At 35.0% G+C, this 130,622-nt stretch overlaps 6 protein-coding genes, 7 non-coding genes and 1 pseudogene across 13 annotated transcripts; 9 read left to right on the top strand and 5 right to left on the bottom strand.

Annotated features, from left to right (window-relative positions):
* Positions 1-10,582: 10,582 nt before the first annotated feature.
* LOC132553253 (periostin-like) lies at positions 10,583-17,825 on the top strand. Its single transcript, XM_060217481.1, has 6 exons — positions 10,583-10,742; positions 11,267-11,505; positions 11,958-12,144; positions 14,639-14,740; positions 16,395-16,514; positions 17,725-17,825. Exons 1-6 carry the CDS (start codon positions 10,583-10,585, stop codon positions 17,823-17,825), a joined length of 909 nt encoding a protein of 302 aa, XP_060073464.1.
* A 7,389-nt stretch (positions 17,826-25,214) lies between these two features.
* LOC132553252 (transforming growth factor-beta-induced protein ig-h3-like) lies at positions 25,215-36,008 on the top strand. The gene is made up of 5 exons (XM_060217480.1): positions 25,215-25,395; positions 26,709-26,957; positions 31,868-31,969; positions 35,602-35,709; positions 35,911-36,008. Exons 1-5 carry the CDS (start codon positions 25,215-25,217, stop codon positions 36,006-36,008), a joined length of 738 nt encoding a protein of 245 aa, XP_060073463.1.
* Positions 36,009-41,857: 5,849 nt separating this feature from the next.
* LOC132553251 (melatonin receptor type 1B-B-like) lies at positions 41,858-49,833 on the bottom strand. The gene is made up of 2 exons (XM_060217479.1): positions 49,560-49,833; positions 41,858-42,699 (listed from the first exon to the last, which is right to left on the bottom strand). The coding sequence occupies exons 1-2, from the start codon at positions 49,831-49,833 to the stop codon at positions 41,858-41,860; spliced, it is 1,116 nt and encodes a 371-aa protein (XP_060073462.1).
* Trnaa-cgc (transfer RNA alanine (anticodon CGC)) lies at positions 43,229-43,300 on the bottom strand. The gene has a single exon. It is a non-coding gene; the product is annotated as a tRNA-Ala (tRNA).
* A 17,817-nt stretch (positions 49,834-67,650) lies between the features above and the next one.
* LOC132553250 (uncharacterized) lies at positions 67,651-69,057 on the bottom strand. Its single transcript, XM_060217477.1, has 2 exons — positions 68,775-69,057; positions 67,651-67,811 (listed from the first exon to the last, which is right to left on the bottom strand). Exons 1-2 carry the CDS (start codon positions 69,055-69,057, stop codon positions 67,651-67,653), a joined length of 444 nt encoding a protein of 147 aa, XP_060073460.1.
* Positions 69,058-70,927: 1,870 nt separating this feature from the next.
* Positions 70,928-71,000, top strand: Trnaa-agc (transfer RNA alanine (anticodon AGC)). The gene has a single exon. It is a non-coding gene; the product is annotated as a tRNA-Ala (tRNA).
* A 1,842-nt stretch (positions 71,001-72,842) lies between these two features.
* On the top strand, positions 72,843-72,915 carry Trnaa-agc (transfer RNA alanine (anticodon AGC)). The gene has a single exon. It is a non-coding gene; the product is annotated as a tRNA-Ala (tRNA).
* Positions 72,916-73,895: 980 nt separating this feature from the next.
* On the top strand, positions 73,896-73,968 carry Trnaa-agc (transfer RNA alanine (anticodon AGC)). The gene has a single exon. It is a non-coding gene; the product is annotated as a tRNA-Ala (tRNA).
* A 646-nt stretch (positions 73,969-74,614) lies between these two features.
* Trnaa-agc (transfer RNA alanine (anticodon AGC)) lies at positions 74,615-74,687 on the top strand. Its single transcript has one exon. It is a non-coding gene; the product is annotated as a tRNA-Ala (tRNA).
* A 598-nt stretch (positions 74,688-75,285) lies between these two features.
* Trnaa-agc (transfer RNA alanine (anticodon AGC)) lies at positions 75,286-75,358 on the top strand. The gene has a single exon. It is a non-coding gene; the product is annotated as a tRNA-Ala (tRNA).
* A 1,408-nt stretch (positions 75,359-76,766) lies between these two features.
* Positions 76,767-76,839, top strand: Trnaa-agc (transfer RNA alanine (anticodon AGC)). The gene has a single exon. It is a non-coding gene; the product is annotated as a tRNA-Ala (tRNA).
* Positions 76,840-80,058: 3,219 nt separating this feature from the next.
* LOC132553260 (uncharacterized) lies at positions 80,059-108,917 on the bottom strand. The gene is made up of 16 exons (XM_060217491.1): positions 108,878-108,917; positions 107,861-107,932; positions 107,426-107,542; positions 106,205-106,252; positions 100,709-100,765; positions 100,026-100,097; positions 99,435-99,512; positions 98,446-98,514; positions 96,375-96,407; positions 95,613-95,678; positions 92,172-92,237; positions 91,857-91,925; positions 82,868-83,578; positions 82,302-82,337; positions 81,920-82,002; positions 80,059-81,536 (listed from the first exon to the last, which is right to left on the bottom strand). Exons 2-15 carry the CDS (start codon positions 107,906-107,908, stop codon positions 81,925-81,927), a joined length of 1,548 nt encoding a protein of 515 aa, XP_060073474.1. The 5' UTR covers positions 107,909-107,932; positions 108,878-108,917; the 3' UTR covers positions 80,059-81,536; positions 81,920-81,924.
* Positions 108,918-110,025: 1,108 nt separating this feature from the next.
* LOC132553249 (uncharacterized) lies at positions 110,026-111,484 on the bottom strand (annotated as a pseudogene).
* Positions 111,485-113,219: 1,735 nt separating this feature from the next.
* On the top strand, positions 113,220-127,580 carry LOC132553255 (uncharacterized). Its single transcript, XM_060217486.1, has 16 exons — positions 113,220-113,307; positions 113,910-114,081; positions 114,633-114,811; positions 116,040-116,152; positions 116,801-116,906; positions 117,322-117,498; positions 117,996-118,202; positions 118,907-119,056; positions 120,179-120,242; positions 120,943-121,084; positions 121,434-121,540; positions 122,351-122,529; positions 123,465-123,595; positions 125,519-125,666; positions 126,051-126,169; positions 126,512-127,580. Exons 1-16 carry the CDS (start codon positions 113,220-113,222, stop codon positions 127,229-127,231), a joined length of 2,802 nt encoding a protein of 933 aa, XP_060073469.1. The 3' UTR covers positions 127,232-127,580.
* Positions 127,581-130,622: the final 3,042 nt, after the last annotated feature.

Below are 130,622 nucleotides of genomic sequence, written 5' to 3'. Positions count from 1 at the left end.
TACAGCCGAGTCGCTACATGACAGCCTGTCCCTGGAGACAATCCTTCTTTGCAGTTGACCTAGACCCTGAGTAACTGAGATGTAACGTTGGTCGGTCCCGTTACTGCACGGCGAAGACCTGGCGCTCCAGCGGTGCTGACCTTCTGTAGGCTCTATGGTGATTTACCCATCATGTGAAGCTTAAAACAAAAGACCACTAAACGTTCATCCTTCCACCCATGACTACAATTACATATAACTCACAAAGTTTCTTACAACTAACCAGTAAATTAACATTATTTATAATCAATACTCTATTATTTGTTTGTGTAATACAATGGGAATACACGACTACATTTTACAATGCTACGGTGCGTGATAAAATACACAATATCAAAATTCAACAAAACAACCATATCGTTACGCGAAACATACACGACGCTAACGGCCTTCTATAGAATTTATACCGTGACGCTCTCACACCGGTTCATGCGCACACGACTTCCACTCACGGATTCTTCAACCTATATATAATTTCATTTCTATTAAATTCCAGTACGGGTTCGAGATCGTGACTTCATGTACAACAATAAATGATTAAGCTTACAGGTACATACGTAAGAGGAAATGAACATTATATACTTCTTTGACAATTCCTTCCTTGGTGAATAATTCGACTGTTAGTAATCAAAAAGTCTTTGTGAGATTTGTGATAATACCCGAGATGTTGGATAAAGCCTGACATTTGAGATATAATATGATATTTGTGATATAATCCGAGATTTGTGATTTTACCATAGAATTTAGATATATTCCGAAATTGTGACATAAACCGAGACATGATATTTGAGCTATAACCCCATATTTGCCATATAAACCGAGATTTATCCTCGAAGATTATGTCCTAATGTCATTTGTGTAAAAGAGCATTGTTGGTAAGGTGTTGCTTCTGATGATATTGACATTCCGAGTCTGTTCCGAATCGGTACGTTACACTATTACAGGGTTTTTTCCACGAATATTATTTTGTGGTCAAAAAGTATGTTATCAGCAAATGGATCGTGGATTGTTATTTTACTATGGTAATCTGCTTATATTTGTATTTAACAAAAAAGAAAGATTTTATGATGTGAAAAAGAAAGAAGATCAAGAAATAAAATTGTTGAACCAAGACTGGAACCAAGTGTTACTGAATGTAATAAACACTGCGTGTCCAATAAACTCCAGCTCTATCCCAAAGGGACACGTTAATGAAACAAGGAATATCATAACTCTAATACAGACATAATGCTTATTTAAGAACTTTTCATTTTTGTTTATTTCTACAATATTTTCTATGTAGAGACTAGTAGTAGATCCCACTAACTTTTACCATGATCGGTGTCAGTTAGATTGTCATCAAACTTCCCGTGACATACTCACGTGCAATAGGTATCCATGGTATTACAATGATATCCTGGTTTGTAGTAGCCAAGTTTACTAAGGCTATACAGGGGTTCGTAAAGATAGAAGTTCCCCTTCCGTACCCCCATCAGTTCTCCCAAGAATGTTGACCCTCCACGGATGTACCCGACTATCAATATATCGGCCTCCTTTCTAGTTTTATGCATGGGTAAATTTACATGATGAATTTCTGGTGACTTTGTGTACATTCCTGTGGGAAATAACAATAGCGATTAGTGAATATGATAAAAACATCACAGACATGTCAATGTAGTCGAAAGTAAAACTCAAATTCAATAAAACCAGGGCATATGAACAAAAGAAACTTAAACGCGAAGACTCCTGAAAAAGTACAGATGTCCCGGAAGAGGACATGTCTCATTGTTTCTTCGTCGGCCTCCGCCATGTTACTATTGGCAGGGTAATGAATCCTATAAGCGTTTTTATTTTCCCAGGTATAAATGATTATGTAAAGGCATTAAAAGTCATCATTGTACATACAAAACAATTGTGTTGTTCGGTGTTAAAACTTTGTTATCATAATGGTGTTATACTTACTGGTGGCGTAGTGTGTTGGTGTATATAGTAACATAACAGACCTTGTAAATATAAATACAATTGGTAATATAATGAATAACGTCCAAAACACAACGTGTACATTTCGGAGTGGTTTCGACATGTCCACTTCAAAAATTGGATCACTCTGGTACCACCGAATTTTCACAAATCAGGCACAGAGTCTAAAGAGTGCCAGAAAAATCCAACACAGTATAACATGACATTCAAATCCGCAGTGTTTTCTGAAGAATTTTAATGGCCTCCCGAGCAGTAGGCGAATCCTGATAAAACACGCTATCCCGGTACAGTATTGTTTTACTTATGGTATATTTTTACCGTCGATCTGTAACGAACCTTGCATGTATATCATCGGTGATCTGAGGTTTGAAGAATCAATAGACATATTCAATAGAAGACTCCGAATAATTAACCAACCGATTGGTAGTTTTGTTTAGACACAGTATTGTTTAGCCACGTTGACAAACTATAAACGTTAAACAAATAAATACATTGTATACATACCAAAATATACCCCTCTCTGACTCAATGAAATAAGGAACGCTTTGAAATAGGGATTTAAACTTAATACTTTGAGTGAGCTTTGCTTGAAATATTCTGAAGTAAACGGTGACTTAAAAGTAGGGAGAACGAATGATACACTTTAAACGTTTTGATGAAAATTATTATCAATAGAACATAAAATTTGCTCTATGTCGTCTATAAGAATTTTCAAATAGCCTTTTCGAAAACTTTTACAGAGTACTTAAGTGTATGAGGTGGCGGTCATCAAAGTTCACTTATTGTAAACAGTATTTTATTTTCAGAATAACATGAACATATAATTATACATATTGAAACACATTGGGATTAGGAAACAAGCTTGAAGTATATATTAATCCTTCTCCCAGAAAATTATTTGTATAACAATTACGTATGGTGGCCTAATATACTTATATTAATTAAGTGTTTAGCTAATTTTGGTGTAAAGGGAAAAACAAATAACAAAAAGGAATAAGTTGGTGGAATACATGGTTAATGTGCAAATTGTATTACGTAACAATATTTTAGGAGTCTTATGTGCAATTTGCAAAGAAAAAAGAATAAACGGGACAGTTACTGTCAGACAAATAGAATTATATTACTCAAAACAATATGTTTAGTAAAATTTCTTACTGTAAAAAATGAAATTTTGGACAGCAAGAAAGATTTCCTCATTTTCTGTTACATTAAGGTCAGGGTCACCCCACAGTAAATTTTCAACACTTAAATCATATGGTAAAGAGAACAAATAACGTTGTCTTAGGTTAGAATATTTATGACACATAAAAATAAAATGAAAATTATCTTATATATATCCGCAGCTATAAAATGGACTTTCAGCAAGGTTTCTTCTAAATAAATGTTCATTCAGATTACTACATTGTAGACGCAATCTTGAATGTAATACTTGTAGTTTTCGACTGCCAAAATTGAGGTAGGAACGAGGAAGTGGTTTGTCAATATTTAGATAAGATTTTAAAGAGTTAATAGACGGGTTATTTTTAATTATAGAAGGGACCGAATTCCATAAATCAATTGTTGAAGGAAGAAATGATTTTTTTGTAAAAGTTTGTTCTACATCGTACAGGAATAAGTAGATCTGACTGTCTAGTTCTATAGTCACGTATATCAGAGTGCTGAGACGGGACAAGATTTTTGAGATATGCAGGAGTTAAATCATGGAACATTTTGTGAAACTGTATAATTTTATGTTTTGTTCTACGACTGGATGATTTTTCCCATCCCGTGTCTTTGTAAAGAAGGTCAATGCTGGCTAATCGCGTAGCACCTGTCACTATTCTGGCGGCTTCAATTTGTACAGATTCTAGTTTATCACTAAGATACAAGGGCAATGAATCCCAAACAATGTCCGCGTATTCCAAAATTGGCCTGATAAATGCAAAATATAATTTCTCTAGAGATTTTCTATCCAATGTAAATTTTAAATTCCTTAGTACTGCTAGTCGACATGATACTCTTTTTAAAATAGAATCTATGTGCTCGTTCCAAGTAAGATTAGAAGAAAAATATAGACGAAGATGCTTATGTACATTAACGTCAGTTATTACAGTATTATTCATAATGATATGGGGTAAGTCTGGTCTTCGGTCTGTGTTTCTTTTGCTAATAAAAAGTGATTCTGTTTTGCTAGGGTTGAACGTCACTAACCATCTTGCTGCCCATTCCGAAATTTTGGATAAGTCATGGTTTATAGATTCAATAGCAGTGTCTACATTATCTATTATGACATATAAAGTGGTGTCATCTGCAAACAATTTAATTTTACAGCCAATATCAACTACTATGTCATTTATGTAGATTAAAAAGAGTAGTTGCCCCAATATAGACCCCTGGGGTACCCCAGCTATAATTTTTCCGAACTCTGAAATATTCCCATTTATCACTACCCTTTGCTTTCTGTTTTCCAAATAACTTTGAAACCACTTTAATAAATCACCCGAAATCCCAGATAATTTCAATTTATGTATCAAACCCCTATGCCAAACACGATCGAAAGCTTTACTTATATCACAGAAAACAATTTGAACTTCTTTACCACTGTCAAGAGCTTTGCCAATGTCGTTTGAAATATCTAATAACTGATTTACAGCTGAGTCCCCAGGGGTAAATCCAGACTGTGAATCCGCAAAGAAATTCTGATCTCGTAGGAAGTTATAAACACGTTTAAATATTCATCTTTCCATTAATTTTCCTATAATACTCAACAATGAAATGGGTCTGTAATTTGAAACACAACTCTTATCTCCCTTTTTAAAAATAGGTATTACATTTGCACATTTCCATTCATTAGGAAATAGTTTTGACTGTAACGACTTATTAAATAGTTGACATAGAGGATTGCACAATTGATCTATACCTTCTTTGAATAATTTAGAACTAATTAAATCTGGACCGGATGCTTTTGATGTGTCAAGTGTACTAATTGAATCTTTTACACCTTCAGAAGTTAAAAAAATATTTTCGAGGATTGCGTGAGGGCCAGTAGGAGTAGGTATAATTGTATTACTATCATCAATATTAGATTGCCTAATGAAGAAATTATTTAAAAGAGTAGCTTTATCACCATCCTCATAATACTCGTTACCTTCCGAAACAAGCATAGGAATCGAAGACGATTTCGAAGAGAATTTAGTAAATGTATTGGCTATTTTCCACCAATCCCTAGAAGATATGGATTCTGAATGAAGATTATTTGCTAATTTTATAAAATAGTTAGATTTTGATTTTCGAACTGCATCTACACAAAGATTCCGTATTTGTCGAAACTTACCCCAGTGATTCTGATTGTTTGTTAACTTAGCTTTATAATGTATTCTTTTTCTAGCCCTAATTAATCTACGAATATTATTATTCATCCAAGGAGGATCGTTTTTTCGTATAGTAACAATTTTATTTGGAACAGTTGCTGATGCTACTGCTAAAAGTTCTTTTGTAAATATTTTAGGCAACATAGTCATATCGTTTGCTTCAAATTTACCATTCCAGTCAATTTTATTTAGTTCGTCTCTATAATTTTGAAAGTTACAACTATTATATAACCAAATATTACGTTTAATGTTTGAACAGTTAGATAACTTTTTAATTTTTAAGTACGCATAAATTGGATAATGGTACCTCTAGTTTACTGGAGGAAATGGATCTCCAACTAACGCTTTTTCTATTAAATTCATATTATTAACAACTATAAGGTCTAAAGTTGATGAAGACGTTTCCGTGTGGGTAGCTTCAGTAATTAATTGTGTGAGATTAAATTGCCATAGCATATCTCTTATGAAATGATTATTTGGAATTTGTTGATTTTCATTGAAATCCCCGGTTATGAAAATATCCATGTTAGTATTTGACGCTAATTCAATAGAATAATTTATAAGTTGCCATGATTCAACACCCAAATTGGGTGGTCTATAAAATGTACCTATTTTTAAACTTAATTTCTAACCAAACACACTCAACAATATTAATTTCTAGATCACTTCGGCGCTTGACAATAATATTTTTCGAACATAAACAGCTATACCCCCTCCAAGCCGCTCAGACCTACTACACAAGAATGAATAATGAAAATCATCAATAAGCAATCCATCGGAATTTTCAGTGATGGGATTTAACCAAGTTTCCGTAAAAGCCATTATATCTGTATTATGGAGTTCAGTCATTAAGAGATCAATTTTTGGAAGCAAACTCTGAACGTTGTAATGTACAATACTGATATTATCTGATATTAGTGAAGTAGATGCGTTAGAGTATGGACCCGGGTTTGTTTCTGTATCTCCGCATATATATAATAAATTATATATTTGAGGATCAGATTCAAACAGTATTCTATTGTGACAATTTGAGAATAATGAGGTACTTTCTTGTCTGTTACGAGAAATTTTTGGAAAATATATACAGTAAAGAAATATTACAATCAATATGGCCCGTTCTTTAAAACAAAAAAGTAAATTCAAAAACAAAATTACTAATATATCTAAACGTTTTCGTGATGGAGGCAGAGTTGATCTTGGATGGAAGACGCCAGTTTTAACAGGATGACTAATAACATCGGAAGGCATCAGGTAATACCATTTACATAGAACTGAAGTAAAGACATGTTAAAACAAGCGTTTTTCACTCCAATGACCATCTGTGACATCTTGTAATTTTTAACCAAATAACCACCAATTAAACTAGTAAAGACAAAAAATAGTGAAGAGAAAAAACATATAATGCGGGAATGGATATCCGCAATATGGACTTAGGATTGACATTAATATTACGTTAATAGGTATTAATTAATAAATATGTATATATCGTAAAGAAAATGAGTAATTTCTTGTGTCAGACTGAGTACAGGTTAATACAAGTAAGCACGTACATTTACTCACGCATCGTCATTCTCACACGCACTCGCACTCTCCTTTGGAGTGTACGAATATGTTTTACAGTATAATACACACATATGCACCTTCTTACCTACAATAGTATCTATACTCTATTTATGTATACATATGAATACATACACGTGGTTACTCGCATACCATCTCACACGTTCTCCACATAGAATATACAGTTCACTACATAACATATAATTATTAATTTAAAGAGCAAGCAACGACACGTGATGACAACCAAATCATACTTAATATTCGGATACGTACAGGACACTGGTGTACGAATAAACAGCCCTATACAGATTGAGTGTTTCAGAAATAATATTTCAATATATCGGATTGACAGATAGGCTTTATTACCACTTAATTTCACTCAACCCAGTAAATAAATTACACATATGTTGCCGGGTGCAGCAACAGAACACATTTACCTCCCCTATAAAACAGTCCGAAGGAGATTTTTATTCTAAAATACTTTATTATAATAAAGATCTGTATCAGTTTTAACTGGGAGAGTTAAAATAGAGGTGGTATTAATTATACTGTAGAAGTATATACACGGAGCATGATTGCCCAATAGAAAACAACAACTCAGAATTCGTTTGTGTCATTCTTTGTTTCTGATGATATAATATGACCAAATTCAATCAAGTCACGTTCTTTTTTGATGATAACTTTTTTTTCAGATTTGGTTTTAATGAAAATTTTTCCATCAGTGGACCATGTTTGTTTGATTTGTTTAGCTCGCACAAGCTTTCTAGCGTAATAGCATATGGCATCGCGCGTTTTGGTTAGGTCCTCTTTGACTGCGACGTTTTCGTAACCTGGAGTGTTCCGGAAGTTTTTCCTGGCGGAGAGCAGACGACGCTTGGCATCATGATTGCGCAGACGTACAATAATTTGTCTTGTTTTACCATCAGACGGGGGTCCGATACGATGTGACCTGACGATGTCGCTAGGGTCCAAAATCGGGGCTGGACTTTCAGATGGTTTGATCTGATCTACTGCCTGTAGTATTAGGTTTGTAGTGTTTTCACCAGACGACTGTGGGATCCCAGAAAAACGAACACACTCTCTTCGACTGTATTGCTCTAGATCGTCAATTTTCATCTTAAGAGACTCATTCTCTGACTTTAATTCCAATATTTCCCTTTTTAGGGGAGTTATTTCGTTCTGGATGAGAGTTTTAATATCTGGTAACATAATGCTACTGACAGTGATTGCTATGCGTTGAATGTCAAAGTCTGACAGACCTACATTTACGGGAGCAACAGGAGGGGTAGAGGTCATGGTTGGATGGAACTGGAGAAATTGCTGCTGATGATGTTGCGCCGACAATGGGAGCTGGGACTGGGGCGGTACCTGCGAGATGTCCGAGTCCATATTCAACACAGTGTCAGAGTTAAGAAAACTTTCATGCAATTGATACTGTCACCAGTTACTTTATTTTTCTTTGGAGAACGAGAGTTCGGTGTAATTTTAGAGCGATCACGTTTTAAACTTCACTTTTAAAGTTCACTTGAAATACCACGTTATCAACATTGCTGGTGGACTTTCAGACCCCGAGAGATGCCACAACCTGCACGCTACGTTATAATTCACTGGAATAATGGCACGTTTCAGAAAATATACATATACTTGACGTTGTTCTAAAATTGCCTGATACATTGTATAATTGGGCTGTTGCACCTCCCCGTCTAGATTTTTATTTTTTCGGATTTGGATTTTACTCTGGCGTCTCCCAAGCTTGACAATTTAAACCCCTTAGCATCACTGACGGGTCATGGAAAGACGACACAGCTGTATAATGAAGTTTAATTCATTTTTTGGCTCTGCTTTATCTAACTCTAAATCAATATTACAGTGTGCTGTTCACCATGTGACTTTTTTCACAATCTTATAACAATGTAGGCGTTTATATGTAAGAAAAACCAAATATAAGAATAAAATGAAAAAGTGCGCGGAAATATTACATGTGGATGTACATGTATAACATATTTATCTAGAATAACAAAGAAAATACCGACACATCAACAGAATCTACTTTCATGTAGCTAGAATAAGAAGAATAGGACCAGGTGTTCTGAAAGGGTAAACGTCATTTATTTCGATGATGAAAACCGCCATGTCGATCAATCCCTGAAGTAAGTAATGTCATATTGCTATAGAACAAAGTAAACAAATGAATCGACAGGTTTACAAACGGGCATTAAATACATCGTCAGAATGTACTGGTGTTTACGACAGTGAAAAATTACAATACGGTCACATAAAATATCATCATTCAAATATGATGAGAATGGAGAAATTTGGCAAAAGTACAAGGAGAATAAGACCAGGTTTTACCAAGTATCTCCCGTATTATTGATGATACTGGCCGTGTAAAGTAATATCAAGTTCTCAAAATGAGGACCAGTATTTTAAACGGCGCAACCCACTAACATAACAACGAGTAGTGAACAGGGCTTAGCTCATATCATCAAAGGAAATAAAATATGTTTCCCAGTGACAACGTGATGTCTTCTACAAAAATTTCCATTTATTGACGTAAGCCTACAGATACGTCTTTCGAAATCCCATTTTGTATGTTTTATTTTGTTACCTACAGATATATATCACAGAAATCGTTGTAATGGACACAAGCTCTATAATACCATCGTTCGGTAAGTAGGTATCAAACCATTTAGAAAAGGAAACTTTATTGTAAATAAAGATGGAGATAAGCGACTGATGTAGAAGAGTCTGTCTTGTCCCACAGACTTGTTGGGTATATCCATTGAGCATGCCCAGAAAAAAACAAGTTAACGTTGCCATTGTTTTCAAAATATTTCCTTCTTAGTTTCCAATAGACATAAATTAATCTGAATATCCTCCGCCTGACAGATAGATACATCTTTTTACTTGTTCCCTCCATATCATTACGTAATATCTATATCGTTTCTGTTGTTCTCATTATTCTAACCATCTAGAATAATGTGATGCCGGTTGTGAATGAAACAGCTGTATCTTACTGTATTTATCTATTTGTGTGGCGTTCGGACAATACTAAAGAATGTCTATAATTCGGTATTAAGGACATTTAAATATAACACATTGTCTCAGATTTTTGTCTCTACAAATCATACCAAATATACAGTTTAAAACAAATTAGCCATTCTGTGGACCCCGGATTAGTGGTACCTGTGATAAGAATTAAAAGAGATTATCATATAAGTCACAGTCTGACTCAATGAGTGCCTACACAAGGTTATGAATCATATGTTACTACATCCATAACTTGGTATGTCTGGTAGTTCCGTTGTTGTTTACTTTGCTCTCATTTTTGAAACGTGACATTGCATACTTACTTGACACTTACCCATTTAAAACATCTTATCTTGCTTCCTTATTCTCCTTGCACTTTTACAGGAGTCTTCGAATAAATCTTTCTTTTGTTCGTACTTTGCCGTAGTTATATGGAATTTGTGTTTGGGTTATCATTATGTTTACAATTTGATATCTTCTTTGTTTTTTTTTTAAATTAAAGTTCACAAAGGTCATTGTATGATGTCTAAATAAGACGTTCTGGCCGTCAACTTATCAATTATCAAACGACCGACTGATAACAACGTTTGTTATCGTGTTAAGTGCTATTTATATAGACGTGAAACACACACTACATTCGCATCATGGCGTCTTTGTTGTCTGTTACCATCCTCTTTTATTCACTATACTGTGTTAATGGGCAACACGGTATTGCTTTGCCAGAACTGGCATCCAAGATAGGTGCTACAAAATTCGCCAAACTTATCGATGTGGCAAGTCTTGGTCAGCCGCTGACAGCACCAGGTAATCACTTAAATGTACAAAGAATATCTGTCCCCAATGTTTGCTGTAACCTGTCATGTTTAAATTCATCCAAGTGTTGGCACGCCTCAGAATATACACATGTACTTGATGTTCTAAATGATCAGATATATACAACGTATAAAAATTACGAAATTTATTGATTTGTGTGGCTAGTGCACTCCCCATGTAGATTTTGACTTTTCTTTCAATTATTTGTTATTTTCCTTAGTCGCCTTCCAGGCTTCACAATTTACATCACTTACGAGTCCTAAAAGGACGAAACAGTCTATGATGCAGTTTAATTCATTGTTTGGCCCAATTGTATATAACTCTATATTTGTATTAAAATGTGCTATTGACTCGTGAGTCTATTGTACAATCTTGTTACCAGTTAGTTCCAATATCAGATTTACTTGTTGTTGTTAACTGTTTAAATCACCAAAACAAACAAAAATAACCAAACAAACAAAAAAACAAAAAACAAAACAAAAATACTTAGATAAATACTTTCCCTTCCGTTACAGGTCCGTTGACAATGTTTGCGCCAAATAATGGTGCTTTTTCTAAGTTATCACCCGATCTGATGAAACTCCTGAACACTAATATGACTGAGCTGGTAAATGTACTGTTGTATCACGTGTTGAATGAGGAACTGAGGATAGACAATACCACACAAAATGACATGTTGATTGGTACTCTGGCTGGACCGTCCATCAGGATCAATGTGTATAACGTATACATACATCAGAAACTCATCCACACGGTACTATACAGGAATCGTTGCTATTACAGTTCTTAATTTGAGAACTTGACATTACTTGAGTTAACACGCATTGAGCAGAAACAGATTTCTCATCGTCGTTTATTTTCCAAAAGTCTCCATTTGGATGTCAATGTTTTATACTGTACAATCACATCGTTTCGAGGGGCCCATAAAACTCTTAGTCTAGTGGATAAATATAGCTTTTTATACTTATCTGAACAGTTTGTGGACATAGGAATCAGTAGTAGCCACGAAATCAATCAAAATAAATTTTCCGTTTAAATCAATAATTTAACTGTATTTTGAGGTCTTTTTTAATTGAACAGGATTTTGTTAACATGTCGTGCCTATCCTATTCTATACCTGTACATTTGTTGACACGATGTTTATGTTGTATTTCACGTGGATAAATAAATATTAACATTTTAAAACACTGACATTTCTTTCGCCAGGTTACAACGGTGTGTGGGAAGGCGGTCGTGAGTGCTGATAATGTGGCCAACAATGGCGTTCTCCACGTGCTCAAAGGCGTCCTGTTTCCTCCGCCCGGTAACATATTGACAGCGTTACGAAAGTGTCCAGAGCTGACAATATTGACTAAAGGTCTTATAGATATAGGACTCACAGACATACTGGAAGGTAATCCTATGATAAAGGGTCTATAGATATAGGACTCACAGACATACTGGAAGGTAATCCAGTGATAAAGGTTCTATAGATATAGGACTCGCAGACATACTGGAAGGTAATCCAGTGATAAAGGTTCTATAGATATAGGACTCGCAGACATACTGGAAGGTAATCCAGTGATAAAGGTTCTATAGATATAGGACTCACAGACATACTGGTAAGTAATCCTAAGATAAAGGTTCTATAGATATAGGACTCACAGACATACTGGAAGGTAATCCAGTGATAAAGGTTCTATAGATATAGGACTCACAGACATCCTGGTAAGTAATCCTATGATAAAGGGTCTATAGATATAGGACTCAGAGACATACTGGTAAGTAATCTTATGATAAAGGGTCTATAGATATAGGACTCACAGACATACTGGAAGGTAATCCAGTGATAAAGGTTCTATAGATATAGGACACACAGACATACTGGTAAGTAATCCTATGACAAAGGGTCTATAGATATAGGACACACAGACATACTGGTAAGTAATCCTACGATAAAGGGTCTATAGATATAGGACTCACAGACATACTGGAAGCTAATCCTATGACAAAGGGTCTATAGATATAGGACACACAGACATACTGGTAAGTAATCCTATGATAAAGGGTCTATAGATATAGGACTCACAGACATACTGGTAAGTAATCCTACGATAAAGGGTCTATAGATATAGGACTCACAGACATACTGGTAAGTAATCCTAAAATAAAGGTTCTATAGATATAGGACTCACAGACATACTGGTAAGTAATCCCATGATAAAGGGTCTATAGATATAGGACTCACAGACATACTGGTAAGTAATCCTATGATAAAGGGTCTATAGATATAGGACACACAGACATCCTGGTAAGTAATCCTATGATAAAGGGTCTATAGATATAGGACACACAGACATACTGGTAAGTAATCCTATGATAAAGGGTCTATAGATATAGGACACACAGACATACTGGTAAGTAATCCTATGATAAAGGGTCTATAGATATAGGACTCACAGACATACTGGTAAGTAATCCTATGATAAAGGGTCTATAGATATAGGACACACAGACATACTGGTAAGTAATCCTATGATAAAGGGTCTATAGATATAGGACTCACAGACATACTGGTAAGTAATCCTATGATAAAGGGTCTATAGATATAGGACACACAGACATACTGGTAAGTAATCCTATGATAAAGGGTCTATAGATATAGGACACACAGACATACGGGTAAGTAATCCTATGATAAAGGGTCTATAGGGTCAATAGATATAGGACACACAGACATACTGGTAAGTAATCCTATGATAAAGGGTCTATAGATATAGGACACACAGACATACTGGTAAGTAATCCTATGATAAAGGGTCTATAGATATAGGACTCACAGACATACTGGTAAGTAATCCTATGATAAAGGGTCTATAGATATAGGACTCACAGACATACTGGTAAGTAATCCTATGATAAAGGGTCTATAGATATAGGACACACAGACATACTGGAAGGTAATTGTGTATTCATTTATGCATTAATCATACGCCCCTGTTAAAACTAAGAACACCAATCATTCGTCGGGATTGCGTAAAGACCTATCAAAACACATCTTTAATAGGTCATGATTGTAACACAACACACTACGCACATTGGTGTGAATTTTAAATCGAACAACAATTTTTTTTTTAATGACAGGCATTCACTTCGGTGTTTCATGCCTCATAAAGGTGCATTCATTTAAAACTATTTGGGTGTAGGTTTTAAGTTGTATTTTCCAGAAGTATGCAAACAAGAAATGACATTTAAATGAGCAGGTTATTTTGGGAAGCATACTGAGTGTTTATCTTCTCTCAGGTATGTCATACTCATTCACATCTAAAGAACATTGATAAAGATATGTAGAGTGGTGTGCTCACCTGAAAGTACGTAGGTTTTAAATATACAAACGTTCTTAATGTTGGCAAGGTAAACTATAGTTACTTTAAAGTAGAATAAATATGTATTATATAAATATAGAAGTTAATGTGTGTTACCTGAAACGTGAGGCTGTGAACGTGTAAAAGGATGGCGTTAATGTTATGATTTAGTAGTAAATTGATATGTTTACGTCCGGAAAAATAATTTGATTCTTTGTTGATTCGTTTAAACTGAAACAGACACGAGATCTATGAATAAATACATCCGGTATGTTTATATTTATTTAAAATTTCTTGGAACATTTCAACAATCGACACATTTACATCACAACAACTAGGATAGGGTTACCGTGTGAAAACAACATTCTTTTAAAATTATTTTTACATGTCTCCTCTGTATATCTGTAAAAATAAAAACTTTTCTCCGAAACATTTGTGAGTTTAAAAACATAGCAATACGAACGATATTTTTCTCATGCCAAAATAAAGTGTTCGCACAATTTGAAACAAAACTGAACCCATGTAATTTACTTTAATCCTAAGGTGATGGTCCCCTCACTATATTTGCTCCGACGAACGAGGCGTTTAAAAAGCTACCAGGAGACATGCTGCAGAAATTGATGTCAAATATGACGGCGTTAGAAGGTATTTACAACGTTCACACTAGTTTCAGAAACTGATGTTTAATGTGGCACTAGTTTGAGAAACTGATGTTTAATATGAAGGCATCAGAAGGTATTTACAACGTTACCACTAGTTTGAGAAACTGATGTTTAATGTGGCACTAGTTTGAGAAACTGATGTTTAATGTGGCATTAGTTTGAGAAACTGATGTTTAATATGAAGGCATCAGAAGGTATTTACAACGTTATCACTAGTTTGAGAAACTGATGTTTAATGTGGCACTAGTTTGAGAAACTGATGTTTAATGTGGCACTAGTTTGAGAAACTGATGTTTAATGTGAGGGCGTTAGAAGGTATTTACACATTCACACTAGTTTGAGAAACCGATGTTTAATGTGGCACTAGTTTGAGAAACTGATGTTTAATGTGGCACTAGTTTGAGAAACTGATGTTTAATGTGGCACTAGTTTGAGAAACTGATGTTTAATGTGGCACTAGTTTGAGAAACTGATGTTTAATGTGGCACTAGTTTGAGAAACTGATGTTTAATGTGGCACTAGTTTGAGAAACTGATGTTTAATGTGGCACTAGTTTGAGAAACTGATGTTTAATATGACGGCATCAGAAGGTATTTACAACGTTAACACTAGTTTGAGAAACTGATGTTTAATGTGGCACTAGTTTGAGAAACTGATGTTTAATATGACGGCATCAGAAGGTATTTACAACGTTAACACTAGTTTGAGAAACAGATGTTTAATATGAAGGCATCAGAAGGTATTTACAACGTTACCACTAGTTTGAGAAACTGATGTTTAATGTGGCACTAGTTTGAGAAACTGATGTTTAATGTGGCACTAGTTTGAGAAACTGATGTTTAATGTGGCACTAGTTTGAGAAACTGATGTTTAATGTGGCACTAGTTTGAGAAACTGATGTTTAATGTGGCACTAGTTTGAGAAACTGATGTTTAATATGACGGCATCAGAAGGTATTTACAACGTTAACACTAGTTTGAGAAACTGATGTTTAATGTGGCACTAGTTTGAGAAACTGATGTTTAATATGACGGCATCAGAAGGTATTTACAACGTTAACACTAGTTTGAGAAACTGATGTTTAATATGAAGGCATCAGAAGGTATTTACAACGTTACCACTAGTTTGAGAAACTGATGTTTAATGTGGCACTAGTTTGAGAAACTGATGTTTAATGTGGCACTAGTTTGAGAAACTGATGTTTAATGTGAGGGCATCAGAAGGTATTTACAACGTTAACACTAGTTTGAGAAACTGATGTTTAATGTGGCACTAGTTTGAGAAACTGATGTTTAATGTGGCACTAGTTTGAGAAACTGATGTTTAATGTGAGGGCGTTAGAAGGTATTTACAACGTTAACACTAGTTTGAGAAACTGATGTTTAATGTGAAGGCATCAGAAGATATTTACAACGTTACCACTAGTTTGAGAAACTGATGTTTAATGTGAAGGCATCAGAAGATATTTACAACGTTACCACTAGTTTGAGAAACTGATGTTTAATGTGAAGGCTTTTTAATGTAGTTACAATAATTTTATTTACCATTTTGCTGCTGTTGTCCATCTATTCATTCTATGAATCACTTGATAGTTTACGACCACTCAGTGCCTCAAACTCTCTCTTGGTTTCCAACAGAAGTACTGACGTACCACATCTGTGATGGAACTCATTTCACCCAAGGCTTCAGGACTAAAAAGTATTCAGATCTACTGTTGATGTTGTCGACTGGCTGGGTCGCCGTGAATGTGACAGACAGTAAGTTATGTCCCAGGCTGATATAAAGATGATAATTTTCTTTGTTTCAATTTAAAACGTATTCCTTCTCTCACTTGTCGAATAAATAGGGTTTAACCTCCTGTGATACTCTTTGCCCTTTTTTCCTGAAAGGACTCAATTTGAGTTTTCAGTTCACATAAGCATCATGCTTATGTGAAATGAAAACCGAACAAGCTTTTTACAACGAAGCCAACAGGCATAGCAACGGTTTTCGTATTCCATATCGTATAAAGAAATAGATGATAATGATGAAATAGATAAACAAACAAAAGAGCACAATAAGACTGACCACGAAACCACCCGATGGTATTCATCAACCTGAAGATATCAGTAAGCTGGTGATGTCCACAACGGGAATGTTGACAGTGGTAACAAGTCCTATAATATTGTATCGACTGTGACATGACGGGTTTAGGAAGCAGGACTAACGTTTCAGGAAATAGAAAATTATAAATAAGGATTCAGATATAGTTATGTTGATCCTACCGCTTATTTGAAATCTATCTGTCAGTGGTGCAAGTAAAGACGGCGGTAACAGGCTGATGTAGATGAATCTGCTGTGTTCTTGATTTCCAGTTCTGTTGGGTATATACGATAAAAGCAGCGATATTTAAATATCCCAAACAAGCAATCAACACCTGTCATTGGTTGTAGACTCCGTTACTTATATATATATATATATATATATCATACTTTGATACATGTTTTAAAACACTAATGGATCTTTTCACAAGAATAATCAATTATCACCGACTGTGTACTGAAGCTAGTAACGTTTTAACTAGATCGCTATCTTGTTGAAGAGACATGACATAAAGGCCACATAGACTCAAACATTCAGGCAGGAAATGTTTTATATGACTACGGGGTGATCGTACATGTGCACTTCTGGACACTTTAATGAATTCGAAAACGTGTAATGTTTTTCGCTGATAAAGATATGACTCTTCCGTGCTAAAGTGATTTAGAAAAAAACGTCATCAAAGCCGGCGCTGTTGACGAATATCCTGGAGTATGTGTCAACGTGTAAATAACTCTGAATAATACACCGATGTTATGTCTGTGAAATATTTTATGTCTATTATGTAACAAGTGACATCTCGAACTATTTTTCATTTATGTCATAAATGAGTCACAATTTCTTTTTAAAGCTGAATAACTTAAAATAACTTGTAATACTTCATTTCAGCTTACGCTACAGCAAACAACATTAAAATCGCCTACCCAGACATCAACGTCAGTAATGGAGTTGTGCATGGCATGGATTCGGTGTTATTTCCACTCTATTAATCTGCTGCAAAAAACTGAATTCAAACACTGTAGTGGGAGACCTGTGGGAAAACCCCACACAATACCATATTTACGTTTATTTGCGTCAGTTTACACACTTTAATTTTACAAAAGGTATTTGTTATCTAATTACGCATTAAGGCTAACTAGGACACGTTGCATCCTTTGTGTATGTCTGTAAGTCGACATTTTACCTGTATATTTAGCAATGTTTTTGTGTGAAGAGCTATTGTTTGTCATTGTCGGTCCGCATCGGCTGTCAAGCATATCGCTACACCACATTGATGAACGAAGGGAAGTAACTCTGGGAGATCAGGGTGTGGTTTTCTTTGTAGACTGTGTATTTCTCTTGTTGTAATGTTAAAACTTCCGTATGTTTTTTGCTTCGTTAAAATGTTGACAGTATCCATGTAAATACATAATATAAGTATCAGATCAATGTGAAAATCAATTATTGATTACTATTATAAATAAAAGTAATGATAATTATTGGAATACACAATTTTGTAAATGACGACGGAGATACTGAAATCAGAGAATCAACACTAAATCTAGGGCCACGTAGCGTTCGATTATACTCAAGCCTAAACGAAAATACCAGACGATGACGACTCTATTTACTGTAAAAACTGTCTCTCTTGATTTATTTTTACTCTATTTACGTAGTCGGAATAGAGACGTGAAATAGTTAATTTGCAAAATTACGTTTTTAGAGAATACTAAGAATACTTGATTCAGCCAAGTGAAACAGTTTCACGTTTGTTTTAATGATTTAAGTAAAGCCATCTAGTTACCTTACAACTCTAATTCACAATAAAATACTCTGGAGCCAAATAAGGAATTAATCTGCGTCATACAGTTGTTTTAAATTGACAAGAAACTCACGAAATGAATCACTGGTGTAAACTGACAAGAAACTCACGGAATGACTCACTGGTGTAAACTGACAAGAAACTCACGGAATGACTCGGTTGTGTAAATTGACAAGAAACTTACGGAATGACTCGGTGGTGTAAATTGACAAGAAACTCACGGAATGACTCACTAGTGTTAACTGACAAGAAACTCACGGAATGACTCACTGGTGTAAACTGACAAGAAACTCACGGAATGACTCGGTTGTGTAAATTGACAAGAAACTCACGGAATGACTCGCTGGTGTAAATTGACAAGAAACTCACGGAATGACTCACTGGTGTAAACTGAAAAGAAACTCACGGAATGACTCACTGGTGTAAACTGACAAGAAACTCACGGAATGACTCACTGGTGTAAACTGACAAGAAACTCACGGAATGACTCACTGGTGTAAACTGACAAGAAACGGAAGGAATGACACGGTTGTGTAAATTGACAAGAAACCCACGGAATGACTCGCTGGTGTAAATTGACAAGAAACTCACGGAATGACTCGGTTGTGTAAATTGACAAGAAACTCACGGAATGGCTCACTAGTGTTAACTGACAAGAAACTCACGGAATGACTCACTGGTGTAAACTGACAAGAAACTCACGGAATGACTCACTGGTGTAAAATGACAAGAAACTCACGGAATGACTCACTGGTGTAAACTGACAAGAAACTCACGGAATGACTCACTGGTGTAAACTGACAAGAAACTCACGGAATGACTCACTGGTGTAAACTGACAAGAAACTCACGGAATGACTCACTGGTGTAAACTGACAAGAAACTCACGGAATGACTCACTGGTGTAAATTGACAAGAAACTCACGGAATGACTCGGTGGTGTAAATTGACAAGAAACTCACGGAATGACTCACTGGTGTAAACTGACAAGAAACTCACGGAATGACTCACTAGTGTAAACTGACAAGAAACTCACGGAATGACTCGGTTGTGTAAATTGACAAGAAACTTACGGTGTAAATTGACAAGAAACTCACGGAATGACTCAAGAAACTCACGGAATGACTCACTGGTGTAAACTGACAAGAAACTCACGGAATGACTTGACAAGAAACTGGAATGACTAAAATTGACAAGAAACTCACGGAATGACTCACTGGTGTAAACTGACAAGAAACTCACGGAATGACTCACAAGAAACTGGTGACTAAACTGACAAGAAACTCACGGAATGACTCACTGGTGTAAGCTGACAAGAAACTCACGGAATGACTTTCTGGTGTAAATTGACAAGAAACTCACGGAATGACTCACTGGTGTAAATTGACAAGAAACTCACGGAATGACTCACTGGTGTAAATTGACAAGAAACTCACGGACTGACTCACTGGTGTAAACTGACAAGAAACTCACGGAATGACTCACTGGTGTAAACTGACAAGAAACTCACGGAATGACTCACTGGTGTAAACTGACAAGAAACTCACGGAATGACTCACTGGTGTAAACTGACAAGAAACTCACGGAATGACTCACTGGTGTAAACTGACAAGAAACTCACGGAATGACTCACTGGTGTAAACTGACAAGAAACTCACGGAATGACTTGATCTGGTGTAAATTGACAAGAAACTCACGGAATGACTCACTGGTGTAAACTGACAAGAAACTCACGGAATGACTCACTGGTGTAAACTGACAAGAAACTCACGGAATGACTCACTGGTGTAAACTGACAAGAAACTCACGGAATGACTCACTGGTGTAAATTGACAAGAAACTCACGGAATGACTCACTGGTGTAAACTGACAAGAAACTCACGGAATGACTCACTGGTGTAAACTGACAAGAAACTCACGGAATGACTCACTGGTGTAAACTGACAAGAAACTCACGGAATGACTCACTGGTGTAAACTGACAAGAAACTCACGGAATGACTCACTGGTGTAAACTGACAAGAAACTCACGGAATGACTCACTGGTGTAAACTGACAAGAAACTCACGGAATGACTCGGTTGTGTAAATTGACAAGGGAATGTAAAATGACAAGAAACTCACGGAATGACTCACTGGTGTAAACTGACAAGAAACTCACGGAATGATGACAAGAAACTCAAACTGACAAGAAACTCACGGAATGACTCACTGGTATAAACTGACAAGAAACTCACGGAATGACTCACTGGTGTAAACTGACAAGAAACTCACGGAATGACTCACTGGTGTAAACTGACAAGAAACTCACGGAATGACTCACTGGTGTAAACTGACAAGAAACTCACGGAATGACTCACTGGTGTAAACTGACTCACTGGTGTAAACTGACAAGAAACTCACGGAATGACTCACTGGTGTAAACTGACAAGAAACTCACGGAATGACTCACTGGTGTAAACTGACAAGAAACTCACGGAATGACTCACTGGTATGACAAGAAACTCACGGAATGACTCGGTTGTGTAAATTGACAAGAAACTCACGGAATGACTTGCTGGTGTAAATTGACAAGAAACTCACGGAATGACTCACTGGTGTAAACTGACAAGAAACTCACGGAATGACTCACTGGTGTAAACTGACAAGAAACTCACGGAATGACTCACTGGTGTAAACTGACAAGAAACTCACGGAATGACTCGGTTGTGTAAATTGACAAGAAACTCACGGAATGACTCGGTGGTGTAAATTGACAAGAAACTCACGGAATGACTCACTTGTGTTAACTGACAAGAAACTCACGGAATGACTCACTGGTGTAAACTGACAAGAAACTCACGGAATGACTCACTGGTGTAAACTGACAAGAAACTCACGGAATGACTCACTGGTGTAAACTGAAAAGAAACTCACGGAATGACTCACTGGTGTAAACTGACAAGAAACTCACGGAATGACTCACTGGTGTAAACTGACAAGAAACTCACGGAATGACTCACTGGTGTAAACTGACAAGAAACTCACGGAATGACACGGTTGTGTAAATTGACAAGAAACCCACGGTGTAAATGACAAGAATGACTCGCTGGTGTAAATTGACAAGAAACTCACGGAATGACTCGGTTGTGTAAATTGACAAGAAACTCACGGAATGGCTCACTAGTGTTAACTGACAAGAAACTCACGGAATGACTCACTGGTGTAAACTGACAAGAAACTCACGGAATGACTCACTGGTGTAAACTGACAAGAAACTCACGGAATGACTCACTGGTGTAAACTGACAAGAAACTCACGGAATGACTCACTGGTGTAAACTGACAAGAAACTCACGGAATGACTCACTGGTGTAAACTGACAAGAAACTCACGGAATGACTCACTGGTGTAAACTGACAAGAAACTCACGGAATGACTCGCTGGTGTAAATTGACAAGAAACTCACGGAATGACTCACTGGTGTAAACTGAAAAGAAACTCACGGAATGACTCACTGGTGTAAACTGACAAGAAACTCACGGAATGACTCACTGGTGTAAACTGACAAGAAACTCACGGAATGACTCACTGGTGTAAACTGACAAGAAACGCAAGGAATGACTCGGTGGTGTAAATTGACAAGAAACTCACGGAATGACTTGCTGGTGTAAATTGACAAGAAACTCACGGAATGACTCACTGGTGTAAACTGACAAGAAACTCACGGAATGACTCACTAGTGTAAACTGACAAGAAACTCACGGAATGACTCACTGGTGTAAACTGACAAGAAACTCACGGAATGACACGGTTGTGTAAATTGACAAGAAACCCACGGAATGACTCGCTGGTGTAAATTGACAAGAAACTCACGGAATGACTCGGTTGTGTAAATTGACAAGAAACTCACGGAATGGCTCACTAGTGTTAACTGACAAGAAACTCACGGAATGACTCACTGGTGTAAACTGACAAGAAACTCACGGAATGACTCACTGGTGTAAACTGACAAGAAACTCACGGAATGACTCACTGGTGTAAACTGACAAGAAACTCACGGAATGACTCACTGGTGTAAACTGACAAGAAACTCACGGAATGACTCACTGGTGTAAACTGACAAGAAACTCACGGAATGACTCACTGGTGTAAACTGACAAGAAACTCACGGAATGACTCACTGGTGTAAACTGACAAGAAACTCACGGAATGACTCGGTTGTGTATCACGCTTGTTAACAGCAAAGGATATATTTCTGCAAAATATTTTCTGTAGAAAACCAAATCTGTTACATAGACTGTTTTCATTTCGTAATGAACTACAATTAATTTTGTTTGTTAATAGCATATTTTGAAAATGATTCATATGGAATCAAAGAGATTCAACTTAAGCTTCTTTCCAATGACTAGACTGGTTCAACTTGGACGACAATCTATCACTCATAGAAGTGCGAAAGCAAATATACCAAAATAGAAAGACAGACCATGGAAGTATGTTAGTCCTGATCAATATGTCTGGTAATACCGAATGGTTAATATCATCTACAGCAGACTCAAACTTCTGAATCTGTAATCTCTAAAGAAAACACGTGATGTAATTACAAATATATATGATCACCTTTCAATTAGTGTCCTGGTGATCTATCTGTCTGATACGTTTAACGAAATTTCAGTGTACAATAATCAATGATGAATACTTTACTTTAAAGTATTGTATAAATGACTCAGGGGAGAATAGCACCTTTAAGATAAATTTAGAATTAGATAGAGTAGAACCAGGTAATGAATTAAGTTGTAATCTTACAGTTGTTGTGTCCTTGCAGAACACGTGAGTGATGCTAAACTTCTAAATTTCGAAACCTAGTTACAGCAGTGGATGATTATAACCCGGTAACAGTAGTGAGTGATTGTAACCCGGTAACAGTAGTGAGTGATTATAACCCGGTAACAGTAGTGAGTGATTGTAACCCGGTAACAGTAGTGAGTGATTATAACCCGGTAACAGTAGTTACAGCAGTGGATGATTATAACCCGGTAACAGTAGTGAGTGATTATAACCCGGTTACAGTAGTGAGTGATTATAACCCGGTAACAGTAGTGAGTGATTATAACCCGGTAATAGTAGTGAGTGATTGTAACCCGGTAACAGTAGTGAGTGATTGTAACCCGGTAATAGTAGTGAGTGATTGTAACCCGGTAACAGTAGTGAGTGATTGTAACCCGGTGATAGTAGTGAGTGATTGTAACCCGGTAACAGTAGTTACAGCAGTGGATGATTATAACCCGGTAACAGTAGTTATAGCAATGGATGATTATGACCCGGTAACAATAGTTATAGCAGTGGATGATTATAACCCGGTAACAGTAACCCGGTAACAGTAGTGAGTGATTGTAACCCGGTAACAGTAGTGAGTGATTAAAACCCAGTAACAGTAGTTACAGCAGTGGATGATTATAACCCGGTAACAGTAACCCGGTAACAGTAGTGAGTGATTATAACCCGGTAACAGTAGTGAGTGATTGTAACCCGGTAACAGTAGTGAGTGATTGTAACCCGGTAACAGTAGTTACAGCAGTGGATGATTATAACCCGGTAACAGCAGTGGGTGATTGTAACCCGGTAACAGTAGTGAGTGATTATAACCCGGTAACAGTAGTGAGTGATTATAACCCGGTAATAGTAGTGAGTGATTGTAACCCGGTAACAGTAGTGAGTGATTGTAACCCGGTTACAGTACTGGGTGATTATAACCTGGTTACAGTAGTGTGTAATTGTAACCCGGTTACAGTAATGGGTGATTATAACCCGGTTACAGTAGTAAGTAATTATAACCCGGTTACAGTAGTGTGAGATTATAACCAGGCTACAGTAGTAAGTAATTATAACCCGGTTACAGTAGTGTGTGATTATAACCAGGCTACAGTAGTAAGTAATTATAACCCGGTTACAGTAGTGTGTGATTATAACCAGGCTACAGTAGTAAGTAATTATAACCCGGTTACAGTAGTGTGTGATTGTAACCCGGTTACAGTAATGGGTGATTATAACCCTGTTACAGTAGTGTGTGGTTATAACCCGGTTACAGTAGTGTGTGATTATAACCAGGCTACAGTAGTGTGTGATTATAACCAGGCTACAGTAGTAAGTAATTATAACCCGGTTACAGCAGTGGGAATCCGGTTAACCTACTACACACACTGCTGTATCTTTGGTTAAATTAACGGATTATTTACACGTCTTCAGTAGTGGCGGATAATCACTATGGAGAACTCATTGAACACTAGTGATTCTATTATAATAATTCAATGATAGAATATCTTGTAAAATTCGATATTATAAAAAGGGACATCACTCACTACTGACCGTCTTAATAGATAAAATATCTTGTAAAATTCGATATTATAAAAAGGGACATCACCCACTACTGAACACGTGGACACTTGAGTCTAAATCAAACCCACGTGGCACCTTACATATCGTCGTTTGTGTGTTTACTTTTGTTGATTATGTATATGTGCAGATAAGCATGTGTGTGACAATGTGACTTCCTTGTTAGTAAACTTATCTACCTGGTACTAGTACGACATGAGTTAGACAAAATGTGGTGTGTAAGTTTAGCTGTGATCGTCCACACATTGGTCCTTCTACTGGTAGCAGGCAGTCACGTACTCTTTGTGAAGAATAAGGTCCCGCTTGTCCAAACAGCCCTGAATGAGGGAGAGTCCGTGCTCGTGACACTGGCTAGTCAGGCTGGCCTAGCCGACTTACTGAACAAACCAGGTAATACGTTCAATACGGTCGTATACTCAGGGGAGGTAACTCTATAACAAAATGCTATGCGTCAGATCACATTTTGCTCTGTTTCATCTGCACAGGTAACTATATCTATATGTCGTGTAAACAGTTACACAATAAACAAGCCTGTCCCACATAAAGTGTTATTACTTTACATCACTGTTAACAATATAACAGACGTTTATATATATTACTGTATTGTTAAACTGATAAAAGTAAACATAAATCCAGGGATATAAACATATATAATGATAAAGGATGTCAATATTCTGTGTATACCAAGGCCATTTACATATATAGGTATCCATTAACATATGACACAAAAATAGCATCATTCAGATTCTAGGTTCAAAGATCATTGTCATTGACCCAGTCAGAAACAAACACTATCGCTTAGGGTAGTGTATACTTCTGTGATAAGAGGTATCATAGTAAGTACATGTAGTCATGGTAGAACGATCAGGTGGTATTGATAAATACATTTGATCACTATCAAGTTATATTATCTTAATATTCCAAAGCTGCACGGTGATAATACATATTAAATTACTTAGTGTATTTATGAACAAAAACTCACTTTAAGTATTCGAAAATAATATCCGATAAGAGGATTCTGTGAAAAATCTTTGTCATTCATTTCTTATCAAATATAGTGGACAGTGCTTCAGAGCCTGGATCTCCATCCGTACCTTCACCGCCGTCGTTTAATGTAACGATAGTATGTATTCAAGATAGTACATGAGATGGTTTCATTTTTGGTAACGTTTTAATCACATATGTTAATATAGTTGATCGTTAAATGTACTCGGTCCATATTTAGATAAGTATAACACTATTTGAAGTGACCAAGAAGAAGTGTTAATTGATTAAAGAACTAGGATCGCTCACTGCTGATTTATTTTAAGGATCAGACTAATGGCTAATGACAACTCGTACTGGTTTAAAGTATCAATCTAGATATAGCAAAATATTTAGGAAATACAACATAAACATCGAATGTTGTTTTTGTTATTTTTACAGTCGATTTAGATAACAAATTTACACACAAAACATTATGAACGAAGTTCGTGGTGTTGGGTGGTATAACGTAAGTGAATGGTATTATTTTGCCGGAATATCTTAAATGGATTTAAATCGATACCATAGCTAGGCAAAGCTGAAACCTTTAATGAAGTATCACGTGATCAACTGGAAGTCTCTAATGAAAATAACATCAAACAAATTAACACCTGAGTGGAGATTTTCCCCGCATTTATTTTATGTATTCGTACCTGAACATCCTTCGGTCTTCCTCACAGGTAACCTTACGTTGTTCGGCCCCACTGATGACGCCTTCTTTGAGTTGCCTCTGGACATTCGCCAGGCTCTGGAGAATGACAACCAGACCAGAGTGGAGTTCCTTAAGTATCACATCGTCAACCAGACAATACACAAGTCTCAGCTAAAGAATGAGGCTACCTTTAATACCCTTAGTGGACAGCCAGTCCGTATCAACTTTTACCATAATAATACGGTATGTTCTGGAAAAACAAACTTAAATGACACTGGTATGGATCAGTAATTGTGCAGTATTAGTCGATATATAGTAGTGTTGTTGTTCTATTAATATCTTATATGAGTACTTAAGACCATTAAATAGATATTGAGGTCTCTTTTTTCTGGACCAAAACAACAAGAAAAAAACAACATGTCAACATAATCATATTCCAAAATTATATTCAATAAAACTAGGGCAACATATGAAGAAAAGAGAGATTTACACGGAGACTCCTGAAATCATGTTACACCACTAATGGGGTCTACTGTCGCATCAAGTCACTCACAAAAAACAAGAAAATACCAACATGTCAACCTAAGCATGCCAAACTCCAATTCAATAAAAACAAGGCGAAAATATGAACAAAAGGAAGATTGACACAGATACTCCTGAAAAAGTACAAGTAGAATAAGACCAGGTGTTCCGGAAGAGTAAGCGTCTCATGCTTCATCGACAACATTTGTCATGTTAAACTTTCGCCAAACGTTCCCCAATGAGAACGACGTATACAACAACAGAACCAACAGACAAAACTAACGAACATCGAATACATCCAGCTCATTATTATATAAAGAAATAGAACGTTTCTAAATGATATCGCTTTAGACCGTAAAACCGCACTATAATTTTCATCAGCTAGCATCTCTCGAAAGACTATGTTTGTCATCGACATTTTGCACTAAGACCGTGATATTGGGATAATGCTAGAAGTCAAAAGACTTCCGATAATGCTAGAAGTCAAAAGACTTCCGATAATGCTAGAAGTCAAAAGACTTCCGATAATGCTAGAAGTCAAAAGACTTCCGATAATGCTAGATGTTAAAGGCTTCCGATAATGCTAGAAGTGGAAGGCTTCCGATAATGCTAGAAGTCAAAAGACTTCCGATAATGCTAGAAGTCAAAAGATTTCCGATAATGCTAGAAGTGGAAGGCTTCCGATAATGCTAGAAGTCTTCCGATAATGCTAGAAGTCAAAAGATTTCCGATAATGCTAGAAGTGAAAGGCTTCCGATAATGCTAGAAGTCAAAAGACTTCCGATAATGCTAGAAGTCAAAAGACTTCCGATAATGCTAGATGTTAAAGGCTTCCGATAATGCTAGATGTTAAAGACTTCCGATAATGCTAGAAGTCAAAAGACTTCCGATAATGCTAGAAGTCAAAAAAGACTTCCGATAATGCTAGAAGTCAAAAGACTTCCGATAATGCTAGATGTTAAAGGCTTCCGATAATGCTAGAAGTGGAAGGCTTCCGATAATGCTAGAAGTCAAAAGACTTCCGATAATGCTAGAAGTGGAAGGCTTCCGATAATGCTAGAAGTCAAAAGACTTCCGATAATGCTAGAAGTCAAAAGACTTCCGATAATGCTAGAAGTCAAAAAAGACTTCCGATAATGCTAGAAGTCAAAGGCTTCTGATAATGCTAGGTGTTAAAGGCTTCCGATAATGCTAGAAGTCAAAAGACTTCCGATAATGCTAGAAGTCAAAGGCTTCCGATAATGCTAGATGTTAAAGGCTTCCGATAATGCTAGAAGTCAAAAGACTTCCGATAATGCTAGAAGTCAAAAGATTTCCGATAATGCTAGAAGTGGAAGGCTTCCGATAATGCTAGAAGTCAAAAGACTTCCGATAATGCTAGAAGTCAAAGGCTTCCGATAATGCTAGAAGTCAAAGGCTTCCGATAATGCTAGAAGTGGAAGGCTTCCGATAATGCTAGAAGTCAAAAGACTTCCGATAACGCTAGAAGTCAAAAGACTTCCGATAATGCTAGATGTTAAAGGCTTCCGATAATGCTAGAAGTCAAAAGCTTCCGATAATGCTAGAAGTCAAAAGACTTCCGATAATGCTAGAAGTCATAAGATTTCCGATAATGCTAGAAGTGGAAGGCTTCCGATAATGCTAGAAGTCAAAAGACTTCCGATAATGCTAGAAGTGGAAGGCTTCCGATAATGCTAGAAGTCAAAAGACTTCCGATAATGCTAGAAGTGAAAGGCTTCCGATAATGCTAGAAGTCAAAGGCTTCCGATAATGCTAGAAGTGAAAGGCTTCCGATAATGCTAGATGTTAAAGACTTCCGATAATGCTAGAAGTCAAAAGACTTCCGATAATGCTAGACTTCCGATAATCCGATAATGCTAGAAGTGGAAGGCTTCCGATAATGCTAGAAGTCAAAAGACTTCCGATAATGCTAGATGTTAAAGGCTTCCGATAATGCTAGAAGTCAAAAGATTTCCGATAATGCTAGAAGTGGAAGGCTTCCGATAATGCTAGAAGTCAAAAGACTTCCGATAATGCTAGATGTTAAAGGCTTCCGATAATGCTAGAAGTCAAAAGATTTCCGATAATGCTAGAAGTGGAAGGCTTCCGATAATGCTAGAAGTCAAAAGACTTCCGATAACGCTAGAAGTCAAAAGACTTCCGATAATGCTAGATGTTAAAAGACTACCGATAAAGCTAGAAGTCAAAAAAGAATACCGATAATGCTAGAAGTCAAAAGACTTCCGATAATGCTAGAAGTCAAAGGCTTCCTAGAAATGCTAGAGAGTCAAAAGACTTCCGATAATGCTAGAAGTCCGAAAAGAAGTCAAAAGATTCCGATAATGCTAGAAGTGGAAGGCTTCCGATAATGCTAGAAGTCAAAAGAAGTCTAAAAGACTTCAAAAGATAATGCTAGAAGTCAAAAGAAGTCTTCCGAGAAGTAATGCTAGAAGTGTAAAAGATTCCGATAATGCTAGAAGTGAAGGCTGATGCTAGAAGTCATAAAGATTTTTGATAATGCTAGAAGTCAAAAGACTTCCGATAATGCTAGAAGTGAAAGGCTTCCGATAATGACCAGTTTATACTATATTACACCTGTCATGTATACGTTTGTGTGTAACCAGTTTATACTGTATTACACCTGTCATGTATATGTTTGTGTGTAACCAGTTTATACTGTATTACACCTGTCATGTATATGTTTGTGTGTAACCAGTTTATACTATATTACACCTGTCATGTATACGTTTGTGTGTAACCAGTTTATACTGTATTACACCTGTCATGTATATGTTTGTGTGTAACCAGTTTATACTGTATTACACCTGTCATGTATATGTTTGTGTGTAACCAGTTTATACTGTATTACATCTGTCGTGTATATGTTTGTGTGTAACCAGTTTATACTGTATTACACCTGTCGTGTATATGTTTGTGTGTAACCAGTTTATACTGTATTACACCTGTCATGTATATGTTTGTGTGATCAGTTTATACTGTATTACACCTGTCATGTATATGTTTGTGTGATCAGTTTATACTGTATTACACCTGCCATGTATACGTTTGTGTGTAACCAGTTTATACTATATTACACCTGTCATGTATATGTTTGTGTGTAACCAGTTTATACTGTATTACACCTGCCATGTATATGTTTGTGTGATCAGTTTATTCTGTATTACACCTGTCATGTATACGTTTGTGTGTAACCAGTTTATACTATATTACACCTGTCATGTATATGTTTGTGTGTAACCAGTTTATACTGTATTACACCTGTCATGTATATGTTTGTGTGATCAGTTTATACTGTATTACACCTGTCATGTATATGTTTGTGTGTAACCAGTTTATACTGTATTACACCTGTCATGTATATGTTTGTGTGTAACCAGTTTATACTGTATTACACCTGTCATGTATATGTTTGTGTGATCAGTTTATACTGTATTACACCTGTCATGTATATGTTTGTGTGTAACCAGTTTATACTGTATTACACCTGTCATGTATATGTTTGTGTGTAACCAGTTTATACTGTATTACACCTGTCATATATATGTTTGTGTGTAACCAGTTTATACTGTATTACACCTGTCATGTATATGTTTGTGTGTAACCAGTTTATACTGTATTACACCTGTCATGTATATGTTTGTGTGTAACCAGTTTATACTGTATTACACCTGTCATGTATATGTTTGTGTGTAACCAGTTTATACTGTATTACACCTGTCATGTATATGTTTGTGTGTAACCAGTTTATACTGTATTACACCTGTCATGTATATGTTTGTGTGTAACCAGTTTATACTGTATTACACCTGTCATGTATATGTTTGTGTGTAACCAGTTTATACTATATTACACCTGTCATATATATGTTTGTGTGTAACCAGTTTATACTATATTACACCTGTCATGTATATGTTTGTGTAACCAGTTTATACTGTATTACACCTGTCATGTATATGTTTGTGTGTAACCAGTTTATACTGTATTACACCTGTCATATATATGTTTGTGTGTAACCAGTTTATACTGTATTACACCTGTCATGTATATGTTTGTGTGTAACCAGTTTATACTGTATTACACCTGTCATGTATATGTTTGTGTGTAACTAGTTTATACTGTATTACAACTGTCATGTATATGTTTGTGTGTAACCAGTTTATACTGTATTACACCTGTCATGTATATGTTTGTGTGTAACCAGTTTATACTGTATTACACCTGTCATGTATATGTTTGTGTGTAACCAGTTTATACTGTATTACACCTGTCATGTATATGTTTGTGTGTAACTAGTTTATACTGTATTACACCTGTCATGTATATGTTGGTGTGTAACCAGTTTATACTATATTACACCTGTCATATATATGTTTGTGTGTAACCAGTTTATACTATATTACACCTGTCATGTATATGTTTGTGTAACCAGTTTATACTGTATTACACCTGTCATGTATATGTTTGTGTGTAACCAGTTTATACTGTATTACACCTGTCATGTATATGTTTGTGTGTAACCAGTTTATACTGTATTACACCTGTCGTGTATATGTTTGTGTGATCAGTTTATACTGTATTACACCTGTCATGTTTCATTTACATAAGGATTGCATGGTAAATTACTTTTGTTATGCATTTTGGTAGCGTTGGGGCCTCTCACACTATTTGGGCCGACGAATGATGCTTTCGCAAAATTACCAAAAGGAGCTGTTGATGGCCTTCTCCAGAATACAACGGCACTTAAAGGTCAGAATTAAATATGTACTTTACAGATCTTATTTAAAATGTTACTAAAGTGATTTAGAACATTTTGAAATTAACATATATGTTTATCATGTTCCTAATTGTCTGTTTTGTTATCATTGGTCCATTCGTAATCCATTTAGTTTTTGTATATATGTTTATGTGGTAGGGCTTTCTACCAATATCCAGTACATACCCTATTTAACATACAATGCTGCAAAATGTAGACGACCTTGCTTGGTTTTTACAAAGGTATGTGTTATACATTCACGTATCACATAGAGCTACAACTGTACATCACTTAAATTTCTTGTGGGATCTATTTTTGCGGTATTTCACTGATCTACACTGATATAAACACACATTATTATTCTCGAGAAAATATCGTCACATCCTGTATCAATTACATCAGGATCTTGTGCGTGTGCTACATATTTTGTGTGAGTGTGTTATTTATTTTGTTGTGTGTAATATATATTTTGTGCTTGTCAAACACATTTTGTTGTGTATACTATATACTTTGTTGTGTGTACTATATGCATTGTTGTGTATACTATATACTTTGTTGTGTGTACTATGTACTTTGTTGTGTGTACTATATACTTTGTTGTGTGTACTATATACATTGTTGTGTGTACTAGTTTATACATATGTATATGTTGGTGTGTAACCAGGTCATATATATGTTTGTGTGTAACCAGTTTATACTAATATGTTTGTGTAACTATATACTTTGTTGTGTGTACTATATACTTTGTTGTGTGTACTATATACTTTTTGTGTGTACTATATACTTTGTTGTGTGTACTATATACTTTGTTGTGTGTACTATATATTTTGTTGTGTGTACTGTATACTTTGTTGTGTGTACTATATACTTTATTGTGTGCACTATATATTTTGTTGTGTGTACTATATATTTTGTTGTGTGTACTATATACATTGTTGTGTGTACTATATACATTGTTGTGTGTACTATATATTTTGTTGTGTGTACTATATATTTTGTTGTGTGTACTATATACTTTGTTGTGTGTACTATATACTTTGTTGTGTGTACTATATACATTGTTGTGTGTACTATATATATTGTTGTGTGTACTATATTTTGTTGTGTGTACTATATACTTAGTTGTGTGTACTATATATTTGTTGTGTGTACTATATACTTTGTTGTGTGCGTGTACTATATACTTTGTTGTGTGTACTTTATACTTTGGTGTATGTACTATATACTTTGTTGTGTGTACTATATACTTTGTTGTATGCACTATATACTTTGTTGCGTGTACTCTATACTTTGTTTTGTGTACTATATATGTTGTTTTGTGTACTATATATTTTGTTGTGTGTACTTTATACTTTGTTGTGTGTACTATATATTTTGTTGTGTGTACTATATACTTTGTTGTGTGTACTTTATACTTTGGTGTATGTACTATATACTTTGTTGTGTGTACTATATACTTTTTTGTGTGTACTTTATACTTTGTTGTGTGTACTATATATTTTGTTGTGTGTACTATATACTTTGTTGTGTGTACTATATACATTGTTGTGTGTACTATATATTTTGTTGTGTGTACTATATTTTGTTGTGTGTACTATATACTTAGTTGTGTGTACTATATATTTGTTGTGTGTACTATATACTTTGTTGTTTGCGTGTACTATATACTTTGTTGTGTGTACTTTATACTTTGGTGTATGTACTATATACTTTGTTGTGTGTACTATATACTTTGTTGTATGTACTATGTACTTTGTTGCGTGTACTCTATACTTTGTTTTGTGTACTATATATGTTGTTTTGTGTACTATATACTTTGTTGTGTGTACTATATACTTTGTTGTATGTACTATGTACTTTGTTGCGTGTACTCTATACTTTGTTTTGTGTACTATATATGTTGTTTTGTGTACTATATACTTTGTTGTGTGTACTATATACTTTGTTGTATGTACTATGTACTTTGTTGCGTGTACTCTATACTTTGTTTTGTGTACTATATATGTTGTTTTGTGTACTATATATTTTGTTGTGTGTACTTTATACTTTGTTGTGTGTACTATATATTTTGTTGTGTGTACTATATACTTTGTTGTGTGTACTTTATACTTTGGTGTATGTACTATATACTTTGTTGTGTGTACTATATACATTGTTGTGTGTACTATATACTTAGTTGTGTGTACTTTATACTTTGTTGTGTGTACTATATGTTTTGTTGTGTGTACTATATACTTGTTTGTGTGTACTGTATATTTTATTGTGTGTACTATATGATTTGTTGTGTGTACTATATATTATTAGTTGTGTATACTATATACATTGTTGTGTGTACTATATGTTTTGTTGTGTGTACTATATACTTTGTTGTGTATACTATATACATTGTTGTGTGTACTATTTACATTGTTGTGTGTACTATATACTTAGTTGCATGTACTATATACTTTGTTGTGTGTACTATATATTTTGTTGTATGTACTATATTCATTGTTGTGTGTACTATATACATTGTTGTGTGTACTATATACATTGTTGTGTGTACTATATACTTAGTTGTGTGTAATATATATTTTGTTGTGTGTAATATATAATTTGTTGTGTGTTCTGTATACTTTGTTGTGTGTACTATATACTTTGTTGTATGTACTATATACTTTGTTGTGTGTACTATATACTTTGTTTTGTGTACTATATACATTGTTGTGTGTACTATATATTTTGTTGTGTGTACTATATTTTGTTGTGTGTACTATATACTTAGTTGTGTGTACTATATATTTGTTGTGTGTACTATATACTTTGTTGTGTGCGTGTACTATATACTTTGTTGTGTGTACTTTATACTTTGGTGTATGTACTATATACTTTGTTGTGTGTACTATATACTTTGTTGTATGTACTATATACTTTGTTGCGTGTACTCTATACTTTGTTTTGTGTACTATATATGTTGTTTTGTGTACTATATATTTTGTTGTGTGTACTATATATTTTGTTGTGTGTACTGTATATTTTGTTGTGTGTAATATATATTTTGTTGTGTGTACTATATATTTTGTTGTGTGTAATATATATTTTGTTGTGTGTACTATATACTTTTTTGTGTGTACTGTATATTTTGTTGTGTGTACTATATATTTTGTTGTGTGTACTATATATTTTGTTGTGTGTACTATATATTTTGTTTTGTGTACTATATACTTTTTTGTGTGTACTATATACTTTTTTGTGTGTATATATTTGTTGTGTGTACTATATAATTTGTTGTGTGTACTATATACTTTGTTGTGTATACTATATACATTGTTGTGTGTACTATATACTTTTTTGTGTGTACTATATATTTTGTTGTGTGTACTATATATTTTGTTTTGTGTACTATTTACTTTTTTGTGTGTACTATATACTTTTTTGTGTGTACTGTATATTTTGTTGTGTGTACTATATAATTTGTTGTGTGTACTATATACTTTGTTGTGTATACTATATACATTGTTGTGTGTTTACTTTATTTTTTGTTTATAATGGTAGATTTATAAATCTTCACAAATGCCCTCTGTTATGTTAATTGTATTGTCATAGAAAACCTTTTCTTCAACACCTGTTTGATCTCTTCTTACAGAGTTGATGTATTATCATGTGGTACTAAATACATACTACAGAGCTGGCATGGAAACTGGGACACTGAAAACACTCAACGGAAAATCTCTTAACCTGACTGTATCTTTAGGTAATATCATGTTCAAATGTCTGTAGGCCTATGTTTGAATCTTTTAATCACCTCGTCTATTTTAGAAATACCATGTTTAAATACTTTAACCTCGCTGTCTATCTCGTTAATACCATATATAAATCTTGCAACCTCATCAGCTCTCTCTTTGAAGGTGTTTTGTAAAAATATATGTTATCTAATTGTTTTCTGTGTCTTCAGATGAAGTGAAGGTTAATGGTGCTAATCTGATATCTGAAGACAACTCAGTCGTCAACGGAGTTATCCACATGGTTGACACCGTCCTCACTCCTCCATAGTCCTGGGCAATAGGTCCTTATCTCCGTTACACTATTGAGGGGATGTACCATGTCTGATCTCAACTGGGCGCTGGGGCATGCGTTTAGGGAAGCTAAAGATATCGTCAATCGATAACTGTTAATGGCTAACCTCTTCAAAACATCTTAAAGCGGTGTAACAGGACGGATACGGGTTTTATATGGCACCATAAGGGGACACGTACTGTATCAGAATTAAACAATGAGACACATCATCTAATAAAATCATGGTCACATCAATGTTTGAGTCATCTCACTGTTACATATCTCGTGATGGACGATGACCAGGCAACTTGTATATCTATATGTGTATCTCTTTTTCATTGCTGTTATGGTGATGCTTCTTTGATTTGTTGATTTAAGTCATACTGAAAATGTGATATACGATTGTTATTGTCTCGATAAAAAATTATTTTAAAGCAAGGAAGTGTTACATTCTTTTTTGTAAATCTTTTTGTAAAATGTATGCTGAGGTAAATATTTGTCGTTTATCAAAAATAGATTATCTTACATGAGTTTTCAGTTATTATATCAATGAAACTTGTCACGAAACTTCTCAAAATCTAAACTGACGATACCCACAGTTCATATCTCAAAATATATACTGACGGTACCCTCAGTTAATATCTCAAAATCTAAAATGACGATACCCTCAGTTCATATCTCAAAATCTAAACTGACGATACCCTCAGTTCATATCTCAAAATCTAAACTGACGATACCCTCAGTTCATATCTCAAAATCTATACTGACGATACCCTCAGTTCATATCTCAAAATCTATACTGACGATACCCTCAGTTAATATCTCAAAATCTAAACTGACGATACCCTCAGTTTATATCTCAAAATCTATACTGACGATACCCTCAGTTCATATTTCAAAATCTATACTGACGATACCCTCAGTTCATATCTCAAAATCTAAACTGACGATACCCTCAGTTAATATCTCAAAATCTATACTGACGATACCCTCAGTTCATATCTCAAAATCTATACTGACGATACCCTCAGTTCATATCTCAAAATCTAAACTGACGATACCCTCAGTTCATATCTCAAAATCTAAACTGACGATACCCTCATTTCATATCTCAAAATCTAAACTGACGATACCCTCAGTTCATATCTCAAAATCTAAACTGACGATACCCTCAGTTCATATCTCAAAATCTATACTGACGATACCCTCAGTTCATATCTCAAAATCTATACTGACGATACCCTCAGTTCATATCTCAAAATCTAAACTGACGATACCCTCAGTTCATATCTCAAAATCTAAACTGACGATACCCTCAGTTCATATCTCAAAATCTAAATTGGCGATACCCTCAGTTCATATCTCAAAATCTATACTGATGATACCCTCAGTTCATATCTCAAAATCTATACTGACGGTACCCTCAGTTAATATCTCAAAATCTAAACTGACGATACCCTCAGTTCATATCTCAAAATCTAAACTGACGATACCCTCAGTTCCTATCTCAAAATCTCTACTGACGGTACCCTCAGTTAATATCTCAAAATCTAAACTGACGATACCCTCAGTTCATATCTCAAAATCTAAACTGACGATACCCTCAGTTTATATCTCAAAATCTATACTGACGATACCCTCAGTTCATATCTCAAAATCTAAACTGACGATACCCTCAGTTCATATCTCAAAATCTAAACTGACGATACCCTCAGTTCATATCTTAAAATCTATACTGACGATACCCTCAGTTCATATCTCAAAATCTAAACTGACAGTACCCTCAGTTAATATCTCAAAATCTAAACTGACGATACCCTCAGTTAATATCTCAAAATCTAAACTGACGATACCCTCAGTTCATATCTCAAAATCTAAACTGACGGTACCCTCAGTTCATATCTCAAAATCTAAACTGACGATACCCTCAGTTCATATCTCAAAATCTCTACTGACGGTACCCTCAGTTCATATCTCAAAATCTATACTGACGGTACCCTCAGTTAATATCTCAAAATCTAAACTGACGATACCCTCAGTTAATATCTCAAAATCTAAACTGACGATACCCTCAGTTCATATCTCAAAATCTAAACTGACGGTACCCTCAGTTCATATCTCAAAATCTAAACTGACGATACCCTCAGTTCATATCTCAAAATCTCTACTGACGGTACCCTCAGTTCATATCTCAAAATCTATACTGACGGTACCCTCAGTTAATATCTCAAAATCTAAACTGACGATACCCTCAGTTCATATCTCAAAATCTAAACTGACGATACCCTCAGTTCCTATCTCAAAATCTCTACTGACGGTACCCTCAGTTCATATCTCAAAATCTATACTGACGATAACCTCAGTTTTTATTTCCACTTTCTACTGACACCACAATGACACATTTGAATACTCCGCTCGGTGTTTTTACACGTGCTCATAATAACACTTTTTAACGTATGATATCGTTAATAATCGTTATCATTAGAAAAATAATTAATAATGTTATTGAGGTTAATTTATTTTGCGTATCTGGAATTTTCCCCCGACAATATTTTATTGAATCTTTTTGCACTTTTCGTAATCAGAATGTTTATCTGTGTCCCTGACATTGCTGTTGGGTATAAACCATACAGAACACAATCCAATTCGATAAAGGACCAAATTCAGATTTCGTTAATTCCATATCAAACCACCATGTGATTGAAGGGGACCGCCATATTTATTCTGTAACTTGCTTTCCTTCGCGTGGGACCACGTATCTAATAAATAACCTTGTTACATCGTGAAGCAGTGATAAGATAAACGTAATCTGATCTACACAGGAATCGATGTTAGCCTCTAAACCGCCATCAGGAAATGTCATTCTCATCCCAGATATACCGAGTGTATACCGAAACCACCATCTTCAGCTTACGTAAAAAAACATTAAAACACCACCAATTGGCTGTAAATATTGAATGAAGAGCGTTATGTAGATAAGTCAAATAATGGTAAACATAACAATGTATGTAAAAAAAGAACTGTACACTAATCCATATACGCATTTTTTTACATTATGAAAGTATGAGAAAGAAAACAAGAATTCCATACACCCGTGCTGGAATAACGACCTATTCACAGATAAACTTTTTTCGCGGGAATTCCTAGCTGTTGAATAATTAACATAACACGGACGGTAATCAGAGAAGTCCTGCAGATACACTAAATAAATCGTTTGTTTCTCCTTTTATTATAAAAATATGGCATAAATACCCATAATTAATTGTAATACAATTATCAACTACAATGTAGAACTATTACACACTCATTATAACAAGGAATTGTGGGAAGGAATTCATACTCAAGGGATAAAGAAACGCAGGGTAAACTTTGAAGATGATTCCAGGCAAGACGTCGAGTATCATGGTCAATATTGGTCAGTAAGAAGGAAGATGATTCCAGGCAAGACGTCGAGTATCATGGTCAATATTGGTCAGTAAGAAGGAAGATGATTCCAGGCAAGACGTCGAGTATCATGGTCAATATTGGTCAGTAAGAAGGAAGATGATTCCAGGCAAGACGTCGAGTATCATGGTCAATATTGGTCAGTAAGAAGGAAGATGATTCCAGGCAAGACGTCGAGTATCATGGTCAATATTGGTCAGTAAGAAGGAAGATGATTCCAGGCAAGACGTCGAGTATCATGGTCAATATTGGTCAGTAAGAAGGAAGATTAATCGATAAAGAACAAACTGCAAAATCAACGATTAATATCAGGTAAGTGATTTAGGTGTAATTGAAGGAAGTTGAAAGAGAACTCTGGAATCTAAAATCGAAATGGACTGATTGTGGAAGGTGGCAAGTCAATACCGGGTATGTCCCCCACTCGCTCTCTCCATAGCCCTGATTCTTCTAGGAATGGAGTTCATGAGTGAGTTTATCCTCCTCATTGGGATGTTGGCCCATTTTTCCAAGAAGACTGCTCTCAGTTGGGCCAGAGTTACAGGGGGAGGCTGGCGTCGTCGAACCTGTCTATCCAGTTGGTCCAACAAGTATTCAATTGGGGATAGGTCGGGCTGTATGTAGGCCAGTCCAATGGGTGGATATAACAATATAGTGAGGAAATCGCGACAGATCCTCGCTACATGGGGCCAAACATTATCCTGCTGGAATGCGAGGTTGTCTTGCCGCAGTAATGGGAAAACATGGGCTCGGAGGATCCTTTCTCTATACTAAGCGACATTTAAATTACCTCCTACCACAACCAGTGGTGATTTAAGTCTATGTGAGATTCCCCCCACACCATTACCGATCCACCCCCAAACCTATCCGTCTATTCTTCGCAGCAGCCGACAAAACGTTCTCCATGACGTCGGTATACACGACGTCGAACGTCTGCTCGAAACAGTATGAACCGAAACACATCAGTAAACTACTGCCTCAATGGGAATATTCTGGGGGCATGTGCCGCCACCCAAGCCGCTGGTGGGTGATGTGCCCGCAGGCCAACTTCCCGCAATCGGTTCCTTACAGTTTTTGCATGGATATGACGGTTATAAGCACCAATGATATGAAGGGAAGATTTAGAGGCAATAAGGTGCCGATTGCGTAAATGGGAGTGACGAATAAACTTGTCCTGACGTTGTGACGCCACGAGCGGACGCCAAGACCTAGGTCTGTCAGCAACCCGCCCAGTTTCCCTTAGTCGTATAACAAGACGTTCTATAGTGCAAATATGGACACCGAAATGTCTGACAACCTGTATTTGCCTTTGACCTTGCATAATCATCGCAATGGCATGACCCCTCAGAACTCCCGTCAGCCGAACCATTGTTTAATGCTATCAGAAATTAATCAAAATATCGTAAAATTATGTCTCTATGAAGACTACCCAATGGTATGACGAGCAGTGTAACTCAATGTCACAACACTGCTGTGCACGAGATTTTCCCGTTTCGTGTTTTCTCCGGAAGACGTCGTCACGCAATACAATAATGCAACATTTAATACAGGACCACGTGCACTGTAACCTAGAGTGTTGTTTGACTGATTTTCATTGTTTTGAACGCGTTCTCAAGATATTGCAAATAATGTCACCTAGCGTTTCTTTATTCCTTGACTATATTACAACGCCAGATACATCACCAATGCACGTGTTTCGTATGTCCATTTCGAGCTGTGCAGTGCAAATGTAAATATTGGAATTTACAGAAAAAATAAGAAAAAATACCAACATTTTAACAAAATCGTAATTCAATCACACAGTCGATGGAACCTAGGACAAAATATTTACAAAAGACAGATCAATGACGATACTTTCAAAACAGAAGAAATATGACACGACCATCTATTGTTTAAGGGTAAGCAATCTATTCCTTGAGCAATATTTCATCATTTTCTCTCTTAAAATGTAGGAATTAACTAGGCATGACACTTAGATTATTGCTGCAGAAGGCATCATATCTAAAAATGATATCTTATATAATTGTATCATTTACCTATAACAAACGAAAGCAAGACAATAACGTGATATTATATCTCAATCAGTTACTAAACAGACAGAAGAAATGTAAACTGTTAGTTATGTTTGTTGTCTTACCAAAACGTCTTAAACAATAGTGCGTGTATTATGAGTGATGTATTCATGTGGTATATTGGGGCAGGTGAATGAAGAATTTATCAAACATGTAAGCTTTGCATGGTTTCTGCCCCATTGTCAAGCATCATATCAATAATAACAATGATCAAAGCAATTATGCTTTGATAATTGACATAACAATGTGATTCATAAGTTCTGAGAAAATACACTCGATACAACAGTACGTAAATGATATGTTTGCCATTCTTTCGTTCTTTAATGCTCCTTGTTAACAGATCGATGTACTATGTATGTTACGTGATGGTTCAGCTGGACGTTGTCGAGGAACCCATTTTTTCATAAACACCAATTTGTCGAAGGCAACTGCAAATTTTTTGTTGGTAACGTAATACACAAGCCAGTTAAGTGAGGGATGGAGATGTGCAAACACTGTGATAAACAAATGTATGGCATGCGAGAAAGTGTTGTGTGTATCTACTACCATCAGTATAGCGAAAGGAATCCAACAAACGGAGAACACAGCGTACACTACAAATATAGTGCGGGCGAGATGAAGGGACTTTCGAACAGCCTTTTTCTGCATAACTGATGGAATTGAAAACCGGTCGAGATGGCGATGTTCTTCACTTCCGTTTTTGTCATCACCCTGCTTTTGAAAGATTGTTCCCGTTGAAGTGGGCTGTAAAGAATGTTGTTGAACGCGTTTCTGACTGTTCAAAACAAACATATACAAATTGATGTATGAAATCCCTGTCACAAGAACTGGAACCCAAACAAGAGTGACTGAGAAAACGACTGTATACGGAAATGTGGCCATCCTGTCCCAGATACACTCCAGACTCTTACGGTCGAAACTATGGTCACCAATTCCCGCCAGATTGAGAAGTACCATGGTGATACCAAGAATACAGAGGGCGCCACATATAATGACGCAGTTCCGGGCGGTAAATATCCGATTGTAGTGGCGATTATGACATATGTGTATATACCTGTTAAAGCTAAGGCAGGCTATGGACCCCAGTGATACAATACACGACACTGTGCATATGGAGGCAATTGTCCGGCAAAGTCCAGGAATACTGTCGAAGAACTGTTCACCTTCAAGCTTAGCTGCAAAAACAAATGTTATTGTTAATAAAATAAATGATAAAAAAAAAATATGAAATCTAGTATTTCACTAAATTAGGAATATGCGTTTTCATTCATTGGTATATCATCACCGCACTAATAAAATCAAGTAAGAAAATCCTTCACTTTACTAATGCCTCAATTCGGCATTTACTTACATGACAAAGCACACAAATGATGTAACAATACGACCCGAGTGTTACTTAAAACATCAGTATAGATCGGACTCTGGAGAATGCCTCTGGTAGTAAATCTTCCTCGACGTAATACTATTGTCACATATTCTATGTACTCCGACGTTCTCTTGGTCTTTCCGTCTCATGAATGTAATATTTGTAGCTTTACGTGTGTAATTACTAAAAAGACGTTGAGAAATGGTTTTGAATACATAAATTTATATATTGATTCAACACAGCTGTTCACGACATGTTCTCTCGTAGACTGAGTATATCTAGAATGAATGTCCTTACTATGGTATACAGTTTAAGCAATGTACTGACGACAAAAATTGTGGAGATGCCGGGGATTGAACCCGGGGCCTTTCACATGCGAAGCGAACGCTCTACCACTGAGCTACATCCCCTGTAGAGATTACTTTACTAAGTAGAACTTTTTACCTTCACTCTAGGCGTTGATATAAAATCAATGACTGTCAGGTACATTAATATCAATATAAGATAGACTACTGAAGATAAAACAATATCATATCGTAAATAATGTGTATTTATACGTAGATATTATATATAAATAATCTAAACCGACTACGTTGAGATAACATCTAGTAGTTGATTGTTCCTATACAATTTTAAAGGCGTAATTGATATAGGTAGTATGTACATGTATTAACATCTTTTCTAAAAGGAACGAATGCTACATTCCTTCTTGTGTGAGGTCTTCCGAAATTTGGAAAGTGAACTTATTTTTTATATCATGACAACCTTGTACATAATCAAGTTTTAACTGTATGATGCAGTTGAATTCATTATCTGACTCTACTATAAAAAAACAAAAAACAAAAAAATACCAACATGTCAACATAATCATATCCTAAACTCAAATTTAATAAACATCGGGCAAAATATGAACTAAAGAAAGATTAACACGGATGCTCCTGAAAAAGGGCAAGGAGAATAAGACCAGCAGATGTTCCGGAAGAGTAAACGTCTTCTGCTTTATTGACTACACCCGCCCTGTAAACCATGGTTAATCCAAGAAAGTAACATCACGTTCTCTAATGAAAACAAGAAATTCAACAACGGTAATTTCATCAGGTAAGCAAGTCAGGTTTGCGTATAAAAAATAGCACAATGGACGATTTCTCGTCAATATCTAACCAATTCATCGAACCATGAGTTTTTCATTGTAATAGGTTACTCGTAAAAGGTGGATTTCAAGCTTGTAACAGGAAGCAGTCATAATGATTATGTTCTAGTTGATGAGTCTAACATTGAGTTTATAGAAAATTTCATGAGTAGGGAGTTTAATCAATTCTTAGACCATTCGCCCATTGTGTTCAATCTACAGGTGAACGTTAAAGATTCACCTGATAAAAATACGTTTTCTTATTCTATTCGATGGAATCATGTTTAACTCTGTGGTATTTAAACGTTTGGTGAATGACGCTGCCGACCGTTTAATGGACAGAAGTGTAAACAGGAATTTGTCTCAGTATAGCGTTAATGACAATGTCATAAAACTGTCCGATCTTTTTAGAAATATCGTTGAACCACATTGCATTCAGATTCCGTCGCGTAGAACTTCTATTAATATAGAAGACAAACTATAGTTTACAGAAACATGCAAAACAAAGTATAAAGAATATGAAGCCACTCTCCCAAGTTTTAGTAAAGATAACTCACGTGACAATCATAAACCAATAATTCATCAGAAAAAATGTATAAAAAATTTGAATCCTAAACTGAAAAGATAATACAAGATACATAAAGGAAACATGAGAAAACATAATCCGGAAATATTCTACAGATGTTTCAAAAAGACAAGAGTCAAAGAGAGTAATTTGACGAATGGAGATTTCTTTGAACATTTGACAGAATAATGAAAAATTACGATAACTCAGGTAACGATATGAATCTTTTTGAAGAATTAGATACAGATATCACCGAGAGAGAGGTTTTACATGTAATAGGTCATTTAAAACGTAATAAAGCACGTGGTCTAGGCGGTTTGTTCAATGAACTTTTTGAAGCATATAAAGATACTTTGGCCCCTTGTTTAAAAGTGTTTTAAACAGAATCTTCAGCTCTGGGTTTTTTTAGCACTATTTAAAAAGGGGAATGTTAATATAACAGGTAATCATAGGGATATTACCTTAGTAAGTTTTCAATGCTCAATGAGAGATTTATTAAAATTGATAAAAACTTATTCTATCATTACCGATATACGGTTCGGATTTAGAAAAGACCCATCGACGGTGGATGTTATTCTGGTCTTACAGTGTCTAATTCTCTCTTTAAAACCCTTATAGCTGTTTTATTGATTATAGAAAAACTTCAGATTTTGTTAGTCGTTAAAATCTTTGGTATATATGATTAAGGAAGGGATAGAGGGGGAATTTCTCAGAATTAGCAGAAGTCTGTATGACAACGTGAGATGTAGTGTTCAATACAAAGGCATAACTGATTACTTCAATTGTGACTGTGCCATATTTCACTACGTTAGAGAAACAGAATCTATATTCTTGTCGATCCAAGTCTGAACATCTTTGTCACAACGTAGTAATATTGACACACATTTTCATTGCTATAACACTGGTACAAACGCAGCAGGTTTACATTCCAAATATTGCACTGGATTGAGCCTCAGGTACCAAACGTGGTGGAAATGGGTTCGCCGGGTACCTAGGGAAGTGAAAATAGGTTTGACGGGTATGCTTCAGACCAAATCCAATCATTCTTTCAGACGAGGGTTTTTTCATATATTTACTCTATTTCTCCGGTTGGGCATTACTCCTACCGACCAAGGGAGTCGAGACCAAACCTTTACAAAAAATAAGTCCTTTTACCAAGTTGTTATCATCTAGAAACGGATGTAGAAGTTCTTAAAACGAGATAAAGTTAAAGTTCCTTTATATTGTTTTGCAATTTTATCTCATACCACCCCTGGATGGTGCATATTTCGACAAATGGTATGCGAGTGAAAATATGTCCCTTCTTTTCTGTCATTCACCAAATCAATAAAAACAAATAAATCATCGACATATCAATATGATTATAAAGCAAAACACACATTCAATAAAGCTATGGCTACATATGAACGAAAGAAAGACTCCTAAAAACGTACATGGAGAATAAGACCAGGTGTTTCGGAAGAGTAAGCGTTTTCTGTTTGATTAACGACACGAGCCATGTAAATCTTTGTCAAATCAGAAATACCACGTTCTCAAATAAAAGAACAAAGTAAACAACAACGGAACCACATGGCACGTAAACACTAATCATGGTCAACTTAATATCGAACAAAGAAATAGAATATTTCCCAATGATACCATTACGACGACCTGTTAGGAAAGCCTTAGAACCCAGAGTCAGGGTATTCTGTATAAATCTTCATATTAATCCTTTCCCTGTTTTTTATTATAAACTTCATTGTAATATACTGGGTATGGAAACTCATATGTATTGGATAAATATATTTATATGCAATTACAGGACCAGAAAGCAGGAAATTACTACGATTCTCAAATTCCATAATGATATGTCTTATCTCTGCTTGTGTGTCATTCTCACTAATGCTTTATTATTGTTAAACACAATACTGTGACTAATGACCAGTCCGCTGTTCACTATATCAGGTTTATTGTCGGAATCCTGATTACACCGGCAATGAAGAGCGGAAGAGGGCTGTCGAGGTAACAGTGAAATTAGCATAATTGAGACTATAAGGTGATATAAACGAACTCTTTTGTGGTGTCGGTCCTTTGTAATCATATCTTGTCCTTCAGCTGAACCCCATAGTCTTTTAAGTTGTTGACAATGAGGTCCGATCGGTGACACTTCAGCAGCTCTGGCAGTGTTCTCAAAATATCACATGAAATCCGCGCTGAATCAGGCCCGGCAGAAGCAATTTGACATTAGTTTTTTTTTAAGTCATGCTCAAAATATTGTGTCGGTCATTAAAATTTCTTATGTTGAATTGATATAATTTGTTTTTGAATGAAATTTTCTGTCTTGTTTTAAGAATAAGGAGCTTGCAGTTACAGGACCGTGTTTTGATTTGGTCTGCTGTTTATACCACAATGTAAATGTAACCGCAACATAACAGGAGGTCAACGAGAGATTGTTTGCGAAGTTGTAAAACTTCTGAAATTGTTAATTTTGATACCAGCAACCAATGCTGTTAGTGAACGGTCAACATCAGCATTGCGCAGAATCAAAACCTATCCGCGATCAACAGTGACACAACAACGTCTGAACAACTGCATGCTACTTCATGTCCACAAAGAGGCGACTGCATCTACTAATTCAGTTGATGTTGCAAATGAATTTGTAAACAATGAAAACCGCGAGAGGGTATTTGGAAAGTTCACATCAGACGGCTGATTTCGCATAGTTTCTTAGTTCTAAAGGTCAAGTAAAACTTTTCAGTTTATAGTTTATGAAGATTGAGGAATAATGAGCTAAAGTTAACATCACGTGGTGAACGTCTATGTTTCCCTGGATAAGCACGACGTTATACACATCAATATGGCCACTGACCGGTCAACGCAGACACAATTAAATGCAATTAATTTTTTATCTCTCAAGTTGAATGAAGTGGTATTTTAGAATTCAAATATGAACGTACAAAAGAAATATGTCCTCCACGAATATCCATATACATGTAAAAACGTGACATTTTCTGTTGTACACCTTATGTTTTCAAAGAAACATAATTAATTGCAAAATGTTTGTTAATTTCATATTCTTTTGTTCATATCTCATCCTGTTTCGTCGAATTTCGTTTAAGATAGATATTCTGTTGACATGTCGGTATTTACCCTGTTGTTTATGTGATGTCGGGAAAAAAATCCTCGACGGTATAAAAAAATCCAAGGGTCGCTGGGTTAAAAAGAACTTTCTGTTTCGTCTCGCTGCTACGAATCAATCTCTCCCAGAGTGCATTGCGGTATCAGATAAGATATATTGTGATTAAGGAAAGGCCAATCTGCTAGAGATTTGCTGTAAATCTGACTGATCTTGTATATTCCCCCAAACCCACAGTAACAGACAATATCTACAGTGTAATTATGGTTGTGTCATCGATAATGCGTACATTGATTTATTTAACAGCATATCACGACTAGGAACGGACGCGTGAAATCTAATATTCTTATTTCAATCTTATATTCCGTCGTTTTCTTTTCGGATGACTCTCTCGAGCCCGGGTCTAATGTACAGATACTGAAATGGTGTGGTACCAAATATAGGTTTTGTATTTTATGAATCCTTAGTCACATATTTATGTTATCTGTGGGAGCGAAAAAGCAATATTTTATGGGAGTATTGTTGTATCACCCAAGTAACACAACATGCATTAAGGCAATGGCAGTGTTTCTTATCTTGTAGATATAAGATGGACGTTAAGGTAAAAATTTCGACTTCCATCGATGCGAAACTCAGAACAATTGGGATTTCGTGTCCTACAGGTACAGTGCTTTATGGCAGTAGACTTACAGAGGGCCTACCATTAGTTAGAAATTGACACGTTATAAGCCGTACTTGAAGAGTAACATGCAGACATTAGCTATGGAAATCTTGGTACCGTCCATTTATAATAAGTCATTCTAGGGCCACAATCAACTGTCAAATTTATGATGGAGAGAGACGACAGGAAGCTAGTCACTCTAGTAGATCAGATATTACGCTATCATAAAGACCATCTTAACGAGGGCAATGTAATTTACACATTTTATCCGGAAACTAAGAAAGGATGGAGACATAAGCTACCACATATCTTTAGGTCAGTAGATGTTAACAAATTGTGCCCATAGACAATATATACACAACTCACAGCAGCTATAGATTGACACAAGGACTATGTTATAGGTAATAAGATACACAGCAAATTGTACCCATAGGCTTACACAGGGACTTTATTACAGGGAATTAGATACACAGCAAGCTGTACCCATAGATTGACACAAGGACTATGTTACAGTGAAATAAATAAACAGCAAGCTGTACCCATAGACTGACACAAGGACTATGTTACAGTGAAATAAATAAACAGCAAGCTGTACCCATAGATTGACACAAGGACTATGTTACAGTGAAATAAATAAACAGCAAGCTGTACCCATAGATTGACACAAGGACTATGTTACAGTGAAATAAATAAACAGCAAGCTGTACCCATAGATTGACACAAGGACTATGTTACAGTGAAATAAATAAACAGCAAGCTGTACCCATAGATTGACACAAGGACTATGTTACAGTGAAATAAATTCACTGTAAGCTGTACCCAGAGAATTATACAGGGACTATGTTGCAGTGAAATGAATATATAACAAATTGTATACATAGACTTAATTACAAAGGGACTTTATTACAGGGAATTAGATACACTGTAAGCTGTACCAAGAGAATTACACAGGGACTGTTACAGTGAAATAAATACACTGTACATAACCAATTGTATACTTAGACTTAATTACAAAGGGACTTTATTACAGGGAATTAGTTATCATAGGTGTCGTATCCACAGGCCACAGGTGTTAATTCATTAGCACTAATGTTCCGAAGGATTTGATTGGTGAATCCACATCGTTACAGACTGATACCTATAACGCTAATTACTGACCTATTACACTAAAACAATACCTAAGGTAATTTGTAACTTACCAACGATGCCCATGGGATCAGCTACCGTTGTAATATACAGATCGGATACGGCGAGGTTGACAATAAATATAGACTCCTTGTTCTGTAATGGCCTCTGTGTGGCTACAGCGACAATCACCAATACATTTCCAAAAGTCCCCACGATTGACCCGAAAGATAAGACAATGATACAAGGAATGGCGAGACCAGGACTCTCCAGTAGGAACTGATGACGTCCTAAGACCTGGTCGGAGTGGATGCTGCGTGGGGTGTCGATTGTTGTCAAGTTGTCCATGTTATGCACCCTTCTGTTCACCTGTCAACAACAGGAATGACAAAAGGTTAGGATATAACTATTGATATATCCCCACACTTTACGTCGAGGTACCGTCGATCTCTCTGGAGACAGATTTCATGGCGTTATAGCAAAGCTCCTTATTACTCTAATGATAGGGAGTTTCATATACCCAATAAACGCCCTTATGCTAGAGTAATTATTTACCGTTTATCACTGAGACAGTCAATTATCTTTCAGTTTCAGCAAGTTTCACGACTTCAAATGGATTTTTTGATCGTCTCGGTGGCTTACAGATATTGTTTTCAAACTTATGTACAGTATAAGGCTCCAGCTTTCCAATGCCCAGGTTCTCCCCCACTGTATTACATATTGATGTTTAGGCGGTAGCGAACTATCTCACTACATTATATTTATTTGTGCATCCTTTTCAAAATAAACCATTCTACAGAGCGCCTTCCCTCAACTACATCAATCAATATGATCATGTGGGAGTCATTAGCTCTTCAATCCCTGGTGGTCACATAATTATTATCTTCGATTCGCGAGAAAAAGTCCATTTTCAAAATGATTCGAAACGAACCTGAATCATAACACTAAATAAGTATTTCTCTCCCCAACCCCATCCCCCTCTCCCAACTCCCTACTTATGACGACATGATATAAAATATAACTTGTATAAACTCGTTATAACGAAAACCCTTGAACCCTCGTTATAACCAAAATAGTAATATTAATGTCGACATTAGATACAACAAAACTAGGATAACCTCGTTATAATGAAACTGATGTTATATATATATATATATTGGTAATTCAGAGTAATATACTCAGGAGAAGAAATCTGATCTACGATTACACAAAAATATACTGATACTTACTGGTATAAAATGCTGAACTTTGATCAGTAAAATAAGATGTTGGAGGTGATTCCCACATACTGCATAAACTACCTAACATCCAGTGTATCGGGAAGCCATGAATTACAATACAAACAAGATTACCCACAGTTTTTTTATAATCTTACACCGACTTTGTTGTCAGCTCTTTCATAGGACACTGACAGTATTCAGCTACAGACATATATGACAAATGTAAATGCCAGATGCACTTAGGATAGTAACGTGCACAGGCACGAAACTCAAACCAGAACGGTTCAGCAATGTCGTTGATTTTAGCCTTGTTGTATCCTTGTTGTATCCTTGTGGTATCCTTGTTGAAATACAGATTATATATCTATAGATAATGACCAAAATCTGCAGAAGTATGTAATACATCCGATAGCATTGATAGGCCCGTGGTTCCTCTCACCTCTATATATGGTGTCGTATGAACCACAAGAATATCATGACTGTGAAGACCAGAAGTCTATTACACGTAGCATGACAATGTCCCATTTGCACACGCCTGACAAGGCGGGATGAGACAGAAACTAATCAGATTTTCAAGTTGTTGATGTATGGGTAATGTTGCCTTATTTCCAAACTCCTTGGTGACATAAATGTCGAGTACATTAATTCTGTGCCCTGTTCATTCGATAATCCATTAACTAAATATATAAGATACATACACATTTCGAAATAACGTTATTGTGCTTTAATACAAATATTTCTTAAAGAAATTAATTAAGAGTAAACTAACATGACATGAAAATTATGATTCAAACACAGAATCGATATAGCTACGGCAAAATATGAACAAAAAAAAGGAATAATACACGGAGGCCCTTGAAATGAAGGCAATCTTTTGAGAAAGTGTTATTGTCCTTTCCTGAATAGAAAACATCCGCCTTGTAAATCTCAGACAATCCAAGGAATATTAAGACTCTAGTTTATAACAACACCCGCTATAGCATACTAGTGAATGCCGATCACATTTTCCTTAATGTCGCACAAGCAAATTGAATATTACACAATGAGGCTAGAGTGTCGACCGCAACAATTTCCACTGATATTAATCATCTCTCGAAACCTCGTATTGTTGCTTTATTTGTAAACTGTCAACATCATTTACGAAAATCGTAATATTAAACAAATCTCTTGGGAATTGAACTGTTCCGCTGTAGATTTGTGAAGCAGGACTGTGAGTATTTAGAAATGGATTGAAAAATGATTAACCATAATTAATTATCATATTATCATTTTATCAATTATCATATCATTATATTAATTATCATATAACTTAGAGGACAGTTTTCCTTGTACGTGGCTGATGTTAAGCTTCTGTAGTGTTCTAGATTGCTCACTCAAGAAAGTAAATCCGATAGACATTATTGATCGTGTAGATTTTATTGCTTAAAAGTTGTACAAAAGTCACACAAGTTATTAGTACTTTTTCATACAAATTCAGAACTAGATACAGCAAAATCCAACTAATCATTATGATTATGTAAAGTAAAATTGTTGCCTTTTTGGTTCACATATTTGATGAATTTGACTTGGTATGAAAGACAAACCTATTGAACCACGAGTTTACCAACTTCAACAAAATTTTCGCCAAATGGAATTTCAAAATTCTTAGGACTTCATCCTCAGTATATTTTTGACCTTTGAACTACTGTTTTACGAAAAATCATATACATATATATCGGCAGACACCAGTGACCAGACAATGGAGACGTTCCTTCAGTTTATGATGGGGCATGCTAGTATTGATAAACGGATCTTCTCTCCAAGATTGATGAAGTTTGTTTGGATTAAAAAACAACGGTATCACGATAAGAATGTAACCCTGAACTGATAGTGTGTAGGACTTAGAATAAAGTAAAAGACTCAGATAAAGATGTGTTGAACAGCTAGACAAGCCAGTCTACACATAGTGCAGCTTTAATCTTCAACCCTGCAGTGAGGTCCTCACTCTCATTCTGTTTGTCTCCGGAACACCAAAAATGTTCCCTGTAAAATCTGAAGAGGGACAGAGAAGTACAGCATTGATGAAAAGCATGAAAAATGTAGAAAATCAAAACATTTACCATATGACAAAACAAATGCCTTCCAATTATTGCAGAATTAAAGACATTTGATTTTTGTTTAATCGGCGATCTTTCCAGTTACCATGCTAACGAACGTAAGGCTGGAAGCATGTTCAAACAACATAAACCACATAGTATATTGATGTGTGATAACGTTATACCTTTAGTGGTTAAAGTTTTTATTTATATTTCATGTAAATATTCATACGACTGTGATTATACACGTGGGGTTTGAACATTAATTTGATTGCAGGTCACTGGTATACTTTAGCAGTATTTCACTGTTGTAGCACAATAAACACAACAGGGGAAATAGTACGACTGTCGATATTAACACACTCAGGACAATTTTATTGTTCTCAATTATTTAGGGAGAAGAAACATTACTATATCATAATGAGTGTGGCCATTAATACGCAAAAGACAGGATAGTTGTGGAGCAAACAGAGCCGATCTCATTCAACCGACTTACATTATTTTTGTTCTATCTAACGTCCAGTTTCAAAGCGTGATTATAAAATCAAGTAACAAAAATCTTACAAATCCCTCTCTTTTTAAATACATCAATGCTTGATATGATTAGATAAGTACTGACTATGTCGATAAGATGACAATGGATCATTACAAGTGTTTGATGCTCGTTAGTTTGCCTGTTGGTTCCAATGTTGTATACCTTGCTTTCATTTGAGAACGTGACATTACTAACTTGGATTGACCAATATGTACATGGCGGGTGTAGTTAATGAAGCAGAAACTGCTTTCTCTTCCGGAACACCTGCATAGCGCATGGTTTTCAGAGGTTTAAATTATAAACAGACAAAAGACCGTCGTCATTATGCCATTTTAAAGATTTCCTTGTGCTATATGAAACTTTTGTTCCATGTGTACGTGTCTATTTCGTTTTTGATATCATGTTGATTTGACAAAACGGTGCATGGTGGTGCAGTCGATCACAAACTTTGTTGAATCGATTTGAAGTTGGAAATAAGTGTTTGTTTACACACCGTCATTTTGATTATTTTATTACACTGATAACTGCCGTTTTAATGGAAACAACGAATAAGGATAATAGCAAACCCATTTGGTTATGATGCAGACATTCAGCATCGGTTTGTGGTGTAACAATCAATTCTGTATTGTTTTGTGTGGTAATAGAATCGTAAAGCAGTTTTAGATTTTTTCGTGTAGACAGATCGCAGAGCCAAGAAGACTTGAATTCGCTCCGATCCTAAGATAAATTAAAAGACAATAGACACAACAATTCGTTTTTATCTCCCATACCACCATCAGCAGCATTTAAAGTTTGTACCGAGACCGTGGTGTTAAAACGTTTGTTGAGGTGCTTTTCTGTTAATGTGTTTGCTTTGTAACAATTTATACAGACAAAATGTCAGTGTACGTCAGTTCACTTGAATCAAAACAGCATCGTTACAAAGATTCGTAAACAAGACACGGAAACCTCAAATCCATTGTTATTTCAATCTGATTTTGTTGTTTACATTTTCGAGTGGAAGTTTACGAAGCTGGAGTATACTGTTAATTTTGTTGTTGCTATGGTTACAATCAACTATCTAACTTAGTGCCAATACTGTTAGATTAATAATTTCTACTGTATGATAGAAAACATGTATACCAAATGTCATCGCTGTGTCTATAGAATCCTTCCTTCTACGGAGCTATCAAAATACCGACCTGAATTTAAAAATCTATTACAACACCTTCAACCAAAGACGCTATCACAAATAACAGCTAGAACAAAAAATACTAGCATGAACCAAAAGAGCTCTTAAAATGGTACGTTGAATCGAAGACGTTGCAAATATGACAGTGTGAACTGAAATAGATAACAACTAGAATGGAAGGCACGAGAAGTGATTAAAATATACATTTACATTTGTAAATTGTACAAGACACCCTAGTAGAAAGTATCTTTAAACACAAACCTATAGTTAGCTACAGTCGAGCCAAATGATATCTGCATCATACAGCTAGTTCGTCCTTAATGGAATCGTCAGTGATGCTTAGGTCCTTAATGTTGAAACTTTCTGCGGAAAATGCAAAATAATCTAAAGATAAGTCACAGCCGATGTGCACTAGACTCATACTTCGATAAATTTCGTGATTTTCAGATAAAAGATAATTTTAGAACAAAGGAAAGTACATGACATTGTTTGTGTATGTTATGAACCACACTACTATTCTCCGAACCTGAAAGCATTTCAGTTTTGCAATTGATTCACGGGGAGAATTAATGTAAATATTTAATGAGATACTATATGTTAAACTTCAAAGTCCGGGAAAGAAATATGGTAGCCATCGTAATATATTGTGGTTTTATCATTAATATTATTATAATTTTCTTTGTCTTCCTATAATAAAACCACTTTAAGTAAAACAGTGTATGTCGATTAAAATCGGCGAAATAAAATATCATATATATATTTTTTTAAATAATTAAAGTAAGTCTACATTAAATGTGCCATGTAGTAGATATATTACAAAACGCAATGTTATCAATGGTTGTTATTCGTGCGTTTTACTACACGTGCATGAAGATAAACAATATGTATATCGTGTTCTTTGGAACGTTCAGGATGTGCTAGCAGAAAAGCTCCCATGAATTCGACGTCGTGCCGTTTCGTTGAGATTGTCTCATATGCGATATGTATTCGATATGGCAGTCAATGGAAGCTTGTGTTTTAGAAGTATTATCAAAACAAAGTTTGGCCAGTGTGATTCATTAAAAACACAAAAGGTGTCGAGGTAACGTTTAGTTATACAATATTCAGCAATGGTTTGGATGTTCCAACACAGTGATAACTTTCTCGGTAAATTCGATTTATATTTACGTACTGATAAAACTTAGGATCATATTTTGCCATAAATAGCTCAGTTCCCGATAAGATAACTGGATAGTTTCGATAAATGGAGGCCAGTTGAAGAAATTCTCAATCTAAGCAATATCTAAATCAACAACCACACATGCTATGTATTTTCGCTACCTTGTATATATACGGACCGTTATCATCAAATCCAACATGCCTCCCTGGACTTGGTATGTAACTTAATGTGTTCGTGTTCTTCATTTCCAATCATTTCCTCACAGTCTCAGAGACATTTCCGGCATTTCAATGGTTTCGTTGCTATTTTGGCATGTTTACAACATACGGTGGTGTAATAAACATGTATTGCTATTGACAAAATTGTTGATGAAACCGGAAAATGACTAATTAGTTAGCCAGTGCTGATGATAAAAGCCCGCAGTTCCTGACTCAATGTAGAAAATGTTAATAAACGTAGTCACAAATACAGCAACTAGTAAACACCTTTACACGCTTCAGTTAGTGGTAAACACCTTTATACGCTTCAGTTAGTGGTAAACACATTTACACGCATAAGTCATTAGTAAACACCTTTACACGATTCAGTTAGTGGTAAACACCTTTACACGCATAAGTCATTAGTAAACACCTTTACACGATTCAGTTAGTGGTAAACACATTTACACGCATAAGTCATTAGTAAACACCTTTACACGATTCAGTTAGTGGTAAACACATTTACACGCATAAGTCATTAGTAAACACCTTTACACGATTCAGTTAGTGGTAAACACCTTTACACGATTCAGTTAGTGGTAAACACATTTACACGCTTCAGTTAGTAGTAAACACCTTTACACGCTTCAGTTAGTGGTAAACACATTTACACGCTCCAGTTAGTGGTAAACACCTTTACACGTTTCAGTTAGTGGTAAACACCTTTACACGCTTCAGTTAGTGGTAAACACCTTTACACGCTTCAGTTAGTGGTAAACACCTTTACACGCTTCAGTTAGTGGTAAACACCTTTACACGATTCAGTTAGTGGTAAACACATTTACACGCTTCAGTTAGTGGTAAACACCTTTGCACGCTTCAGTCAGTGGTAAACACCTTTACACGATTCAGTTAGTGGTAAAGACCTTTACACGCTTCAGTTAGTGGCAAGCACCTTTACACGCTTCAGTTAGTGGTAAACACAAACACAATCATTATAATGAAATCGTGTAAATGGATATAACAAAAAACATCATGCGCGATGGTGTCAAAACAAATTCAAACATAAACTTGTTTTTGAATTTGTTTAAAGCAACTGATATTTATTTAGTGATAAAATGTTGATATTGAACATTACTTCAAATATTGGCAAAGGTAGTAAGATCTACCGAAGATTGTACACAGGACACACAAGTGAATCTCACTGAGGAAAACCATAGTGACCGAAAGAAAAGTCTTATAACTGATCATTTTATAACAATGTTAAATACATGTGTATATTTTGAACCGTGCCACCATTCGAATGAATTAAAACGTGGCCTGCAGGTTACCCGTGCTGTTACATCGGAGGTAAAGATACCAGGATACCATTAATATCGTGTGTACAGTCGTATGTACACTGCTGCGAGATATCTCTGAGGTATTTGGTAGTAGTCCAAACAGTCTCGTAAATTAGAAATATTGAGGCCACAGGTCTATAAAATTGGCATAAACAAAATGATCATTAGACGCGTGTATCGATGAAATGAGTGTAACTTGAAAAACAACGTTTCTTCGTTGTTTGTAACGGAACTGTATGGATATGTTTCATAACCATTACAGTGATTCAAATCTACATTTTTCTACTTCACTCACTGGTGTTGTAACTGGTATTGTGATATTTCTTTGTAAAATCACATAATTACTTTTAAGTTCACATCACAGTAAACTGACATTCCTTACACAAAACTGTAACTGACAGTGAAAACTAAAAATGGAGGAAATGAAGTATCAATTAAACGTTCTGTGCAATCAGATATTTTTGTGGGTCTGCATTCTCGTGGGATTTTTCCTTTTTGTGGGTCTGCATTCTCGTGGGATTTTTCCTTTTCGTTTGTGGACGCTTGAAGTTTTGGAAAAATCTATAACTGATATTAATAGTTGTCATCCAAATTTGTTGATTAATTTGTACTCATAAAGTGAACGTAAATAAAATCCCCACGAAAATGATTAAAATCTCCGTAAGGAAACCATAAAGATAAATAAACACGTCTTACAATAGTAAGTAAACAGTACACTGTCATTACATCGATGTTAAAGCTGCTTAAGGTCGAAAATTTTACACAATTGTGTAAAGCTGATGAAAAGTTAGATAAACATTTCCTCATCGGGTGACATTTCGGTATCTATACCACTAATAGGATGAATTTAATGTAATTTTCATTCTATTTCATATTTGTGGGCTTTATTTTACGGGATATAACGACAGGGTCAGTAACATCCACGGTCATGTGACATCTTTTTCGGTGAATTTGCTCTCTAATACCGAGGTCGGGAATTTTTCGCGAGTATCTCATTCTGGAAATTTAACGACCTTTCAAAATGTTAATAGAGCTGGCGTACCTACATACACCTGATCATTTTCTAGTCATGAATTCTTCTAAGATAAATAAATATCGTATCTTAGTGTGACTGCTCTGTTAGATCTCCAGTTGAAGTTAGAACCTACACTGGTATATACATGTACGAGTAAGTTATGCCCATCATGAGGTATTCCAATACTACAAGAGAGGCCTTTCAAATTTCTGAGACGAAGAAATCGCAAAAAAAAAATGAAATAAACAAAAATTGAAATGGGTACATTTTGGGAATTTCCAAAAAAAAAAACAAAAAAAACATGCACAGCGTAAATATATCCCGATGAAACAGTATATATGTGTAAAAGGAAAACACTCGAAATGAGTTTCAACACACTAGTGACGTTCATATAAAGGTTGTTTACTGATGAATCATATATTTTCGCGGGCTCTATTTCCATGGTTTTAAATCTATGTCATGTACACTTGATTTCGAAGATAACTAAAGAATGCTTATACTTATAGGAACAGTTCGTGGACGTTAATCTGTGAATTTGTATCTACCAGCGAAATCAATGACTTCCAAATTTGAAATAGAATTTGAGACAAAAACTCGTAATTGTGTTTAAGCTCCTGGTAATGAACTCCTCAGAAATCAATATGTATTTAAAACGGATGTGTGAAAGACATCACAGCCTAATTAGCATTCAACACATAAAAAACATGCACAAATTCCCTTACAACCAAATGACAATAACCAATTTTCAAGAGAAAACTGATTAGACTTTCGAATAACGTTGTCAGAATAGAATGACGTTGTACGTAGATGATGTTCTATTTTCAATACAGACTGGATATATAATGTAACCGACAGATAGAAAGTTCAGTAACTTAATCACACCGGTGATTTAATCAATAGGGGAACACTACAAACAGCGCTTACAGTTCGACATGTATTAAGTTTGTCGACAAGCAACATCAAAAGGGAAATTGTACACTAAATTTACTCTTTACTCAGAAGCCAGATACCTAAATCAGAAAACAGAAGGTTTCTTTTTTATTTTGCCAGAGATAACGTATAATTATTATCATTTACCACAAGACAACTACGACGCTGCTGACAAAATATCATTGTGGTAAACAAACTCTTAGTTGACTTACTTATCTCGGTGAAAATCTACTCTTTCTTGAATTGAAACAAAGACGGTCATTAAAATGATTTTTATAAATACGCTTCTACGCAAAATATTGGCGACACTAGCAACCAAATACATGGCCGTTTAATAAGTATGACTGAACAAGTATAAACACAATTAAAAGACAAAAGACTCATTGTTGATTCTACCATAATACGTAATTATGTACATTAGAAAAGTCTATCATTCTTCTGTTGATAGATCTGAAGCAGACTTATCGACACTATATAAATGAAAAATTCCCTCGTAACTGCGACATTAGACTAAAAACTTGGTCGTCAGACAGATAACTGTCAGAGATACAATAAAAAGAGAGCGTTATGATGCTAAATGATTTGTTTAATGTTTGTGACTGACGTGTCTGATACTCACGTGTAAATGGGATCACAGGTGCTACTTGTCCTCCAATCTTTCTACCAAAGCTCTGTAAACTCAAAAAATTAATGGTAAACTTTATATCCGTCATCCACTGGTATTAAAGCAATCCAAACCCTCAGCTTCAGGTCAATTTCCGGATATGCTATTGGTTTCCTGTGGGTGATAATGCTCCCGTCAATATTCTCACATCAGAAGTTTCCCATATTTGTGTTTTTATATGCAATTGTACTATAACAGCTGGTATGGCAGTCAATCAACATTTGGCGGTGTGTATCACTCCAGTAAACCTCACTGGCGGTGTGTATCACTCCAGTAAACCTCATTGGTGGTGTGTATCATTCCAGTAAACCACGCTGACGGTGTGTATCACTCCAGTAAACCTCACTGGCGGTGTGTAAACCTCTGGGGTGTGTACCACTCCAGTAAACATCCCTGGGGTGTGTATCACTTCAGTAAACCACGCTGGTGGTGTGTATCACTCCAGTAAACCTCACTGGCGGTGTGTATCACTCCAGTAAACCTCTTTGGTGGTGTGTATCATTCCAGTAAACCACGCTGACGGTGTGTATCACTCCAGTAAACCTCCCTGGGGGTGTGTACCACTCCAGTAAACATCCCTGGGGTGTGTATCACTTCAGTAAACCACGCTGGTGGTGTGTATCACTCCAGTAAACCTCACTGGCGGTGTGTATCACTCCAGTAAACCTCACTGGCGGTGTGTATCACTCCAGTAAACCTCACTGGGGTGTGTACCGCTCCAGTAAACCTCACTGGGGGTGTGTATCACTCCAGTAAACCTCACTGGGGATGTGTATCACTCCAGTAAACCTCACTGGCGGTGTGTATCACTCCAGTAAACCTCACTGGGGGTGTGTATCACTCCAGTAAACCACGCTGGGGTGTGTACCGCTCCAGTAAACCTCACTGGCGGTGTGTATCACTCCAGTAAACCACGCTGGGGTGTGTACCGCTCCAGTAAACCTCACTGGCGGTGTGTATCACTCCAGTAAACCACGCTGGGGTGTTTACCGCTCCAGTAAACCTCACTGGCGGTGTGTATCACTCCAGTAAACCTCACTGGCGGTGTGTATCACTCCAGTAAACCACGCTGGGGTGTGTACCGCTCCAGTAAACCTCACTGGCGGTGTGTATCACTCCAGTAAACCTCACTGGCGGTGTGTATCACTCCAGTAAACCACGCCGGGGGTGTGTACCGCTCCAGTTAACCTCGATGGCGGTGGTTGACTGATGATATTCTTCTATCCTGGTCCTTCCTTGGTGATAAAATCTTACTGGTATCGATTCTGTAATCTGTATATCTGTGTATCCTAATTGTTTCAATGAATATGGCACTCAGTCATACTTTGTCAACAAAAACAAATCTAGTGATGAGTTAATGACATATGGAATACTTTATAGAATCTAGTGTGTACGTGGTAAGTCCATTTTACATGTAAACATGATCGGTCCAAAGCTGATTGGTCGGTGTATTGACTTACTAATGAGCCATGTTGGTGTCCTCCCATTGGACATTGGTGACTGTTTATCAAACTACGGTAGGAAGCCAGCACGTCACACGATCATGATGGTCTAACTCCCTGTATCTGTAACGGTAGAGCTATCTGTTTACAGGCCAAAGCCTGAACTGTTTTTAACTGAGCCATAGATAGTCCCGATACTATTTAAACTCTGATGTTAATGTTTCTATGGTGCCTGGCACTCGATCCTGATGATACTGCTCCACAGGTGCAGTCTATCGCTATATTTAAAGTGGGGGATATAACGCCATAACATAACGTGAAGTACATATGATGTCAGGTACCAACCAACAAGTCAAACAAATACTGCTAAATCTTTGATTTTCGTTTTCGTGAGAAATTTCATTTCATTGGTTTGGAGGGTACTCTTAATCCGCGAATTGGTAAGAAAGGCATAAGTAGATTATTTAGCTACATTTAGGCAGAAATCAAATATCCCCGAAACAGCTTTAAGCACCGAAAATTGAACCCAACGAAAATACATGATTCCAGAGTAGCCCACTGCATTTGTCTCCGGGATTATCTCCCTTTCCTGTGAAACCTAGAATACTATCTATCTAAGATATCAGAACTATCAGACTGATCAAATATTCTAGAGACAGTGACCAGTCTATATATCACGGATATTTAGGGGATGGCCGGATGGATGTTATTACTCCACGTTATTCTGAAAAGCTTGTCCATTTAAACGTGTACACTATCGTCATTCCGTTCTCTCTCTTCAGTCTAGACATCATTCCGTATACCAGATGCGGCAACACTTAGTCGCTTCATTCCCGCTATGTCAACACATTATCAAAATCTAATTACATATTAACGAGACGCTACCCAAATTAGAACACATTTGAAGAAAATTGTAAAAACATTTCTACCTAGTGTTTGTATTTTGCTTCATATTTCAAAAAGTGGTTATTTCACTTCATGTTTTGGTTACATGTCAGCAGCACACCTCTATATATAGAACACAGAAAGGCATGCCAGGTTTAGTAATGTGTTTTAACAGGATGAGGATACACAGAATTGAACGCCTCTTATATTATGTTCATTTATTGAAATACGGACATAATCTTGAATATTTTTCTTCATTTTATAAAAGTTCACTAATCTCGGGCACTTATGCATTCACTTCAACAATTCTTTTCATTGTTTAAAGACATGATAGAATATCTGTTTTATCGCATGGGAGTTTTTTTTTACAATTACGTTTTTTAGATTTTAATTAGAGATGATAAGCAACATAGAAGACATGGGCTGATAAGAAAATGTTAAATATATTTATAAATACATTGTTTCTTGGTTTGAATAGCTTATATTCACTTGTATTGCGATTTACAACTTCTGCTTCAAATATTTGAGAAGTATTTTAGGTAGCGTCATAAAACATCATATTTATATCCTTTTTGTATGTGAAATCAAGTGTCTAATTTGTTCTCTATTATTCTCACGTCAAATATATATCTATATTCAATGATGGTTATACTCACATCATCACATCTGTAGTGATGTAGTCACAGGTCCCATATTCAGTACAAAAGGCCCAGTGTAAGATTTGTATTCCATCGGAGGACTGACGTTTTTGAAAGGTTGAAATTTATTCTTGAAAATGTATGAAGAAAAATAAGCAAACGGCACAGCGTGGTCTTACTTTTATTTCTTGAAAATTCGAGGAATATTTGGTATATGTATTTGTAAACCATATCATAAAATAATGCAAGCAATCAAATTTCTCTGTTTAATTAGTAAACATATATTTTGAGAATAAATACAAACATCAATTTATTATGCACTAATCGTTGCACCATGTTGTTCTAAACATTAATGTAAAAATAGGACAATGTAAATTTTATACTAGAGAAAGACACTACATCACAATACAAAACCTTGTACATTCCCACACGTATCAGTACATATATATTCAATTAATTTAATGTACGCCCTCCGGAAAAAACAGAGTACTGCGCATGTAAAGTAATATTAGTAAACAAATTGGGAAAAGCTGAAACTGTTGTAAACAGAAAAGTTAGTATTAAGTTACTGATGTAAAACAAAATTATAGACATTGAGTTTATATTGACACGTAAACATTACAATGTTGTCATATCTGTTAACACGTAAACATTACAATGTTGTCATATCTGTTAACACGTAAACATTACAATGTTGTCATATCTGTTAACACGTAAACATTACAATGTTGTCATATCTGTTAACACGTAAACATTACAATGTTGTCATATCTGTTAACACGTAAACATTACAATGTTGTCATATCTGTTAACACGTAAACATTACAATGTTGTCATATCTGTTAACAAGTAAACATTACATTGTCACATCTGTATACAAGTAACATTACATTGTCATATCTGTATACAAGTAACATTACATTGTCATATCTGTTAACAAGTAAACATTACATTGTCATATCTGTTAACAAGTAAACATTACACTGTCATATCTGTATACAAGTAACATTACATTGTCATATATGTTTACACGTAAACATTACATTGTCACACCTGGTAACAACTAAACATTACATTGTCATATCTGTTAACAAGTAAACATTACATTGTCACATCTGTTAACAACTAAACATTACATTGTCACATCTGTTAACAAGTAAACATTACATTGTCACATCTGTTAACAACTAAACATTACATTGTCACATCTGTTAACAACTAAACATTACATTGTCACATCTGCTAACAACTAAACATTACATTGTCACATCTGCTAACAACTAAACATTACATTGTCACATCTGTTAACAAGTAAACATTACATTGTCACATCTGCTAACAACTAAACATTACATTGTCACATCTGCTAACAACTAAACATTACATTGTCACATCTGTTAACAAGTAAACATTACATTGTCACATCTGTTAACAACTAAACATTACATTGTCACATCTGTTAACAAGTAAACATTACATTGTCACATCTGCTAACAACTAAACATTACATTGTCACATCTGTTAACAACTAAACATTACATTGTCACATCTGTTAACAAGTAAACATTACATTGTCACATCTGTTAACAAGTAAACATTACATTGTCACATCTGCTAACAACTAAACATTACATTGTCATATCTGTTAACAACTAAACATTACATTGTCACATCTGTTAACAAGTAAACATTACATTGTCACATCTGCTAACAAGTAAACATTACATTGTCACATCTGCTAACAACTAAACATTACATTGTCATATCTGTTAACAACTAAACATTACATTGTCATATCTGTTAACAACTAAACATTACATTGTCACATCTGCTAACAAGTAAACATTACATTGTCACATCTGTTAACAACTAAACATTACATTGTCACATCTGTTAGCAACTAAACATTACATTGTCACATCTATAAACAGGTATGCAAAACAATGTAGTAAATTCTGTTAACAAGCAAACAAATGTAGTCACATCCGTTTACAAGTAAATATAACAATATTGTAACATTTGTTAACAAAATAACATAACATTGTCAAATTTGTTTACAAATATAACAATGTAATCAAACCGTTTACAAGTTAAATTTACAATATCGCCACATCCGTTAACCAGTTAACTTTACAATATCGTCACATCCGCTAACAAGTTAACTTTACAATATCGTCACATCCGCTAACAAGTTAACATCAAATTAATGTCACATCCGCTAACAAGTTAACTTTATAATATCGTCACATCCGCTAACAAGTTGACATCAAATTATCGTCACATCCGCTAACAAGTTAACATTAAATTATCGTCACATCCGCTAACAAGTTAACATTAAATTATCGTCACATCCGTTAACAAATACATGCACATAACAATGTCCATCACATCGGCTAACAAGATAACATAATATCATCGTCACATTCATTGTATATACCAGCTCGATGTCCCTGGTAAGTTAACCGTGTAGAAGTTATATATCAAATAAGTCAACCACATAATAGATCTCCTTGTAAACAAGGGATCTCAAACGGACAACAAACACACGTAGATAAACAGTAACATAACATGTTGAATACAACAATTCCAAAATACGGAAAGTTTCTGAATATCCTTCACAACTCCTATCAACTTCCTCAAATATTTTTCTTAACACCTCCCTATCAAATGCCTCCTATTAAATCCTTCCAAAACACTCACAACTCCTTCCTGCCAATTCCCTCTTAATTCCTCCTAACAACTCCCTCTTATCAACTCCCTTCAATCAGCCCCTGCTTAACTCATTTTACCCCCTCCCAAATCTCTCTAATTTCCCTCCTACCAACTCCGAATTTCTCCTGTCAACTCCCTAACTCCAATCAACTCTCTCTCAATTCCTCTTATCAACTCCATAATTCCTATCAACTCCCTCTAAACTCCTAAAGAATGCAACTCCTTATTCCCTCAATCATAGATAGATCTCAGTACATATCTAGATAACATTCAATATTACGCATTCGTTGAATTTTCTTTAAACATGTATTCCTTTCATCCGTCATTTGACGAACTTATATAGTTTCCATGGAAAAATCCTGCAAGGAGACAGATATTAGGGACAGTAGAGATAATAACAAAACAATTTGATCATAGCTCAGTTAAGGCGCTGAATCAAATTCATAAAATGTAACATATCATCAGGTTATGTAGCCCGTGCCCAGCAGGTGCCTGACTCAGGCTGAACAGCTTGCCATTCACATTAGTAGTTGTATTCGAGGATCACGTGATACATTTAACTAAACTTCGTAAATTTCGGCCTCAGCACACACGAAATCCTAGTAGAACTAGGCGTGAACTCGTAACAAGAAATAAAGTGGAGACGTCCACCACAATTATTTCATAACACAGATATCTTATCTAAGATACAGTACTTATATAAAACACTATAATGTTTGCATAGTTTGTCATCATATGATATATAATACCGTAATTGTTTCCCACAAACCACAAATAAACAGCATAATTAGATCATAAAACCACGCACACAGCGACTTGTGTTAACGTAACTGGGTGTAGCTACAACATAGCAAAAAATGTCCTGATGTTTGAAGTATCTTTCACTAGCCTGTAGATGCTTGTAAACATCCAGTAAACCCGTGGAAATATCTAGTAAAATCTACCACGAACTGTATAGATTCAAATGATAAATTGGTTCAGTGTACGTACTGTGTCTGTCCGGCATGTAAAAGGTATATTAGTCAAATAGACATCGCCTCAGAATTACTCCGACTGGTCACGTGGATTTATATCAACCAACCAACTAACCAGCCCAACCCAATCAACCAACCAATCAAATAACCGATTAGGTAATGCTCCCTTGGCTTACAAGGGTTTGACTAACAAAGACATCACATCATCTGTATACAAATCTCACTATTAATTCTGTTTTGTTTTATCAGAACGCCTTTGCGAGCTAAAATTGAAAAAAAATATGAAAAATTGAACGAAAAATTATAAATCACATTTACGTGTAAAAATATGAATTAGCGCAAGACATTTTTGTATATGTTCCTGAAACATAATTTCATTTGGTATTATGTTATTTCATCACCTGTCCGCCGTGACAACTGAAATTCGGGACCCGAGCAGTCATGTTTAAAAAACAACTCACGGAAATGACAGCAGTCAAAAAAAATAAACCAAGACACCTTAATCTGATCCAAGTCGTCTAGAAAATACATGTTGGTGAGTCATTGTTTAGAAGTAATCTGTTAATGAGGCGTGAGTCCGTCATTATGTAGTTGACAGTTTATTCTTATCTGTTTGGAAAAACAACATAATGCGTCGAAAATAAGTGTAAAACAGCTGACTATCGCTAAACCATCAATCCTTGTTTATCTAACGCTTACTTGGGTTAAACAGCAGAAGCTGCAGTAGAATTCGCATAGAATACACCAGCGTGACAGACACACATGTTTACAGGCCCTCTAACGATGTCGATATCACAACAGATCTTAGATTAAGGAGAAACTTAACGAGGTGGTGATGGTTATCAAAAAAATCGTGAGACTAGAAAAGGAATAAGAATGTGTGACGTCAAATATGACGTCACCAATTCACGAAATCTATATATCAAAAGGATAACGTCGCTTCGCATGGTGTTACAATTCCAAAACCAGTGTAATACTGACAGAGAATACAATGAGGACGGGACAGAGGTGACATCATAACTGCATTTTACCACATAATGCTCTTTTTAAGTGAGATTTTACGACAGAAATCCAAGGTTTCACCAACATGTCGAAGACACGCATGATCTTGCTCATTTTAACAATCGATGAACGGCACATGGCTGAATAGAAATATTGTGGTGAGGAAATCTGTCATATCCAGGACTACGATACCAGGTTGTCGATCCTCAGACAAAGTTACTTTTGTTCAGGGTGAGGTAGAGGGTGATGGCCAGGACATATGTACATACTCCACACACCACGCCACATATTACAAAGATGAGAGCTTTCTTGGCATGATGGCGTGACGTCGCTTCGTCTCCAAGCTGCCAAGCATGGTTCGCTTTCACTGAAACCGACAGAATTCATTATATTTCCGTCCATATCACATACTGCTTAATGTAGGTTTGTAACAGTCAGTCAATTAGTTGATACCGAGATCGACGAATTCTAAACCTTTGTCAGGTATTAAGTAAAATCTTAAGTCCTTTTCTCCGTGTAGAAGGAAACACCACGTGTACACCGTCTGTTTCGTTAGTTACAAAGGTCATCATAAATAAACAAGCAATCCACGTGTCACTGAAGAAATGTCACGTGACACAATTCCACCAAGATGTTATAAATCTCTCTCTCTCTCTCTCTCTTTCTCTCTAGAAGACACCGACGATTGTTTTTGTTTTTCGGAAAAGTTGTGTAAGTTAACACGGCGTCATTTCTGTAGGAAACAGTCGTAACAAGCAAGTATCTGTCTTAATTAGGTAAAACTTCGATAAGATGGTTGCTCTGTTCTATTAACTGACAATATTTTAATCCATTTTGTCTTCTGATATGAAGATTTTTCAAAATTGATGAGTCATGAATCATTCTATGAAATTATCTCATGTGAGAAAATATCGAGATTCCACACATAAATTCTGTGTATTTTGAATGCAAGGTAAGGATGTCCTAGGAATCAAACATTAAGTCGATGTTACACTATTACAACATGCTAACTTATCTGATGACGATTATTTTAAGGATTGATTTGAGAATATCGACATACCTATTGTAATAGGGGTAAACCATTTATGGACATCATGTGTTCATAAAGCCACATTTTCAACTAGAATTAATGACATCAAGTTATATTTTTCGGAAGCTTTAACATATTACAAATTAATGAATGTGTGTAAACACTGACAACTAGAAATAAATTCTTGGTACATCAAATTAAACCAAGTGTGATGAAATTTTACCAGATGGCGTTTAAATCGTCTACTTTTGCCAATAATTAGCAAACTGCAATGATAAGATATAGTATATAAATCCTTACCTCCGAAATGGTAACCAAGGAAACCAAAAATAAAGTTACAGAAGAGTAGCACAGCACATGACGTCATTACGAAGTCTTTCGGCTTGTCTTTGGCATCAGGGGGCCCCTGAAATACAATGGGAGGTCCCCCATCCTGGTTGTTGTTGTATGCCACTGTTGGCTGACTGGTGACAACTTGTTGGCCGTCTCCACTGTTTGTTTTTTTATCTAGATTGACGTGAACTTCTTCGTGGTCGATAGTGGCCACGCCCTGTGAACCGGTCGGGGGCTGGGTCGTCGACATCGTCTCGTTGTTGTCTTAAACAGGTTTTAATGGAAATTAAGATAAGAAACGCAAAAAGACAATTTCTATGACAAGTGAATTTACATCTGTTGCTAATCAACTTTTATTATATAATTTATCAAGTTATAATGATTACGTTTAGGCTGGTATCCCACAATACTAAGATATACCCAGTCTTTATAAATATACACAAACGGGTCTCTACTTTATGAAATTATTGAAATAGATTTTGTTGTACGAGGTCTCCGCAATGTAAAGTTTTGAATTTCTTGCTAAGTAAATGACACATAACTGTATGACATCTTTAAAGTGTGATGCTGGTTTTGTTGCTGTGGTGTAAGTCAGGTTGAAACAATAGCCTCAGCTATTCCAAGACAGTAGTTTACAGAAAGTGCTCTTTATCTAGATATATTTGCTGTTAGGAATTAATGAAAACGACACAACATTACAATGATGAGGAAACACTGTAAATTACAGTTTAACTTACTAATTCGTTTTAGGTTATAAGAGGATAACTGAAGCAAAGCTGAACTCGGATAATTGTTTTAACCTGATTTCAATTTTCAGTTATCCTCCGATGACCTGAACAAAATAGAATGGTAATCTTTAAATGATGTCAGCTCATACACTGTTATTGGTGTAAACGAAGTACATGTAGGTCGATGTGTATGTGACTCTGTCACTGTGGGAACACGCTTCTTCACGCTGGAGATCCGGGTTCGATTTCCTTTTAGGGTATTTGGTTCACAATAAGATAGGAATTGTAGCAGTATGGTTTGTTCGATCTATTTCCCCTCTAAATATAAAGCACGTGTAATTGAACACTATAAATAAAACACTATTAACACATCTAAAGCGTACGTATACTGTACAGAAATTGAATCCCGCGACTAATGGTGCGTGGTGCTATAGACCGTGACATCCGGTAGTCACTTATTACTTACTGGGGACAGTATAGTATGTGTATTGCCTGCGGGGCCTAAAATTAGGACTTAACTACGTCATATTATTTTTTTGTAGAACCACATGCAATAATGAGAATGACATCATGGTACTATATGTGTATTTTTATCTCATCAACGACTTGACAAACATGACTAACATATATTGAACAGTATCACTGAATGCTACATTAGTACGTCATTCAAAAACCTTAGCTATATCTACATGTTCAAATGTTACTATTCTAACGGTTCTCAGTTAAAACGAATATATGTTTCACCTCAAAGGTAAGGAAGAGTTTTATAATCAAAGTAATAAACTCATGTTTTTGATGGCTTGTCAAATTGACACACAATACTTTTCAACTGTTGTACCACAAACAACACGAATCACGTCAACTAGGATCGGTTCTAAACCATTAGTCTGAAACCGAATTTATCTTACCTTTGGTATCACGTCTTCACACACACCTGAACTTCCAGTTATATCAGCAGTTTAAATAAAGTCAAATTTGTAATATGAAGCCTACATTGGAAATCTTATTCAAACTTGAACCTGTTTATATTCTCGTCTTAGTTCGTCCTTCACCTTTCTTTATGGGAAACACCTTGATTCACACCTGTTGACGTCACCGGAATAACCAGAGCGAGAGAGAAGTGATATAAGGGAGCTAACTCCAACATAAATTTAACACCACACTATGAATAAGGATTTCCCGCCAAACTCGAAACCGCTTTGTTATAGTTATTGTGTATGATATGATGTCAAAGACGACATCACTGAAACAGTTGTCTCAGAAAGTGTATAAAATAGAACATTCAAATACATGAAATGGTGCAGTATTTCACAAAATACTCTAATAAAGTACGTTTACAGAACACGAAGACCATGTCAGTGTTATCACTGGCGAACACACATTCTGAGTGTAGGGGAATTAGCTCAAGTGGTAGAGCGCTCGCTTAGCATGTGAGAGGTACCGGGATCGATACCCGGATTCTCCATCTTTTTGTTGTGCAATGTCACCATTTAAACAATACGATGACATGTTTTTATCATTCTGTTATAATTACTACATGTACGATATAAATGAGGTATACTACATCGACTCTGGGCAACGTGTGAAATACGAAGTCTGTGTTTCCCCGAAGATGTGTCTGTATTAAAAAAAAATAACTATACAAAATGGTTGAATGATAATGACTTGAATATTACAAGAAATTTGAAACAAATTATCAAATGACATATTTACGATATCAATCGGAAGATGTTTTAAAGTTAACCCTGAAAAATGAAGACCTGATTTTTTATAAGTCTGAATCTGAAAATACAGTCAACACGACATAACCACAACACGACGTGTAATTAGTCATTAATCCTGTATTGCTTTTTTGTCTGTTTTCTGTATCTAAAGCCCTGTGAACAACCAGAGTAATACGGCGGGGACTCCGTGTAGTAAGTGGTGAATACATCACCGAACAACATATGGAAGATCCGTCACATGTCAGCCATACCAATATCGGTAGTGTCTTGTTTAAGGTCACAACCGCATCAGCACAGACAGGTACGTTAGCGACTTTCTAAGAAACACAAACCATCACAGGCCTGTGGTGAGTTTCGAATCACTCCCTTCAGTATTTCACTGGATGTTATTTACGTCAACGCTCTTGAAAGTGTTTTTATAAATCATTTTTACATGTTTTCATATTAAAAAATATAAATACACAAAACTTGCTATTTGCGTATTTTTATAAATGTACAATGTAAGCTGTAACACATCGATTCGATGTTCTACGTTGTTGCACATTAAGGAAATATTAAATACGATTAAGTTTTAAAATTCCAAAATGTGAGTTTATACTCGTTAGGTCGGTGAATGACTTCTAATATCATCCAGAATCACATTCTTACAGCCACGGCTCCAGGTGCTGTAACTGTCCTGTAAAATATGTATTCAATCTCAGCTGGTATATTATGATTTAAGTGACAGGTATCGCGTTTGTCGTAATCATCTTTTACCTGTAATCAGTGCCGTTAGGTGTATACTTTGTTAAAATTTTAGCATCATCAGATGTAATTCTTGGAGATGGCGATGTACAAAGGTTTATAACGCCCTCTACACAGAAACAAAATTATACTGAATTCATAAATCCAGACAAACGACATATACACACAAAACAAGTGATACTTAATTCACAAACCCAGACAAACGCCCTCTACACAGAAACAAAATTATACTGAATTCATAAACCCAGACAAACGACATATACACACACAACAAAGTGTGTTTCTTGGACTTCATAAAAGGAACATACTGGCCAATATAATGATTCTAGGCTTTTCGATATTTCAGAAGAAATTGTTTAAACGTTTTAACACATTTGACTCCTGTGACCTTGAAGATTGGTCAAGGTTATTTCTTTTAGCAAACTTTGTTGGGCTTCATCAAAGGAACTATCCAGCCAAATTTAATGATTCTAGGCCATCCGGTATTTTGGAAGAAGTCGTTTAAAGGTTTTAACACATTTGACCTCTGTGACCTTGACGTTTTTTTCAATCAAAAAGTCATTATTCCAATAATGCTGAAATACGACACACGATATTTGTTGGTTATAAATAATAACATTGTTAACATCCTATTACGTATTGTAAGATTTTGTATTGATGTTTTTTTTAGAATTAATTATTCAGTTGTATTGTATCATCACTGTTTCTTATTTCAAGATAAGGAACCTTAACATTGTTGTTATAAATTTGTTGTTTACAATGATTAGCAGAATGAACAATGATAACAGTTTATCAGTATTTCAGACAACAACAACATATGTCAGATAATACACAACACTGGGGAATTAGCTCAAGTGGTAGAGCGCTCGCTTAGCATGTGAGAGGTACCGGGATCGATACCCGGATTCTCCACCAAATTTATTTTTGTACCGCCAGCTTTGCACCGTCAGAGAAATGGCATGTTTGTTCCTTGTGACTAGACCTTTCAGGTGGTATCACCATGTGGCCCTGACCGTGTCATTGACCTACATTTGAAAGTAAAACAATCTATATCACAATAAAGACAGAAGTGTTTCACAAAGTGTGAATGTAACTAACACATGCTTTACACCATGCACTTTTAATGTCCCACTTCAGAATCTTGATGCAACACGAGTCATAGTGTTTCATAAACACATCTTGTTTTATTTATTTTCGTCTCAGAATTGGGATAGACGTAATTTCCATGAAATTGAGAATATAAACCTGAATATTTTTAAGGACTACATATCATATTTCAGCGATATCTTTACTACACTATACGAGGATAGTCAGTAACCAATCCTAACGATAGATAAACAACTCACCGATATGTATGGTGATGACTGGGACATGGTCATATAATTTAAATAATGATTTAATCTAGCAGGGGAAAGTATCTGTTTTAAACAGTAAAAATTGATGACATAGGCATGCATTCATACCTTCACGACACACTTGAAGGACAATTATGGTTTCTTAAGGTGAATATGTAAAAACAATATCATTTTTTCGTGTTACAATATATTTCCTATCAATGAAAGAACGTCACAAATGTGTTTATTATTGAATGTAGAATCGAGTTGTATTATTTTTAATTATATTAAAACATGGTTAGCTATAATACTTCGCATTACTATCATTTTCTAGATCAGCGGACTCGACTTTCGTCGTGTCTTTTATATACAAATAACATTTCGCGGAACAACAAATCCACGTTTTTTGTTTTTACAGGAGTTCATATTTCGTTTTTACTCCCAGTGTTAGAGTTATTGTGTATGACATAGAAAAAATAAAAATAAAAGTGTTACAAGGCAAGTCCATCATGGAAATAACTGCCAAACATAACATCAGTATTTTCATGGTATATCGTAGGGGAATTAGCTCAAGTGGTAGAGCGCTCGCTTAGCATGTGAGAGGTACCGGGATCGATACCCGGATTCTCCACCATTCTTTTGGTTTTCATTTTCAACATTGAAATCGTTATGTCGGCTTCCTAGCCTTCGCGAAAATCAGCACAACCAAATTTGTTTCGGTGTTGTAGATATTTTCTTCTCCAAATGCGCAAGACGTAAGATAAAGATCTTCTATCAAGGACACCAGGAAAAAATCGATTAATTGTTCATTAAGTAAACCTTATATTTTTTCAGAAGTTACGTCGTTCCCAAGAAGTCTACTGGAAGAATTTGCATTTCAGTGTTAAATAAAGATAGACTCGTTCCATTTTGACGCGACTTTGTGCAATATGCGTTTCAAAGCAATTTCAACTTGGTTGTTCTTGTTATCAAATCAGGTATCGCACAAAGACTGACACTTACTACCATATAAAAGATATTCTTAAACGGAATCGAGTCGTCTTATGAAGAATGTTTTACACGTTTGTCGATTATAAACGAATCACTCAGTTATCATTTCGATGTATAACCATCGTTGTATGCCGTACGTGTTTGCAGACTAATAATGTAATATTACATGCAAAAGACAAATTCGTTCAAGGACGGTTTCAGTTTTAAGGTCATGCTTCGTGATCAAATAAATTTCTTACTTGAAAATGGTCTTCGGGATGAATCATTTTCGCAATAAAAGAATAACTGGGGAATTAGCTCAAGTGGTAGAGCGCTCGCTTAGCATGTGAGAGGTACCGGGATCGATACCCGGATTCTCCAGCTTTTTTTTTCCCCAAAAAATAATGTATAATCACCCGACATTTTATTTAAATCTTCATGTAAAAGACAAACAATTGATAATTGTCTCAAGGTAGCTAATATGCAATAATCGTAATTCGTAGGATGACGAAATGACAAGATTGATAAAAAGTCGAAATCAAGAACTTACATTTCCGAGTCAAAATCCTGTAGTTTTTGATACATTCCTTATAGAATTTTTTATGTTGATGAACCGACGCTTTTTATAGACAATACAGCAAAGAAGGTAACATTCAGTAGTGACAATAGGTGTTTAAAGGCGTACGTTCTTAATATCATTGCACACATTAGAACAAATTAGTATACGAAAATATTCTTAACGAGAAAAGAACTATATCATGTTGTATGTTTCAGACATGTCTGCTGATTATACATTTCAACAAATTGTCATCTTAGCTCAATTAAGATAACATTTGTTGTTAATCATACACAACTGTACAGGTTTGCAGTAGAGTGATATGATACTGGATGTTTGCAAAATTCGATAGTGATTCCATATTTTAGCTTATACTTCTAAAAATATTGTTTTCTTGATAATGCAAAAACTTAACAAATAATTGGGGAATTAGCTCAAGTGGTAGAGCGCTCGCTTAGCATGTGAGAGGTACCGGGATCGATACCCGGATTCTCCAGCTTTTTTTTGTTTTTGTTTTTGGTTTTTATTTTCCACATTGAAGGCGGTGTATCGACTAAAAACTAACAAATTTACAGAAAGTAGGATATATCATTTCTGAATATTTAATGTACTTCCATTCAGATATTTTCCAAATGTTCACGTGAAAAAACAAATATTCAGATTCACAGTGACCAGGTCGTCAAATAGTCTGCCTGGAGAATTTGCATCTAGGAGTCACAAAGAAGGAATATGGTCCTTTTCGCTGCGACTTTGTGTAATATGTCTTAATAAGCAATATCAATTAGGTCTGAGTTCCGTTGTCAATGCAGGATATTACAAAAACATTTACACTAATAATTATACAATTGATATTCTAAAAGAGAATCGAGTTGTTTTTCAATAAATGGTTTTAGACATGTTTGACCTACTTCACGAAAATGTCATTTTAAGCACAGAAAATGATTAGATTTTTTTGTGTATTTGCGTATTGTACATTATTGACAAAGACATATTCCTTGAATAACGATTCTATCATAATTCGTACTTTGAGATTAAATAAACTGCTTACTAGAGAACGAAATTTCAAGTCATTTTTCGTCTCAAAGTTATTATTTTCATCTTGACACAAACAACATTTCGGAGTATAACCATCGTTGTATGCCGTACGTGTTTGCAGACTAATAATGTAATATTACATGCAAAAGACAAATTCGTTGAAGGACGCTTCAGCTTTAAGGTCATGTTTCGTGATCAAATACATTTTTTACCTCCGGACGGTTTTTTTTTCGTCCCAATTGATCATTTTCACCAAAAATGAATAATTGGGGAATTAGCTGAAGTGGTAGAGCGCTCGCTTAGCATGTGAGAGGTACCGGGATCGATACCCGGATTCTCCATTCCTTTTCCGAAAAAAATATATATAATCAACGGATATTTGTTAAAATGTACATGTAAAAAATGAACAATTAATTTTTTTTCAAGGCCGCGAATAAGCAATAAACATAATTCGTATGATGACGAAATGACAAGATTGATAAAAAGTCGAATTCAAGAACTAACATTTCCTAGTAAAATCCTGTTGTATTTGATACATTCCTAAACTTTATAGATTTTTTTATGTTGATGAACCGACGCTTTTAACAGACAACAATACAGCAAAGAATGTAATATTCATTAGTGACAATAAGTGTAAAAATATGTAAGTTCTTAATATCACTGCAGGACATCTTTAATTAGAACAAATCAGTATACGTAAATAACCATATCATATTGTATGTTTCAGACATGTCTGCTGATTATCCACTTCAACAAATATGATACGATATGATACTGGATATTTGCAAAATTCGATAGTGATTCCATATTTTAGCTTATACTTCTAAAAAAATTGTTTTCTTGATAATGCACAAACATAATACGTAATTGGGGAATTAGCTCAAGTGGTAGAGCGCTCGCTTAGCATGTGAGAGGTACCGGGATCGATACCCGGATTCTCCACTATTTTCTATTTTCATTTTCCACATTGAAGGCGGTGTATCTACTAAAAAACTAGCAAACTTACAGAAAGTAGGATATATCATTTCTGAATATTTGATGCACTTACTTTCTGATATTTTCCAAATGTTCACGTGAAAAACAGAAATTCAGATTCACGTCAGGAAAATATCGGTTAATAGCTGCAATTTCAAGTCATTTTTCGCCACAAAGTCATTATGTTCACATTAACACAAACAACGTTGGAATAACTTAAATTATACAGCGCTCCATCTTTAAATTCTAATTTACAACCAATAGCGACGCAATATAATTACTAATTGTGTATTGAAATATAGACAAACTGCGCGTATTTACCACCTTTCTTCTAAAAATTACTTATATGTAGGAATATACTGCGTTATAAATAAACATGCACAGAGGTAAAATATTATCTTCTTGTTAAATAAATAGAGGATATATTTAATGGTTTATCGCTTAATATCATATATATTTCATCAGTATAAGTGTGTCAAATAAACATAGATGACATTTAATGGTAAAACCACGTGTTTTATCAGATTTTAAAAGAAAAATAAATAAGTAAATAACACATCAAAACATAACGTGTGTTCAAACCAGTGATATTAAGTGGCCGTGACGTCAGACAATAAGGTGTTACGTTTGCCAAGATGACGCCATTTTATATGGACTGCAGTACGTGGTATTATACCATCTAATACAGCTATCTGGTAAAAAACGAGTACAAAGCTGGCTTATATACCAAATTAGAGAAATGTAATTTGAAAATTTGAAGGAAACCCAACTTATTGAAGCGAAGCGTCCGAAAAGCGACATATTTCAAGGCAGTGAACACCGCATTAATTGGTCCAAACTACACACAACAGATACAAAAGTTATATCTATCAGATTACTTACATCACTACTGTAGCGGCGATCAAAATGTCATCAAATCAATTTATAGTGAATGTATATACAGTGTCTTAAATACAGGCTATATTTTGTCGGGCTAGCAAGGATACTGACCATGACTTTCTATTTATCCTGCAACATCTATTGTTTACATGCCTTCTTTGCCGTTACACTGAATGATGCCTTACGACGTACGCCTAAATAATTTCTCCGCACAGAAATATAGTTCCAAACTTTAACGGACATTACAGCAATTTCAATAAACTTGATTGTTACAACAAACAAAACCGCCAACTTAATCAGAAATTCATCTTCTTTAACGTAACATTTTAGTAAGTCGGAAAGTGATGCTGTCGAACTGATGTACATGCTAAAATACAATTATTTTCCATCATAGCAAATCGATGCAGCTAAACAATATGTGGTACGTTTATGCCGACAATGGCAGCTTCAGGTTCAGGATAAATTTCTTTTACTTCACTGGCAAAATTGTTATCAACATGGAATAATATTTCCCCTCTGCACCATCATTGTTTGTATCAATTTTCATTTCCTGAACTTATTTTCAGAGTTCCATACTTCTGATCTATGACGTCATCAAAGGCATATAGAAGGACAACATTGTTGTATGATGCCCGTTTACTTATTACTATGTATTTAGGCTTATATCTTAACTAGAAGTAAATAGAGAATACATAGTCAGTGTTTTTCTTTCTTTTCTTTTCTTTTTATTTGACAGTGAAAAGTACTCGTCGTATTTGGTTTTTTTCAGTACCGAACCAAAACGCAGCTATGTTTTAAGACACCAGTCAAATATTCTATTTCTCCTGCAAAATTTAATGAAAATTGAGATTACAGAAACACTTTTGTTGTTCAATCTTTGTTTACCTGACGTTGACGTTCCCCTGAATTACGCCCGATGATGAATGCCAAAACAATTGCTCCACGCGGAAAAAGTTTCAAACTTCAACGAATATAACAGAAATTTCATGAATTTTCGTAAATGAACTTGTTTGTTGCAACAAGTAAAATCGTTAATTCAAACAGAAATTTAAATTCATAAAAGTAACATAAAAGTAAATCTGAAATTAATTCTGTAGTATTAATACACATTCAGTAAAACTATATATGACAGGTACTCCGACAATGGCGTGCCAATTGCTGAATAAATTCGAATTTAACGGCGATATCCATTTGTGCGTCTTCTGTATACTTAAGACGACATATAAGTTTGGATATTTGATTTTGGTATAATGGTTAGATCACGGTTCCACGGTTCATCAGTATAATTTGCCCCTCCAATCTCAAAGGCCCTCTGTTTACACAAAACTAATTCCCTTTCCACCAAGAATATTTCAAACCGAATTGGATCAGGCATTCCGACAAAAGAAGGAATTTTATGAATCCCCCTATTTGGCCTCCTTCCGCCCAAAGGGTCCGATAATTACCGTTTATATTGATTTTACTTCACCCAAGTATGCCTCAGATCAAAGTGAGACATAGGTCTGGTGTTCCTCCGAAATAATTATAAATTTGCTATATTTCTACTATTTGACCTGCCCTCCCGTTCAAGGAGCATGACCAACAGTGTATACAAAACTGAATATCTTAACCACAGGATGCTTTAGACCAAATTTAGACAATGTCCTTTCATTTCTTGAGAAAGACCTTATAAAATATCGTTATTTCCCTCCATTAGGCCCGCTCCATTCCCTCCAGCCCCAGAGAACGAGGCCCAGCGTTCATATGAAATTGAAAATCCGCTTTATCATTTACGACTAGCGATTTTGAGGGATTACATCGCGTACATGCATCAGTTTGTGCCCCCACCTCCGCCCTTCGTGGTTCGATGCTCCCTCCCTGAGGTGGTTTCTGTTTCTTAAGAAGCTGAGAAACTGACCAATCTGTGCCGTTGTGTCCTTGGGAGAGACCCTTTAAGTTATTGCTGTGGATGTCACGAGACTGACCTCGTTTCTGCTGTTCAGTGGCTGTTAACACGTTGATTAACATAACAAAGATATCATATGGTGTGTGAAAATTTATGTAAAGGCATTTCTAGTTACAACCAGACTTTCAACGACCTTTCCTGTTAACACCTTTACTAACCTAACAAAGATATCATATGGTGTGTGTCAACTTATGTACATGGATTTCTAGTTACAACGACCTTTCCTGTTAACACCTTTACTAACCTAACAAAGATATCATATGGTGTGTGTCAACTTATGTACATGGATTTCTAGTTACAACGACCTTTCCTGTTAAACCTTTACGCAGATGACTTTAAAAAAGAGAAGACGGAACGTATGATTAAATTCTGTCTTTTATTGTTCCACTTTTCCCGTTTGATGGATGCAAAACATGACACACACAGACCACGCCCTCTACATACTTCACATAACTTAACACGGGTGCTGCCTTAGCGGTAACAAATACGAAAAAAAACCTCTTATCTTGATTACAAAATACACCAAATCGTACGTGTCCAGGTTATCACATCAAAGAGTATATATACGTAAGAAATTGTTTTAACATTTCAAAAGTAATCAAAATACAATCAGGTAAAATGTTAATCTTGTAAAAATAATTGATTTTGTGAATGAACACGCCCCACTTTTTCTTTCAATTTTCTCTAATATTTTTCTCAATTACGGAAAATTTATTTAATACCATTACAATGTTTATAATTGTGATTATCTGGAAGGATTTGATTAATCATTTGGGTGTTTTTACCATTCAATATCTGAAGAAGAAATAATAATTAAATACAAATGGTTTGGAACACACGGACCATTGGTCTTTAAAGCTTCTAATCAATAATTAAATGTAAATTTTCCACTTCTCATTATCTGGATAGATTAATGTATACAGTATCAGTAGTAGGCTTACCGGGTACATACTTGGTTACAGACTGGCTACATTGGAGACAACAATTGACAACAACTATTTCATTAACTTTCATTTAAATCCATTTAATACTGTTCAAAAGTATAAGTTACTAATTCAAGAAAATCACAAGTTGTAACAGATGGTTCTTTGCCTGATCAACAGTTTCACATTGTTAAAAAATCTTTCTAAAATATTTGTAAAAATTTTTGAACAATTACCACTTATTCTTAATATACCAACAAGACCTACTTAAAATATTGCCCACTTATATATAGGAATAAGAACTTTTTAAAAATGAAATATGTATCAAAATAGTTTTCTATTAAGATGAAAATGTTCTGCCCTATCAAAAACACAATTACACAACACAGGACTAGGATAAGTAGGAACAGGCAAACTACAAAAGTATATTTTGTCTAATCCTGCTGATGGTGTCCTGGCCGCAATCTTTCAACTTGACAGAGATCTGAGCTCATCTATCAATACATTCCAGACAAGCATACATGTTACATGCTACAGATATATTGACCTCACTGTATAAAAGTATTGGAAACTCAAAATAATGACATGGAATTTTATGAGATTAAATATAGAACATATCATTTAATGATGTGATATTGACGGCACAGAGTAATGACGTGCAAATAAATGATTTGCATAATGGCTGTAAACAGTCTACAATGTATGAATCGATGAATAGAAGTTAGGATGTTGATGTTTTGGATGTGACAGACGCCCATATTCATTTGGTGTATGTTCATAGAAGTTGAATACTGCTAGCATGTAGGCTGTTGATAGTGGTACACATTTAACAGGTAGATCCAAATCATTCACACGGAAAATTACAAAGGTAAGCTGCATCTCATTCAGCATCAGACAGAACCATCCACTATTCTTGCCTGTAAAATAAAATAAAAAAGTCTCCACTCCAGTTGTCTACCCTTTCAAGCCACGACTTTCACACAATACAAATTGCAAACCTAGACGTTATACTTGTGCACGATCTTTTTTTTTAACTTTTCACCTGTTACCTTGCAGTGACAACTAATTAACTAGTGAAACATTGACAAGTAAAGCAATTGCTATATACCGTTCCTATAAAAAGCACTACCAATCTCTTACATGTGACATTTTGTAACATTTCAAAGATCTTGCTACTTTGCAGTCAGTTTACAGTTAAAAGATAAGATTACGTCATGTTGTAGTAACCCTAAACGATTTATTGAGTATATGTAATGTTACAAACCGATCTCAATTGATAAATAATCAGAAGATAACTCACTCCATTTATTCTTGCTTCCTTGGACGCCCGCGTCCCCTCTTTTCTGTTCTGGATGTCACTTTCTTTGGCTTTTTTACCTCCTTCTGGATAACATGCCCAAGTTAAAAGAACTCTTTTAATTACCCTATCGATCATTATCATAAACTTTGGATTGTTTAAAGGCTGAATCTGTCAAATCTTCAATTATATCTTTAATACTATCAAAGGATATTCCAAATTTAATTCGTGCAGCACATATTTCAACTATGTATTTAAGTGCCAAGAATGACTTTTAACTCTTAATTTTGGAAATCTGAACAGAGAGGTAAACATTTCATTCTAAAATCAACATAATCCCATCAGAGAAACTGTGGTTTTACAAAAATAAAGAATAACTGCTTACCTTGGCTCTCTCACGAGAATGCTGTGGGCCAGAGCTCTACAACAGAATAATTGTTTTCACAATTTCTTAAATACAGTACAAATAAATATGGCATTGAATTAGAACAAGTTTCCTTAAAGTCCAGTACCTTAATACACTACATGTACACAACACACATTACCATGCAGTAATATATAGATTCAAACACCACAATAAGAGTAGGAGTGATGGTGAAAATAACAGCTCCAAGTTACCCGATAGTTCAAGAAAGCATCAAGCACTACACACGAATTGCATTCACAAGCGAAACGGTACAGTCCTTTTACATAGCATGCGGAACTTTGCAAAACACTGGATTCTTGTTACGGCTAAATACTTCCAAACTACACCACCATCAAATGATGACAGTGCGAACTGTCAACATCAGGATGAAACCTGTCACCAACTGATTGTTACAGCAACTAATCTCAACTTTGTTTCAGATTATAGGTAGAATATTTAAGAACTGTTTTTGTGAAAAAAAAATTTTTCTGCAGTCAAAGACATTCATGTCAAGATTTTTCTGTAGCTACATGTATCCAACTCACCTGATTATCAGGAAAACGTTCATAATTATTCCATGATGTTGAGCGCGCTGTTGGGTCTTTTTTAATGTTTTTCTCAACTGCTACCCATCCTAGAATTTTAGCTCCATGTTCAATGTCACTTTGCTGATCATTCACCATATCTATGACAGGTACCCTTTCCACTCGCGTTAACACTCGTCTCTGTGGCTGGTAGTTCAACAGCTGCCGTTCCAATTCTATTTTCCGTTGTTTGATTATTATTATACGTTTATCCAATTCCAGTTTCTGCTCTTCAGTGTCTATAAGCTGTGTATTTACTGCTAACAGTTTCTTTTGTAGAACATCAAGTGCAGGTTCACAGTCACTTTCATAGTTCAGAAAAGTTTTACTGTGATTCACATGTAGAAGACTTCTCTGGAATTCATTGAGCACGGGGAACTGCACATTGCTCCTTTTTGTAGGAGTCACATTGTAGATGCGAGGATTCGAAAGACAAGCACGGTTATTCACATCTGATGCCACTATAGAAGGACAGCGATTTTGTTTCTCGTTTGATGGCACAGTAGATGTATTTGTAACACTTTTGTTTTTCACTGAATCTGTCTTCAGGGGTTTCACTGTCAACGACTTTCTTTCTGTTGGTATAGGGTTAAATTTTGCCCGTCTGATTTTGAATGATTTTGCTTGCAGACGGTATTTCTCTTTCTTGAAATACTTTCTCTTCACTTGAATCTGGCAGATCAATAAACATAAGATATCAGTGGATCTTTTTCACTTTAAATCAACTAAACAGTATTCGTTTATAATCATGGACAAGAAAGTTACTTCACATTTTATTAAATGACATGTAACAGACATGAGATCCAACTTCTCACCTGCTATTCCTAATTAATACTGATCATAAACTTACCATTTCTGACCTGCGATACTGATTACACAAGACAAATTAAAGGTATGCAGATTTTAACTAACCCAAAGAACTTTGACCAGTCATTAATAATCTTTTAATTTTTTTTTAATTTTGTAAGAAGCATCACATTTTTCTACTCCGTACACCATCAGACTTCATTCTACACTAAAAGAACGCAATCGTTCTTTTGTTATAAGAGGATTTCATTCCAGACAAGGTGAACGGTGGTACAGATATGTTATATATGTGAACTAAACTAAAATTTATGTAGTGAAAAATAAGTCCAAACCAAAGAAAAAGGGATTAAGGGGAACTAACTGTGTCCTTTTGTTGACCAACTTGGGTTTTTTTTTATCTCATACAAGGCTGAATTTATCAATGTGCTTATCAAACCAAGCTATAAACCTTCCAACGTCCTTTAATTTCATATCAGATATGTTGATGACGTCTTGTCTTTAAATAACAATAGATTTATAGACTTCTCTAATCACATATGCCGACCAGAATGGGAAACCAAGGACATGGCAGACTCTTCTACGTAAGCAATTGGCCTCGATCTTTTCCTACAACAAAATCAACATGGACAGCTTTCCACCAAGCTGTAATATAAGCGGAATGATTTGAATTTTCCAATATTGAAACTTACATTTCTGGATAGCAACACCCCTGCATCCCCAACCTATGATGTTTACATGTCGCAACTGAGTTGATATTCAAGGGCCTGTTCGTGTACTTTATCAACAACTGACAAATTCACAACACAGGGTTTCAGGAGATGCAGGTTGATGAAAATAAGTTTTACAGTCATCATAGTGATCTCATTGAGAAATATTATTTCTGTGTGATATGAAGCTGGACGTGTTTGATGTTCGTTAGTTTGTCTGTTGGTTCTATTGTTGTATATCTTTTTCTTGTATTGAAGAACGTGACATTACTTACTTGGATTGATCAAGATCAATGTTGCTGGTGTCAACGATGTAAATCTTTCTTTTGTTCATATTTTGCCTTAATTTCCATTAATTGAACTTAAGATTATGCTTCACCTAACATGTTAATATTTTCTTTGTTCTTCATGGTAAGAACATAAATTAATTCAAATTAATCAATAGAAACTAGATGGCTACGACGCTAAATTAAATACAGTTTCCTTACAACTGAATTTCCATAAGGTACGACTTGTCGCTGCTAATTTTGACCTATCTGGAGTATGGTTTATTTTCTCTTCTGCTGTATACTCAATCTTAGTACTTACTTTCCTTTTTCATTCTTCCTTCTTTCAGGGACGCAGGGAGTGTGTAGCCACTAAACGTTTTTAGTATTAGTCCTTCCGTCATGGAAGCGTTAAGAATAGTGTCTGCTAGTTGTCAGGGTTTGGGAGATAGGGATAAAAGGAAAGATGTGTTTAAGTATTCAAGGGAAAGAAATGTTAATATATATTGTCTACAGGACACACATTTAACTCTAGATATTGAAGATATTGTCACAGCAGAATGGGGACTAGAGTGCTACTTTAATTCTCTGCGATCAAATGCTAGGGGTATTATGATTCTTTTTAATAACAATTTTGAAGTGAAAGTAATTAAAGAAAAGAACGACATGACGGGTAATTTCTTAGCTCTACAATTAGAAATAGATGGTAAGCACATTACACTGCTAACTGTTTATGGTCCAAATTCTGACATGCCTACTTTTTATGATAGTATATTAAAAACTGTAAACGATTTTGATAATGAGTATATTATAATATGTGGAGATTTTAACCTAGTTTTAAATCCTGAAAATTGATTATGATAAAAATTATAAACATGTAAATAATCCAAAAGGTAGGGATAAAGTAATTGAAATAATTGGATAAATAGGATGCAACCCTATAAAACAGGCTGGCTTAGATTTATTTCATGTTTCCGAAAATTTATTAAAAGTTTAGATAATTCAGATATTATTTCTGGATATAGATATGACCATTCCATGACAATAATTTCGCTTAAGTTTAATGAGTTTATGAAAGGAAAAGGGTTATGGAAATTTAATAACTCCCTGCTATACGTCTTAGATTATCTTGAAATTGTGAAAAAAATTATCACTGATGTTACAAGTACAATATGCACTTCCAGTATATAATCTTAATAATATAAATGATATTCCAGACACAGAAATTGCATTCCAAATTAATGACCAGTTGCTTTCAGAAACCCTTTTAATGGAAATCAGGGGCAAAACTATTTCATATTCATTATATAAGAAAAAACAACAAAACACTAATGAGAAAAAATTGATAGAAACAATTCAAAATCTTGAAGCTGGGGAAGATATTGACATAGTGATGAGTAACGAGAAAAAGAAAGAATTAGAAAAGATTAGAGTTGAAAGACTAAAAGGCTGCGCTATTAGGTCAAAAGTTAAATGGGTGGAAGAGGGGGAGCAACCAACCAACTATTTTTTTAATTTAGAAAATCGAAATTTTACCTAAAACATAATACCTAAGATAGAAAAAGATAATGTTGAGATTATAACAAAACAAGCGGAAATTTTGAATGAAGTTAAAACATTCTATGAAAAGTTATATACTGCAGATGATGAAATTGAAGAAGTTAATTTAGAGGGTTTTTAAAAAGATTTTGACGTTCCACGGCTAAATATTTCGGAAACTTTAGAGGGTAAAATGACTGTAAGTGAAGCGGCAAAGATCATCAAAAATATGAAAAAAATTCCTAGTTCAGACGGTTTTACCGTAGAATTTTTCAAATGTTTTTGGAAACAATTAGGAAACTTTATAGTGCGATCCATCAATTTTGGTTATATGACAGGACAACTATCTGTTACTCAAAGACAAGGAGTGATAACATGTTTACCTAAAGGAGAAAAATCTGGACAATTTTGAAAGAACTGGCGACCTATATTTCCATTATATATTATCTTTATAGTTGCATCAGGTTGTATAGCAAGTAGAATAAAAACAGTATTAAGTAAATTAATTAATTCTGACCAGACAGGCTTTATTTAAGGTCGTTATGTAGGAGAAAACACAAGGCTGACATATGATATTATGGACTATGCAGAGAGAAATGAAACACCAGGAATGTTAATAATTATTGATTTTGAGAAAGTTTTTGACTCGGTGTCAGCAATAAATCAAGGGGGGATTTATCAGAATTTATTTAAATAGAAAGGGGTTGTCGTCAAGGAGATCCTATAGCTCCATATATATTTATAATGTGTGCAGAGGTACTAGCAATAAGAATAAGAAATAACAGGTAAAGGGTACCGGTATAAATAATTGTCCCATTTTGATATCTCAGTATGCTGGTGATAACCTCTTTAATTTTAGATGGAACTGAAAGTTCTGAAAGCATTAAATGAACTAAATAAATTTACACAAATCTCAGGTTTGAATATTAATATATCAAAATCTCCGGCTATATGGAAAGGGAGTGAAATGTATAGCGAGGAATTTCTATATCCAGGATCGAAATTACAATGGGGAATTAAAGCATTTAATGTTCTTGGCATCAACTTTCATGTAGATTTACACCTCATCCCTAGACTGAATTATGATAAAAAAACTAGTTAAGATAAAGACACTTATCAATACTTGGTCTAGGAGAATTACTGTACCAATAGGTAGAATTCATATCATAAAATCATTGCTTATTTCGCAATTAAATCACCTATTTATTGCAATACCAAATCCAGATGAGTATTTTCTTAAAAATCTTCACACAGAATTATTCAACTTCTTATGGAAAACCAAGGTAGATAAAACTAAAGGGACATAGTAATAAAGAATTATATAGATGGTGGGTTGAAAATGATACTTTTAATTTCCTTTATAGATTCTTTGAAATTAACATGGATAAGAAGATTGTATATTACATCAGGTAAATGGCAGGAAATTTAAAAACTTATTTAAATATAGACATTTTAGCAAAATGTGTAACTGATTATATTTTAAAATGTGAAAAAATAACCATAAACCTATTTTGGAAAGATGTATTTAATGCATGGAACAAAAAAGTCAAAGTAAGTGAAAATCAATATAAGGGAGATAACTCCATAACAAAAATGCCAATTTAATAGAACTGGATAAGTAGATAATCCATATTGTTATTTTTGCAAGTCAGAAATAGAAACAATTGAACACGTAATATGGGAATGCATTCAGGTGCAAAACCTGTTAAACTTTGAAACCTTGTTAGATTCATTATTTATCACTTTTTCTTTTGATAAGTTATATTTGGTATACATGAGGAAAATTGAATCCGACTCAATGTAGATAATCATATTATCCTTATAATGAAATTTTATATTTACAAAACTAGATGCCTTCAAAAACCACTATCCTTAACTGGTCTTAAAGGCTCAATAAAAGAATCATATGAAATACAAAAATATATATCAAATGGAACAAAAATGACAATTTCAGGCATGGATATCCAATGTAATTAAATAAATATGCAGTGCCTAGGTATGTGAAATCCATGTCGGTAATTAGGAAACTTCAGGGGCAGGATTAGTATATATTGGTAGTAATGGAATCTGTAGATATTGTTATACAAACAGAAATCAAATGTACCCATACACCTGTTGTTTACACAAGGATAAAACCATTTAAGCAGAGCAGAACCACTCCTCATAATCCCCTCCTCGCAACTATGTACTAAAATATTATCAATTAAATATAACTAATATCAAGACCTGCAGCACTGATGAAATATCAAGGTTTAACACTGGTTGCCCAGATCTTTAAACAATTCAAGAAGCGAAGTAAATAATTATCATCTGTCTTTATTAGCAAATGTGAAAATGTTGCTTAAATTATAACTCACAACAAAAATAACAATACAATAAAATTAAAGCTCTAAGCACATGATTCACAAGATAATGGCCAGTGTATCAATATGTATTGCAGGTGTTAATGATTCCAAATTACCTATAGCTACCCCAATAAACCTTACACACCAGATCTAAATATATGTGAAACTATATCCGTTACTATGTTCTCTGTGTATCCTCTTAATAGACACATGCATCAAGATCAGTTAGTGTATTCAGGCACAAAAGAGTTTGTCTTATGCAGAAACAAATTATTTACATTCATGCAACAAAAAATATTAACAAAAGCATTTTCCTAGTCTGAGGCTCGACATACATGTTCTGACAGTAAAAAGGTGGCCAAAACAGCTAAAATGGAATATCTATGAGTTAATACATATATGTTTCCAACTGAGTCTGCAGATCTTGACACAATAAAGTGGGTAATGATATACTTGTATTGGAATTGACAGAAAGTCTTAACTTGATATCTATTAATCACTGTTTAATAGTCCAATATATTACACAACAAAAGTATTTGCTTCAGTATGAATCACCAATGTGTTCATGAATTATCTCCCCTTTCTGACTAACTATATGAATGTCCTTGGTATGTCATGCCATTTGACACCGGGGCTAATGAGTAAAGTGTACACTGATCATCATCTCTCACAATACATCAAATTTTTCAGAAAACATCACAGTTAACAAACAAAATCATGACAAGAGAAACAAATTCATCCTATAATTAGTTAGTGTTACAAAGCCTTGAACTTTACATACAAACAATGTACATTTAAATAAAACACTTAATAGGTTCAAAGTTCAAAACCTGAATGCTGCCAAATGGAACCTCTGTTTTATTTCAATGCAAAAAATTCTTTAAGATATCTAAAACATTTTATAAAAACATTGAATTAGAAATAAAAATTTATTAACTCTTTTAGAGATTCTTCAGGGTAAATTTGCACTGCAATGCACTTATGAAATTTATAGACAACAGGAATCTACTTTCACAATCGTTTCATATTATTTATAAATTTCATCGATCACTTACAGACTAAAACCCAATAAAATGAACACAATGTAAGACACATTTATAGAAGTCCAGTATACTATCACAACTGAACACTTTGGAGTACCAGACAAAAACTGATAAACTCCAAAAACTTTTAAAAATTAATAATAAAAGTATCAGAAATTAATGAACATGAACAATAAAATTGGCAGAAGACACTCTAGGAACGTACACTTACATAAAAAGTCCATTGGTTTTGATAGCCATTTGACAATCAATACCAAGATGGTAGAGAGGACTACTATTTTTTTAATGTCTAATGAAATCAGCAAGGTATTGTTGGAGTAGCATGAATTCGTGAACATTGCCACTTTATTTAAGCACAATTTGTAGTATAATGACACCTTGAATTTCAGACCGACCTATGGTATACATAGGAACCAGTTCAGTATCACTTCAGTTTCAGCTAAATTGCTCAAGTTTAAAATTCACAAGGGACAACGTGGAAAGAAGCATTATGACCTAAATACAAAAGCTCTGGCCAATCTTCTGAGTTGGCCTTAATTTATCTTAACGCACAATCAAGTGTTACCCATAATCTGACTGTACTTAATAAACTATCAAAACTTACAAGATATTAAAGATCATTTTGATCGATAAAAAAACATTTTATCATGATCACAATTTCATTAAAACATGTGATAGTCAAGGTCATATGAAACAGTAAAGGTCACCATATGGTTGTTAAGTTGAGGTATCATTCCTCAAATGTATGGTAGTTCAACATCATCTATCACATTCCATAGTGATATATGATAATATCATCGATCGCATATGATATGTAAATGTTTTTTTTAAAATCATTTTTCCATCTGTGTACATGATGATAATGCATACATGCCACATTTCCTCGTCACACAACAACAGTTCATGTCCATAACAACACTGTTCAAGCAAGACTGCACACGAAGTGTATGGACGTACTTCATACTGGTCTGCAGCATGAAAGACAATAAAGAGAGGAATTCAATCAGAAATATGGACAACAATAACAAGCTGAATTAATAAGAGATGAAAAGTAATAATTCTACGCTTTCACCCTTATCCTTTAAGGAAACAAAACTACCAGAACTGTTAGCTTTTACTTCAATTAAAACTGACATTAAGATGTATTCTGATTAAATCAAAGTTAATAGGATGCCTTGAAGCTCTACACAACTTACAATGGTTAGGATTTGAAGGTGGAGCCATCTGTTTTACTCAACTTTTACTGCATCAGATTCTCCACCATTATTGGATTCTGTTCGTAATTTTGTCTGTGAACAAAATTATTAAGCTAAGTGATGATTTGCCTTGTTTTCTATACACAAGCCATCAATTCTACACCAAATTTAAAGCTGATTTTTAAAATGTATTTGAAAAATACGTGTTTACACATCAAAGCATACATTTTAAGATTAGTAGAATGACATTTCCCCTTTTCTAGAAAAAAGTTGATATTTCTCACAAGTTATGTATACCATTACTTCCCCAAAAGAGCTGGCAATACCTTGCTTCACTATTCAAAACAGATGATTAACACAGCATTACATTAAAACTTTGCTAATCAACTGCCTTCTAAGGAGCAGTTAATAATGATAGAAAATAATGTTTTTGTCCATGAACCTACACCTGTATTAGAAAATTGGCAGGACACAATCTTAATTACTAGACAACTGTATTCTTATCTAACTCACAACATTATGTCCCAAAGATGGTCGACCTCTTGGCTTTCCTGTCGAGATATATGGGATGGTTTTTTTGGCCTGCAGTTCACAAGATTTCAAATGACGACGTATACATGTACATGTATATCCATTTCAACAGAAGCTAATGGACCTAAAAATGTACATATCTACAGATTCTAAACTATTATTTATAAACAGTACCAATACATTGAGCTAAATATGAGCGAGTTATACAGTTTTTCAACCATCTTCTTTCTGCCTTTTGTCGAAATTTCGACATTAATTATCAATGATATCATATCTGAAAAATGTGATGGATGAAAAATAAAAACTTACGCAGGAAATTACCTATCAGACAGGAAATAGTTGTGGAAGTTCCATATGGCAGATGTCATTTACGTTCTCATTGTAACCGTCATAGTTAACGACTTTAACAAGGTGACATCATCCAAAATTATACCTCTAATATATCGGACATCTTCAGTTTATTTAAATCTGTCTTTTCTGATGTTTTACCAATTAATATAATCTAGGAAAACTTACACCATTTTCTCCCAATGGTGGTCGACCTCTAGGCTTTCCGGTGGGGACATATGTTGTGGTTTTTTTAGCCTGCAGTAATCAAAACATCATATATATCTCCCCATACACCTTAATATGGTTAAAACTTTATCTCTCTACTAGATGGTATCAGGTCATGATACGTCATATATATCTACCGATACACATAAATATGGCTATAACTTTATCTTTCTACTAGATAGTATCAGGTCATGATATGTCATATATATCTACCGATACACATAAATATGGCTAAAACATTATCCCTCTTCTTAAACCTTGTAAAGTAAAACTTACACCATTTTCTCCCAATGGTGGTCGACCTCTTGGTTTTCCTGAAGGGACAGATCTGGAATTGTTGGCCTACAGTAAAAATTTGGTGTAGTATCATGTCAGTGATTGATCTCTGGAAAGTGATGTCACTACAATGTCCCCCGTTCCCAACAATTTCAATCATGATTCAACAGCTGTTTCTGAAAAAAGCTCGCCCCTTCATAACATATTTCATGTAAATGTTGATAAGTAAAGAAATGATTGAAAGAGTTATGAAAACTAGTGGTATTACCAACTAACAAGGAATATATATGAATATTATCTGTACTTTTCTGAACCCTGGACATCGTTTCCTATTTGTCCTGCAGGAATATATCTAATGGTTTTTTTGGTCTGTAGTAAACAAGACTTTAAATGAAGGATTATAAATGATGTACATTTATGTCAAATTCCTCAGGAAGTGGTGGCCCAAACCTGTTTATGAATTTTGATCATATAGACAATAACGGTAGAGACAACTTAATATTTCTGCCTTATTCGAATGTGTACGTGAATAATTAATCATGTGATATTTGAATTTGTAATAGATGGAAAATGTAAAGACAGGAAATGACCTATCAGGCAACAAAGATACAAGCAACACACGTCAGATGCTACCTTTATTCTCCATTATAAAGAACAATATCATGACCTGTAGCACTCCACTAAAACATAACCTCCAAACAAAAGTCACTGTTTTAATTGTTTTCCAACATACCTAACAGCTTCATTTTATCTTAATCGTGCTATTTATAACCTATCAATATATTCTAGAAAACTAACACCATTTGTAAGTGGTTGTCGACATCTTGGCTTTCCTGTAGGGATATATCGGGTCTTTTTTCTAGCCTGAAGTAAACAAGATATCAGTATATCTAGTCAGTTGTAACACATCTATCCCACGACCGTACAACTGTACCATATTATATCTAGTCAGTTGTAACACATTTATATCCCACAACTGTACAACTGTACCAGATTATATCTAGTCAGCTGTAACACATCTATATCTCATAACTGTACAATTGTACCAGGTTATATCTAGTTAGATGTAACACATCTATATCCCACAACTGTACCAGATTATATCTAGTCAGTTGTAACACATCTATATCCAACACAATTGTACCAGGTTATATCTAGTTAGATGTAACACATCTATATCCCACAACTGTACCAGATTATATCTAGTCAGTTGTAACACATCTATATCTCACAACTGTACAATTGTACCAGGTTATATCTAGTTAGATGTAACACATCTATATCCCACAACTGTACAACTGTACCAGATTATATCTAGTCAGTTGTAACACATCTATCTCACAACCGTACAACTGTACCATATTATATCTAGTCAGTTGTAACACATCTATATCCCACAACTGTACAACTGTACCAGATTATATCTAGTCAGTTGTAACACATCTATATCCCACAACTGTACAACTGTACCAGATTATATCTAGTCAGTTGTAACACATCTATATCCCACAACTGTACCAGATTATATCTAGTCAGTTGTAACACATCTATTTCCCACAACTGTACCAGATTATATCTAGTCAGTTGTAACACATCTATATCCCACAACTGTACAACTGTACCAGATTATATCTAGTCAGTTGTAACACATCTATATCCCACAACTGTACAACTGTACCAGATTATATCTAGTCAGTTGTAACACATCTATATCCCACAACTGTACCAGATTATATCTAGTCAGTTGTAACACATCTATTTCCCACAACTGTACCAGATTATATCTAGTCAGTTGTAACACATCTATATCCCGCAACTGTACAATTGTACCAGATTATATCTAGTCAGTTGTAACACATCTATCTCACAACCGTACAACTGTACCATATTATATCTAGTCAGTTGTAACACATCTATATCCCACAACTGTACAACTGTACCAGATTATATCTAGTCAGTTGTAACACATCCATATCTCACAACTGTACAATTGTACCAGGTTATATCTAGTTAGATGTAACACATCTATATCCCACAACTGTACAACTGTACCAGATTATATCTAGTCAGTTGTAACACATCTATATCACAACCGTACAACTGTACCATATTATATCTAGTCAGTTGTAACACATCTATATCCCACAACTGTACAACTGTACCAGATTATATCTAGTCAGTTGTAACACATCTATATCCCACAACTGTACAACTGTACCAGATTATATCTAGTCAGTTGTAACACATCTATATCCCACAACTGTACCAGATTATATCTAGTCAGTTGTAACACATCTATTTCCCACAACTGTACCAGATTATATCTAGTCAGTTGTAACACATCTATTTCCCACAACTGTACAACTGTACCAGATTATATCTAGTCAGTTGTAACACATCTATATCCCACAACTGTACAACTGTACCAGATTATATCTAGTCAGTTGTAACACATCTATCTCACAACCGTACAACTGTACCAGATTATATCTAGTCAGTTGTAACACATCTATATCCCACAACTGTACCAGATTATATCTAGTCAGTTGTAACACATCTATTTCCCACAACTGTACCAGATTATATCTAGTCAGTTGTAACACATCTATATCCCGCAACTGTACAATTGTACCAGATTATATCTAGTCAGTTGTAACACATCTATATCTGACAACTGTACAATTGAACCAGATTACATCTAGTCAGTTGTAACACCTCTATATCCCACAACTGTACAATTGTACCAGATTATATCTAGTCAGTTATAACACATCTATATCTGACAACTGTACAACTGTACCAGACTATATCTAGTCAGTTGTAACACATCTATATCTGACAACTGTACAACTGTACCAGACTATATCTAGTCAGTTATAACACATCTATATCTGACAACTGTACAACTGTACCAGACTATATCTTGTCAGTTGTAGCACATCTATACCCTAAAACTGTACAATTTTACTAGAATATGACAATTTACAAAGTCTTTAAAAACGTGTGAAACCATTTGTCGGAAATAAATTCTACCTTTATTTACGTATAACTATTTCATGCCAAATATGAAGAGGGTATGAATCACAACATACCCATACGTTACCGATTAGGTGGTTGTTTACTTAATCGTCGACTAGGTTCACCGCTGTTGCAGACGCTTCATCAGGACAACGTTATTTGTTTATAAGAATGTTTGAAGCTTGCACACCTCAGAATGTTTTGCTAATAATTGTCAGTTTGATTTTGATTACAGGCTATCAATACATTACAATATTCTACTTTGTAATATCATTTTCCATCGTACACTATAATTAAATCGATATAAATCGGACAACTACAGATATATTTTATCCTTGGCAATAATTAATATACCTGATGATTTAGAATATCTTCATTCATTTTTTATATTTGTAACTTTTTTTTTCCATTTGTAAAACTTACACCATTTTCTCCTAATGGAGGTCGACCTCTTGGTCTTCCTGACGGGACAGATCTGGAATTGTCTGCCTGCAGTAAACATCACATTGTATAAATAATAATTTATAAACTTATCTGCCAATTCAGAGAGAAAAACCACTTCAATGCAGCGCCTTTTACTTATGTTTATAAAAGGAAAAAGTATGTTAGTATAAATATTATAAAAGTATATAGAGAAAAAAAGTATGTAGTTTATGACAATTCAAAGAAATTGCACTATAAACAATTTAAAAAAAAAAAAAAAAGGCTCCATTATCTGTCTTCTTCCATTGTTATGATACAAAGTCCCGACCAACAAACAAATATCACAAAATACTCAGGTACCGTTCTAACTTCAAGATGTAGGGAAATATATAATGTGAGGACCCAAATACAGACAACAAAACATCCACTTGTCCGAACTTCCTTCCCTTGGCTGGTATTACTGAGGATTGTCGTTAGTAAGCTTACATATCCAACAAGGTCCATTTTCTTATACCGATAGCACATTTTATCATTATGTTTCATCAGGTATATAACTTCCCTGTCATTTACATGTATATCAAATTATATCTGATTGTATGTGTTTATGTCAAGTGTCCAACCTACCCTCCTTTTACCCTACACAGACTGGCTGTGGGGGCCGACATGGATTTCACATACAGGTAACATACAGGTAACAAACAGGTAATGATGAAGTACCTATACCCTTGGTAACTTTGATAAAACAGTGAAATCTGCACTTACAGCTTTAACTTCTCCAGACTTCTTGCTTGGTACCTGTGAATAAAATGTGTATCAGTGTGATTTGTTCTATAGAAGACAAGAATAGTTCATTATTGTTTCAATGTTCTGTAGGTTTTCTCCTATCGTATGATGGTCAAATCTTGATTTCGTTGAATGTTATACCACTATCAATAAAACGTTTCTATTGTAACTTATATGATAAATTAACTGTTGTTATGTAATGGAATGTACACCTTTCAAAAGACTTCATGTAAGATTGATGTAAAATAGACTTGCTTGCTTGAAATTGATTACGAATCCCTGTGTGTATATTAATGTACCGTGAATTACAACTTATCAGAAACACCTATCAATGCACACATATATAAACTGAAAAGCATTTTACAATATGTACAAGTTCATTTCAATTCGACTCCTACCAAATTTCCAGAATCAACGATTTTAGCACGCACAAGATAACACTGAACATCGGGACATATCTGATTTAGACATTCGAGACAAATATTAACTGACAAAGCAACAATAACCCAAGACATTGATAACAGACGTGATTGACCAAGATATTGATAACAGACGTGATTGACCAAGATATTGATAACAGACGTGATTGACCAAGATATTGATAACAGACATGATTGACCAAGATATTGATAACAGACGTGATTGACCAAGATATTGATAACAGACGTGATTGACAAAGATATTGATAACAGACGTGATTGACCAAGATATTGATAACAGACATGATTGACCAAGATATTGATAACAGACGTGATTGACCAAGATATTGATAACAGACGTGATTGACCAAGATATTGATAACAGATGTGACTGACCAAGATATTGATAACAGACATGATTGACCAAGATATTGATAACAGACATGATTGACCAAGATATTGATAACAGACGTGATTGACCAAGATATTGATAACAGACGTGACTGACCAAGATATTGATGACAGACATGATTGACCAAGATATTGATAACAGATGTGATTGACCAAGATATTCATTAGAAGACAGAATTTGAGCTAGACATAATCATTAGAACACAGCATTTGAGCTAGATATATTCATTAGAAGACAGAATTTGAGCTAGACATAATCATTAGAACACAGCATTTGAGCTAGATATATTCATTAGAAGACAGAATTTGAGCTAGACATATTCATTAGAAGACAGAATTTGAGCTAGATATATTCATTAGAAGACAAATTTGATATATATGACACAGAATTTGAGCAGATATATTAATTAGATTGAGCTAGATATATTCATTAGACAGAATTTGAGCTAGACATAATATTAGAACACAGCATTTGAGCTAGACATTATCATTAGAAGACAGAATTTGAGCTAGATATATTCATTAGAAGACAGAATTTGAGCTAGATATATTCATTAGAAGACAGAATTTGAGCTAGACATAATCATTAGAACACAGCATTTGAGCTAGATATATTCATTAGAAGACAGAATTTGAGCTAGACATATTCATTAGAAGACAGAATTTGAGCTAGACATATTCATTAGAAGACAGAATTTGAGCTAGATATATTCATTAGAAGACAGAATTTGAGCTAGATATATTCATTAGAAGACAGAATTTGAGCTAGATATATTCATTAGAAGACAGAATTTGAGCTAGATATATTAATTAGAAGACAGAATTTGAGCTAGATATATTCATTAGAAGACAGAATTTGAGCTAGACATAATCATTAGAACACAGCATTTGAGCTAGACATTATCATTAGAAAACAGAATTTGAGCTAGATATATTCATTAGAAGACAGAATTTGAGCTAGACATATTCATTAGAAGACAGAATTTGAGCTAGATATATTCATTAGAAGACAGAATTTGAGCTAGACATAATCATTAGAAGACAGAATTTGAGCTAGACATAATCATTAGAAGACAGAATTTGAGCTAGATATATTCATTAGAACACAGCATTTGAGCTAGACATATTCATTAGAAGACAGAATTTGAGCTAGACATTATCATTAGAAGACAGAATTTGAGCTAGATTTAATCATCACAACTGAACTATCAGTAACTTACAGGCGGCCTTCCTCTTTTTCTTGGCTGGTTCGATGGTTGATTTCGTTCATTATTACCAGTTGTGATTTTCTGTATCAAGAAACATCCAAATATCACATAGGAGTTTCAACTTCCCTCACATTATGTCTGTACAGAGATAACATATGACATTTAACAACAGGATCACAAAACTACCAAAGGCAGGCTGGGCGGTTTTTCCTCCATTTTTACTGACTTGGAGTATGAAGTAATCTCTGCCTTACAAACATTTCAAGCTAAAGAAAAAACAACTCACTCTTTTCTGTAATAACTAACCCTCTTTACCGTTTGCTTTTCATTGCATACTTGTAAAAACACTCATTTTACATGCCTTTCTGATATATTTTTTTCTTCATCATTTTCATATTCAGTTTTTTTGTCAAACACTTTTATGTCAAGGTATGATAACACTTAAATACTTTATTATACTGAAGTAAGTCCAAGTCTTAAATTTCTAAGGTAAATTGCAATATTGATATTGAAATAGCTGCCTTTTAAGTTATATCCATTGATCAAAGCTTTCTACTATTTCAGTGATGGCATTTTAGGTCTGTGGAGTCAATAGTTAGGAAGGAGTGAATTTCAGGTGTGGATACATTATCCAACCACATGTGGATGATGCGGTAAAAATGACAATTATTCGTAAAGATATTATAACATATCAGACATAAGGGTGGGGTTTTTTTTTAATCAAAACTCCATAAATAAGCCAAGGGCTAAAAACCCTGGATCAAACCCTGTCCATTATCCCAGACTGATCCAGTCAAATATCCATTAAAACTTTGCGACGTCATTTTGATGCATACAAATTGTCTTAAAAATAGCTGAAGTACGAAAATGACTTCAGATATGACTAACTCAAAAAGCAGCTAGAGTATAATTTAGGTAGCATAATGACACTCAAACATAATTCTCTTTTATAAAACCAATGATGAATGGGCACAAAATTGTTTGAAAACTGAAAAACTTACAGATGCTAAGGACGGTCGTCCTCGTTTTTTTGGTGAAGGTGACGTGGCTTTTTGTACATCACTAGTCGTTCCAACTTTCTATAAAAATTCAGAAATTACCTATAAACAATCACCTGTGCAGTGTGAACATGCTTTGTAAAGCATGAAATATCAGGACTCATTTAAACCATTTAGGAGCAAGCATGGTAACTATTTTCTCCAATAGCAAATTAAATGATACACTTGGCCCCAAGTTATCTCAAAGCTTGAAGACTAGAAAGTTAAGATGACCATCCTGTTTTTATAGTGATGGTAAAGTGGTCATTTTTAATTTTACATCATTATCTATTATGTATTCCTCGTGTATATAGAAATATTCATTTACCTCCTAGGCTATTTTGGCAGTTTGGTAACTTCTATTAAAATACCATCTGATTACATGTAGTTACATTTCTCTAACATACATCAACATATTTTTGGTTGAATTAAATTTAATTACAACATATTTCTCATAAAGATTAATGTAATGCATTTACTTTGATTTAATTGATACTTTACGGCTGTTCTAATTGTAGATAACAGAATCTCAATCCTCTGTAGTCGATAACTTACAGATGGTAAGGAAGGTCTTCCCTGTTTTTTCTGTGATGGAGTTCTGTCTACCTCACTATCTGTACCTGTTTTCTATGTAAGACAAACGTTCAGATGTAACAGCCTACACATATCAAGTGTACATTTATATTTGCGTCTCTTTATATTATTGAAATCAAGTTTTCAAACCCATAATTAAACTTTCAAATTAACTAAAAAAAAATTACTATGGAGAAGGAATGTATCCTTAATTTGAAATCCATATTCAGTAATTTGAATCCTGATTTTTTTTCTAATTTGATGAATTTGGGAGCCATAACTCTACAGCCATTTGTGATAGATGTATAAAACCATTATTTCTCATTAAAATATATCAGTTTGTCCTATAAACAATTAATCAATATGATGCAAAAAGGAACTAATTGACAAATCATCCACATTGTCCAGGTTTTTATTATGTTAAGTTGTATGGATCTTAAACGAAACTTTTTATTTAATCAAAATTGTGGTTAAACTCTACCTCAATACAATCCTTTAGGTGCTTACACTTTTTACAACTAAACTCTTCACAGGATGTGTGATCATCCGCTTGGAAGAGATCTGTCATGAAGATTTACCTCAAATGAATGTAGTAATATTTTTATACTGTTATAGATAAGGATAACAGATCTAGTGAATCTCAATCTGAACCCAGCATAACTTACAGATACCACTGACGACCTGCCTCGTTTTTTCAGTGTGCCACTCTCGGTTTCTCTTTCCTGTATTAACACAAGTAGGAAAATGTAACGCACACATGTACGAATATCTTGGAAACTCACCATAAACTAGGGATAATGTACTATAGCTATTAACTATATAGCTATAAAGATACCACAAAGTGTGTAATACAAAGGAAATGACATGATACCACAAAGTGTGTAATACATGGAAATGACAAGATACCACAAAGTGTGTAATACATGGAAATGACATGATACCACAAAGTGTGTAATACAAAGGAAATGACATGATACCACAAAGTGTGTAATACATGGAAATGACAAGATACCACAAAGTGTGTGTTACACAGGAAAAGACAAGATACCACAAAGTGTGTAATACATGGAAATGACATGATACCACAAAGTGTGTTACACAGGAAATGACATGATACCACAAAGTGTGTAATACAAAGGAAATGACAAGATACCACAAAGTGTGTAATACATGGAAATGACATGATACCACAAAGTGTGTAATACATGGAAATGACAAGATACCACAAAGTGTGTAATACATGGAAATGACAAGATACCACAAAGTGTGTAATACATGGAAATGACAACCACAAAGTGTGTAATACATGGAAATGACATACCACAAAGTGTGTAATGTAATACATGGAAATGACATGACAAGATACCACAAAGTGTGTAATACATGGAAATGACATACCATAAAGTGTGTAATACATGGAAATGACAAGATACCATAAAGTGTGTAATACATGGAAATGACATGATACCACAAAGTGTGTAATACATGGAAATGACAAGATACCATAAAGGATGTAATACATGGAAATGACATGATACCACAAAGTGTGTAATACATGGAAATGACAAGATACCACAAAGTGTGTAATACATGGAAATGACAAGATACCACAAAGTGTGTAATACATGGAAATGACAAGATACCACAAAGTGTGTAATACATGGAAATGACAAGATACCACAAAGTGTGTAATACATGGAAATGACAAGATACCACAAAGTGTGTAATACATGGAAATGACAAGATACCACAAAGTGTGTAATACATGGAAATGACAAGATACCACAAAGTGTGTAATACATGGAAATAACAAGATACCACAAAGTGTGTAATACATGGAAATGACATGATACCACAAAGTGTGTAATACATGGAAATGACATGATACCACAAAGTGTGTAATACATGGAAATGACATGATACCATAAAGGGTGTAATACATGGAAATGACAAGATACCACAAAGTGTGTAATACATGGAAATGACAAGATACCACAAAGTGTGTAATACATGGAAATGACATGATACCACAAAGTGTGTAATACATGGAAATGACATGATACCACAAAGTGTGTAATACATGGAAATGACATGATACCACAAAGTGTGTAATACATGGAAATGACATGATACCACAAAGTGTGTAATACATGGAAATGACAAGATACCACAAAGTGTGTAATACATGGAAATGGCAAGATACCATAAAGTGTGTAATACATGGAAACGACATGATACCACAAAGTGTGTAACACATGGAAATGACATGATACCACAAAGTGTGTAATACATGGAAATGACAAAATACCATAAAGTGTGTAATACATGGAAACGACACGATACCACAAAGTGTGTAATACATGGAAATGACAAGATACCACAAAGTGTGTAACACATGGAAATGACATGATACCACAAAGTGTGTAATACATGGAAATGACAAAATACCATAAAGTGTGTAATACATGGAAACGACATGATACCACAAAGTGTGTAACACATGGAAATGACAAGGTTCCACAAAGTGTGTAATACAAAGGAAATGACATGATACTACAACGTGTGTAATACACAGAAAATGACACGATACCGCAAAGAAAATTTCTATTATCAATCACTGACTCTTAGATCAACAGCAGTATGATAGCAGTATCATATGTGACCACACTTAAGTATGTATCACTTTGACAATCAGTGCCATGACAGTATGATGTTCCTGTAAACTAATTTACAACTACATGAGTTCCTGATGATAGGTTCCATCATCACATGAGATCCCAGGAATTCTATTTTGGATTGTGACACAGTTCTTCCTCATGATATACTAGAGGTAATATAAGATTTAGACCAAGAATTAATGACCAAAACATATGTTGAAAACCAGTATAATGATATTTCATTAAACCAAAGGTCAAACGATCTTTTCTAATTTGATATACCTCAGTGTATGGGTAATGGAACTTGTTGTTACACACTGTATTACATGTATGTATTTACACATAAAAATGATAGTAATACATGAACCAGTAAATGGTTATAAATAAGTAACTGAGGTCAAGGTCAAAGGTGAAGAAGATAAACAATGTATTGTTTTAATGTATATACATATTTAAATATAATGAAATCTAATGATATGATGTACATTTCTATAGTGACCTAGGCATGCACCTGAATGCCAACTGGTCAATCATATTTTGAGAAATAAGCATGAAATATCTAGATCACTCCTTTAAAACTTTTGTAGCTACAACTGTTACACATTGGTGCACAATTCTCAGGTACCAAGGGCAATGATGCATTCATGGTGCCTTAAAATTGCTTTGTATCTGTAAGACATAGAGACAATGAAGAAATCATTCTGCCCAAAGCCCTATGTTGGAAACCCCTTGCAGCATACTGATAAGTCTTTTCTGTCTTACTTCTCAAAAGTGTTTTAGTGAAGAAAAAATCACCAACCTTTAATTTTCATGTTCTGAGAACAAAAAGAGGTATTTCAAGGTGACCTGCACCATCAGTCAGTCTTGTATAATTTCTAAGGCAAGTCCAGAACACCAATTCCAAAATTTTCATTAGTCCCAATACTAAGAGATAAGATTGGGTTTCAAAATTTGAGCCAGTCCCACAGGAAATGGCTTAGTCCTGAAAATCACTGTCCATATTGCCATGACTCTATTTCTTACTGGTTACATCATTTTATCTCCATAACAATTCATTTTATCTCCATAACAATTCATTTTATTTATTTTTAAAAAATAATTTCATAGTAATGAACTAAAACAAGTTTGATGGATAGGAATGTGCCTCAAATCTTAACTTTTCAAAAAAAATAATAACCCACCCCCTAAAATTTATATCTGATTCTAAAAAAAGGCTGTAATGATCCCTGTAATTACCTCCCTTCAGTCATCACTTTGTTTCATACATTACAAGTACAACACAATTTAAAAAGGGAACAGGTGGTTGAAGTGCTGCTATTAGCATAGATATTGTTACATTTTGGCCACATTTTTTGTCTATATTGTTCATTTATATAAACTCAGCTTACATCAGTATAAGCCTGCAACATATCAACATTATTCACATCCAATAATGGTAAATACACAACCCATGCCTCTACAGCACACACTGACAAAGACAGACACAGAAGTAAACAGGGACACGCAACATCATATGAAGTATTAATGCATTAGAGGTGTTCTGATTTCAATATCTGCCATATATGACATAAAAAAGCATTTTTTGTAGAACAGTTGATAGTCTTCAGACAAAAACAAACTACTATATGTTGTATTCAAAAGATTCTTTATACCTGACAGATACCTTAAATGGAGTAGCCATAATCATAAAGATGTTTCACTTTGTAGTCCTATTATACAGACATGCCACTCTGTACCCCTCACTATAAAGATATGCCACTTTATAGCTCTAGTTGTACTGATGTGCCACTTCGTAGCCCTAGTTATACTGATATGCCACTTCCTAGCCCTAGTTATACTGATATGCCACTTTATAGCCCTAGTTGTACTGATGTGTCACTTCGTAGCCCTAGTTATACTGATGTGCCACTTCGTAGCCCTAGTTATACTGATATGCCACTTCCTAGCCCTAGTTATACTGATGTGCCACTTTATAGCCCTAGTTGTACTGATGTGTCACTTCGTAGCCCTAGTTATACTGATGTGCCACTTCGTAGCCCTAGTTATACTGATATGCCACTTCCTAGCCCTAGTTATACTGATGTGCCACTTTATAGCCCTAGTTGTACTGATGTGTCACTTCGTAGCCCTAGTTATACTGATGTGCCACTTCGTAGCCCTAGTTATACTGATATGCCACTTCCTAGCCCTAGTTATACTGATGTGCCACTTTGTAGCCCTAGTTATACTGATGTGCCACTTCGTAGCCCTAGTTATACTGATATGCCACTTCTTAGCCCTAGTTAAACTGATGTGCCACTTCCTAGCCCTAGTTATACTGATGTGCCACTTCATAGCCCTAGTTATACTGATGAGCTACTTCATAGCCCTAGTTATACTGATGTGCCACTTTGTAGCCCTAGTTATATTGATGTGCCACTTTGTAGCCCATAGATCTCATGAAACATTCCAGTGTTTTTGTTAGTACTCTGTCTCCTATCAATGTCTACAGATTACTGTAAAAAAGTTGTTTACGTCTCATGATCCTAAGAATTTACAATTCATTTCAAAACACCCTGACAAAGACAATGGTCAGTTAGTAAAGCTTATTAAGTACAAATTATATGTACTACAGAAAAAGCAGTATACTAGCAGAGTAAGCAACAATATATTTAAAACCAATATTTTACAGGAAGCATATTTTTTATTCGATGACCTCAATATTTTTCACTTCTAATCAAAGACAAATTATTCAACTCATTGCATATTACCAAATCAAAACAGAACTGTTTCCATTCTAACACATATAGATTTAAAATGAACAAAATCATTACCATTTAGTGCAGTTTCAATATGAGTGATTTTCCTAAATCTGGGTGACTTGTTTAACACCAGTAATTATAACATTCAATGTGAATCAGAATGTCCTTGACCTTTTAGGGGCCATGCTATTGATCCTTGCCTTATTTTTAGGACATGTCTGTGTCAGCTATTCACCATTCAAGCTACATAATTATGCAAATGAGAAATTTGATGACAGTTTAGTGCAGTTATATTAACCAAAAAAAATTTTTTGTTGATCGGTCAAATATTATTCAATGTACATCTTGTATGAATCAGAATAAAAAAGACAATGCCATGTTTTGATGCTCACCAACAAACATATAATAGTTGTTATTTTACTACAGTGACAGCTTCACTTTTTAAATCCAAGACTACCCTCTGGAACCAGAAGTAAAACTGGACTTCTACAAGCTCTGGACCAACATACTTTCCCAAATTCCAGTATTTTAACATTTTGGCAGATCAAAATATCTAATTTTCAAATATTCTATCCATGTTAAACACAAGATGTAATAAATTAATTAGAGAGAGCATCAGTTGGGTGGAGAGGATATGTATACCCTCCAACAGAAAGTTAATTTTAATCACCATTTAACATCTGTTGGAGGCTATAGGGGCCCTAGAATACCTGCATTGCCAGTGGAAGGCAGTAGGAATCACAACACTATCAATATCACTTACCGGTACCTTCATTCTAGGTCGGCCGCGAGGATTTCCTGTTGGTGTGTACTGTAACAAGTTTCATAAAACACCATTAAAATTTAAGCTCAGCTTGTTCATTCAACAATTATTTAGTTTAGTCACCCATGATGTTATGAGTACTTATCCACTATCTGTCCTATATAGCTATAACAAGAATTTGGTGAGCAAACATACTATATATAAGTCTCCCCTTTTTAAGCAAATATGTAGATATTTGTTGCTTTAGAAGGAGGATAGGTGGGCAAGAAAAAATCCTGTTCTCAATTATTGATTTTATTTGACAATGCCTTACTGTTAACAATGTTGACAAAATTGGTAGCTACAGTCTGTATACATACTAAATAGCAATTATCCCACATGTACATAATTGTTTTATTACTGTGTGATTACAGTGTGCATGGTTCGTCATCAGAACAGGTTAGTTTCAAAATACACAATATAAAGAGCTACCAGAATAAAGTATTCATCACTTATCAGGCCTCCAATTTAAGGCTTTTTACTGGTTATTTGCAAGTAGAAATCCAAGAATTGCAAGTAGAAAAAATAATGACTTGCTTTTTTCAGCAAGTGGATTCATCACATGCAAACTGTGAGTGCTTGTCTATTCCTAACATTTCACAGAATTAAATTGTTTTGATTTTCAAAGTGTAAATATTGGGACAAAGCAGTTCTTCTATAATGTTGATATATATTGGACGAAGCAAGGCAATACATTATAAATCACAAAACAAAACACATTATTTGAACATGGAGATTTGTGATAATAGCAAGTAAAAAGTCTTTTTAGCAAGTACAAATTTAAGGCACTTGCTGTTTTCAGCAAGTGACAAAAAATGTTAAATACGAGGCCTGTCATATTCCACGAACCTATGTTTCAACATATCCTCTCTTATAACATGTATCTAAGAGGCATTACACTGTTATGAAAATCTCTAAAAAAAATTGATATCACTTTGTCTGAAGTTCAACAGGGTTCCAAGTTCCAGTTCAAAAACAATCTGCATCATTCCTTGCATTCAAAGGGGAGCCATAATGTCGTCACTCCAGCACATTTTTGAAACCAGACATACAGAATTGAATTCAGAATGGAACATTGCTTGAAAGCTTCAGTTTAGTTAGCATAGCATTTCTGACTCTTTATGTATCATACCAGAAATGGGAGTTGAAGACAAGATCTAAGAGGACAAATACTACACTTACAGCCTTTTTATCTGAATCTGATTTTCTAGGGCGTCCTCGTGCTTTTTTAACAGGTGTAGTAGTCTGTGTTGTGGCTGTATCAACTCCATCATCCTGCTTCTCTTCCCCAGCTGACCCCTGACCAGGCAAACAAACAAAACAAAATTCAATCAAACTTGAATCCCTGTACAGGTCCAACTTATTACAACCTAACTTATACACTATCCTTTCATGCAACTTGAGAGGAACTTTGAAATGTCAAAAGTTTACTAGGTCATCGTGACCCTTTGGGTCAGAAGACCTAAAAAATCTATGTTGTCCACGCCTTTGAGATTAATATGTTCTGTATGGCAATGTTACTTTTATTGAATATTTGTTGGGACCTAGATTTTAATTTAGCAACAGTGGAAAAGTGTGAAATTTTTAACTGTAAGAACAATTTGCCTTTCTACTTACAGCAGATGCATCACCGTCCTCCTCTTCCAATTTCCTTTTTGGTGCCATTGTTCTGGTCTGGAGTACAACCTGCTAACAAATAAAGCAGGCTTTATAATAATTATACATATTTGTACAATACAGGATGTTTATTCTAAATTACCAAGCAGACAGTTCTTACATGTGTTCACTTTGATATTGATTTAATTCAGAGTAAACATACATTGTATATACTTATTAGGATATATTGTATACTTACTATGTGTATAATAACCTGGGTTGTTTGCTTAGATGTCCTTAAAAAATGATTTTTAATCAAAACTTATTTTCAAGTACTTAATGATATTTACATGATGTGTATTTAGTGTGATTCAGCACATTCTTTTATGGTCTACGGTTGATGCACAAGCTTTAAGTTTCAAAAGTCTGAAAATATATATAAGAGCTTAAACTGTTGTACAAACAGTGTTTACATATTTTCCTTTAATTTAAATTATATTTTTAGAAAAATAATATTGTATTGGATGCTGTGCAAAGCACTCATTTTTTAATGGTAGAGAAAAACTACTTTTATGTCTAATTGCCAAACTTTTATTGAAATATTACACTGAAGACACCAAACACATAACATGGAAATATATTTCCATCAGCTCGGTTTGATTAAAGGGAGGTCACTCTATTTAAAAAACCTGACTGAACTGTTTGCATGCAGTATAAATATCGTCAGTAGTAAATAGTAGCTATAACAAGTGGTTGCACTATAGGAAATGCAAGAAAATAACTATACAAATAGTTTGCATCATTTCAAATGGAAATTTTGACAAATGGATCTGACGGTGCAAAGCCGGTACATGTGCAAATAAGTGTGCCACACATCAACACCCACGCCGCACACTGCTGATCCAGACATACACAAAGCAGCGAAATATCCATCAGCATAAAAGTCAATCAATAAATTTAGAATAATTCTTCAAAATATAAGAAAAAATCTGAAATAAAATGATGACACGTCCTTTCGATAAAAATGCAATTGTTTACCACTTTCTGTCGTTTTGCCACGAACAAAGACAGCTCTCCCTTGTTTTATCGCCTGTGTAAATATGCCGAACTGCCGCGACATCTAGCGGATCTACTCGCTAGGAAATTTCTATCTTGAACATATGCGCGAGATAGTTCTGTCACAATCGTGAACCCTCGGCACTTTCCGCAAGCGAGAAAATACCTCGGGAATATTAGGCGGAGTGATGCAGTTATACAAATTAGAGCTTCAACCTTACTAAGCTTTCTCAGATTAATTTTTCTTTGAATTAAAAGCAAATTATAGGTCGATCCAAATTGTTCTGGCACTGGTAAATATTCAAGTCATTTATGTTTCATCATATTCCTGATAGATTCTTTGTTCAATTTTATTTCCTGGCTAAAAGTTCAGTGACAAAAAAGATTAAATGCAGCAGTTGTTATCTAGCCATTGATATGAATTTGTATTTCTTCAATCATTTATATTAACAGTGGTTAATCAATTTCACAAGAGTTTCTTTAGCACTCATGTCTGTGAGAATGATGTCAATGTACATGTGTTGATTTTTACCGAGATGAAGAGATATCCCAGGGTCTCAAATATTGTTAACCAAAGAAAGAAACTGCATAATTTTGCATTGTCATCTTAAAGTCTCTCTATGTTTCCGTAATCTCAAAATGTAATTCTGTCAAACTAATCTTCATCATATCTGATGAGTTTTCTATCATCTTCAAATTGGCAAGGTTACGTCAAGAATCCATTAGACAAGGTCATTTGAGCATATGAATAAGATAGAAGGTGGGACACGATTCTGGAGATTCCCTTCTGTAATGGGGTTTCCCGGTCTTAATTGCAATTATGGAAAACTACGGACCTCATTTTCACTTTTCATGATGATTAGGGTATATTTTCTATCATTTAACGGTATTTTGTCAAAATTTTAAACTTCACATATTGGTCAAGTATGATAATAATTTGAAAAAAAAATTGTTTCTCAACATTAATATTACCATTATTTCCTTGAATATATCCCTTTTTGCGTGAATGAACTTAATTTTAACCATGCAACTGTCATGGTAGGCTGACAGATTTGCAGAGTAATAGTCAGCCATCCTGGCAAAGGTTCTAGTTTATCTCAGTCATAGCAACAACGGGATTATGTCATACATTATATCATTTCACTTATGGATAATGCTAACACTAACAGCAAATCTTGTGGTGTATGAAACAGTTCAACACCTATTGGATAGAGCTGTTCAAATCATTCCTTTGGAGTATGTGACCCAGCTCTAAGGGATTTTGCCTCTTGCAGTCTACACCGTGTCAGTTGGTCTCCCCCAACCGGAACTTGAAGACCATCAAGTTCACCACCTGTACAATCAAACATGTGGTTGCACAAATGAAAAGAGAAACCAGTGCCTTTTTTGCCTATATATCAATTAAAATCATGTCTTTTTGAAGAAATTATACATTTATTGCATGATAGAGAGGGAGATATGAAGATTTATTTACCCAACAAAAATCATATTCCTGGGGAATGTCAGGTATGATTTTTCTTCGACCAATCTCCTGCACAGTAATGCACCAAATTGTTTATTATACCAAAACCATACCAGGCTACAATATCAACCTGTTATTTACTGCAACACACAACAAGTAACAATGCCTAGGAGAGTTAACATCAGGAAAATATGAGGTTTTATTCCCTTTTCATGTAACTGTCTTGAACAATCAGATATATCTATGAATAATGAGGTATAATAATATGTTATATAGCTTATTAACTGTTTAGATTACCTCGTCCTGCCTTGGCGTACCAATGGTTTATCATTTCCTCATCCATTATATGAATGCATCCCTCATATGACACCTCATTGTTAAGGGAAACAGGGAGCATGTGTATAATTGATTTTTTTTTGCCATCTGCTCTTCCAGGGTGTGTGTAATATGATCGGGTAAAGTGGACAAATGTTGCATCCAAGAAAATCCAGGAATATGCTTCAACATCAGTCTAGATAAAAGCACCTGAAGTTTATAACATCAAATATGAAATCACAAAACAGCAATATAGCTTTGAATTGTCATGTTATAGCATTAACTGTCTTTTATAAAGACATATTGTGCTAGCAAAGCTATGCCATTTAAAACTGACATTTCATGATCAACCTTCATCATAATACAACTTTTACTCATTACTAAATTGAACAGTTACAAAAAAATAGAAAATCTATATAAATGTAATACATGATTAACAGATTGCTTATACCGCACATAGACAGAATATTTTCACATTCAAATTGTAATAGCCAGCTTTATCAACTTTTGGTATTTCATGGCTCCTCCAGGACAATTAACTGAAAAAAAAACATATGCTTTTCATGTCCAAAATAATGAAAGTGTTGTCCCCCTTTCAATCTTTAAACATCACTGTTTGTATTTCTAACATCCCTACATTAAGGCTATTCTTGCAGCCAATAGTTTCCTGACCAGATGGGACAAAGGACGTTGGGTTCAGTGCCATAAGATGTTCGAATTCCTGGCAACGGATCCAGAGTTACAGGAACATCAACTCTATCCAGGATATAGTCTGACGCAAAAAAGTGGTAGTTTTTGTCCTTGTTTGACATACGTACATCATGGGTGTGAACTCTTATATCAACATTGTCACCATTTAGCTTGCCGTTCTTACCAGAACTGATGTCTTGTACAAGTTTCTCCAAGAGATTATCTCCAAAGTCTGTGATGATGTTTCGTTTGGACTCTGAAGACATCCTCAGATGGACTTTATCCAGTCTGGACATTAGCTCAAATGTGATATATTAAGATAATAAACTCAGAAAATTTTCTAGAGTTGTCCATTTACCATGTAGACATCACACCAGTGATGAAGTCAAACTGTTAATTTGGTATGATAATTCTGGATCATCAATATCAAAGATCAGGATAGTACATAAACACAATAAAGCTGGTATAATACCGTATTTTTCCTGTAATAAGCCCAAGGGACCTGTGTTAATATTGGAAAAAGTTGGGTGGGCTTATTGCAGGAATATAGTTTATATAGGACAATGAATTTGAAATCTATGAAAAATACAAGGATGGGCATATTAGCAGGCACGGGCTTATTGCCGGATAAATACTGTATATCACTTCAAATGTTAATACATCACCTGAGAAATTTATATATCTACTTAGCTTAAACATCTGCTAGATGTATGAGCTGGGTACCTTAAACTTCACATTAATACATGTTTTCCTAATTAATTGCACTATGTTTACCACTGAGTTTTAATTGAACGGTCTCCAGGAGTCGAACCTGGCAACAATCACATAAAAGTGAATTGTCAGTACCAAACAAATCATGAACTATCGATAAAAACAAGGAAAATCAAAATAATTCAAAAAGAGAAAACATGTTAAATAATCTATTTTCTCGCTTGCGGAAATTGCCGAGGGTTCCCGATTGGGTCACAATCCTTATCACAGTGAACATTAAGTAGGCATATGAACGAACAAATCATCATTATTTAGAATTGAAATCAGGGACGTATATACGTCCCTGTTGAAATATATATTAGATTATCTTTTTTTTTCATATTAAAAGATAGTAAAGAAAGAGAAATGAAGTATTATAATCACTGAGTGCAAGTGTCCCATTCCACGGTATTGTCAAAAGTACAACCTACAGCAGATGTACACGAATATAGCATGACTAAAATTGTTAAAAAGAATCGTCAGTTTGGATTACAAGTATTCAAGTTATTTGAAAAACAGAATTTAATTGTTTCCATTTTACAAAGACCTTATGAAACTCGTCACGATTTTTTTCATTTTACCTCACCAAAAGCCCGGTAAACAAAACAAAAACAAAAAACACAAAATAAAAAACCCTCAAATTATTTTCCTTAATCTTTATACAAACAGAAATTTGGGGAATGTCCTCTTCATTAAGTATCTAGAATGAAACAGATTCTATATAATTCCGAAAAGTCCTAATAATTATATATTTCACTCTATAAACATTGCCTGTGTGTTCTACGACACCAGCTCAAACAGATACCTTATTGTCCTCTCCACTTGCTGGCGTACGTGCTCACACATCTTATAAAATACACGTAGATTGAAATATTTAATCCGCGTAAATTGAAATAACCAAAACATTAAAACAAATTGTCCCAAGAAAATAAACAATAGATAAAGGCAGATTTTATATACATGTATATCATGTATATTGCTGAATTTCTGATGATAAAGTTGACCAAACCGGTTAAGTCTAGTCCCGATTTGTAAGTATCTACATCCGCCTGAGTGTTTCTACTATATAATTGACACTACAGATTCCCCCTGAAGTCTGACCCAAACATGGCTGACAAAAGGAGGTGGATTCTATTTTTATTTGTTTTATCGTCAGTGAATTCGACTTTAACCGATGATCGACAAAAGAGACATGGTGAGAAAACTTTAATAAGTCGCATTGTTTATTATGGAGAATATTAGAAATATACTTGATGTTTGTAAAGGAAGAGAAAGTGTTTCTCCTTCAGGATACAAGAAACAAAGGGTATCATGTGTTGGATACTGTTACGATAATTTATCTTAATTAGAACAGAGACCGTAATAACAGAGATTTCTCTATGTAGGTTGTAATAAGAGCGTATTCGGGGAATGTTTTATAGTGTGATTGCCGTGTCTATAGCGATATGTATACACAATCAAAATTATACCACAGCTCATAATTCAACAAAGTTTGCTTTTTATTTAAGCAGTAATTTACATTAACTATATTTATAAATAGATATTCACTTGTCGCTTTAACATCTTTTCGTAATGGTAATTTTATATGATATCATTTTTTCGTTTTTATTGTGTCACTAGTAACTCATTAGCAATGAAATATTTTCAACGAAGTACCATTCTTACTGGGAAGGAAATAAAGTTATCATATGTGTTGATTTATTTCAATTTGTTGAGAACAAGGTGTAATGTATGATGAAAAAACAGAAAGACTACATTGAAAATAATATAACTGATAATAAGCTTATCATTGAACAGTGACATTGTGTGGCGAGATTGTATCTGAATCCCAAGGTGTAATACGTCCCCCAATGGCAGAGGAATACTACCTACCTAACTTATTCTGTAGGTGGGAGATCAGAGCTGAGGAAGGACATCGGCTGCTTTTGTCAGCTACGACATTTGCAACGGAATTCTCTACCGGGTGCAAGTAAGATAATATAATGACCAAAATTTACATGACGAATATTGGAGGGAAGTGGGAAGGGGACAGGGGACGATAACTCTGTCAGTTTGAACGTTTGTCTAGAATCCGAGGTGCGTAGTTCGACGCTTCCTGCTCATGGCGGTTTGCTTTTTTTCGGGAAGATGAGAAACTTACTGGTCTGTCGTGGTTGTGTCTTTAGACAAAACAGACATCATCGATAAAGCAGAGGACGTATTGTTGTTGTACCTTTTATCGGGGGTCTTCATGTACATGTTCGTTATTAATTCAAAGTTTAACAGAATTTCAGTTTGAATGAAGATGTTGACATGTCGGTGTTTTCTTTGTTATATTGGTATTGCTGGCATTATATATATATATATATATAAATTTGTTTAAAAGGAAGTTGAATATTTTATTGGCGTGCTTGTATTCATCGATTCGAAATGTTCACGCTCTCCAATGTTACTAGAAATTACAGATAATTTGGTGTATATTCCTAGAAAATGAAATATCGAAAACTATATCAAGCTTGTAAAACTTCTATTTTAATTCAGCTGGGATTACCTGGAGGTGAGGGACGGGAGTGATGACCACGCCCATAGTGTGGGTAAATATTGTGGTTACTCACCTTTTGCTCTCCTCTCTGATTCCGACAAAATCTTCCTTTACTTCTCGTCAGACGGCGCATCCGAAGACCGAGGTTTCCAGCTCCAGTTCAGATCTGTCCCAACAGGTATGATACTGTGTCGTGCTTTACGTACCAGTCGCTTCTCACATTTTGCTGATGACATAAGTATTTTTTTTCATTTCAACTTCATTATCATTTGTTTGCTGAAGTGAAGATTGTACAACAGACACACAAGTGAATTAGACCTTTTGATATCAATTTTAAACTTGGAAAAATGAAGCTATATAATGAATTAAATTGCATCATGCACCTTTTTCTTATTTCAAGGATTCGTCAGTGATGCCAAGAATAATTTAAAGTGATCGAAAATGTTAGAATATAGATAGGAAGGTGCAGTAACCTCATAATCTACTAAATCACGTTATTTGATATAACTCTGGGACAAAACCAAGCACAACTGTGTTTCTACAATATAAATGAAAAAATAAAAATGTATATATATTTTGAACAGCGCCACTATTTGAATGAATTAAAACGTGGCATGCAGGTTATGGTAGACCTCGGAGACTAAACTTCCACCAGTAGTGTCTACTACCTGCAATCTTGAAGATTGTACAGAAGTCACACAAGTGACTAAATAACACCATTTTAATGCAAATTTTGAGTTAGATTCGCAGAGTCAAATAATGATTGAATATCATACAGTTGTTTCATCCTTCTAGGACTCGTTAGTAATATTACATCAACAGCAGTTTCATCCTTCTAGGACTCGTTAGTGATATTACATCAACAGCAGTTTCATCCTTCTAGGACTCGTTAGTGATATTACATCAACAGCAATTTCATCCTTCTAGGACTCGTTAGTAATATTACATCAACAGCAGTTTCATCCTTCTAGGACTCGTTAGTGATATTACATCAACAGCAATTTCATCCTTCTGGGACTCGTTAGTGATATTACATCAACAGCAGTTTCATCCTTCTAGGACTCGTTAGTGATATTACATCAACAGCAGTTTCATCCTTCTAGGACTCGTTAATAATATTACATCAACAGCAGTTTCATCCTTCTAGAACTCGTTAGTGATATTACATCAACAGCAGTTTCATCCTTCTAGGACTCGTTAGTGATATTACATCAACAGCAGTTTCATCATTCTAGGACTCGTTAGTAATATTACATCAACAGCAGTTTCATCCTTATAGGGCTCTTCAGATTGCTAAAGGTTTTAATTTTGAAGTTTATGAGACAAGTGAGAATATTCAAACGTGGTCGACAGAAATGTTGAAATATCGGCTATTACAGACACCTATACTATATTTTTTCCTACAGAAGCATCAGACCTTTCACTTTGTAACCAACTGATAGAAACGGACGGCCGGATCACGAGTCCAAACTACCCAAGCGAGTACAGTCCTTACTCGTCTTGTGTATACTGGATAAAGGTAAACAGCAGAAAAACTTTATATCATTGCCATCGTTATTGGTCCAAACAGAGTAAAGTCTCGTAAATACTCACATTTAAAATGTTTTTTTTTCTTCATTGATAAATTCACTTTTGTGTGTATTGATTTCACTATTTCCTTGTCTATATTTCACGTTTTTATGCCCCAGATCAAAAGATCGAAGGCATTTTGTTTTTGTGCTGTGTGTTTGTTCGTCTGTTTGTTTGTCATCATTATCCTTGCCCATAACTACCGCATCGTAAGAGGTAGGGCATTCATATGTGGCATGTGTGTTCCTTGTGACAAGACCTTTCCAGTGATACCAAAATGTTTGACCATGTGACTTCGACCGTGACCTTTGACTTACATTTGAAAAATATAACATTGGCTATAACTATTGAAATAAATCTGTCAAATCGTTACCGCAATGAAGTCACAAGTGTTTCACAAAGTGTGCATGCAATTAGCACATACCTTATACAGTACAATTTTAATGTCCATCTTCGAAGTTTCATAAATACACCTTGTTTAATGTGAAATAACTAAGGGAGGAAAATTGCTTGCCACAATTGCTCGTCATTTCCCCCATAATTTGAAGAGTCAGCTATATATATGGCATGTATACCACAGCATTTCTATTTCATTCAGGCTCCTAGTGAGCACGCACGTGTTCGGCTGTATATAAATGATGTGAGTTTAGAAGATTCCGGATGTCTGTTTGATTACGTCAAAATTTACGACGGCAGAGACTCACGTGAGACCAGTTTTATTTAACTAATATTTATATTTGTAAATGTTTAACGTTACAAAGTTGTCCTACAGAAATCCACGATATACTATATTATTGTGAGAGCTCTATTTGCTGATGGACAGACCAGGTGATGTATGATGGTCAGGTCAGGTGATGTAAAGAATGTAGACAAATGTGACACGATCGTAATACAATTATATTATGTAGAAACGAATTCTAAAATGCTCAAAAGAAATTTGCAATCCAGTTGAACCACTGTATAGAAATAAGTACAAATTCGTCAGTTCATATTTTAAATATGAATTTCGGAACAATTTCCGGATGTTTATTAGCACTGCCTATCAGTCAGATGATTTCAGATTTTTCTATAACGTCCCAGATCATGACATCTCTATACCTGTACTATTATTTTTCTCAGATTCGCCCTCTCTGTTGGATATTTGCGGAGATTCAGATTATAAAGCCTCTGTTACTACCAGTGGTAATCAAGCCTTTGTTACATTCGTTTCGGATGGGTACCTAGAGGACAGAGGATTCGAAATAAAAATCAGCTTAATTCAGGAGGATAATGGAGCCGAAAGTGACGATCAAGAAGGTTTGAAATAAAAACGTTTGCTTGCTCTGTTCTCTGACAAATATTTCACGTTGAAGCGTATATGTGACGGTGCTATAGTGTACATGTGACGGTGCTATTGTGTATATGTCACAGTGATATTGTGTACATGTCACTGCTATTGTATACAATGTCACAGTGATATTGTGTCAAGTCACTGTGCTATTGTGTACTTGCCTAGGTGTTATTGTGTAAATGTCACTGTATTTGACAAACCCACTTTAGATAACCATGCATGTAATATTGAATAAAAAATGAGATTTTTGAGTGCGTTCTCTTACGAAATGAGTGCTTATATATTTTGCATTAGCAAACAATGTTAAAACAGTAGTTAATAATTGCATACTATTCAAGTTAACAATAGTCTTGATTCTCTACATTGTATCATGTAATGTTTATGTAATTTGATGGGCCTAAGGCCTAAAGTTGTAATAAAACTTGAAAACTTGATATTGATAACACGTGACTTATCCTTACAGAGTGTTGCCAGGTAACTGAAGCTATGGAGGGTGTGGTGACAAGCCCTGGTTTCCCGGGTCTCTACCCTAACCAGGCCCGATGTGAGGTGGTTATAAGGTCGCCCCAGCCTGACCACCATATAAGGCTTACCTTGGTCTACCTTGACATGGAGGGTTCCACCAATTGTACTTTCGACTCTTTGGAATTTTTCGACAGGACGAGCGAAGGCAAGTAAAGGCATCTTTCTTGTCTTTGAAATAATCAATCAGCTATGCCCTGAAAGTTAATGGACACTTTCAAACTACTTCTCATTCAAATTATTGATAAATGCATAGAATGTACGTATATATGACAATAAAACAATGCCTTATCACTGGTCAACCGTAAACTTCTCTAGCAAGTGTACATTGCTTTGCAGCCTAATGATATATCGTATACTTCCATAAGGCTCTATATAATAACATGGCGGGTGTCGTCGATGAAGCAGGAGACGCTTGCTCATCCGGAACACATGGTCTTATTCTCCTTGTACTTTCTTTTGTTCATATTTCATCCCAGTTTTCTTGAACTTGAGTTTGAATTAAGATAATGTTGACATGTTTGTATTTTGTTCTTGTTGTTTTTCTATAAGGAGATTAATGGGAAAGGAATGGCTATTTCTTGGTAAAGGAAAAACCTACATGTTGATTTCTGTTGTGCTTAATACCTTTGTCTAACCTTTTTTCCTGTAAGTAGATTTAGATTGTTTATTGTTATATATATTTCAATATAATTCTATGACACTGACAAATGATACTAACAAGTAACGAATGGCATAGAAAAAAACCTTCCGACAAGTTTTATTTTTTTTATACATGGAAGGGTCCATGTTTTCCAATATTTTGAGAAATCCGTAATATGTTGATATTTTTATTGAATGTGCAAATTTCAGACTTCAACTCTCTTGGAAAGATTTGTGGTCAGACAACACAAAACTTAATATACGTGACTTCATCAGACACTCTAAGAATAGTGTTGACGTCAGACTACCTGGTCTCCGGACGGGGTTTCCTGGGTGATTTCACTGTGCTACCAAATGAAGGTACCTGCTCTTGTTTTCTTGTTTTTTTCATACCTCCATGTCACGTTTTAATCATACTCACGTGCTTGACGTCATTCTAAAACTATCAGATATAGGGCATGTATATGAAATTACGAACTTTATTGAATCATAGGACTATTGCACTTCCTCGTCCAGATTCTGACATTTCTTTCGACCACTTTGGATTTCCTCAGTCGTATCATAGGTTTCAAAATCTAGGCCCTTAGCATCATTAACCCCCATAGAAGGACGAAACAGAAGTGTGATGCTTTTTACTACATCAGTTGGCGTTGCTTTATTTAGCTCTAACTTTGCATTGAGAATTGCTATTCATTTGTGCGTCTTTTTGTGCAATCATAATAGTTACCTTCATTCATGTCTTGATTGTTCGAAAAAGTTATTCACGCCTGTTTTACATGTTACAAACGTAGCTATTTTACATTGAAGGTTTTAATCATATGATCGGAGTATTCCGTTCTGTTCTGAAATAACAGGAGGGTATCAATATTCCAAATAAAATCACCAACAACTTATTTATAATGGTAATGTCATCCAGATACTCTAGACATAAAATTTCATGATAATGTACATTTCATATGTAGCCAGAACGTAATGAAATACAAACCGTGAAAGAATTTAAACTGCCAGAAAAATCTAAAATTATAAAAACATCGATATTAAAATATTATAACAAACGACTTATATTTTACAGACAGACTAGTTTTGACGTCAATATTGTTCAGGTTAATATGTCTTTACATCTTATGATATACCTACCTAACGCTAAACATTCAAATGTAACAGTCTACGATATGGCTTCATTTGAAAAAATGATCAGCACTTTTATAATGCTGAGTAATGGATAAAGCATTCTTTACTTACGCTAGGAACAAACTTCAGTGGTGAATTCGAAACTGTAAACATTTATATTTTCCACTCTTTGCTTGATAAACGATTTAAATGTACATATACAACACAGTTTGTGTTCGATATAAGTAATCTTCTAACAATACACATAAATCAATTCCAAACTAAGGAAGCATAACACACCGTACCCGAAACTCAATACCAATATTTACTTGTTTACCTGTTTCTGTTGTATTTTTATTTGTTTATTGTCAGTATCTAATTGTGTGCCTGGATGTAACGAAAACTCTGTTTGTGTGGAGGAAAAGGAAACGTATAGGTATATTTATACATGTATATGTTACTGTTATTTTCTTGTCTTTAATAAATAAGCAAAACCACCCTTATGTGTTGACCTGACGAGTCGGATCGCCCGAGTTTGTTGTGTCGAGGGTGCTAGGCACACGAGTGATATTTTCCTCCACGCAACAAACGAGGGCGATCCGACTCGTCAGATCAAGACATTAGGATGGTTTTGCTTTTATCACATACTTATTTCATTCTAAAATTTCTATTTTGAAATAAAATTACAGCTTTAGTAGCCACGGCATAGTTTTTTTTTCTCAACCAGTTGAGTTCGACGAACAGGACAAAATTCTCCTTACATCAAAATTAATTATGTGATTTTTAACGCATACTGCAACTAAAACTACTGCCGTTTAGCGACAGCAAATGTTCATATAGACTGTTTCGATATAATTATGATAAATAAATAAGCAAACACACCATTTACATCCATAATGTTGTACCGCAATTATATCATTAATAACTTTTTTATCCTATCACAATAACATTACAGTACTACACGTCTAATTTGTTTGGGTTTTTTTTGGTGGGTGGTGATGGGGGTATTTTTTTTTTCTTTTGTTTTTTGTGATTTTTTTTAATTATTAATGACATGAAAATTCATTTTCATATTAGTTTTCAAGACTGTCAATATTTCCGGTCACTGATATTTTACTCCTTTTGGTTTCTGGAAGTTGTGTGGTGGGGAAGCGATGTGAGTACAATATCTGTGAAAATGGTGAGTGTGTGCAGCAGGAAGGAAATCTCACCTGTCACTGTACGTCTAACTACACCGGCATGTTGTGTGACATCAAAATTCAACCGACAAATATCATGGTAAGTACCTCGAGTTTTAATGTAGTGTCAGTATGATGGCCGTAAATCAGAAGGTATTCTCAGTTCAACGAGGAACGAAGTACCTTTGATATACGTGTAGGTAGGATATTATGGTGGCTGTTTGTGACATTTTGTTTGTAGGTAAAATGTCTAATGAAGAATGGAATCCAAAATGTCTACTTTTGATGTAAAATGTAGTAAATAGAATTATGACGCAGTTGAAAAATACGTATCATTACAGATATTATTGCTAATTACTGGTATTATCGCAATTAATGTATAGAGCGTGATAAACAGGGAGTAACTATATAACACAAGGAAAATGACATTGTACCCTTGTTATTTGTAGGAAGTGCAGCCTAGAGTACGTGACACTCACACAGACATATCGGCCAATAGAGGCGAAAGCATCATGATCGATTGTACAACAAACGTTACCGACACATTCTTTACGTGGTAAAAAAATACCCCATTATTTTCTCTTATCAAAAAGGTGGTGCGATACCCTTTTCACGTGGTTGAGATGGTGACTCAACACCACCTTTACATGATCCAGATACTATTTCAATTTCATTTAAGTGATCAAAATCAACCTGCCAGGAAAATGTAAAATTAGAAAACCATAAATATTAACATATTATAACAAACGACTTATGTTTCACAGACAGACCGTTCTTGACGTCAATATTGTTCAGGTTAATGTGTCTTTACATCTTATGATATACCTACCTAACGCTAAACAGGGCGATGGAACAGTCTACGATGTGGCTTCATTTGAGAAAATGATCAGCACTTTCATTGTGCTGGGTAATGGATGAGCCGATTCCTAATGTAGAACAAATTCTTACTTTACGCTTATCAAATTCGTGAATTTATAACAGGGATTCTTCGATGTGGAAAATAAAGTTCATTTTATCAAGAATTTGTTCACTATTTTTTCTCTAAAAAAGTAAAAGTTATTTTTCTTAGATTATTAGACTCTTTACGTTATTTTATCGCTAACTTCATTTTGGATTTAAATAATTATTTGCTTATTATCAGGAAAATATTAGTTCTGTTTAAATCACAAATTCGCTATAAATCTAATAATGTTTATCTCAAAAACATAAAAAAAATCTTTAGAAAAAAAAATGATTGATGAGATTTGTTTCTAGGACTCGTCAGTGATGCTAAGGTCCTAAGGCCGAAGTTAAAGAATTCTTTGTTTTTATTTTGTTCTGGTTTTGTTTTCACCATTTCTGATTGATTTTCTTTCTACGTCAACAGGGCACTGAATGATCGTCTCATTATGGGAGATGTGGGTGTAATCGAGCACGCAAACGGAAGTCTGGAAATTCTCTCCTTTGATGAAGGATATGTAGGAATGTACAAGTGCCTTACTGATTCATTTGACACGTTCTCACAAACAACATTTAACCTAACTTTGTTGGAAGGCTGCAGTTTCGGTAATGTCACAACATTTTATTTTTATTTTCAAACTAGAAAAATATTTCAATATCACATGTCCTGTTGATATAATTGATAAAATATCAGTACTGAAAAAGATAAAATTATGAAATATCAATTATGCTGAAAGTAGAGTTTATAAAATGTAACTAATTAAGACAAAAAAACTAATAGGTATATTGATGTTTCTGCTGAGGGTAGAGTTTATAAAATGTAACTAATTAAGACAAAAAAACTAATAGGTATATTGATGTTTCTGCTGAGGGTAGAGTTTATAAAATGTAACTAATTAAGACAAAAAAACTAATAGGTATATTGACCAGGTGTTCCGAAAGATTAAGATTAAACGTCTTCTGCATCATCGTCACTCCAAGCAAGTAATGTCACTTTCTCAAATGAGAGCACGGTCTGCAACAACGGAACCAACAGGACAAACTAACATTCAGCTTTATATCGCACAAAGGAATAGAATATTTCTCAATGGGGTCACTAGGGCGACCCTGACTTCTTACTCATCCTTTTAATCAACTGCACCTTTTGAAACCTTGTGTTACGAGTCCTTCAGCTGACGAATTTTTGCCCGAAAATCGTAATAATGGGAACAGGTACTTGAAATGAATTTTTTATAAAACGTTACCACTATTGAAGGAAGAATATATATGAAATGTTACAAATCAACTGCACTTTTGAAACCTTGTGTTAGAATTTTATATAACAGTTAAATGAATTTTTTATAAAACGCTGAAGGTAGAATTTATATAAAGTTATCAATGCTGAAGGTAGAATTTTATATAAAGTTATCAATGCTGAAGGTAGAATTTTATATAAAGTTATCAATGCTGAAGGTAGAATTTTATATAAAGTTATCATTGCTGAAGGTAGAATTTTATATAAAGATATCACTGCTGAAGTTAGAATTAAATACTTGTTTCAGAGATTGACTTATCCCCTCCAGAGGTGTCAGTGATCAGTGGCGACAGTGCCACACTGAGCTGTACACCCGGAAGATACAACACCACATGGCTGAAGGACGGTGAGGAACTTGTGGAAGGCGAGAAATATGAGGTAAACAAGAAAAAAATGACTTTCTTCGCCACACCAAGATTCTGTACCTTCGTTAATATAATGAGGTTATATATATATTTGCGGATAACTCCTATTTCTTGACAGTGAAATAAGAAAGTTGAAATAGACAGTAGCGTAATTCAAACTTGGCACAGCCTTGGGGATGACGCCCATCCTGAAAGGCCTGTCACTGTTACAACCCGAGAAATGGTCAATTAAGTCCATGATATTGCTGATAGGCGTGTTACAGAGAGATAAATAGCGAGTACAGTTGGGATTTCACAAGACAGAGTGCATTCCATTCTTAAGGAAGATCTAGCAATGAGAAAGCTCATTTGGGAAGCACACCATGTGGAATTTGTCGATTGCTAATCTGAACCTTTTAAAGACAGATCTTGCTAACATTCTGTAGAGGTTTGTGACTATGGATGAAACATTGGTCTATTATTTCATCTCAGAGGCCAAACAACAGTCTTAACAATGGAAGCACCCTGGTTCACCACTGCAAAAGAAGGCAAAAACTGTTCCATCATCTGGAAACTCAGTAAAGGTGTGCTGTTCCACCAGGACATTGCCCCTGGTAACAAGTCTGTCATTGCTATGGCTGCCATTAACGGTTGCGGCTTTAAACTGATCCGCCTAAATCGCCTGCTCTCGCTAAGATTTTCATCTATTTTCATAATTAAAAAAGGCCATTTCCGGTACCAAATTTCGGTCAGATGACGTTATAAATGTAGTGAAGGACTTTCTGAACAGTCCAATAAGGACTTCTTAAAAAGGCATTGAGGCCCTTAAACATCGCTGGCAAATATTATCGCTGGTGTATAGTTACTGAACGGGATTATACTGAAAAATAATGCAATATGTCAACAGTCAAACGATTAAATATGAGGCTCACAACTTATCTATCAGCGCTCGTATATAAGGTTTCTTGAAAGAAAAAAATTTACAAAATATACACAAGAAAATTGCACCTTTCTATACAAATTTAAAATCAGATATCGTGGCGCCAAAGAATAGATTAAACTGCTTTATACAGCTGTTTCGTCCTGATAGGAGTCGCCAGTGATGCTAAGGACCTAAATGTTAAACGACTGAGGAAAAGAAAATTTGATGAAAGAAATACCTAATCTAATTTGGAAGGGGAATTGTCCCCATAATTCAGTAAATTTCATAGTTTTCATGCATCTCATAATCTTAGAAGAATGTCAAGTACACGTGTATATTTCAAACCGTGCCACTATTCGAATGATTTTAAAAGTGGCAAGGAGGTTACGGCAAACCACGGGGACTAAGATGCACAAGTAGTGTCTACCACATCCAATCTCTAAGCTTGTATAAAAGACAAACAAGTGAATAGCGCTTTTCAATACAAATCAGGAGTTAGATCAAGTTAACATGGCACAGTTTTGCATATAGGCGGGTTAATAAATAACGCAAATACCCCTTCATGTTCCGGAATGGTAAGCGTCTTCTGCTTCCAAGAAGATTAATGTCAAATTCCCTAGAGAGAAGAAGACTAACGATATGCAGTCCAGAGAGATGCCTTACAAGGGAACACATTACTGACAAAATGTACCAGGTATTCATCAATGTCTAACGGCAACACGATATATAGACAGTCCCACTCAAACAGATAATGTATGCTTAGTGCGTACTACGAACTTACAACGTCTCTAATAAATATGTATTACATTGCACGTAGTATTGTAGCCATCTGAAGAAATTAAAAGCAAGCAAGCATTTATATCACTTTATCATAACTACACAATTATCTATCGGTTTGATAGGTTTAATAAGTACACTGATTGTACACTCAATGTCTCTGTTGCTCCTTCTTAACAGCAAGTAATTATCAATAATCGAAATGAAATTTGTTTCAGCTTCTACGTAATTGGTGTACATTATAACGCTATTTTACAGATATCAGAGAACGGAACAGAATTAACTATAATCGCTGTGACAGAGACAACAACAGGAGAATATACATGCACAGTGAACAAGGGAGATAACTGTAAAGTTTCCAGAACTGTCCAAGTGTCCAACCTTCCACCAAGGATAGATAACGGATGTATGTAGTTTTCTTTATTTTCTTTATTTTGGCCATTATCATAAATAGTTATGTAATATTTGTTATAAAACAGAACAAGTACTGAGTGTAAATGGAGTTGTGACAGAGAGATCAAAATATTTCCATTGAAGAACAGACGTGTTTCAGATAGTTATTACATGTTTTATTTTTGTTTTAATTTTATCAACTAATGGATATCCCTAACAGGAAATAACATTAAAAAGAGAAACAGACACTGGATGGAAATTCCGGATGAGTTGACAAACTGTGGTGTAGTATTTTAAATTTTTTTTGGTACGCCATATCAAAATATTATTAATTTGTTAAATAGCGTTTTAGTATAATCATTTTTCTATGGTACGTCTTATTTCTTAACATTGGAAGATTGTGGAAGACCTGCTATACCGGACATGGTACCACGCATGCTCGGAAGAATAAGTAGAGGTCAATCAGTACAGCAGGGTTCATCGCCATGGCACGTGATCTTACGGGATCGAAGGGAGGTAATCTACATTTCAACTATTTTGTGGTACTCTCAGGACTGTGCTTCCTGTTATTTGTAATTCTGATAATGTTTTAATTTCTTGATAGAAATCAAGATGAAACCTAGTAGTAAACACTATTTCACGTTATTCTAAAATTACGCAATGTATTACATTATGGGGCTCATTGCATTTCCCAGTCTAGATTTTAACTATTCTTTCTATCACTTTGGATTTTTTCAGTTGCCTCCTTGACTTCAAAATTTTTACCTGTAGCATAGCATATTTGACGAGTCCTAGAAGGATGAATGGCTTTATGATGCAGTTCAGTTCATAACACAACTATATTGTTTGGTTTTCTAGATGACAACATTTTGCGGTGGAACTTTGATATCGAGGTCGTGGATTTTGACAGCTGCCCATTGCACGAGTAACGACCACTTCTCGAGGGAATTCAATAAATCATTTGATGCCAGTTATGTTGACCTTTTCCTGGGAACTGACCTATGTAACGGTACAGGGGGCGAGAGAAGAGCGATTCGAAGATATATTCCATATCCAAGGTTCGGAGAAAGAGCCCCGTATGACAACGACATAGCTTTAATTGAACTCGATGCTCCTGTAGAATATAGTCGTTTAATTAGACCAATTTGTCTGCAGTCACTTGAGGCAATTGAAAGCGTTTTCATGAACAGACGGCTGGGTCGGACAGTGGGTAGAGTAGTCGGGTGTGGCAGAGTGCACGAACGGATCACTGAAACACCGCCATACATTCGGGATGTATTTGTGCCCTACGTAGATAGAAGATTCTGCTCCCATGCACGGATAGGAAGTGGAAACTTCACTGATTCGATGATCTGTGCCGGATATAACCGTGCCTATTTTGGCGACGCTTGTTCTGGTGACAGTGGAGGTTCACTGTCAATGCAGAGGACGTCGGAGGATCCTTGGTACTTGGTAGGCATTGTATCATGGGGTGTCGGCTGTGATAGGCCTGGCCAATATGGCTACTACACTCATGCCGCCAAGTTCTTGGACTGGATCAGCAGAATTACAGATTCGGAGTTTTTAGAAACGTTTTAATTTTTGATAGTCTATAAACTTGAAACATCATACAGTAATTTGATATCTCATCTATATATATTGGATAGTGTTTGATTCGTATCACAGCGGTCAATGACTTTTGTAATATCAACTAAATGAAAAGACGTTCTTAACCTTAATAAAGGAAGCTAGAACTGGTACAAAACTTTATTTTGCAAATTTGACACGATCTACTTAACACTCGCGTGGAAGTTTTATAAGTTACGTCACCTACAAAGACCGTGCCATTCATTGCTCTAAAAAACCGTGAACGATACCTTTAATTGTATCTAATGAATTTGTTGACCAAAAATGTTGATGCCAAGTAATAAAACTACATAATACACCAGTTTTGACTTTCTAGTACTCATGGATCCTGTAGATCTTACTACGGAATCCAGAACAAGAACAATTCATATCACCGTTATTGTTCAGATATAAAACGGCAGATAACTTATCCCATACCAACCTTTCTTTGTTAAGTCTATAAGTAAGTATTTATAGATGTCGTGTGTGATCACAGTCAATTCCATAATAGGTCACAAGTAGAGTTAATCACAGCGCCATCTCAAAAGATATGATATCGTCTACGGGATGCGCTAGTGGGCATTCTCAACTGGTTCTACCTACCGGACAGGATGCGCTAGTGGGCATTCTCAACGGGTTCTACCTACCGTGTAGGATGCACTAGTGGGCATTCTCTATGGGTTCGACCTACCGTGTAGGATGCGCTAGTGGGCATTCTCAGGCATTCTCAACGGGTTCTACCTACCGTGTAGGATGCGCTAGTGGGCATTCTCAACGGGTTCTACCTACCGTGTAGGATGCGCTAGTGTGCGTTCCCAAATGTTTCTACCTACCGGACAGGATGTGCTAGTGGGCATTCTCAACGGGTTCTACCTACCGTGTAGGATGCGCTAGTGTGCGTTCCCAAATGTTTCTACCTACCGGACAGGATGCGCTAGTGGGCATTCTCAACGGGTTCTACCTACCGTGTAGGATGCGCTAGTAGGCGTTTTCAAACTAATCTACATACTGGGTATCTTACAAAGTATGCTACCATGTTTCCCCAAATGGTTCTATCGATTGTAAAAGATGTGTTACTCGTAGGGGCTTGGCATTGGTGCTTCTCGTGTTCTCTAATGATTCACCAATCTGTTAAGATGTGCTTCTCAGCGTTCTCAAAGGTTTGGTTATTTGTTCTGTCCCTGTCTCATTCATTTGTGTCCTTACCACTATTCTTCATAAAAGATCAATCTGAGAGACAATCTTACATCTAATGTCAGAAACTCAATATGATAACCAAAGACGCAGGTTTCATGTAAACAATTCAGCGAAGAAAAAATATCAGAAGTATATGAAGACCATGCATCGTATTAAAGACGAATCGGGGTTCATAATAACTGACGACAATTTTACGAAAAATGTGGATTGTATATTTTTATTGGTATCTCCACACTATCTTATTTCCATCTGCTTTTGTAGAAAGACCTTTAAAATTCATTAAAGGTAGATAATTGGAAAGTTGTGAACAAAACAAAACCAATGAAGGCAAAGCAAACAGGGTTATTCCTGTCATTATTCAGACGTAAAACACAGGAGTGTTTCTGACATTGTTAAGTCATATCCACAGGGGTGTATCTATCATTGTTAAGTCAAATATACAGGGGTGTATCTATTATTGTTAAGACATATCCACAGGGGTGTATTTATCATTGTTAAGTCATATATACAGGGGTGTATCTATCATTGTTAAGTCATATATACAGGGGTGTATCTATCATTGTTAAGTCATATATACAGGGGTGTATTTATCATTGTTAAGTCATATCCACAGGGGTGTATTTATCATTGTTAAGTCATATATACAGGGGTGTATCTATCATTGTTAAGTCATATCCACAGGGGTGTATCTATCAATGTTAAGTCATATACACAGGGGTGTATTTATCATTGTTAAGTCATATATACAGGGGTGTATCTATCATTGTTCAGTCATATATACAGGGGTGTATCTATCATTGTTAAGTCATATATACAGGGGTGTATCTATTATTGTTAAGTCATATATACAGGGGTGTATCTATCATTGTTAAGTCATATATACAGGGGTGTATCTATTATTGTTAAGTCATATGTTAAGTCATATCTACAGGGGTGTATCTATTATTGTTAAGTCATATATACAGGGGTGTATCTATCATTGTTAAGTCATATATACAGGGGTGTATCTATCATTGTTAAGTCATATATACAGGGGTGAATCTATTATTGTTAAGTCATATATACAGGGGTGTATCTATCATTGTTAAGTAATATATACAGGGGTGTATCTGTCATTGTTAAGTCATATATACAGGGGTGTATCTATTATTGTTAAGTCATATATACAGGGGTGTATCTATCATTGTTAAGTAATATATACAGGGGTGTATCAATCATTGTTAAGTCATATATACAGGGGTGAATCTATTATTGTTAAGTCATATATACAGGGGTGTATCTATCATTGTTAAGTCATATATACAGGGGTGTATCTATTATTGTTAAGTCATATATACAGGGGTGTATCTATCATTGTTAAGTCATATATACAGAGGTGTATCTATCAATGTTAAGTCATATATACAGGGGTGTATTTATCATTGTTAAGTCATATATACAGGGGTGTATCTATCATTGTTAAGTCATATATACAGGGGTGTATCTATCATTGTTAAGTCATATATACAGGGGTGTATCTATCATTGTTTAGTCATATATACAGGGGTGTATTCATCATTGTTAAGTCATATATACAAGGGTGTATCTATTATTGTTAAGTCATATATACAGGGGTGTATCTATCATTGTTAAGTCATATATACAGGGGTGTATCTATCATTGTTAAGACACTTCTACAGGGGTGTATCTATCATTGTTAAGACACTTCTACAGGGGTGTATCTATCATTGTTAAGACACTTCTACAGGGGTGTATCTATCATTGTTAAGACACTTCTACAGGGGTGTATCTATCATTGTTAAGAAATAGTATAACGTACATCTGTGTACCTATCATTGTTTAGAGATAAACATAATCAGTGAAACCTAATTACGGCAATAAAAAACATTAAAAGAGCTCAGCATTTGCTAACCTACGTATGTATCATTACTGAACGGGTTGAAACAAGGTATACACGGAGCAGTCAATACCTAAGTGCTGTTTTCTGTGTCTGAGTTATCTCCCTTATATTTAAGTACCATAAACGACGCTGTGATGCGATCTATACAGCACTTTTAGTTGATTACGCCAATATATACGACTACGTTTATGGCAGCGAGGTATTTGATGTTCAGAGTCTGAAGCTGGTTTTGTTGCAATATAACTTCAAAAAATAACAATAAGCGTA

Source organism: Ylistrum balloti, unplaced genomic scaffold, assembly GCF_031769215.1.
Source record: "Ylistrum balloti isolate Yb309-2 unplaced genomic scaffold, AGI_CSIRO_Ybal_v1 Utg370312, whole genome shotgun sequence".
NCBI classification, from domain to species: Eukaryota; Metazoa; Mollusca; class Bivalvia; order Pectinida; family Pectinidae; genus Ylistrum; species Ylistrum balloti.
This window is presented reverse-complemented; position numbering and strand designations above follow the sequence as displayed.

Excerpts from the sequence above, each read along its gene's own strand:
- LOC132553260 (XM_060217491.1), bottom strand. The coding sequence starts at position 107,908 with ATGGCACCAAAAAGGAAATTGGAAGAGGAGGACGGTGATGCATCTGCT. Across the intron at positions 91,926-92,171 it reads CACCATTGGGAGAAAATGGT|GCTAAAAAAACCACAACATA; the intron begins GTAAGTTTTACT and ends TGATTACTGCAG. Across the intron at positions 83,579-91,856 it reads CACCATTGGGAGAAAATGGT|ATTCAAGTGAAGAGAAAGTA; the intron begins GTAAGTTTTCCT and ends TTGATCTGCCAG.
- LOC132553253 (XM_060217481.1), top strand. The coding sequence starts at position 10,583 with ATGGCGTCTTTGTTGTCTGTTACCATCCTCTTTTATTCACTATACTGT. Across the intron at positions 11,506-11,957 it reads ATCAGAAACTCATCCACACG|GTTACAACGGTGTGTGGGAA; the intron begins GTACTATACAGG and ends TTCTTTCGCCAG. Across the intron at positions 16,515-17,724 it reads CGCCGTGAATGTGACAGACA|CTTACGCTACAGCAAACAAC; the intron begins GTAAGTTATGTC and ends ACTTCATTTCAG.
- LOC132553250 (XM_060217477.1), bottom strand. The coding sequence starts at position 69,057 with ATGTCGACGACCCAGCCCCCGACCGGTTCACAGGGCGTGGCCACTATC. Across the intron at positions 67,812-68,774 it reads CCTTGGTTACCATTTCGGAG|TGAAAGCGAACCATGCTTGG; the intron begins GTAAGGATTTAT and ends TGTCGGTTTCAG.
- LOC132553255 (XM_060217486.1), top strand. The coding sequence starts at position 113,220 with ATGGCTGACAAAAGGAGGTGGATTCTATTTTTATTTGTTTTATCGTCA. Across the intron at positions 114,082-114,632 it reads GAATTCTCTACCGGGTGCAA|CTGGGATTACCTGGAGGTGA; the intron begins GTAAGATAATAT and ends ATTTTAATTCAG. Across the intron at positions 118,203-118,906 it reads TTTCGACAGGACGAGCGAAG|ACTTCAACTCTCTTGGAAAG; the intron begins GCAAGTAAAGGC and ends TGCAAATTTCAG.
- LOC132553252 (XM_060217480.1), top strand. The coding sequence starts at position 25,215 with ATGTGGTGTGTAAGTTTAGCTGTGATCGTCCACACATTGGTCCTTCTA. Across the intron at positions 26,958-31,867 it reads AACAAACTTAAATGACACTG|CGTTGGGGCCTCTCACACTA; the intron begins GTATGGATCAGT and ends GCATTTTGGTAG. Across the intron at positions 35,710-35,910 it reads TAACCTGACTGTATCTTTAG|ATGAAGTGAAGGTTAATGGT; the intron begins GTAATATCATGT and ends CTGTGTCTTCAG.
- LOC132553251 (XM_060217479.1), bottom strand. The coding sequence starts at position 49,833 with ATGGACAACTTGACAACAATCGACACCCCACGCAGCATCCACTCCGAC. Across the intron at positions 42,700-49,559 it reads TGATCCCATGGGCATCGTTG|CTAAGCTTGAAGGTGAACAG; the intron begins GTAAGTTACAAA and ends TTGTTTTTGCAG.